The sequence below is a fragment of the Callithrix jacchus genome, chromosome 5 (genome assembly GCF_049354715.1).
Source record: "Callithrix jacchus isolate 240 chromosome 5, calJac240_pri, whole genome shotgun sequence".
NCBI lineage: Eukaryota > Metazoa > Chordata > Mammalia > Primates > Cebidae > Callithrix > Callithrix jacchus.
Genome location: NC_133506.1, coordinates 76242927 through 76385463, shown reverse-complemented (window position 1 = coordinate 76385463; position 142537 = coordinate 76242927). Strand labels below are relative to the sequence as shown.

The 142537-nt window shown below is 45.8% G+C and overlaps 5 protein-coding genes across 10 annotated transcripts in view; 4 read left to right on the top strand and 1 right to left on the bottom strand.

The window, feature by feature from the left end:
• GAS7 (growth arrest specific 7) overlaps window positions 1-15242 on the top strand; it is a 283345-nt gene extending 268103 nt beyond the window's left edge. For all 5 annotated transcript variants that reach the window (XM_002747912.6, XM_035300035.3, XM_008996523.5 and 2 more), the window contains 4 exons: window positions 871-994; window positions 6493-6572; window positions 8088-8186; window positions 8843-15242. In XM_002747912.6, coding sequence (XP_002747958.3) covers window positions 871-994; window positions 6493-6572; window positions 8088-8186; window positions 8843-8956 — 417 coding nt within the window. In that variant the 3' untranslated portion in view covers window positions 8957-15242. The remainder of the gene's footprint in view (window positions 1-870; window positions 995-6492; window positions 6573-8087; window positions 8187-8842) is intronic.
• A 5189-nt stretch (window positions 15243-20431) lies between these two features.
• On the top strand, window positions 20432-30533 carry RCVRN (recoverin). The gene is made up of 3 exons (XM_002747921.6): window positions 20432-20904; window positions 27097-27208; window positions 29906-30533. The coding sequence occupies exons 1-3, from the start codon at window positions 20524-20526 to the stop codon at window positions 30013-30015; spliced, it is 603 nt and encodes a 200-aa protein (XP_002747967.1). The 5' UTR covers window positions 20432-20523; the 3' UTR covers window positions 30016-30533.
• Window positions 30534-37287: 6754 nt separating this feature from the next.
• On the bottom strand, window positions 37288-93134 carry GLP2R (glucagon like peptide 2 receptor). Its single transcript, XM_054255847.2, has 13 exons — window positions 92809-93134; window positions 85372-85459; window positions 82874-82978; window positions 77525-77646; window positions 66269-66375; window positions 63684-63837; window positions 61526-61685; window positions 60405-60465; window positions 59530-59599; window positions 56511-56599; window positions 47147-47285; window positions 40565-40606; window positions 37288-39246 (listed from the first exon to the last, which is right to left on the bottom strand). The coding sequence occupies exons 1-13, from the start codon at window positions 93007-93009 to the stop codon at window positions 38911-38913; spliced, it is 1674 nt and encodes a 557-aa protein (XP_054111822.2). The 5' UTR covers window positions 93010-93134; the 3' UTR covers window positions 37288-38910.
• A 3586-nt stretch (window positions 93135-96720) lies between these two features.
• On the top strand, window positions 96721-113363 carry GSG1L2 (GSG1 like 2). The gene is made up of 5 exons (XM_002747914.6): window positions 96721-97038; window positions 104967-105014; window positions 106057-106209; window positions 107541-107652; window positions 111794-113363. Exons 1-5 carry the CDS (start codon window positions 96729-96731, stop codon window positions 112050-112052), a joined length of 882 nt encoding a protein of 293 aa, XP_002747960.5. The 5' UTR covers window positions 96721-96728; the 3' UTR covers window positions 112053-113363.
• Window positions 113364-120163: 6800 nt separating this feature from the next.
• Window positions 120164-141932, top strand: DHRS7C (dehydrogenase/reductase 7C). Of its 2 annotated transcripts, none has more exons than XM_017972285.4 (7): window positions 120164-120293; window positions 120466-120625; window positions 130777-130889; window positions 132977-133187; window positions 135996-136088; window positions 140080-140235; window positions 141673-141932. In XM_017972285.4, the coding sequence occupies exons 2-7, from the start codon at window positions 120472-120474 to the stop codon at window positions 141879-141881; spliced, it is 936 nt and encodes a 311-aa protein (XP_017827774.1). In that variant the 5' UTR covers window positions 120164-120293; window positions 120466-120471; the 3' UTR covers window positions 141882-141932. The 2 variants fall into 2 exon arrangements, with proteins under 2 accessions (XP_017827774.1, XP_008994773.1); XM_008996525.5 differs by having other exon boundaries at window positions 120167-120293; window positions 132974-133187.
• Window positions 141933-142537: the final 605 nt, after the last annotated feature.

Below are 142537 nucleotides of genomic sequence, written 5' to 3'. Positions count from 1 at the left end.
CACCCCCACCCATCCCAGGGCAGATAGGAGCTGCCTCCCTGTGCTGCTCAGATGACCACCCAGAGGGCCAGGGGTTCGACGAGAGGCAGCAGCCGCAGTGGGGGGTGAGTGGCTGTGGGTGACCAATTAAACCCCAAGCTTGGCGGTGCTGTGGCTGGTTCACAGGAGGCCCCATGTTTAAGCCTCACCTGGCAGAGTCCTCCTGACTCAGTCACCCCTTCCATGCTCTCCTTCCTGCTCAGGGATGAGGCAGAGTCCTGGGTGGTCTCACCTCAAGGAAGCTGCAGTTCAGCCCTCAAGGGAAGAGAGTGTTCCCCAGAGGCTGATTCCCAGCCTCCAGTGCCTTAGGGAGGAGAAGGGGGCTCATACTGTGGGACACCCTGGGCCCAGCCAGCTGCCTCCACCCAAGGGCTGCAGAGCTGCCAGTGGTAGCCCAGGGAGAAGCAGCAGAGTAATGGGAGGGAGAGGGTCGAGGAGTGTCCGGCTCTGGAATGGGAGGCCTGGTGCTACATCCTATTGAGTGCTGCAGGGAGTTGACGCACATGGCCTTTGAGGTCCCTTCCAAGCAGAGGGGATCTGATTTTAGGACTGCCTGGGTCCCCAGTCTGTATAGGCTCCATTGGGAAAAAGTCTGAGAGATTGATACAGGCTGAGTCTAGATGTCACTGGAAGAGGCAAGGATGAAAGCTGGGTTGTAGCCTCTAACTAGCTGGGTGATGCCACTCTGGCAGCTGGGCCCCTCTGAGCCACTGTGGCATCACCCATACAAACAGGGGCAAAAGGACTCCAGAGGGAAGCTGGGCTGCATGGCCCATGAGGCCCCCCCGCTCCAAGCTTTACCAGCAGCTTCTCCATGTCCTTGGACCCCAGGCCCGGAAAGCCCTCACAGAGCGGCAGAGAGATCTGGAGATGAAGACACAGCAGCTGGAGATCAAGCTGAGCAACAAGACAGAGGAGGATATCAAGAAGGCACGGAGGAAGTCCACACAGGCTGGTGAGTGCCGGCCACAGCTGGCCTGGTCACTGCGCACAGGAGATCACTGGGCTGGGAGATGGGTGACCGGGGAGCGGCCATCTCTCCCTTGCAAGACTGCAGGGGGGAAATTACTTCCCTTGTCTCCTAGGAGGTACCCCCTCTTCTCTTCTCTCTGACCCACACCCAGGGATCTCAAAGGAAGATACTCTGGGGGTTAGAGGAAGGAGACAGGCCAGGCTAGTGCCAGGCCATGGTAGAGGCTGGACTGCTTACTCTCTCCCTAGTGATGGACTTTTTTGCACAAGCCCCAGATCTCTGACCAGGAAGTACAGACTCCTTTATGTGCTGATTGCTCAGGGCATTGTCCCTGTTCAGAGCCCACAGGGGTGCACAGCACACGCAAGGGGCCCACCTCCTCAGGAAGCGATGCTCTGAAGGTTCACCTATGGCGATGGGCACCTGCCCTGGGAACAGAGGCTGACATTTTATTTAAAGAAATAACCAGATTTCAGTGTCTTAGAGTCTCCCAGTCAGTTGGTTTCTGCTTCCACCTAGTGGTAAAAGTTAGCTAATACACAAAAAAGGAAGAGAAGGCCTGGGAGAACCAGTGAAAACCTCCGTAACTAGATCTAAAGGTAGCCGAGTTGTACTATCCAACAGGACATGAGTGTTGACTCTGGAATGACCATGTGTGCTGTAGTATTAGAGTTTGGTCTGTAGGTCACTTTCACCTTAATTTCTGGTGAACCTGTTACAATTCATTTCATTATGGAAGAAAGCAACCACCTTACATTTGAAAATAAGGTAGGATAGAAATAAGTTAATAAAAAAACAATGTAATAGAAGGACAACATTTATTATACAGATCTATAATGCACAATCATAAGTTTCTGCATTCAGAAGTAGAAGCCGCGGTATATTTGTTGGTAGAGGGAAGGGGGACCCAGAAGGGGAAGAGATCTGTTTAACATTATTAAGTTATTTTTAAAAATAAATTATAGGCCAAGAGCAGTGGCTTACACCTGTAATCCCAGTGCTTTGAGAGGCTGAGGCAGGAGTATCAGTTGAACCCAGGAGTTCAAGACCAGCCTGGGAAGCATAGTGAGACTCTATCTCTACAAAAAAATTTGAAAAAATTAGCTAGGCATGGTGATACACACCTGTAGTCTCAGCTACTCAGGAGGCTACGGTGGAGGATGGCTTAAATCCGGGAGGCTGAGGCTGTAGTGAGCTATCATCACGCCACTGCACTCCAGCCTGGGTGACAGAGAAAGACTCTGCCTCAAAAAAAAATGTATTGCAAAAACAGTATGGATACATGGCAAAATATTTTAATCAGCACGCAAGAATAGAAAATGCTATTCACAAAAATAATCACCATCACTTCCTAGTGTTTTAATTTTTAAATATTTAAATTTATATAAATTGGATCATACGATTTATCTTCTGAACTTATTTAATCAATACGTACTGGAAATAGCTCTTTTTCATTCCTATAAATATTTTTACCCATCCATTCATGCATTCCAAACTTTTTAATGATTGGCCAGTGTCGAATTGTGTGATTGTACCCAAATTGATTTCATCATTCCCTTAATTGAGGTCTAGGAGTCACAGATTGTTTGAGTGCTTGCCAGCCAGTGGAGCTCTGTACCTGCATCATTGTGGGTGCCTAAGACCAGATCAGCATACAGAGAGAATATAGATGCTGAGTCAAAGGGCATTTATTATTCATCTTGATGCATACTTCCAAATTGCCTTCCAGAGAGAGCACCCGCCAACAGCATCTATTGGATAATGCCTGTTCTCTAAATGCTGGTCAACATTGTGTGTTTTCAAGATTTAAAATCATTAGTGTCTGGGGAAAAACAATATTTTGTTTTTAATTTGCTTTTCTCCATAAGCTGGGTTGAGCATGTAAAATATACATATAAATCATTTTGCACTTTGTGTGAACTGACTAACTCATATCCTTTCCCCATTGACCATGGATTCTTTATCTATCGGGGAGATGAACCATTTGTCATTTTAATTGCTTCCTAGATGGTCATTTGTCTTTTAGTTTTGTTCTTTGTAAATTTTTTTGCCTGTCGATTATTTTCTTGCTGCTTTTCTGTACAGCAGCATTTCCCATATGAAGTCTAGATTTTGGAGCTGACTTAGATTTTTTTTTTATTTTTTAATCACCTAGAGGTTTTTTTCTTACCTTTTTTGTTTGTTTGTTTCAGGTGTTTCTTTTTGTTTTTAAAACAGTAAAATCTTTAACCCAGCAGACATTTATTTTTCCTTACACTGCTGGTCTAACCATATTCCACAGGTTCTTATTTGTGCTGTTTTCATTTCTGCTATTTTTCAATATGTTTTGCTGTTTGGGTTTTCATTTAATCTTTAAGCCAAGGATTGGTTCAAAGAAAATCTTCACCTTTTTACAAACAAGGGTTTTGTTATTGTTGTTTTCTAATCTTGCTGTTTTTTTTTTTTACATAGTTTTACTGCATTGTCATCAGATAATACGGTCTCTCCTTCCTGTAGTTGGGAATTATTTCGTGATGAACGTGACAGTCCTTAGACCTAACTCTGTAAAACACCGCCTCTTGAGCATCACTGTGTGCCAGCCTCCATGCTTCACAGCATTGTCTCTTTTGATCAGTACAGTCCCCCTGCAGGGAGGTATTTTTATGCTCTTTACAAGTGAGAAGACTGATGGCAGAGAAAATCGGAAACTTCCATGAGGTCCACAGTGGTGCAGCGGCAAAGCCAGAATTCAGCCTCCTCTCATTCCAGAGACTCTGCTTGTCGTCGTTTTGCTGGATAGCCTGTTGCTCAGAAAATGCCACCTGTTCTTTCCTTTTGTTCCTTTCCTCCCTCTTCCTCATCTTTTCCAAGGCTGCTAGAAGGAAGGACATCAGATCCTCAGGGATCATCATCATCATCATCCTCACCACCATAGCCCATATTATTTGGCTCTCTATGCCCATCTCTACTCTAAGTGCTTTATATATATGGACTATTTATTCCTCATAACAACTTGGTGAAGGTACAATCATCATCCCCATTTGTACTTCATCCCCAGATGAAGAAACAGAGGCATGGGTAGATTAATTGACTTGTCTATGATTACACAGATAATAAGTAGTTGAGCTAGGGTGACAGCAAAGATATTCTCATCCACAGACCATGATCTTAGCTGATACTGTTCGGAAAGCTCCAATTTCTTTTTTGTTTGGGTTTTTCTTTTTTTTAGTTTTTTGAGAAGGAGTCTCGCTCTGTCACCAGGCTGAAGTGGAATGGCATAATCTCGGCTCACTACAACCTACACCTCCAGGGTTCAAGTGATTCTCTTCCTCAGCCTCCCGAGTAGCTGGAACTACAAGCGTGCACCACCACACCCAGCTAATTTTTGTACTTTTTTAGTGAAGAAGGCATTTCACCATGTTGGCCAGGATGGTCTCAATCTCTTGATCTCACGATCTGCCCGCCTCAGCCTCCCACAGTGCTGGGATTACAGGCATGCATCACCGTGTCTGGCCCAGAAACGTCCAATTTCAAGCTCTTGGGCTGCCCTAGAGAGAAGGCACAGCCTCCTTCACCTACTCTGTTTCCCAATGCTGTGGAAGTTACTGAAGCAGTTTCTCAAAATCAGGATTGGCACACAGGGCTCAGGGAGTTTCACAGTGTACATACATGGAGCAGCATGCCACTCTCCTCCTCGGCCAGCAGGAGCTCTTGGTGGAAATGCATCTGTAGACCAATATCCACTTTCTTCTCTCTGGTTCAGTGTCTCTTAGGACCAGGGTCCAGTTATTGGCCTTGAACCCAAAACAAAATGAATAAATTCCTTGGTATGGGCTCTGTTAGCCACGGCACAGTGCTTGCCTTTGGTGTGTGACGCAGCTTGTGGCTTGGTTTGCACCTAGGCCTTGGGTATGAAAGCATATCCTTCCTTGTTCTTTTTTTTTTTTTTTTTTCTTTTTGAGACAGAGTTTCGCTCTTGTTGCCCAGGATAGAGTGCAATGGCATGATCTCGGCTTATGGCAACCTCCACCTCCTGGATTCAAGCGATTATCCTGCCTCAGTCTCCCCAGTAGCTGGGATTACAGGCATGCACCACCATGCCTGGCTAATTTTTTGTATTTTTAGTAGAGACGGGGTTTACCATGTTGATTAGGCTGGTCTTGAACTCCTGACCTCGTGATCTGCCCACCTCAGCCTCCCAAAGTACTGGGATTACAGGTGTGAACCACCACGCCCAGCCCCTTCCCTGTTCTCTTTGACTTTCCTATCAGAATACCTATGAGCATCAGCGATGATGCTAGAGAAGTAACTTGGACTCTCCTCAAACTACGAAATTCCACTCTTATATTCTGCTTCTAGAATTACTAGAGAAAATCACTTTGGGATTCACTCATGAGCTTTTTCCATCATGAGCAAAGATCATGATGCCTTCCTCTTGCTGGAGCCCTGTGAAGATGAGGAAGCTACACTGAGACAGAGCTGTGCACAAGAGCTGTGCTTCTCTGCCTGCCATGTGCACATGCATCACCCAAGCTGCTCGTAAAAATGCAGTCTCTGATTCAGTAGGTCTCGGATCTACCCTGGGTTTCTGAATTTCTAGCCAACCCCAGGGGATACAGGTGCCCCTGGCCCGTAGACTGATTTGTGTAGCAAGGTTCCAAGGTGCTGGGACGCTTAGTCATGTTGGCAGTTATGTCGTGGTGCATTTTCTTTTGAATTACAAAATGCTCCAAACATGCATATGATAACAGAAAGTAATAGATTAGTCATAAAGATTTAATAGTTATGTTTGGCTCTTTCTGCTATGAAATAAAATGCAATAGAAGGAACCGATTCCTGCCCACTCACCCTTTCTCCGTTTCCCAAGGTGGCCACTTTCCCGAAGGTGGTGTGTGCAGCTCCAGTGTGTGTTATAGTCTGTGACTGCCCATGCATTCTTTTGTATTTCAGAAGGACATCTTGTGGTGTCTTCATGCACACACACACACAATCTGCAAACTTATCTTCTTCATACCAAATTGTGCGTGACATGTTTTAACCAATCTGGATTCCCCAGTGTAAAATAAAACTGTCATCTTTAGAAAAGGAAGCATTTCTTGGGCTCATGAAAGGATCGGGGGTCCTTGGAGTACCCTACACACACACACAGAACCACCATCCTGAATCCTTACAAAATGTTCGAAACATACATACGATAACAGAAAGTAATAGACTAGTCATAAAGATTTAATAGTTATGTTCACCTCAGATCTTTCTGTGATGAAATAAAATGTAATAGAAGGACACTGGGGTCAGGCTTCAGGTGGACACCTGAGCTGGTTTCCCGTGGGGCTGGGTTGCCTCTTCCTGCCCTGGCTCTGCTTTCTTCTTCCTACCGTCATCCCTTTTCCAACTTTCCAGTGGCCTCCATGACCCCAGGGGAAGGAGAAGTCTTGGCTGTGGGACACAGAGTAATGGCAAGGGTGGGATGGATCCTGATGGTGACTGTGGTCTTTTTCCAGGAGATGACCTCATGCGCTGTGTGGACCTCTACAACCAGGCCCAGTCCAAGTGGTTTGAAGAGATGGTGACCACCACACTGGTAAGTGGTCATGGATGCGTGGGCATGGCAGTGCAGGGGCTGATGCAGAGCAGCCCCTGGTGGTGGTTGGTGAGCACGGGGAGAAAGAGGTAGAGTGACCCTAGATATGGTTATCAAGTCTACTTCAGCATTGAGGTCGGAACCTCAGTCTGAGCCAGCTTACGTGGTTGCAGATCTCTGCTCCAGTGCTTCCTAGCTTTGTGGACGTGGGCACGGTTGGGTTGGGTATGGCTGCATCCTTCTCAGGCTGTCCCCTAAGAGGTCAGGGTCAACTGAGGACTCTTCCCCAACTAAGTAGATGATGGCCTCTTTAGGAAAAACAACCAAGCTATAGGAAGAGAGGATGCCCCCTCTGCCACACACATGCATCCATGCACACACAGGTCTTCAATAGGAGATCCTTGCAAGACGGCTGGATGGCTGAGATTGGAGCTACACAGGGGCATGGGGGAAGGCCTCTGACCGAGGGTAAACAACAGGTCGTAGGGCCGATGATGCTCTCCTGAGTATTTCTTGTAAAGGGGACAGCATCTCCTTATCGGTCAGCACCTGCCTGAGTGGACAGTGAAATGTGGCTGGTGCTTGGGCCAGATGGGCCAGGAGACATTATGCCCGGTGCTCATCGGATCAACCCACAGCCTAAAGCCACTGCCCATCCAGCACAGGACTAACCAGCTGCCTTCCCCAGGTGTCGGCCCACCAGAGCAGATTAGAGGCCTCCACCAGGGACAGTGACCTAGTTTTCCTCCTGGTTAATCTCCTAATTAAGCACCCTGCTTTACCCCCCTTTTCTGGTTAATCACCTGGGCAGTGACCTAGTTGTATACAGAATAACAGCCTGAGCCCCTAGATCCCAAAGACACAAAACCATCTAGAAACCAAAGGATAGGCCCCTTCCACTCTTCCCTTTGACAAAGGCTGCTCCTCATGGAGTCCTGTCTGCTTCCCTGGCCTGGCCTCTATTGTGGCCACAGCACTAGGCATGGGCAGAGGAAGGGAGACTGCTCCGCAGAGGCCCAGGGACAAGGTCCCCAGAATGTGTGGCATGGAGCTCCCACATGTGTCCCCTTGCTGCACCCCATCAGAGCACCAGGGCTAGGGCTGCCTGGGCACAGTGTCATGAGTAACAGCCCGGCGGACCCTGGTTTAAGTCCTGTCCCTCCCATAATTCTGTGCCACTTTGAGCGAGCTGTGGTGTTGTCTCTCTGGGTGTTAGCTCCCTTGCTTGGAGAATGGAGATAATGACAGAAATTCTCTCTTAAAACGGTAATGAGGACAATTAAGGAATACACATAAAGCCCTCAGCACTGTGCCTGGTGGAGCAGGCTTTTGGGACGTAAAACAGCAGCTGTGCTGTCATCATCTTCACCTTCACCCTGGACACGGGGCACGCTCTTCTTCAGACCCCAGAGACCCAGATGGGGCAGGATGTCCACAGCCAGTGTGGTCTTGGTGGGAAGACCCCAAAGTAGAGGGGACGTGCTCAGAGCTCTGTGGCCTTTGCTTTCTCGGCAGGAGCTAGAGCGGCTGGAGGTGGAGAGGGTGGAGATGATCCGGCAGCATCTGTGCCAGTACACACAGCTGCGGCACGAGACAGACATGTTCAACCAAAGCGTGAGTTTCCAGCCCTGCGGGGCTCCCAGCGGCATAGGGCCTGCAGAAAGCTGCCCGGCGCTAGGCTGTGGCAGGTGAAGTGGCCGCTGCAAGGAATCTGTCCTAAAGGTGGGCAGTGGGCAGGTGCTCTGGCCTAGGGGTGGCCTCTTGGGCTGGGCCTGTCCGGATTGTCCTGGACATCTGTGTGAATCTGCCCCTGGTATGTGAAGTGGATACATGTGAGCTGTTGACCTGAGAAGAAAGAAGCTCGTGATAATACCAGTAGCCGAAGACATTATTAAATTTCTTACAAAATAAAAACAACTTCCAGAAATCTTCAGAATACCTAAAGCCAGAGTTGTCTTTGCCCTGTTCTCTGGTGGTAAATGTGGGGTGAAATGGAGAAAGGGGTCGCAGACCTTGAGCCTTTAAGGCCCTTGTGGCCTCTCCTCCAGGCCTGGGGTCTGGCAGTGTGAGAAGCAGGGTCAGAATGTGTTCTGGGCTCCCCGTTCACAGCCTCTGCATGTTTGTCCCTCAGATGGGCTTCCCCTGGGACCCAGAGCCCTCTAGAGAGGCTGCTCTGAGAGACACAAAGGCGAGGACGGCATGTCTTCGAGGAGACCTCCCCAGCTTGGCCGCCATCTCTCACAATGTCACGTCTTCTCTGTCTCTTGCAGACAGTCGAGCCCGTGGATCAGCTGCTTCGAAAAGTGGACCCGGCCAAAGACAGGGAGCTCTGGGTCAGAGAGCACAAGACGGGCAACATCCGCCCTGTGGACATGGAGATCTAGACGGGCCTGTGCAGCTTTTGGGGGGCCTGCTGGGGAGAGGGGCTGGGCTCCCACCATGGGGCCTGTGCTGAGTGGATACCCCCCTCCCTCTCTCCTGGGCCACTGAGGAGAGGGGGGAGAGCTGGTGATTACAGATGGGTGACTCGGATGGCCCAGCTGGGGGCTCTCCCATATTCCCAGGCCCAGAAGACAGACCCACAGCCCTGCCCTTGTCTCTGAGGCTGAAGGCCCCGACTCCTGTGCTGTGCTTGCCGCTCTGAAACAAACAGGCTGGAACTTTGTGGTCCCTGCTGAGCTTTGTAGGGGTCACCGCCAAATGCTTGTGCCCTGGAAGCCCCAAGGCTCTTCCTTCAGCTGGCGCCCTTGTCTCCACGGTTTTGGAGAATCAGGGGAGGGACGTCTCTGTCTCTAAGCCAGGTGTCAGGATCAGAATCGTGGATAGCAGGTGCCATTCAGCTCCCAGCCGCACCCAGAATCCTTTGCAGCCCTCCTCCTTTATTTTTTTTTCCCATTGCATTCTGGGAGCCCACATCTGGCTTTCTCAGCCACCATTCATCATCAGGGGCTTTAGGAGGAAGGCTCGGCTCCTGTCTTCCCAGACCCACCCTGCCTGGAGAGGTCAGGATGGAACTACCTCATTCGGCAAATTAGCCCCAAATCGAGCGCTGAATCATGTCTCCTATGAGATCAGGCGCCATCTGTAAAGTCTTCTCTGGAAATGCCAGTCCACCCTTCCCTCAGCTGCTTCCTTGGGGAAGCCCCTGCTCCCACCCTGTCACCCCTTCCCAGTCTCATTAGAGGAAGTTTTCCAAAGTTCTCAGTTATTAAGACCTCATCCAGCTCGTCCAAAGGCTTCAGGGATAGACATGAACCAGCTCGTCTCAGAGGCCAGCAGGCTGGGACCTGTCCACCATGGTGCCCTCTGCACCTTTGGGCTGCCGTGGCCCCCACCCTCCCAGGCTGCCCACCACAGGCTTGTAATGGGGCTGGGTCAGTCCTACATGGGAGATGGGTCAGGCACGTCTCTGCCATCCCCCAGATGGCTGTGTCTTCTTGTGCGTGGCAGGGCTGAGACTGCTGTCCCTTGTATGGTTTTCTCTCACTGGTGGGCACTGGAAAGGCATCGCAGATGCTCCTATGGCCACACAAGGTTGCCACCTTCCAGGCAGTGTCCTGCCTCCTTGGCTTCTAGCTCCTTCTGCACATTCCAGAGCCCTGCACCAAACCCTCCTTTCCCTCTCTCCATCTTCCATTACCTGGAAGAGTCTGGTCCAAGTGTGACTTAGGAAGCTTTCAGTGCTGCCGTTGGGCCCAGCTCATTATATGTCTCCCATTCTCTGCCACAGCAAACACATTCTCTACCACATCAGTCTAGAGAGTCAGCCCGAGAGGCCGGGAGAAGCGCGAGTGAGGGCTGGATTCTAGTCGGAAACCCACTCCCTGGAAATCCATCTTTTTTCATCTTTCCCATTGACCACTTTGGGTTTGACCTGCACATCTGCAATGAGGGCAGAATTCAACAAGCACAATACTGGTCTTTCAGACTCACGTGCTGGAAACTGATGACTTATTAATCTCGAATCTTTTGGACCCTCTATCATCGAATGAGAATTGCTTTCTTGTAGTTCACATTAGAAAAATGCCCAATATACTAAAGTAAACCAAACGTTGTCATTTTTCTCTTGTTCTTGAAATGCTGCAACCAAAAAGTCCAACTCAAAGGCCTTCACCAACATGAAGACCGCTTGGTAGGACCTGACCATGGCATGGGGAACCACTCTGTCCAGATCTGGGGTTGGGTCATGACACCAGGTACCAATTTTAGAATATTATTTCTTGGTTTCTTTATGAAAAATGGGTGCTAGTGGTAATTGCTTTGTGGCTTAGTAAACTACTTTGTGGATGATTTCCAACATTCAAAACCAATAGCCTTGCTATTAACACAGATATTTTGAGTACGATATGGCTCATTGACTTTTCCATTTCCATCTGAGGATTCCAGAGTCCTCGGTTCCTCCCTGGGGTGGAGTGAGCTCTCTCGTGTCTTCCAGGGTAGCTCAAGTTGGCCCAGTTTGGGCCAGTCCATTTTTGGAGGTCACTCTTTCCCCGTCATCCCCTCATCTTCTCTTTAACCCCTTTGCGTACTTCCTTCCTTCCTTCCCTCTGTTGTTCATTCATCAAGCAAGTTAAAGCCATTGTGCTAAGTTCTAATCTGAGGACACCATATGGCCCTGTCATCAGGGAAGCCCATGATCTCTCGTTTTCAGGGTCCTTACAGGTCAGCAGCCTTGGCATTCACATACAGGTACTCTGCAGAATTTAGGTTTTCAGAGGTAAGTCTGTTGTGCTGATTAATATCCATTCATTTATTCAGCGAATGCTCAAGACAAGCCAGGCATGCTGAGAAGTGATGCTGTAGTTGCATGAAGAGGGGCGCTTTTCCCCTCTCCTCTGTTCTCCATGTGACGTAATAAGAACACTGTACCCTCCCCACACTTAACCCTCTGGGATTCTTTATTATGATATAAACTACGGCTGTGAGACAGTTACCTGTTGGATGAAAGGTAGACAGAAACAAGATCTTAATCACCTGGTCCCCAGACCCTCACAGCTCATATCCAGCTTGAATTTCAGAAATGTCTTTGTTTGCTGTGAATAACTCTTTACAAATGGGCAAGGGAAGCCCAGGGATAGCCAGTGAGGCTGTGAAATGGCCAGTGAATTGAGAGCAGGGCTGGAGTCGACAGTCCAGGCCCCCTACCCCTATGAACAGGGGCCCCTTACTGGTTGGAGTCAAGAGAAGGATGCAACTGAGAAGATAAAGAGACTGCACGTTGGAGGGGCAGGCACGCTGTCTGGGTAGTAGTGGTGGTTTTGTTTATGTCTTGGTGCTTAGGTGAGGACTTAGCGGGGTTTATTCAAAGTAGGCAGGTCTGGGCTGTTCTTAAGAACATCCATATTTCATTTCTGAGAACAAGTCACCCCCTCTACCTGCCTCCACCCAGGAGACTGGTGCACAAGATGTGTTTGTGAAAGCCTGATTTAAAATGAAGAGGAAGAAAAAATCCTGATGCCAATTGTATTCAAAGTGAGTTGGTTGCCATGACAATCTCCAGGAAGGGCCACTTGTTACCCTCTCTTCTTTCTAGTGCTTTCCATCAGTAGCAATGCATAGGCCACTTGAGCGACGGGGATGGCGGCCCTGAGGTTCTGTAACTGGGACCACCCTGGGCCTCCTATCTACCTCCACTCAGCACCCTGTTGGCCAAGGAGAATTTCTGCAGTGGGACAGTTGGTCAGGGTTGGTAATCAGCCAGGCACACCGAAAGTGTACCGACGAATTCACCCACCAGAAGTTTGTTTCTCTACCCTTTGTGAAAACCCAGCAATTACTAGATTAGTGGATGGATGCATAAAAATCTGGGCTGAGCCAAAGTCCCTTTTGGAAATACAAGCCGTAAAATTAAAAGGACATCAGAGCCCTTGGCTTGTTTAGGTGATTTTTACTTCCAGCTCCAGGCAGTCTTGGCAAGGAGCATTTAAACAGACAGCTACAGACACGCTCATTGTGTGGGGTGCAGATCAGCTGCCCGCCCGCATCGCCCGGACATCATCTCATCCCCATAATCCTTCCCACCTCTATGAGGCCCATCGCCATCATCTTTTCCCAGGTTTATTGAGGTATGATTGACATCCAGTACGATCCACCCTTTGGAAATAGACAGTTCTGTGAATTTTGACAAATTTCGTGTCTTGTGACCACCAACAGCAACCTGTTTTTATCACTCCAAAAAATTCCCTCTTCCTACCCACTTTCCCTGGCAACCCTGTTGGGTGATCTGATCCTATAATTTTGCCTCTTCTAGAATGTCATATAGGTGGAGTCACACCGATGTAGCCTTTTGAGTCCACCATCTTTCCCTCAGCTTCGCTTTTGAGTCTCTCATGCTGTGTGTGTGCAGTTTGTTCCTTCTCGTTGCCGGGAAGTGTTTCATTGCATGAGTGCACTACTCTGCTGCTTTAGCTTTACACTGAGCCGTTTGCCCTGGAAGTTCCTGGCCCAGGGTCTTCAACTTGTTTGCACGACCACTTCCAGCTCGCTGCTTCCTTCGGCTCCCCCAGGCTCCTCCTCTGCATGCCAGCTGTGCCCACAAACTGTTCTTAGGGCTCACGCTGCCTTTTTGGCTCATGGTGGGTTTTTGATAGAGCAGAAAGCAGCCAGGGATGGGAGGGGAAGGGATGGATGGGCCCTCAGTTGCTGCTCACGTCTGCTACAACCTGGAGTTAGCATCTCGGCCAGTAGATCCACTCCCTTCTGGGACCCACGCTTCAGTGTCACATGGTCCTTGGCATGTATTGAGCGTTGTAGGCTTTGAAAGATGAACAGAAGCAGCATGGACGAGAAGGCTGGGGCTGGCCCTAGGGCTCATCACGACGCTTTCCTAGAGCTGTTGCTTCCTCTGCAAGCTGAGGGTGTGTGTTCTAGATGAGTGTCTCAGGCGACTGCATGCACCTCCTCCCCTTTTCATTTCCAATGATGTGCCCTGTGCCTGTATGTGTTCATGCTGTGTCTAGCTCTCATCTGCACAGTCATGCATAGAATTGCCTCAAGTCCTGGTGAGAGAGCGAGAGATGTCTTGGCACTTTTCCATTTAGACTCAAATGGAGCTAAAATTAAGAGTTTTATGAGCTGTTAAGAATGAGGTAGTTTCTCCTAGGACCCCCAAAGAAAGTACAAGTAATGACCGTTTGGGTCTCATTCACCGGTCTTGGATGGTACATTCTGAAGTCTGCTCCCCAGAAGGCAGGACAGGCATGAAGATAGAGTCCTTGTCGCAGCTGGAGCATTTCTCAGCTGGTGGTCACACAGCCTGGCCTGTGCCTGCACTCCACTGGGTGGTGGTTCATGGTGACAGGGACAGGACCACACCCAGCTAAGGCCAGGCCAGGCTGAATGGGGCCCCCGAGGTAAACACTCCTCTAAGCTGTCTCTTGTTCATGCCCCCTGCTCAGTGAAAGGTGTGCCCCAAGGCCAGCTGGGTACCTCTCTATGCAAACCAGAGACATTTCTGGATCCAGGCCAGGTGAAGATTGGGGCTGAGAAGCCTAAGCTACCAGGGCCTCAAGGAAGGGAGCCAAGGATGCTGCTGGGACTCTGCTGGGTTGAATTTTGCCAGGGAGGATTCTTGTCTACCCCTCAGGAGTATTTCTGTTGAGGCTTTCCTGGAGGTGAAGAACCAATTCCTATAAAAAGTTTTCAGGAAGTTAAATCCCATCTCTCTTATTTTTTATTGTTTCAGCAGGTTAGAGTGAGAATCAGACAGAAAGCAAAAATCAATCTGCTTCTCCCAACTTTCTAAATGCTGGGGTATGGCTGTCAGGAGGCTCTGTTGGGAGGTGTCTGGGGGTGGGCTGGGGTTAGGGCGATGCCCTTTGGAGATTGCGTGTGGTGTTCAGGACTGTTTCTTGGGGTTTGAGGGAAACCTCTGGTGGGATTGCAGTGGAATGTAAAGAGGTCAGGGCACGTGGGTGCTCTCTTAGGGTGGGGTGACTCAGAGACCTACAGGGAAAGCCTGCTGTGCAGGGGAAGAGCAAGGACCCTGCTCTGCTGCCTCCTTTGTCTCATAACCTGAAGTTAAATCACATCCCCTGTTGGGACCTCTGTGCACTCATCTGTCAAGTGGGGACACTACCCTTCCAGCATCACCTGCAGCAGATGGGCTCTCGGGAGTCGTGGATTCCAGGCAGCCGTATGGACCTAGGGACAGACATTCAAAGGGATGTCAGCCATCCTTGGTGACAGGGGTCCCAACTTAGCATCCCTTCCCTTCCCTTAGGAAGGAGATGACTGGAGGCATCCCCTTCACAGACACAAGCACATTGGCAAACCCTATGAGAGTGGAATTTTCTAACAAAATAAACTTGCTTGTTTGATCTGTTTTCTGTAACTTTTGCTAAATACTTTATACATTTTTCATGTTAAAGAGCCGCGTCTCCCGCCAGCACACCTCACCCTGGTATGAATGTCTTCCCTCCACATTGTATATCCTACCACCCTCTGGCTGCCTAGATCAGTAAATAAAATTGATGTAATATAATTTATAAGTAACACTGTTGAAACCCTGATCCCCATGGAGGCTGTAGCCTACCCTCCCCTGCCCCGCCCCATTATCGCATTTGTGTGTATTAATGCTGAAGAATTAAATGTTTAAAGAGTTTAAATTTCGAAGGCGTTTGCTATATATAATTGTCCTGCATTATTATAAAGAGTTTTCAGGAAGTTAAATCCCATGTCATTTTTTTCTTCGGCTCTGTGTGTATACTTGAGATGCTTAGATTCATCCCATATAAAATAAACTGTCCAGAGGCACTGGGTTCCCCCGGGTGACCCTCCTTCCTCGAGGGTTGCCACATTCTCCATGTGACCTGTCTCAGCACTCCTCCCAGGCTCTCGAGATTGGTGGTGATTTCACCTCTGATGACTTAGTGAGAGACAAAGGGCACCTGGACACTGGCACCCAGATGGATGCTCTGCTCCTGGCCTCAGTCCCCTCCCCCTGGGGACTTCCTGTCTCTCTGGGTTCCAGCCCTCTGCCTCCCTCCCGTCTCTGGGGCTACTGGTTGTTTCTTTTCTCATCCCCGCCATCCGTTCATTTAGATAGATAGATAGATAGATAGATAGATAGATAGATAGATAGATAGATAGATTTTTTTTTTTTTGAGACAGAGTCTCTGTCGCTCAGGCTGGAGTGCAGTGGCACCATCTCGTCTCACTGCAACCTCTGCCTCCTGAGTTCAAGCGATTCTTTTGCCTCAGCCTCCTGAGTAGCTGAGATTACAGGCATGCACCACATTGCCCAGCTAATTTGTATATTTTTAGTAAAGACAGGATTTCACCATGTTGGCCAGGCTGGTCTCGAACTCCTGACCTCAGGTGATCCATCCTCCTCTGCCTGCCAAAGTGTTGGGATTACAGGTGTGAGCCACGGCATCCGGCCCCATCTGTTCATTTATTCGTTCAATAATTACTGAACATCCAGTGTATGCCGGACACTGCTTTAGGTCCTAGGAACACATCAGTGGGAGAAACAGAGTCCTGCTCTCAGGGAGCTTACATTCTAGCAGACAAAAACAGTAGACTCAGGAACTACGTTCTGTGGTATGGGTGTGGACGGTGTTAAGTGTCGTGGAAAAGAAAACCTGCAGAGTGAGGGTGAGTACATTGAGATATTCAATAGGGTCATTGGAGTGGCATCATTGAGACGGTGGCATTTGATCAAGGACAAGGAGACCCGGGAGGGAACCTGGAAGGTTACTGAAAACAAATGTTCCAAGCAGAGGAGATACCCTTGAGAAGGTGGCATTTGATCAGAGACAAAAAGACCTGGGAGGGACCCTGGAAAGTCACAAGAGAAATATCCCAAGCAGAGGGGAGATGCCTACATGTCTGTGGCCTGCCCAGCCTGGCTGGAGTGGAGAGAATGAGGAGGGTACAGCAGATGAGGACACTGGGCAACCCTCTTTCCTGGAGGGCTGCCACCTTCTTCATACAACCCGTCTCAGCATTCCTCCCAGGCTCTCAGGATTGGTGGTGATTTTACCTCTGATGACTTAGCAGAGAGACAAAGAGCACCTGCCCCGTTTCATCCCTCCTTGGCACCTGTGAGAAACGGTGGGATGAGGGCCAGTGCTGCCTGTTGCAGGCTTTTGACTTTGACTGGGGGAAGTGGGCAGCCATCTTGCGTGACCTGATTTCATGGCTATGGGGCTCATTGCGGGGCTGTGAGAGGACAAGAACAGAAGCAGGAGGAACTGTTAGGAGGCAGAGGAGGCCGGTGCAAGGGAGGCGGGAAGAACAGTCCGGTTCTGGATGCACCTTGAAGGTAGAGTCAAGATGATTTCTTGAGAGACTGGAGTGGGTTGTGACCAAAAGAGGAACACTATGGATGACACCAAGGGCCTCCATCCAAGTCATCAAGAAGACGGATTATCGTTTTCTGCAATGGGGACAGCTGAGGGAGGAGGGTCTTTCCCCATTCTCTTTCTCCCCTACCACCTTTTCCATACCCCCTTTTCCCTCTCAATGCAGACTTCCCTGTAGGTGCTGGCACCAGGCCAGAGGGCAGGAGGGTCGCCTTGGCCCTCAGCTCATACCCGGCAAGGTTGAGCAATGGGGAAGGGGTGGTGGCTGGGTCCCAGCTAATGGCCAAGATGAAGCTCCTGCTTGAGGGGACAGGGCCAGCTTCTGGGAAGCATCTTTCAGTCTAGGCAAAGTGAGGACGTGAACTGGAATCATCTGCCTGGAGAGGAAGCCTTCTCAAGAGCAGTCTTTGGGATTTGGGAGAGTTTATGGCCTCAGCTCAGACTTAACAAATCCACTCACAATACATCATCTCCAACAACTTGTTTGGCTAAGGAGCATAAGCTTTCCCTCTGATAGAAGATGTTTATGCAGGTTTTCAAACAAACCTCTAGGTCATGACCCCTCACTCTCAGCATCAACACAGCTGCCTGCGGTCTCCTGGGGCCCCTTCTGGGCACAGCAACCTGGGGAATGTGGACTGTACCAGGCTGCTGCCAACCTGGGTCCAGCTCCTTCCTCCTGTGCCCGGCTGGCCGGAGAGAACAGCAAAGACGCAGCCCCTGGCTGCCTTCTGCCTCACCCGGGACCTCTTTCATTGCCGTGGCAACCCCAGCTCCTCACCTCCTTGTCCTCCAGGCTCAGGCCTCCTGTGGTGTAGACAAAGGAAGCCTCAATAGTGTTGGACAGTGCAGGCCTAGACTCCTGCAGTCTTTATCACGCAATGTGAAAATGAAGAGTCAGGGAACGTCTGGGACCCATCCACTCCCCTACTCATTCATGTGCCTACAGCTTCTGATGTAAAGTCAAACAAGAAATGGCCAGTGTCACCAGGAAGCGTGCAGTTTCACGCCTTACCCTAAAAGGTGAGCTGGCAACCTAAAAGGAACTGGGATCTGTCAGTTTGTTCCGGGTCTCAAACTGAGGGCCGCAGGCTGTGTGTGCCATTTGATTTTGCCTGTCCTGTTTCTCAGACAACAATCTAGCCAGACAGTTGTCAGGCCTGGGCTTTCCTTCCTCCTGGCATCCCCATTTAGCAACATGTGACTCCGGACTGGCGACATGCCTTTAGGAGCATCCACGTCTCACCCATCACACTGGCCTGGCCATCTGCAGGCTTGATGCCGACAGGAGTGTGATCCAGGAAGCGCTTCCCTTGGCCTCCCACTTGCAGCTCAGAGCAAAGGGCCGAGGCCTCTGGCCTCACACTCCCTACATCCCCAGAGCTGCCTCAGGGCGGCAAGGAAGCTCTGGAAGTGAATGCGATTCCAAAGTGTGGCTTGGGCTCGCTTGGTTCATTTGTTTTTGAGATTGGTGACCGTCCTATTTCTAACTGCTCTTGAGAATAAATGCACACTGCAGGATGGTGAAAGCCTAGGAGAGAAAGGAGTCCTGTTAAGAAATTATATTTTCTCACAAAGTGATGGGAAACATTAGAAAGTACACACACACACACACACACACACACACCAACATTCAGGTTTCTTGAGAAACTTCTGAAATTGCAGTGAGCAGGGTGGCTGGGAGGGATGAGTCAGTCCCTCAGTGCCTGAATCTCTCATTCCTTCCTGAGCGACATCAGGTGGGCCTGGCAGGTGGCCTTCTCCCAGCAGCAAGGACCTACCTTCTGCTGCCACTAGCCTGTTAGGAAGTAGGCTAAAACCCACACATTACACCTTGAGATTCGAGGCAGGTGGATCATCTGATGTCAGGAGTTCGAGACCAGCCTGACCAATATGGTGAAACCCCGACTCTACTAAAAGAAAAAAAGAAAGAAAAAGAAAAAACTCAGCTGAGCATGGTGGCAGACATCTGTAGTCCCAGCTTCTCTGGGGGCTGATACAGGAGAATTGTTTGAATCCAGGAGGCAGAGGTTGCAGTGAACCAAGATTGTACCACTGCACTCCAGCCTAAACAATGGAGGTAGACTCGATCTAAAAAAAATACACTTTACCTGCCTGAAGACTGAAGGGTTTATTCTTCATGATTCTCACCCCAGGGCAAAAAGTGACAACTCTCCATCCACAGTGGCAAGGCTGGGGTTCTGAGTGTGTCCTGACCGCCCCCATTCCCTCACCCCCTGTGAAGCATTGCTCTCTGCTAAGCAAAGTGCACGCCCACACTCCCTTCCCTCTGGGTGATAAGAATCCAGGTGTGCAGCATCCTCACTGCTCAGTCGGTACTCCCCTGGGATGCGAAGCCTGCCCTCACACACCTCCCTCTCTTGGCCACTCAGGGATTTACCCATTCACTCAGCAAACACATTTTCCTGCCTGCTCACTCCCAGCGCTGTGCTCCGCTGCAGACGGGCATGGAGCCACAGATAGATTGTGTTTAGCCCACACCGTGTTTTTGAAAATTTCCAATCAATTGCCAAAGCTGAAAAGTGTGCAAACTGCATCTAAAACTCTGATTTTTTTATTTCTCTTAAATCATTTAAAAAAAAAAAAATCACGATCCCATGGGACCACATTTGCTGGCAGCCCCTTCTCAAGGCGACACAGGCCTGGCTGCTCCCTGCTGTCCCTCCCACCTGCTGGCCACCCGCCGACAGGGAGTTTACCTTCACTCTCTGTGACCGATGAACAGCAAGAAAACGAGTAAGTGTTTAGCATTAGCTGTGTGCCAGGTTCTATTCTAAGCGTGTCGCACGTATTGACTCACTTCAGCCCCACCATGATGGTGAGGTAGACGCTATGATGCCCATTTATTCAAGAAAGACTTACTGGGGGCCCAAGCTTGTCAGGCACTGTTCTGGCCATGGAAATGCATCTGGGAACAACACAGACAAAATCCCGTCTTTCAGGAGCTTTCATTCTGGTGAGGGGACATGGGGCATGCCAATGATGGTGTGCTGTTATAGATAGAGGGTCAGTATACATAGGCCTAGCCAGGAAGGTGACATTTAAGCAGAAACGTGACTGCAGTGAAGGATTAGAAGATTGTCCCAGGTGGAAAGAGGTTAAGAAACATGCCTGAGGTCACATAGCTAGTTAAGTAGCCAAGCTGGGATTTGAACCAATGTTGGCTCCAGAGCCTGTGCTCCTAACAACTGAATTCTAGGGCTCAGTGGGAGATGCCAGCCCTCCCTGAGACACTCAGAGTTAGTAAGGAAGAGAAACAGGGAACATGGTTGCCTTAGAGCTCTAGTGGTACAAGAGCTCTGAAGGTTCCAACCTCCTGTTTTGTTCTGGTATCCTTCCAGGAGGCCAAGATGAATTGCCTGCCTGCCCTGGGCTCTTTGCTTTAATCTCAATAGCGTTCTGGGAGCATCCCCCCACCGCCCTCCCCACCACCACCACCTCCACAAAGCTCCTGGGCCCCTCCTCCCTTCAAGGATTGGGAAGAACTGGTCTCAAATCCTCCTAAGCCACCAGCATCTCCGTCTTCAGCTCACAGCAGCCCTGAGCCCCAGCCTGCAGCCAGGGCACCACACACGTCCCACCCACCCAGCGACTCCCCAGCTGCTGCCCACTCTTCCTTACCCATGGGGAACAGCAAAAGTGGGGCCCTGTCCAAGGAGATCCTGGAGGAGCTGCAGCTGAACACCAAGTTCTCAGAGGAGGAGCTGTCCACCTGGTACCAGTCCTTCCTGAGAGACTGCCCCAGCGGCCGCATCACCCAGCAGCAGTTCCAGAACATCTACTCCAAGTTCTTCCCCGATGCTGACCCCAAGGCCTACGCCCAGCATGTGTTCCGCAGCTTCGATTCCAACCTCGACGGCACCCTGGACTTCAAGGAGTACATCATCGCCCTGCATATGACCACCGCGGGCAAGACCAACCAGAAGCTGGAGTGGGCCTTCTCCCTCTATGACGTGGATGGCAATGGGACCATCAGCAAGAATGAAGTGCTGGAGATCGTCCTAGTCAGTGTCCCTCTCCCCTTCTGGCTGGGTGGTGCTGGGGTCACTCAGGGCTGGGGAGTCCCCTGCTGCGGCTGCTGCAGTGGGAGTAGAGCTGTGGGTGGAGGGGGGATTCAGGCCACACTGGCTCTGAGAGAGTGGTGCTCCAAGATGCTGATATTGGTAAGAGGGGTGGGCACTTGCCCACAGCTTCATTTTCTTCCTGAAGAAGAATCTGAGTGTTTTCTAATACAGTCCTGTGACGCGTGGCTTAGCCATGTTCAGGTCAACAATAGACCATATATATCATTGTGGTCCCATGAAATCGTAATGGAGCTGAAAAATTCCTATTGTCTAGTGATGTCATAGCAAAGTTACTTGATTTTTCAAATGCATTTAGTGTAGCCTAAGTGTAGAGCATCTAGAAAGTCTGCAGTAGAGTACAGTAATGTCCTGGGTGTTCACATGCACTCCCCACTCACTCACTGACTCACCCAGAGCGACTCCCAATCCTGCAAGCTCCCCTCAAGGTAAGTGCCCTAGACAGGTCTTTATACTGTATTTTTACTGTATGATTTCTATATTTAAATACATTTAGATCCACAAATACTAACCATCATGTGATAACTGCCTGCAGCATTCAGGACAGCCACATGCTGCATGGGTTTGTAGCCTAGGAGCAAAAGGCTGGACCACCGAGTCAGGGGGTGTTGTAGGCTCCACTCTCTGGGTTTGTGTGAGGACGCTGTATGATGTCCCCACCTGGAAACTGCCTAATGATGTGTTTCTCAGAATGTATTCCTGTCTTTGAGTGACACGTGACTATATTTACATTTTTTTTCTCTCTCTCCATCCTTCGTTTCGTCCTTCCTTTATTAAAATGTCCTTTAGGCCAGGCAAGGTGGCTCACGCCTGTAATCCCAGCACTTTGGGAGGCCAAGGTGGGCAGATCACCTAAGGTCAGGAGTTTGAGACCAGCCTGACCAACATGGAAAGACCCCATCTCTACTAAAAATACAAGATTAGCCGTATGTGGTGGTGCATGCCTGTAATCTCAGCTACTCGGGAGGCTGAGGCAGGAGAATCGCTTGAACCCAAGAGGTGGAGGTTGTGGTGAGCTGAGATTGCGCCATTGCACTCCAGCCTGGGCAACAAGAACAAAACTCCATCTCAAACAAAGAAACAAACAAAAAAGTCCTTTAAAATTTTCAGCAGTACACATTCAAGTTGAATCAATGATTAATTCTAAACACACAATATGCTTCAAATATAAAGTCGAAAAAGGTCAAAGTTGAGTAAACTCTGAGTTCTAGTCTTAAGGTTCTCCCCAGCGCCAGGTGGGTCACCGCACCACCCGCACCACCCGCACCACGCATGAGCCCCCGCTTCCCACATGCGGCGGCTCCTTGGCAGGTTCCTTGGCTCCTGGCAGGTTCCCTGTGAGGCACACATGCTTCCACATGGTTCCCAGCACACCTTCTCCATCCATAGTGTCCTCATGTGAGATCCTTTGTTGTGAAAGCAATGGCAAAAACCACAATTACTTTGCACCAACCTAATAGGTGTCTTGAAAATGGTTTATCTGTTAGAAGTAACTGATGAAATTTAAAAGCATAGGCAAAAGAGACTAAAAACTGCCTCTAATTCCAACATCCAGGGAAAACTTTTCTTGCTGTATCAATAGGAACCTTTTCAGTCTTTTATCTATATAATTTTAAACAATGTTAAAGCTATGACATATTCACATATGATTTTTATCATACATTTTCTTTTATCATGAGTGCTTTCCATATCATTACATATTCTTCCAAAACACTTCTTTTTTCTTCAGACAGAGTTTTGCTCTTGTCGCCCAGGCTGGAGTGCAGTGGCATGATCTCAGCTCACTGCAGCCTCTGCCTCACAGGTTCAAGCAATTCTCCTGTCCTGCCTCAGCCTCCCAAGCAGCTGCGATTACTGGCACCTGGCACTACACCCAGCTAATTTCTGTATTTTCAGTAGAGATGGGTTTTTGCCATGTTGGCCAGGCTGGTGTTGAATGCCTGACCTCATATAATACACCCACCTCGGTCTCCCAAAGTGCTGTGATTATAGGCATAAGCCTCCGCACCCAACCTCTTCCAAAACACTTTTAATAGCTGTTTGGAGTTCTAGCTTACGGAAATGTGGAAATTATTTAACATTCCTATGTTTTTGGACATTAGGGTGTTTCCATTTCTTTCCTATTTTACCAGTTCTCATTTCCTTCATTTGATATTTTTTACTTGTTCTTTTTCAGTCCTGCTGCCCCTGCCATTGGTTTATTGTTCTAATTCCATTTCTGTTAGTAGACAGACTGTTTTGTGCATTTTTAATCATGCTTTCATTTGCATGACTGCAAATGCACGAAAATCTTCCACTTTTATTAGGAGAAACCATAAATAAAACAGCAAAGCATACGGCTTGTGGTCCATGGGTTTATGCTCAGTGCTCGGCTCGGGTCTCCTGTTCCGGCAGGTATGTGTCACCCTCATTGCTATCTCAGCACAGCCTGCAGAGGAGCTCCCCAGGATTGGTTGTGGGGTCTCTGGGTGGCCTGGGACAGGGACTAAGTCTTCAGAGATGCATAAAAAATGCGGGGCCTAGCAGAAGCCTACAAATGGATACTCCTTGAAGAAAAGGCGGATGGAGGGAAAGAGGCGGGATAGGAGTCAGGAAGGAAAGAGAGGGAAGCAAGGGGGAGGAAAGAAGGGAGGGAGGAGAAGGAAAGGAGGAGAGAAAAGAAGAAAGAAGAAAGGGAGGGAGGGAGAAGCCATCAGTGGCTGAGGCTGTGCAAGGTGACAGAAGGCTCTGCTATTCACCAGATTACAAGTTCATGGGCAGAGCACTCCGTGGGGGAGTCACAAGTGAAGGATTCTAGCCCCTGCTCTGATTCCAACTAGCTGTGTTGCTGTGGGAAAACCATATAACCTTCCTGGACCCAGGGTGAGGATTTGATTATTTTTGAAGCCTTTTCTAAGACCCTGAAGGTCTGTCCCTCCATGTTGGAAGTGGGGTGGGCAGGCAGTCACTCCCAGCTTCAGCTGGCACACCTGCACATGGTACCCCAGGCCCTGCACAGACCAAGATGAGTGTGGGAGGCACCTACTTGTGTCCACCTCAGGGCTCTGGGTGCTGCCAGCAAGGCTGCTGCCTTGGGCTGCTGCCTTTGGTCTCCCTGCTCCTTTTTCCAGCACCAGGGGGCTGAAGGAGAACTTCTCAAAGCCTTCCCTCAAGAATAATTTCATAGCCATTATTGCCCCTGCCTGACCTGCTCACAGGTGTCTCCAGGGAGACAAAAGGCTCTGGCCAGAGCCAGTAACCTCCCAACTCCCACCCAACATACCTGCCTGTCCTCAGCATCCAAGGACCTACTGCCTTGGGTGTCCCTTCTGGACCTGGCTGGCACTGGTGTTCCTGGGCCAGTGGAATCCTAGAAACTTGGAGCTGGAAGGGTGCTCCTTTGTCCCTGCATCTCACAGGTCTGGGGCACTTCATGCTTCCCCTATACTGCATACCCAGCTGCTTTATTAGGGGGGAGGGAGGTGAGAAGGATGGGATCCTTGATCCCAAAGCTAAGCCTTTCTCTGAATCCCTCCTTGAGCAGAAGGTTAAATGAGGGGCTTCCCGTGCCATAGGAAGACCTTTGAAACGTTCTTGTTGATGCCTTCCTCTCCCTCCCCCAGGCTTGCCCAATGCCCTCCAGGCCCTTCCAGTAATAAGGAGGTGAGTGGGCTATGGCATAACCCAGGGTGTACCAGTTCTAGAACTAAAATGCCTGGGTTCAAATCTCTGCCCTTCTACTTCTAGCTGGGTGACTTCCAGCAAGTTAGTTGTCTCAATTTCTTCTTCCATAAAATGGGACCGATAAAGCCTTCTTCATAAGGTTATTGTGAAGATGAGGTGTAAAAATCTTTAGAAAAGTGATAACTAGGCCAGGCATAGTGGCCCATGCCTATAATCCAAGCACTTTGGGAGGCCAAGGTGAAAGGATCTCTTGTGCTCAGGAGTTTGAGACCAGCCTGGGCAACACAGTGAGACCCCATCTCTACAAAAAAATTCAAAAAATTTGCTGAGCATGGTGGTGTGCACCCGTAGTCCCAGATACTCAGAACACTGAGGTGGGAGGATTGCTTGAGCCCAGCACATCAAGGCTGCAGTGAGCCATGATTGCACCACTGCACTCCAGCCTAGGCAACAAAAAAAACCCTCCCTGTCTCAAAAAAAAAAAAAAAAAAACCAACAAACAAAACAAAACAAAAAAGAAAGAAAAAAGAAAATGAAGAAGAAAAGAAACAAGAAAATAAAAGAGAGTAACACCTATTAAGCACTCAACAAATGTTAGCCGTTATTGCCATAAGCCAGTCCTACTGACTTATGAACCCAGAAGAAGAGGTTTACTATTCTAAAACCTCTGGGTAGTAGGGTCTGAGGTAGTGATTCCCAAACTCCAACCTCTAAAACATCAGTAATGTTTTTAGATACCTGCTGACCACTTGCACGTCTTCTTAAGAGGCTGCTATAACATTTTCATCGGGAAGCTTTTTCTTTCTTATTTTCATTTTTAAAAACAAGTGAAATTAATATGTCTACATGGCCAGAAAATCAAACAATACAGAAAGGTACAAAATAAGAAGTGAACGGCTTCTTTTCCTTTTCCCCAAATTCCCTGCCCCTTATGAGAACCTCAAAAATACAGATGCCCAGGTCCCGCCCCCAGGAATTTTGATTTAGTAAATCATGTGGGGGCCTGGATTATAACTGTATTATATCTGTATTATAACTGCTGTCTGCTCCTGCAGGCTGGCTGGTGGGGCACTGAGAGAGGGACAGCGTGATGGAGGTGACCCACAGTCCCTGATGTGTCTTTCATAATGGTTGTACTATTTTACATTCCCAGCAACAGTGGACCAGGGTTCCCTTGTCACCACATTCTTGCCAACACCTGTAATTTCTTGCCTTTTTTTTTATCACAGCCGTTCTAACAGGTGTGAGGTGATATCTCATTGTAGTATGGATTTATATTTCCCTGTTGATCAGTGATGTTTTTAGATACCTGCTGGCCACTTGCACATCTTCTTAAGAGAAATGTCTATTTGGGTCCTTTGCCCATTTTCTTTTTTTTTTTTTTCCAGACAGAGTTTTACTCTTGTCACCCAGGCTGGTGCAATGGTGTGATCTTGGCTCATTGCAACCTTCGCCTCCCGGGTTCAAGTGATTCTCCTGCCTCAGCCTCCTGAGTAGCTGGGACTACAGGCACACACCATCATACCTGGATAAATTTGTATCTTTAGTGGAGATGGGGTTTCACCATGTTGGCCAGGCTGGTCTTGAACTCCTGACCTCAGGTGATCCACCGTCTTGGCCTTCCAAAGTGCTGGGATACGGATGTGAGCCACCACACCTGGCATCCTTTGCCCATTTTTCAATTATGTTATTGGTTCTTTTGCTATTGAGTTGTAGGAGTTCCGTGTGTGTGTGTGTGTGTGTGTGTGTGTGTGTGTGTGTGTGTATATCTATATATATATAGATATATAGATAGAGAGAGATGGGGTCTTGCTCTGTCACCTAGGCTGAAGTGCAGAGGTGCAAAAATGGATCACTGCAGCCTAGACCTCCTGGGCTCAAGCGATCCTCAACTTCCCTTGTAGCTGGGACTGCAGACAGGTCCCACCGCCTCTGCCAATTAATTTTCTTTTGTAAAGTTGGAATCTCACTTTGTTGCCTAGACTGGTCTCAAATTTCTGGCCTCACGTGATCGACCTGCCTCGTCCTTCCAAAGTGCTGGGATTACAGGCATCAGCCACGCCACCTGGCCCCTTACATATTTTTTATATTAACCCAATATAAGATACATGGTTTGCAAATGTTTTCTCCCATTCCATAAGTTGCCTTTTGATTTTATTCATTGTTTCCTGTCACGTGGAGAAGCTCTTTAGTCTGATGTCATCTCGTTTGTTCCTTTTAGTTTATGTTATCTGCACTTTTGGTGTCATATCCAAAAATCACCATCAAGACTGGTGTCAAGAAGCTTTTCTCCTGTGTTTTCCTCTAGCAGTTTGACGGTCTGAGGTCTTATGTTTAAGTCCTTTATCCATTTTGAGTAGATTTTTGTGTATGGTGTAAGATGTGGATTTTCCAGGGTTGCCAGCCCCTTGGAGTCCTGCCTAACAAGTTCTTTATTTCGGTTTGGTACAGGCTATTTTCAAAATGATCTCTCCTGAGGATGTGAAGCTCCTTCCAGATGATGAAAACACACCAGAAAAACGAGCTGAGAAGATCTGGAAGTACTTCGGAAAGAATGATGATGGTGAGTTCCTTTTCCTTCATTGCCTTTGATTTTTCAACCATGGGCTGTTTCCTGGAAACCCCACAAGCTTTATTCTTCTGAGTCACAGTGCCCAGACAGGACGGGGGACACTCATTCAATTGTACATTTTCAGAACTGTCTGAAGGGTTAAATGGGGGAATGGCCTTAAGGGTGAGCAGGAGCCAAAAATGTTTTCTGTACCATTGGAACAAGAGCAAACTTCAACTCACCCTAGCTTTGAATTAATGTCAAGTTTCAAGTGAGTGGGACCTAAATCTATGTGGTTTTACTTTGGAAAGTTAGTTTGGGTCCTGTGAGAAACACCACCAAGACAGGATTAGATTTAAATGAGATTGCAAGAGATTTACGTGGGGAAGGCTGATGAAGGAAAACAGGGAGGGATCTAGAGGAGGCTGGGAAAACCATCCAAGGGCCATGCAGATCTGATTCCCGGCAGGGAGAGAGGGAAAGAAAGGTTAGGTAAGAAGTGCCTGAGACCTCGGTGCATTCTGGGAAAGTGTTGACAGAGTCGATGGGGTGTCCTCATTGCCCCTGTCAGTCTTGGTGCCCCTGCCCTGTCAGTCAGTGACTGGAAGCAGCCCTCAGGAAGCAGGGTCCTACATTGAGGGCAGTGATGGGTTCCAACCCTCAGCTGCTGAGGCTGGGCATCTATGATGCTCACAGCCAGCACAGGAAGGATGTGGTGGAGGAACTGGTGTTAGGCTGGAGTTGCAAATGCATATGGCTGGAGGGGTGGGAATGATGGAAATGAGTGATGTGGATAGTAACCTACAAGCAGTGGCAATTGGCAAACAGCAGAGGGTCCACCTCTGGTCTGATGGCTTTCACCATATTCCGCCTAAGAATATGGAACCTATCATGGTTGAGACATCATCTGATTTTTTGTTTTTTAAGAGAAGCCAGCCATGGAGATTTTTTAAATCCAGTGTGTCTCAATTGATAAAACACAGCATGGCCCAAACACATCCAAGGATCCTGTATTAACCCCTTTGGTGAACTCTAGAGTCAGTCAGGTTCAAGAAAAAAAAATCTGAGCAGGATGCTACATAAGAGCAGAGAGAAATGACCTTGCTCCTCCTAATCTGCCCACAAATGATGGAATCAGAGAAGCATGAAGGTCATTGAGGTAGGAGGGACATAAGACACAGAATTTAAGAAGGTGCTTATTCTCAGGGGTCAACAGTGCACTCACAGGACCTGAAAGTGAGTGCCTCCTTAAATTCCCACCTTGGTACTTTACCCACCTTTAGCTCATTGGCCCTGATTGGCACCTCTCCTTTGAGCACTTCCTCCTCCTTGCACAGACCCTGGCTGCCAAGATGCCTTCTTTTGGCACTTCACCCCACTGGCTCCTTAACTGCCTTCGTGACCTTCCCTCCCTGTGTTCTGCTATTTGCTCATCTGAAAGTTGCCCCCGCGGATGTCCCAGGAGGGAATGATGTCAGAGGGCCGACGGATCGCTCCTGTGGGTGATGTGTTATATGTGTTTCCACGTGGCCCGTCTGGAGACAATGCCTCACGGCAGATTCAGGCTTTGACGGTGGGAGTTTCAAGCTCTCTGTGAGTTCTCCATGGGGTGGCTCATTTGGGGATGTTAAAACCCAAAATTTACCACCCAGATTTATGCAGAGATCCTAACCCAGAAGGGATTAAGGGCATCCAAAAGGCCCAGAGGATAAGTCAAAAATCACATTCAGTTCATCAAAGCTCGTTGACACCAACTCTGTGCTAGGCTTTGTCAGCGTGCAACAGAAAGGAGCATCTGTTTCATGCTAGAGGTATTTCTGTGTGTGACTGCCTTCCCTGCCATATCAAGAGTTTCCCAGGGAGAGACTTCTCATTCTCTTCTATTGTACACCCACCTCTGCTCCCTGTGGTGGCCTTGGCTCCAAGCACTGTGGCATCTGGGCTCAGGACCATGCATTGCACTGGACTAATCTGAATACAGTAAGCCACCTGGAAAAACACCAGGAAACAGGCTGTGGCTGGAACAAGGCTGTCTCTCAGTCCTGATACCAAATAAGGAGTCAGATGAGATTGAGGGACACGGGGATGGATGCATAGGAAGGGATCTTGGTGGAACTGGCAGCCAGGAATCATGGGGTGCCTGTGTGCTGCAGGTGCCAAAGAGACCTCTCTGCAAGCCATGCTCCCCCTCGCATGATTTCATTGGACCCCTCACTTCTCACTCGTATTCTGGGGGGACATTGTTCCCTGCTTCTCAGCTGAGATTCTGGGTCTGACATCCAGATTGTTTTGCTTTGCTCCAACCCCCAGAAGCTCCCCCCGAACTTGATCCTTGAAACTTGAGCTAATATTGAAAATAGAATAACAATTGATAGTTATGACTAATTATTGAAGTACTTAATAACCAGTAAGGCAGGGGCACTGGCCAGTTGGCAGAGGCATATAGCACAAGATGGGCATCCCGGGGGCCCCTCCAGTGCCAGTCATTCACCTCTCTTTGCTGGTTCCCAGGGAGCTCCAAGGGTCTTGGGAAAGGAGGTGAGTATCCAAACTGGGGTGGGGGAATATGGAATACACAGGGCCACTGAGTATTTTCATAATAGATACATGCACACTGGGCATACTGGCTGGATGTCAGCCTCATCACAGCTTGCTTGGCTATCAGTCCTGACTGTTTTATATATGCATTTATTTTTCCCCAATGCACAGATAAACTTACAGAGAAAGAATTCATTGACGGAACCCTGGCCAATAATGAAATTCTGCGACTGATCCAGTTTGAGCCTCAAAAAGTGAAGGAAAAGAAAAAGAACCCCTGATGCCAACTGTTCAGCTATCCTCCCTCCACTCACCACTCACATGACACCCATAAGCACGTGCATGCACACATGCACACACGCACACACGCAAGCACACACACACGCAAGGACACACATGCACACACGCACATGCACGCAAGGACACACACATGCACACACGCACGTGCACGCATGCACACATACATGCACACACGCACACACACATGCACATGCATGCGCACATACCCACACATGCACACATCCACCCCAGGGCCAAGAGGGAGGCCTGCACACAAGCCCACAGCACAGCTCCCTGCCAAAATGAAGCATCTGTAGTGGCCCACTGGTTCCTTCTTCCTGGGTCTTCAGCATCCCTCCTATCATCCCCCACCCCACCCCTCCCTCTGCCCACCAGGCCATGGCCCTGTGCTAATCCCAGGATTAGGCCATAGGAGTCCTAAGTGTCACCCTGCTCTAAGCTCCTTTGTGGAGTGCTGGGTAAGCAGTTTCCAATAAACACAAGTGGAGCTGGGCACGCAGCTGCTGGTCATCCTTCAACTGGAAAAGGAAGTGATTTCTGTCAGCCACACCCCAAAGACAAGGCTGAGTGGCAGTGGCAGCTAGGCTGGGCTGCTCTGGTGCCGAATGAACCTGACTCGGTCCTGCTGTCATTGAACTCATGGTCCAGAGGGCACAGACAATGGACTTGGAAGGAGCCATGACCAATGGCCCAGGTTACCAAGGAGATGTGTAGAGCACCAGGGGAGGACACAGTGGAAGGGGCTGACTTGTCAGTGGGGGCCAGGGACCACATCCCTGATGAAGGGACATTTTGATTCAGATCCACTGCCCATGAGGTAGGGGACAGGGTTGGGATGGGGAAGTTTCAAACAGAAGGCGGCCAACACAGAGCCGATGAGGCACAAACAACTATCTCAAGTTCCAGGAGAAGGTCATGGTGTCTGGAGGGTAGAAAGAGGAGAGAGAGCAAAGTGTGAGCTGAACCTAAAAGGTGGGTGGGAACTGGACCGCCCAAGGCCTTCCCTGCAGCCCATGGTAAGCACTTGGAGTTTCACCATGGGTGTAGTGGTGCCACCGTGTAGTTGGAAGTAGGAGGGATTTATGTCTGTAAGAGAAGCCCCCAGCAGGCTAAAATAAATAGTGACTGGGGGCTTATTCAAGCCTGATGAATAAGCCTTTGCAGCCACCCAGGTGGTCTGGACCAGGGGAGAGGCAGAGGGATGGAGAGGACCAGACCCAGTGAGGACACATTCAGGAGGCACAGTCTACCTGGCTGGCTGAGGGGGCAGGAGGAGGAAGGGCAGGAGTGGCATCCAGGTCTGTATCTTGGGCAGTGGTTGAATAACAATGTCAACTATGGAGATGAGAAATACAGGGAGCATTTGGGGTTTCAGGGGACAATGATGAGTTCAGCTTCAATACAGTAAGTGGTGAAGGCAAAGCCATAGATGTCCCTAAAGCCCCTTGTTTTAGAGACAAGGAAAAGGAGGCCCAATGACAGGAAGCAGTCTTGCCCAGCGGTGGCCAGCTGATGAGAAGAGGTCAGGCCAGGGCTACCCACCGGCCCCCCTACTGCCTCCTTCAAGCTCCAGGGCCTGGGATACCCAGGAACTCCATCAGTGTGTTCTTCAAGATCCCTGGATTTGTTGCTTTGGAGGCCCATTTATTCTCCAGCCTCAAGTTCCAAGATAAGGTCAGAAAAATGCATGGATTCTTGACTGACCTGTATACCACCTCTTGAGGCTGGGGAGTCTCCAGTGGCTGGTGTTGTGATGATGCCTCCAGACCCCACTTTAGCCACAGAGATGACACAGTCACCACTGGCAGAGAGCACTCCTCTGTGTGGAGAGCAAACATGAGAATAAACACTTATGAGCCATGCATCATGCTAGACTCTCTGCCAGCGTTATTTCATTGATGGAGATGTTGTTATCTCCATAGCACAGACGAGGGTACTGAGACCAGGAAGTATGAGTAGAATTTGGTACTTAAACTGGAGTTCCTTTGATTACACTGGCTTCTCCAATAGTTTTGACCTGGGCACAGCAGGATAGAGAACTCTAGGATTGCACACCATCAGAGCTGGAAAGGGGAGGGAGGCAATAAGGCATGAGTCCAGAGGTTCTGGGAGGAGAATTATTAATAGAATCATCTGCTCAAGACACTTCTCCCATATAGACATAGTGGGCTACGCAGGAGCCAGTTCAGTGGGAGATAAAGGACCCTGAGGGTCTAGTCCAGAGTGTTCTAAGAATGTAACCAAAGGGCTCAAGGCCTTACTCCAGTGCTCTTTCCACCACACTCCATGAATGAATCTGGTTGCTTGGAGAATGAGGCTGAGGGCTTTTCACTTCTCTTTGAGGTCTGGTTATCATTGTCACTTAAGTCTAAAAAGACAGACACTGCATAATCAGGTACCTTGCTGGTTTGTGGTTCAATGAGAAACATAAAGTGGCCACTGGAGCTCTCAGTGACCAGTGGAGAACCAACGAGTGATAACCTAATTAGCACCTCTTTTTTCAGCTTAGCGTAGAAGCACCACTTTGGCTGGTATTCTGTACAGCTCTATGACACTCTGTGGGAAATAAAGCATGAGGTTCAACTTGGCCAAAGGGACGAGGAGGTAGAGCTAGTGATGAGATAAGTCATCAAGACTCTTCCAGATGCAAAAGGTAGATGACCTGGCACAAATTGTTGTGGCACAGATAGAAATTGATTGACTCTTAGAGCTAAAATTCCAGGAGTAGGGCTAATTTCAAGTATGGCTTAATCCAGGCACTTGAACAATGTCTCAGGGTTCACTTCTCCCTCTCCTGGTTCTGCTTTCTGCTGTCACCACCATTCTCAGACAGGTTCTTCCCATGCTGGCAAGATGGTCACCAGCAAATCCAGGCTGCTTTCTTTGTGGTTCCAATTTCAGCAGAAAAAAAAAATTAAAAATGCTTTCTATCAAGAGTCCCAGCCAAAGAGTCAGGATTGCTCCTCACTGCCTCTGGTTAGTTATATGCCCATGCCTGGCTCACTGCTGCCAGGAGGATATATAGCTCTGCTTGGCCAGCAGATTTTTATGCTCATCCTTGAACTGAGGATAGAGTCAGGACCACTCAAGTTCCATGGACTGAGAGTAGGAGGTGGGAGGTTTTTCCAAGAGGAAAATTGGGGTACTGTAAGAAGGGTGGATTCTAAAAATAGATGTCTACTATAGAGACCTTGGGGAAGTCATTTCACATCTCTGAATCCCTGACTCCTCAAGTACATGTAGATACAAGGGCAGAAATGGGTCTCATTAAGAACAATAATCCAAACTGCCCCAGCTTCCATTGTCACCTGCCCACATAAGATCCCAGTCCCTTGTGCAGTACCTCTTGGACATTTTTAGCATCTCCTGGGAGGGACACAGATTCACCAATAGGTCCCTTAGTGCCAGGTGCCACTGCTGCCGCCAAATTCCACATTCCTAACCACAGGCAAGGCCACAGTGCTCCTAATGTGCCCAAGCTGTGTGCTGATCTGCTGGGGGGTCTTCTAGGTTATGGTTCGTCAGAACAGCTCCATGGGAAGTAGCATGTGTCATGGAAACAGCTTTTGTCATTGCCTCCTGGAAACAGCTCTTCTAGCTTTTGTCTAGAACTTCTCTTCACTCATCAGATTCAGATTCTGACCATGGAGCCAGGTGGGGTCAGCCACCATACTGCTGTCCACCCACCCCCATTTCTGTCCTTTAATGGTTATATAAACTCATCAGACAAGCCCAGATATGTCTGTGTCTCAGGCTTTTAGGCTCCAGCTGGGATGACCACCCCTTATAAAACCATAAAACTGAGCCAACCATACCTACATTGTCTCTCACTTAAGAGTGTGAGAATCAGTTGAGTCTGCACTTGTGGAAGAATTTCTGAGCTCTAAATGCTACATGGGAGGAAGGCTCAGTTTATTTGGACTTCAGCAAGGTATTGTCAGTTTCCAGACAAGGGTTCACCTCCTTCCCCTCTGCCTCAGCCAATGTTGTCAACTTCGGTCCCATATTAAAGTCACGCAGGTGGTGTTGACACCAAAGCATGGGCAGAGAAAAAAAAAAATAGATACTTCATCAAAGTATTTAAAAAAAGAAAAAAATTAAACTTCATCAAAATTTAAAACTTTTGTACATAAAAGGGATCTATCAAGAGAGTGAAAGACAATCTACAGAACGAGAGAAAATATTTGCAAATAATATATCTGATAAGCTATCAATATCCAGAATGCAAAAAGAATTCCTACAACTGGGTCAGGTGTGGTGGCTCATGCCTGTGATCCCAGCACTTTGGGAGGCTGAGGTGGGCAGATCGCCTGAGGTCGCAAGTTCAAGACCAGCCTGACCAACATGGAGAAACCCCATCTCTACTAAAAATACAAAATAAGCTGGGCTTGGTGGCACATGACTGTAATCCCAGCTACTTGGGAGGCTGAGACAGGAGAATCACTTGAACCCAGGAGGCAGAGATTGTGGTGAGCCAAGATCGTGACACCACACTCCAGCCTGAGGAAAAGAGTGAAACTCCATCTCAAAAAAAAAAAAAAAAGGAATTCCTACAACTCAACAACAAAAACTAAACAATCCAATTGAAAACTGGGCTGAGAATTGAATAGATCTTTCTGTAAAGAAGACTTGCAAGAGACCAATCAGCAAGCACATAAAAAGATGCTTAACATCATTAGTCATTAAGGAAATGCAAATCAAAACCACAATGAGATACCATTTTACAGCCATTAGGAATGGTTATCATTAAAAAAATGGAAAATGAATGTTGGCAAGGCCAGGAAGAATTTGGAACCCTCATGCATTGCTGGTGGGAATAGAAAATGGCTGTTGGGAAAAATATAGAATCACCATATGATTCAGTAGTTCCACTTGTAGGTATACTCAGAAATTTAAAAGCAGAAACTAGATGTTTATACACTCCTACCAATAGCATTAGTCACAAGGCCAAAACATGGAAACAACCCAAGTGTCCCTCAATGGATGAACAGATAAACAAAATGTGGTATGCATGGAATATTATTCAGCATTTAAAAAAAGGAAATTCTGACACACACTACAAGGTGGATGATCCCTGAGGGCATTCTGGTGAGTGAAATAAGCCCGTCACAAAAGGATAAATACTATAAAATTCCACTTATAGCTGATACCTCTAGAATAGGCAAAATCACAGAGACAGAAAGAAGTTACCGGGAGCTCAAGGAGAGAAGAATGGGAGGTCATTGTCTAATGGATATAGAGTTTCAGTTCTGGAAGATGAAAAGAGTCCTGGAGATGAATGGTGGTGATGCCTGCACGACAGAAAGAATGTACTTAATGCCACTGAACTGTATATTTAAAATGGCTACAGTGGTTAATTTTATGTTACAGGCATTTTGCCACAATTTTAAAAAGATCACTCAGGAACTTATAAAAATACCATTGCACAATGGTCTCAATAGACCATTGGTCTTAATAGATAAAGCAATGGTCTATTGAGACCATTTTCAATCAGAATCTCTGGGGTCGGACCCTATCATCGGCCTTTTTAAAAAGCTCCCCAGGGGCCAGGTGAGGTGGTTCATGCTTGTAATCCCAGCACTTTGGAAGGCCAAGGCAGGCGGATCACCTGAGATCAGGAGTTCAAGACCAGCCTGGCCAACATGTTGAAACCTCATCTCTACCAAAAATACAAAAAAAATTAGCTGGGTATGGTGGCTCAGCTACTCGGGAGGCTGAGGCCTGAGACTTGTAGTCTCAGGTACTTGGGAGGCTGAGGCATGAGAATAGCTTTGACCAGGGAGGTAGAGGTTGCAGTGAGCTGAGATCATGCCACTGCACTCCAGCCTGGGCAACAGAGAGAGACTCAGTCTGAAAAAAACCAAATACATAAAAATAAATAAAAATCAAAAGCTTCCCAGGGGATTGTAATACCAGGATTGAGAACCACTAGGCTAGATCTTCAAAACAGCAGGCATGCTGAGTGACCCAGGGGTTGTCTATAAAAGGGGAGACAATCTCCTTCCATTCTTTTGACTTCTGACCTCTGCTTCTGGCCCCTACCCCTCTGTCCACTCCTCTGGTCCCTAAGGCCAAATTTAAGATATTGAAACACCCAGATCTCCGGCTAAACACCACAGCCATTTTCCTCACTTCTGGCCAGGAATCACATTCTTTGTGGGTGGGAGAGACCCTGAGCTCCAGGGAAAAACAAATGTTAAAAAAAACAACAAAATAAAAATCAAATTAAATAAACTTGTTTTAATCATGAGCAGAACAAGAGCAAGCAGTACATGTTAACCACCCCATTTGTGGAGTGAGGGGTGGAGGGAATATTTATAAATGCTTTGAAAAAAATTTCTCCTCTTAGTGGTGAGGTCCTGGAGCACTTACTCCTGGCAGCATCCGAGGCTCCCAAGAGCCACTGTGCCTTCTATTCGAGGAATGTGTGGGGAGCGCCTGCTCTGAGCCGGCTCTGTGCTGGGTACTTGCTGGGAATATGAGATGACCCCAGCTTTCTAGGAGCTGGTTCGCTGATGAGCCGAGGCAGGGACATTTGCAGAAAGGAGAAAAATAGACATATATTTTAGTGATTGAGCTATGGCTAATCTAAACACCAGAAAATAAATCTTTGCTTCATCGGGCACTTCCCTGATGCCTTTGCCTCCACCTCCATCCTGAAAACCAGGGCTGGACTACTGGTTACACACCTGAGGTTTCCACTTCAAGCACAAAATTTAAGGGGACCTCAAAATTCCCCATAGTCAATATAAATAATATTTTGATGCAATTGTTTAGAAATAAAAATTCACATTAAAAGTCCCTGATAAACAACTGTTTTGTTTTGTTTTGTTTTTTGAGATGGAGTCTTGCTCTGTCTCCCAGGCTGGATTGCAGTTGTGCGATCTCAGCTCACTGCAACCTCCGCCTCCTGGTTTCAAGTAATTATCCTGCCTCAGCCTTCCAAGTAGCTGGGACTACATGTGCCCACGACCACGACCAGCTAATTTTTGTATTTTTTTTTTTTTTTTAGTAGAGATGGGGTTTCACCATGTTGGCCAGGCTGGTCTCGAACTCCTGACCTCAGGTGATCTGTCCGCCTCGGTCTTCCGAAGTGCTGGGATTACAGGCGTGAGCCAACGCTCCCAGCTGATCAACAACATTTTATAGTCAGAACCAGAGCCTGCACTTCCTCTCTGGCCTCACCCTTATGCTGCCCCTGGTTCCAATTAAATTTCATTTCTATAGATGGCTCGTGGGCTGTAGTTTGTTAATTTGTTTTTTTTTTTTTTAGAATATTGCATTAAAATATGATTTATTTTGAGTTTTTTAGAGATGAATGCCTTGATTATATCGCCCTAGTCTCAGCCCTGCTACAGAGTATCCTTGAAAACAGAGTTGCCAGTAAAAGACAAGATGCATAATTAAATTCCAATCTCAGAGAAAATATGCCCCATGGGATATACTTATACAAGAAGATGATTTGTTTATCTGAAATTCAAATGTAATTGAGTATCATGTTTTTGTTTGCTAAATACGGCAGCCCTACTTGAGAAGCATCATATCAACTTCCCCAAAGATCAGGTGCTATTTAGTCCTACAGCAACATACCCCACCCACGTACACATGCCTTTTACATGCCATGAAACTGACAGTCCTGTGCGTTAACACACTGTTTCCAACAGATGTCCCTCTGTTGATCTTCTTACAGTCTCTTGCCTTATACTTTCAGTCATTGAGCCTGACCCCAATTGACTGAGCCCTTCTCAGCCTCCATGGGTCACAGTAGGCAGGAAAGGTCCCATGGCTGGTTGATGTGAAGTCCTGGGTCTCTCAGTGCCACCCTGGGCACGTCCAGATCCAGCCAGAGTCTTATTGCTTTACCTGGCCCTCCTGCTTTCAGTATTTATTCCCACTAGACAATAGAATTCTGATCAGCAGAGACTCTGACCATGGAGAGTCATAGGTCAACCTTCTGGGATAAAAGTTGTGATCATCAATGCCATCAATAGCAAACCAAAAATGGTGGGGGGCATTTGTTGGCCCAAGAGAAGAGTAGCATAAATCAGGCTGGTAGAAGCCAACCTCAGAAAGGGTCCCCAGGAGCTGGGGCCAATCCTCACAGGGAGGATCATGCAGACCCCTGCTGCCCAGGGACAGAGAATTGAGGCGAAGAGAGAGAGAGGCAAGACTCGGTAAGAGAGGAAGAGCAGAGAAGCAGGAGAGGAGCGGCACTCTGGTGGGTGACATGGGGTTACACGCTGGCCAAGGAAGGGCAGGCACACTCCAGCTGAGCTGGGAGAGCAGAACGTCTCCAGCTGCATCCTGCCATGGCCACATCAAGGGGGCTTCTAGCTCCCTCCCACCTTGCCCAAGGGTGGGCTTGCAGCTGAATTACCTGAGATGCTTAAACAGTTCCCTTTGCTGGCCATGGTCTCAGACTCACTGTCGGAATCTTAGCCACACGTCTAGGAGTCTGCATTTTAAAAGCTTCCTAGGAGGTTCTCATGCACCCTAAACCTAACCTCAGATGGAAACCATGCACCATGAGGGATAAAGGAAGAGATGCTGGCTGGCTTCTATGTCACAGGAGGCCTCTCTTCACAATGGGGCTTTGTTTGCTTGAATTTAGATTCAAGTGCTAGGGTCTGATGGACATTCTGGAAAGCACACTGGTGGGGGCTATTAAGATGAGAAGAGCAGGCAGAAGCTGTGAGCAGGACACTGCCTCTTTCAAACAGAGCTTGAAGAACCTTGTGATAGCCTTCATATCAAAGTGGCATGGTGAATGGAACAAGAATAATTCCGTGCCCAGAAACATGTGTCCTACTTTGCTTCCTCTTCCTGGCCCCCCTCAAGAGTCTCTGGAAGCAGAGCCAGGGTGGTGGTACTCCACTCTAGATCTCACTCTCTTCCAGAATCTCCTCCATGGTGTTGGCCAGGGTGACATCCCCCTCGCTGTACTCGGAGAGGCTGCTGCCCTGGCGCCAGCGTGCATGGTCCTGTTGGGGCCGGGTGCCCAGCTCCCCCAGACCTCGCATGGCTAGGTGTATGAGCCGCCCCCTGTTAAGTGAGGGCTGCAGCTGCCGAAGTTTCTCAGTGCCATCTCCCTCCGAGAGCTTCTTGGGACATTTTCCCAGGAGCCGGAAGTTCTTGCCCAGGACACAGGCTCTGCAGCCTGAGTGGCGGGCCAGCAAAAAGCGGATCCAGTATTTCCGCAGCTCAGCCTTCACCTGCCGGGTGAAGACAAGGGAGAGGTTACTGTCTTGGAGTCATTTAGCCATGTATCCATTTAGCAAATATTAATTGGGTAGCTATTCTGTGCTACCCTTGGAAAATTTACCTTTTACCTAGGGGAGACAAGGAGAAACAAAGATACATAAACATATCAGGTGGTAATCATACTATTAGAGCATTAAGCAGGACAATGTGGTAAAGACACAAAAACATAAGATACGGTGTTCAGGAAAGGACTCTGCCAGGGTGGCATGTGAGCTGATACCTGGTTGATGGGTAAGGAGCCCCCTGCGTGAAGATACAGAAGCAGCAGTGAGCAAAACAGAAGATGGTTTTGCTGTCAAGAAGCTTACATTCTAGTAGGAGAGGAGACAGAAATAAATATTTACACTTGTAGTAGTTGGAGAGGAAGTTGAAAGGGGGCTGGAAACTCTACCAACTCCTCAAGACAGGAGAAGACACCTGTTCTGGCCTCTGCCCTTCCCACTTTCAAACCTTTTCCCAGAGAAGCAGAGAGCTGGTTGGGCTATGAAATAATATGAATAGCTGAAAGTAATAATAGGCTGGGCTCCATGGCTCATGCCTATAATTCCAGTACTTTGGAAGGCTGAATAGGGTGGATCACTTGAGGTCAGGAGTTTGAGATCAGACTGGCTAACATGGCGAAACCCCATCTCCACTAAAAATATAAAAATTAGCTGAGTGTGGTATTGGGCATCTGTAATCCCAGCTACTCGGGAGGCTGAGGCATGAGAATCGCTTGAACCTGGCAGGTGGAGGTTGCAGTGAGCTGGTATCATGCCACTGCATTCCAGCCTGGGCAACAGAGCAAGACTCTGTCTCAAAAAAATAATAATAATTTTTTAAAAAGGTAATCATAGCTCCCAGCTCAGCGTGTGGGAGGATGATTGCTGCTCCCACATTACTGACGAGGAAAGTGAGTGAGGCTGAACCAAGTGCAGCGACCCAGCTAACTCACGGAGCTCTTAAGTGGGGAGCCAAGGCATGAATCCAGATTTTTGGACTCCGAGGTTCAAGCTTGTTTCCTCTGTCACACTTGAATACTGCTTGCATCTCCAGCAGGGCCAGTGCTGGGTTCTGAACTCTTTCATACCCACCCCAACACCTCTTTTCCATTTGTCTAAACTACCTCCTGCTGTCTGTACTGGAAGCTCACAAGACAAATTTGTCCCCACACGTGCTGGTCACTGCACATTCCCCCATAGCACCATCACATCCACAGAAACCTCCAGAGGTGGTAGGTCTCCAGCCTCAGCCTCATGTGAAGCTAGAATTGCAACGTGAAAATCATACCTCTCCATTGGCAAAACCATATTGCAAGGCCACCAGGAATCCCTGAAACAAAAGGAGGACATGGAATAAAATCTGACTCTGGAGAAGATATGTCTGAGAGTTACTGGCAACATCCAAAGGCCTATACAGGTCCTAGGCATCCCTAGGAAAGGCGTGAAACTGCATTGCTTACACTAACTCGAATTAGTCATACTGGTGACGTTAACGTGGATTTCCATGGCATCTGTTTTTACTTTGACATCCAGCCCCCCATATCAGCCTAGGTGTTTGCTTAGTGTTCACAGGTGCACATGGGTCAATGATGATTAAATTTCCAAGACCCTGTATCATTCATTCAATTATACAAATATTGGGCAAGGCCACTCTTGCATCTCTATTTGCTCATAGTGGGCACTGGCTAATTTTTTTTTTTTTTTGCCTGACTTGCATTTTTTCCTTTTGGCACCTGACCCTCCCTACTCCCTGAGCTTCTGGCAGGGCTATCAGTTATGTGGTTCCCATGTTCCAGGATGACCATCGCCACGATACTCAGCCCAAATGGGCTGGAATCAAAGATGCTCCAGTTAACGTTTGTTTCCATTGTTTTTCTCAGACTCCTACATACCCTGATTTGTCAGACAGTCACTGTGATCACCTACATGTCCTGGCTTTCCCTAATTGATGTGAGGGTCTGTGGAATTTGGGCAGTGCATGTGATATACTAGAGCTGGATATGTGCACAGGGCCCAAGAACTTGCATGTTTATAGAAAGACTCTTATAAAATGCCAGAACTCATTTCCAACTAAAGGCTGAAGGTCCCAATGGTAGGCTGACTCCTATTATATCTCTTGATAATAATGAAATGTGGCCCTGGGAAGGGCTTTTCTGCTCTTCCTTATGTAAGCCTTGTTCAGCATGTCCCTTCTGGAGCCAGACCAGGATCTCCACACTGGCAATCACGACATCAACCAAATGCTTGGATTCTGCCCATGAATGTGGAATTTCCCTTCTTTTATGCACCTGGATATTCCATGGCTGTAACTTCCATCACAGGGGCATAGTGTTACCAGCTGATCATTTTCAGACCTGCAGTCTGACCAGAGGTTCACAGCTGCCCTATGTTGTTGGTGGGGCAGATAATATTTGCCTTGGGGCCCATGATATCGGAGGAGCTGGCTTTCAGTGTGCCAGAATTCTCACAAACAAGTTGGCAAAAATAGGATTCCACATGACAAATGTGTCTTTTCACTTCCTCGGGTTCTTGTTTCACAGTTTTAGGAACATCCTAGGGTCTGGTTCTCATTCTAGTTTAAGCAAGTGTGAAGGGAGTGGGTCCCACAGAACACATGGTTCGGAATTTATATGCCACCTCTGTTTGGCAGTCTCTCCAAAGCTCCACTGATAAACGGAGGCTGGGGGAGCTCTCTAAGCAGCAAGCCTTTGGAAGAGTAAAGGACCCTCCAAAGCAGCAAGGAAAGGAAACCCTTAGGGCTGATGCCTATTCTTGCCAATTCCCATGGTGGAGTCTCTAAAATGATACACCAAATGTCGTTCCTCCAACATCTGCCCACCCATGCTCTTCCCTCTGCCTGGTAGGATGCAGGGAAACAAAGCAGAAGTATTCAGAAGGTGGGAGGCCTCTGCCCACACACAAGCCCTCTAAGTGTGCTTTCTGGCTCAGTCCTGGTGCAAAACATCCTGCAGTCACTTCGATTCCTCATGTTCCTCAGCAGTGCAGGGTGATGAGCAGAGCTCTAGCTGGCTTCAGGAATGAATATTCCATGCTGGTAGCTGGTCTCCAGAGATGGCCCCAATGTTTCCGCTTCTTTCTGTAGGCCCAGGCTGCTCTTCACATCAAATGGTGGACCTAGTTTTCTCTCCCCCTGATTCTAGGATGACCTTGTGACTCCTTTTACCGATACAATGTCATAAAAGTGACATTTTGGGACTTCTATGCCTATGTCTTAAGAGAGGGGTAGGTTTCTGCTTCCTGCCTCTTAGAACATTTGCTCTTGGGACGCTCTGAGAGTCCAGCCACCATGCTGTGAGATATCCAAGATACATGGAGAGGCCACATGGAGAACTGAGGCCTCCTAAGCTACGTAGTCTTAGCTGAGGTCCTGTCTAACAGCATCAATGTCTAGTTATGTGAATGAACCATCTTGGATGTGCCAGCCTAATTGGGCCTTCAGATGTTTGCAGCCCCAGCCAAAAATTACACGTATCAAAAGAACTATCCATGCTGAGCCCTAGTCTACTGAATCATTAAAAATAAGAAAATGGTTACTGCTTTAAACCAAGAAGTTTTGGTGTGGTTTATTACACAGAATTAGATGACCACAACACTCTCCCATGGCAGAAAGTCTGATAGGCTAGGATTCTTCCTCAGAAATGTGCCTCACATAGCTCCACATGAATGTCTCGTCTTTACCTGGCCTTGGGTGAGTGAGATCAGGTGATCAAGGGCTCACATTGTCCGACCATGCCCTCAGGAGAAAAAAAGGCCACCAAATATTACTACGTAACAGCTGCAGGGTTTTTTCCTTTAATTTAGGATTACTTTTAAAGAAGATTAAGGCCAAGGACCACAAAAACCTCAAATTACTAAACCTCATCTTTTGAAATTCCCTAAAAGATTGAAATAAATTAAACATGTTTTCATAATGAAAAAAAATTGCTTATGGAACCTCTGTCTTAGTTCAAAGCCACGAAGAATTCAACTCCAACAGGAGGGAAACAAAGTATTGTCCAACTGCTCATACCACACTGCAGGCTCTCTGGCTCCTTGGCCTCTGGGGAGCATGCACTTGGTGCGCACGTTTTCTTTGCTCTGTGTTCAAAATCTCAGCACTTGATCCTGTATGGTGGCAGTGGCTTTAAGATCAGTATAGGGAACTTGGTATCTCCTGGTTCTAATCCTCACAAGGAACCTGAGAGGCACTATGGCATAGTGACTACAGGCAGGGGCTTAACCTCTGAATGAAAACCTCATCTCTGATATGTGTTAGCATATGCAAGTCCTCTGAGCCTCAGTTCTTTCACCTTTAAAATACGTATAATAATTTCTCCTTCATAGGGATACTATGCGACTCCTATGAGGCTGAAAGTGTTTCTTGTTAAACAGATATTTTCCAGTGTACCATTTTAATTCCTTTGCTAGCATTTTTAACTACATTTTTAAAGTTATTTTCTTAGTGTTTATTCCAGGGATTACAACATGCATCTTAACACCATCTATTTCATATTAATACTAAGTTAATTCTGGTAAAATATAGAAATGTTCTCCTGCATACCTCTATTTACTCTGTCTTCTATTGTGATATTCTTGTCATAGATCTTTATATGTTATAAAGCCAATAATACAACTTATAGTTATTATTTTATATAATCTTGTATTTTTTAAAATCAGTTAAGGGAAAAAAATCTATATATAGCCTTTCAGATTTACCTATGCATCTGCCTTTTCCACTGTTTTTTATTTCTTCGTGTGGATTTGAGTTGCTGTCTGTTGTCATTTTCTTCCAGCCCAAAGGACTTCTTTTGATACTTCTTGAAAGGAGTGTTTACCAGTAATGAATTCTCTTAGTCTTTGTTTATATGAAAATGTCTTTATTTCACCTTTATCTTGAAACATACTTTTGCAGGATTTAGAATTCTTGATTGACAATTTTTTTTCTTTCAGCATTCTGAATATTTTATATTACTGCCTCCTGGCCTCCATTGTTCTCATGAGTAGTCAGCTGTTAATTGTATCATTGGTCCCTATAGGTAATGAATCATTTTTCTCCTGTTGCTTTAATGTTTTCTCTTTATTTCTGGCTTTCAACAGTTTGACTGTAATGTTTCTAGGCATGAATCTCTTTGTTTTATGTTTTTTGGAGTTCATTGAGCTTCCTGGATGTGTAGATTAACATTTTTTTTCAAATTTAGGAAGTTTTCAACCATTATTTATCCAAAAATGTATTCTACCGTTTCTATCTTAGCTTTCCTTCCTCACTGATAGAGCAGAAATATAGGAGTCTCGTATATGCACATTGATATGCTTGATGGCATTCCATAGATCTCTGAGGCTCTATTATTTTTCTTCATTCTATTTTCTTTCTGTTTCTCAGACTGGATAATCTCTTTGACCTATCTTCAAGTTCATGGATTATTTCTTCTCCCATCTTAAATCTAAGCCTTCCTAGTAAAGTTTTCATTTCAGTTATTGTACTTTTCAACTCCAGAATTTCCATTTGGTTCTTATTTTATAATTGTTCTCTAATGAATTGAGATAATTGAATTTCTTTAATTATTTCAACATCTTTTTCTTTAATTCTTTGAACATGTTTATAATAGCTTTTTGAAGTTTTTGTCTGATAAGTCCAACATCTGGACATCCCCTGCTCCACCCAGAGAGTTTCTAACAACTGCTTTTTTTTTTTTTTTTGTCTTGAGTATGGGTCATACTTTTCTGTTTCTTTGCAGATCTCATATTTTCTGTACAAAACTGGAAGTTTTAGATAATATATTATAAGAACTCAGAATTCTGATTCCCCAGTCCCCATCCCTGGAGTGGTGATAGTTGTTTGCTTAGAAAATCGTCTGGATGATTAGTTCTGTGGAATCTGTCTCTGCTGTGGTTATATAGCCAGTGATGTCTATGGTCATTTAAAAAATTGTGTCTTTTATTTTTAAGTCTGGTCTTCTGCTGCTGTTTACCATAGCTTAATAATCAACCAGTGATTGTTCAGAAGTTGTTAACAAACACTTCAAGCCCATAAGGCTTCCATGCCCTTTGCCAATGGATCCGTGTGTTACTTGGGGACACATTCAAAGTTCAGTTTAAAGCCTCCCTAGCTTTTACTTTCCACCAGACCCCCTCATGTTTCCTCTATATGTGTGCAGAAACTCATGCTTAGCCAGAAATGTGTGAATGTCATTTCTGGTCATTCTTGAGTGTGTATGCAAACTTATGCATGCACACAACTTTCCGGTCAACCTGAGAAATACGTGGGGGCTTGTCAAAGCCCACTGTGGTTGTCTCATTCCTCTCATTCTTGTTAGATTTCTGGCTAGCCCATCAGTATGTTTTTCCACCCAGATAGAATGATAACTTCAGGCTGTAACACTGTCCTTCCCAGTTCCTTTGTCACCAAGACTGCTACTGTTTCCAGCAATGCCCAAGGATGAGAGCTTCGTCTGCTCTTTGATCCAAGTCAACTCAGTCTCCCTCCTTAGCGAAGCTGCTAGTTTTCACTAGAACTTCCTCACTGATAGAGCAGGAATTAGAGAAGAAAAGCGGTCCCAGACAAAAGTAGCATAGACTCCCACTGCCATTACTGAGTTGCAGTAATTTGTCTTGAATGAATCCTTCTCATTTTTTTCTTTTTTTTTTAAGTTAACTTCTAGAGTCCCAAAATGGTTGTTATTGATAATTGTCCAATTTTATCATTGCTTTTTGGGGAGAAGATTTGCCAGATCCTCTCTTCTTCATCCCAGAAGTCCTGCCCCCACATCAACATTGAAAAATCATTCATTTTAAGATAACTACTCAATGAAGATCTTAGCTGTGTCTGTGGTGTTACTGGTCATCTGTTGCATTAGTGGCCTTCACTAATGAGCCACACCTCCCAGCATTCACGCCTTTGTGCAGCACTCCCACCCCCCTTCAATCTAGGCTGGGTCTGTGACTTGCTTTAAACAACAGAATGCAGCAGAAACATCGCTGTACCAGTCCCAGGCATAGGCATTTAAAAGGCCTGGCAGCTCCTGCTTTTATACTCTTGGGAGCCCTGAACTGCCCTACCCTAGGGAGAGACCACAAGGAGAAAACACATGGAACGCTTAAGGAATGTCATGGACACTAAGAAATGAGGCCTCGGAAATTTGACCCAAATAAAACTAGCCCCACTATTGGAGCTATCCAACTTAGGCACCAGTTATGTGAGTGAAGAAGACATCTTGGAAGTTCCAGCCCCAGCAGGTGTGACAGAAGTGGAGGGTAGCCATCCCTATTAGGTCCTACCTAGATTCCTAACTCCTGGAGTCATGAAAAATAATTTAAAATATGACTGCCATCTTAAGACACTAAGAAATAGATAATAATTTAAGCAATAGATGACCAGAATATTTCCAGGTCACAACCACAGCTGGCCTCTTGTTCCTAGTTTCAGCTCCCATATATCTGTCAAGGGTCAGTAGCCTCCTGGTCTGAACTTATTAGTCCCTACCCAATTTGTGTTGCATTCTGTGTACATGTTACCTGAAGCACAGACAATGTTCACTTTGCACAATGCTCTGCAGAGAACCCAGCAAAAATAGGCACTTAATAAAAGGCTTCACACTGACACTCATAGTTAATATGATCATGAGTCACACTAACTATTACCACCCAGGAAAGAAACCATTTTCCCCTTCTTAGTCCCTGAGTCACGCTGGCAGGATCAACGCAATACTTCCCCATCTGCCTGCCCTTCTAATGCCAAGAGCCCTCACTGATAAAGGCTGCTGATGCTAGGATTCTATTTTCATCCACAGCCTCCTCAATTCTGAGCCTGTTTGGGCCACATGCATTTTGCTTTCTCCAAAGTCAAGGCATCATAGTTCAGATTCCTACTTACATGAAAGGAGCTCAGTGTCAACTGAATGAAAAGTCGCACAAGTTTCGCAAATCCTTCAACTTGATCATCAGTGATGAAAGAGAAGAGGATCTCATGAACACCCAATAAAGGAATGAGGACCAGTGTTGATTTCGCTAATCTGTAAATGACAACCAAATAACAGTCATGAGGGCCGCATGGGGAACAAACAGGCAACATTTCCTGCTCTCCCATGGTGCCTTTGTTGTAGCTCTTAGTGTATTGATAGTTTTTTCCCGGTTGGTCTCCTTCACTACAACATATAATGCTTCAGGGCCATTGTGATCTTGTTTACTGTTGGGTTCCTACATTTGATGCATAGGGGATGCTCAGAAAACATGAACTGAATGAATGAGTTCATGAATTTCCCCATATAGATTATCACGTCTGTCTGATGGATAGATTTCCATGCAAGTGACTGCCACCTGGGATACTCCACCCCCACCAGGTTTGTTAAGTTTCCTATCGCCTGGCTAGCAGTTTCCTCTATCCCTTTCTCTACTCAGGACTTTCAACGTTAGTATTTCCAGTGTTACCATGAGAAGGAAGGGAAAATGAGTTGCCCAGGATACTAAGACAGGCACTAAGTAGCAAGTCCCAGGCTGGAAGTGGGGTATCTGACCTGCAGTTCTGACCTTCAGACTCCTTTCTGGACTGTGCCATCAGCCCTCATGTTGCCCCTTAACCCTGGTGATAGTGACGGCTGCAGGAAATGAAAAACTGATTCTCATAAAAAGCGCTGCGTGGAGGTTCTCTGTTGTATATAGTCTACATGAAAAAGACAAACATTCTTTGTGCCACCCACGTGTAAAGTGCATAGGTGGGGCCCAAATGCTCCATACTGGTGGTTCCCAAACATGACTGACTATTAAAATTCCTTACAGAGCTCTTCAAATACATGCATACAGTTTTGTGGGCCCCAGTGTCAACTCCCTGAATCCATACCTCTGGAGATTGGGTCCTAGGAAGTCAACTTTTTTTTAAGAGACAGAATCTCCCTCTGTCGCCCATGCTGGTGTACAGTGGCACGATTCTAGCTCACTGCAGCCTTGAACTCCTAGGCTCAAGTAATCCTCCTGCTTCAGACTCCAGAGTAGCTAGGACTAGAGGTGTGCACCATTGTGCCTGGTTAATTATTTTATTTTATCCCTTTTGTAGAGATGGGGTCTTATGTTGTTGCCCAGGCTGGTCTCAAACTCCTACCCTCAAGTGATACTCCTGCCTCAGTCTCCCAAAGTGTTGGGATTACAGGTGCAAGCCACTGCACCTGGCTGGATGTGGACTTTTAAAGGAACTCCCCATGGATCCTGAAAAATAGACAGGTTTGGAAATAACTACTCTTTACTGTTGAGCTACTTCTTGATTTAAAACTAACTATATTAGCAGAGATGACTCATATTCAGGGTACAAACAAAGCTACTGTCTTATCCACATTGGGAAAGTGGAGCATAATTGTAATGATTTTTCTTAGCTCAGGTCACTTCTTGTAAAGGGGCCAGACTAGGAGGAACTTCCCTTCAAATCCCATGGAATTAAAGGTGTAGAAAAACAGGGTGGCGTTAGCAGTTCATGGGGGAGTTTCTTAAAGAAGGTTTAACTCTGTCCAAGAGCAAGAGCTTATTGTGAGTCCTGTGTCTGCAAGGGCCATTCGAATGCAATGTTATCAATGAAACAAACAACCTCACCTTTGGGCCCCCACAGGATCTAAAGCCAGGAAGAGGGATGCAGGAGCCACCAGGACGGAGGGACTCCACCTAGCCATGTGGGTGGGTGTGTGGACCACAGCCTTGGCTGTCAGGAGAGGCTGATGAGCAGAGAGATGGAATCATGGGCCTTCGCTATGTGGTTCTCTTAAGCTGAGCTCAGATCAACTCCCACCTCAACACCTACCCCTATGGAAGTCACTTCACTAGGCAACATTAATATGCTCCCCACGAGAGAACATTTCCAAGGTTTTGTATTTCCAGGAGTTTTTAAAGCCCTCTGGCCCAGAGGTTACAAAGTGGTGAGAATGGATGGTAACTGACCTGCAGGCAGCTTTTGCTTAGGCCTGTTTCAGGGGAGAAGGCGGGAGCCCCAACCCTGCTTGTACTACTGAATTTGTAACATTTTTAGTTTTTGGTTGCTGATGGGGTTCAGAATATACTCCAAAATATGGCACCTTGATATACCAAGTATTTTAAGCTGAAGGAATTTTAGGAAACCACAGAAGCAGGAAGATCTCTCTGACTTGCTGCCCTTCTCCCCTGAAACAGGTCATAAGCAAATGGAGCAATTTTTGTTATTGGAGTCATCTTTAAAAAATAGCATTTCCAGTCAAAGTGTTCAGGTTTCTGGCTTCTTTTGATGAAGTAATCGGGCAACACTGGGCTCAAATTCTTGTTTGGCAATCGTTAGCTACAGCCGGGCAAGGGCTGTCCCTTTAGAGGAAACCTGTGACCTCCAGCCCCCTCCCGGCTTGTACTACTCAACTGTGTTACTTGCTTGCCCCTTGCAAGAGTCTGAATTGGTGACCCTTACTCCGGGTGGTCTGAGTTTTCATGACACAGACTTCTATGCCTACAAGCAGACCTTGCCATCAGCTTATTCTGATGCCATGTTATGGTGTTATGGTTTTTTAAAATAAACTTTTAATTTTGGAATAACTTTAGATTTACACAAAAGTAGCAAAGGTAGTACAGAGAGTTCCCATGTATCTTCACTCAGTTTCCCCTAACGTTAACATATTACATAACCACGCACATTTGTCAAAACTAAGAAGCCAACGCAGTATATTACCAGTAACTAAAGTTTAGAACTTATGTGGATTTCCCCCTAATGTCCTTTTCCTGTTCCCCCATCCCACATTTTACTTAGTATGGAATGATCTGTAAAGAATAACCATTTTTAATAGTTTTGGGCCACTTACCCTTCTGGATGGACACATGAAGGGATTCTCTACCCTTCACCTTATTCTAACTTCTCCTTAGACAAAGTATTATTTGTGTTCCTATTCAGATGAAAATCCATAAATAGCAATAGCAGTTTACTCTTACAGACTGTGTTTATGCTCATTTTCATCCATAACCATTTGTTTATTTAAATGGTTCCATTTATTGCAATCATTTAACTATCCAACAAATATTTATTGAGCATCTGCTTATGGCACATGAGTGAATATAGTGGGAAAGAAGGAGTTGTAGTCAAAGGCAGCAGGGCACAGGAAGTGTATCTGGCTGGGCCTGGGTTCAGATCCTGATGTTGCCAATTACTAGCACTATGACTGTGGGCAAATTATTTAACCTCTTGTCTGTCAGTTTCCTCATCTGGAAAAAGAGGATTATAAGAGTAACAGCATCTACCTGACAGGGCTGTCATAAGGATTAGAGAAATAATATGGGGTAAATCCTCGGAATAAATGGTATCTGACATATGGTAAATGGTCAATACATGTTATTACTATTTTTAAAGAAGCTATCCCTGTCCTTCAGTGGCTTATAACTTCACTTTTTAAAAATCAATTTTACTTGAATTTGGAACATTTTTAGTTTTTGGTTGCTGATGGGGTTCAGAACATAATCCAAAATATGGCACCTTGATATATTAAGTCTTTTAAGATGAAGGAATTTGAGGAAACCACAGAAGCAGGAAGATCTCTCTGACTTCCTGCCCTTCTCCCCTGAAACAGGTCATAAAACCCAGGAAGGATTTTCTGACCTTCTCCTGAAGTGGATCACAAGACCCTCATACAAGAGGTGGAGGAAAGAAATGTCCTTATTTCTGAAGACACAGTGACACAAGAATCTATACAAACAGGCCTTGCTAACTTTCCCCCAGTTTAATACCATTAGACCCCCTTCGTTCAATCCTACTTCCCCCATGCCTGTCCACTTTGCATCAAACATAGCATAAAAATACACAAGTTTGACTATTTCTTTGGGTCTTCCTTTCTTAATGAATTCTCCTGCGTCACATAAAACGTATGAAATAAACTTGCATGCTTTTTCTCCTGTTAATCTGCCTTTGTCTAACTTTCAGACCCAGGCAGGGACCCCAAGAGGGTTGAGGAAAAGCTTTTGTTTCCTACATTGCCTATCGGAAGGTCCTTTCAGAAAGAACTGGGGTTTAGCATGTTAAGAAATGCTTCTCCTTTATAAATGAATCAAGAGCTCTGCCCAGGTGCATCCCCTGGAGAGTTAAGGCCAGTTATCCCTAGGGGAAGAGAGCTGCCTCTGAACTGGGAACCGAAAAGAATAGAGAACTCCAGCTGAGCCGAGGGTCTCCTGAACTCTGTCCTTATTCCTAAAGCATTGCTTACCCAGTTTATAGCCCCAAAGTTCCTCCTTCACATTTGGCTCAGTTCTCTCTCTCCAAGGCAGACAGATGGACCATTTTTTACTTCGTTTGCTTGATGGTGGAAGCCCAGGGACAAGGGCTAAGACTACAGAAGGTTCTCCGGCTCCTAGCAACTTGCCTCTTTGGGAGGGCCTAAATGTGTTTAATTTAAACTTTCCTAAAATATAATCCTGGAGGGAGGCCAGATCAGGGTTACATTCTAAAAGTTCTCAAAATCTTCAAGAGTTGAAGGCAGCCTGTACCTGTAAGAGTTTGGATAAAATGTGCTGGGCCCCCTCCTACTTATCCCATCAGAGATCTTTAAGGGAAAACAAACATGGAAGGGAAAGAAGAAGAAGAACAGCTTTCCAACATGGAAGAGGGTGGTGTGAGCTCAAGAGCTAAGGGGTGCCAGTGCCCCACTGGGCTTATAGTAAAGAGCCCTCTCCCAGAATTTGGAAATGAGAGAATTAGCACTTCTTTCTGAGAGCACAATGGGCAAATGAGTTCATAGATGCTTCAGCATTTGCCAGCCCAGGGAGCAAAATAAGGTGGCTTAGGTGTGTCCTGAAAAATAGGTCCTTGTCTTTTGTGAATGAATATTAGCTAATCAACTGTATTGCACTCTACACAACGAACAAGTAAGTAACAGAAAGGCGGCCAGTCAAAATGGCGGGGAAAGCACAGAGGGATGACGTTTGCAATAACTATCCCACCCTAGTCTGAGAAGGGCACATCGGATCCGGGGAACGAGCCTCCTTCCCAACAGGTAGGTGGTGCTGTGGGCAGGTGGTGATTTTCCAGGCCACCCTCAGCATCCTTCAACAACAAGACTCTGCCTTGATGACGCGAACACCAGCAACATTCTGGTGACTCTGGATTCCTGGATCTTCTGGTGTTGCAATTAGGAAATTTAGGGAGGTACGTGGGCACTAGAAAGGAATGCTCTACCCCCACCCCCACCTTCCACAGACATTAAAAATGAACAAGGTTCTAGTTTATATACATTGTGAACTCAGCTGGGGTCAGCCTTCCAAAGTCTCAGCCACTTAGGAGTATAGACAGATTCCCTGTACCACACCAGGTGGTGGCAAGGCATTTTACCCTGGGAGGCCTTTGGGTAGACATACACCCAGGTACCTCTTTTATTTATTTATTTATGGAGACGGAGTTTCACTCTGTCACCCAGGCTGAAGAGCAATGGCCCGATCTTGGCTCACTGCACTCTTGGCCTCCCAGTTTCAAGCAATTCTCCTACTTCAGCCTCCAGAGTAGCTGGGATTACAGTCATGCACCACCACGCCCAGTTAATTTTGTATTTTTTCTTTTTTTTTTTTTCTAGTGGAGACAGGGTTTCACCACGTTGGCCAGGCTGGTCTCGAACTGCTGACCTCAGGCTATTCGCCCACCTTGGCCTCCCAAAGTGCTGGGATTACAGGCGTGAGACACCATGCCTGGCCTATTATTACTATTATAAAGGAAAAGGGTCTCACTCTGTGGCTCGAGCTGGTTTAGAACTCCTGGCTTCACGTGATCCCTTCCCCTTAGACTCCCAAAGTGCTGGGATTATAGGCATGAGCCACTGCACCCAGTCCCAGGTTCTTCTTTAGCTTTTCCTTTGAACAGCAGGGGAGAGAAAAAAAGAAATTTCCAGACAGACTGCATATGTCAGGCAGGGTTACTCTTTCTAGCCACAAAGCAGTCACCCTGGACCATCGCTCAGCCATGAGGTTCTCCCCAGTATCTTGATTTACCCTCTCCCAAACCAATGACTCTCAGTGGGTGTGCACACTGCAGGGCAATGCTAGGCAATCTATTTGATATTGGAAGAAAATACTATAATAGAGGATAATAAGAGTTGTATATGTATTAATTTTTTTCTATCTTCTTAAATTTTCTATTTGTTGGTGCATCTTATAATATACATATTAACTCATGAGACCATGCATACACATGGGGAGGGACATGATCAGAATTTCTTTACTGACAGAGATGCATGATCAAAAAAGTCTGGAAACCACTACCTTGGGTAACCCTAGAGGGGACTCTGGAAAAGAGAATATTGAGGCTGCATGACATTTTGTCATGGTCCTACCAGAATATTCCAAGTGTTCTTTCACTAGAACATCTGACCCAGTGGTCCTCCACGTGGCTGTGTATCAGAATCTCCTGGGAGACTCTGTAGCAGGGGTGTCCAACCTTTTGGCCTCCCTGGGCCACATTGGAAGAAGAAGAGTTGTCCTGGGTCCCCACATAAAATAAACTAACACTAACAATAGCTGATGAGCTAAAAAGGTCCATGCCTAACTTTTGTGATATCCACCACCACAGATAAGCAAAAAGTCCCTGCATTCAAATGGGTGGGCATTGCTGCTCTGTGGGGTTCTATTTGATATTTACTGAGCCAGAATACCCCGTGGTGGGGCTTGCAAGGCTGCACTTTTGACCAGCTCTCAGAGCATGCCGATGAGCAGCTACGATGGAAAGCTATTTAGGGGTTGCTATGGGTCTGGGGCACTGGGAAGGTGCCAGTGGCCCAGGGTAGGCTTTAGGGGCACAAAGCAGCCAGGGTGTCAGCTCTGAGTCCCTTGGGAGTCAACTCACCATTTCTGTCTCCTGGAAACACTAGCCTCTGGCCAGTTTCTGGGGCACCCTGGTTTTCCTGGCACCTGTTTATGGAGAGGACTCTCTCCTCCCTGAGTGCACCCAGCACGGTGGACTAGAGCAGGCCTTGAAGCTCCACCCTCAAAGAGTGGCGAGAGAGGCCAGGCCTTGGGAAGAAGGCCAAAGAGACGGCTCGGCCACTTGGAGCCTCGACTGGAGGCGCCAAGTGAGACAGCGTGGCTCCCTGGGGTCCAGGCCAGGCCAGCTCCCCAGGGGTATGGGTTTCTTGCAACATGTTTGGACCAACGCTTCAACTAGCAACTATCGTATATGTCTGCCCATTATTGAACCAGATATGTTTACCCTTCTAGACCTCCTGGAAGGAGGGTAGAGCGGGCCACCCATATTCATAAGCACATCTCAGCCTCCTTGAATCCTAATCACAAGCAGGAGATGAGTCTGCCATGACACTCCCATTTTACACGCCAGAAAGCAGGCCAAAGGGGCCAAGGCACGTGCCTGAGTCCAGTAGGCAAGTCTAGGGTCGTGGCCAGCTCCTTCCCTTCCACCTCCTGTTCCATGCCAGCATCCCAGTCCTTAGTGGAGTAGAATGCATGCTCCTGGAACGCAGGGTCCACATCATGTCCACAGTGTTTGTTTGTTTTAAGACAGAGTTTTGCTCTTGTTGTTCAGGCTACAGTGCAACAGCGCAATCTCAGCTCACTGCAATCTGTTTCCCAGATTCAAGCAATTCTCCTGCCTCAGCCTCCCAAGAAGCTGGGATTACAGGTGCACGCCATCACACTCGGCTAATTTTTGTATTGTTAGTAGAAACAGGGTTTCACCATGTTGGCCAGGATGGTCTTGAACTCCTGACCTTGGGTGATCCGCTCACCTCGGCCTCCCAAAGTGCTGGGATTACAGGCGTGACCCACTGAACCTGGCCCCATGTCCACCTTTTATTCCAAGCACAGTACCAGACAAATTGTAGGCATCTATTAAATATTTGTCAGATAAAAGGAAAAACTCCCTTCCCAGCACTTGGGTCAGGCCTTATAAAGGGGTGAGAAACAGGGCTAGGGCCATCTTCACTCATGCTCACCTTCTCTGGCCTCTTGTGCAGACTAGAATTTCCACTCTTAGAGCTACTTTGTGGGTTAAAACACGCCCATCCCAGAGCTCTGCTGAATGCACATGCCACATAGAAAGTAAAGAATAGGCTGGATGTAGTGGCTCAAGCCTGTAATCCCAGCACTTTGGGAGGCTGAGGCAGGCAGATCATGAGGTCAGAAGTTCGAGATCAGCCTGGCCAACATAGTGAAACTCCACTTCTACTAAAAATACAAAAATTAGCCGGGCATGGTGGCAGGCACCTGTAATGCCAGCTACTCAGGAGGCCGAGGCAGGAGAATCAAGTGAACTCAGGAGGAGGAGGTTGCAGCAAGCCGAGATTGTGCCATTGCACTCCAGCCTGGGCAACAAGTGCAGATCCCATCTCAAAAAAAAAAAAAAAAAAAGAAAAGAAAAGAAAAAGAAAGAAAGAAAGAATAATTAGGAAAAGAGGGAGGAAACCCTTTATCTCTCATCCATTCATTCATTTGTTCTTACAGCAATACCGATCTAATAAATACCTATGATCTGACTTACTATGAATGAGGACCGCTGTCATCACAGAAAGAGGAAGGTGAGATGCAGCAATGACAAGTCACAAATAAAGGATGCCTGTGGAAGGATGTCTTTCCTTAGACCCTAAAAGTCTGTCGTCTCATTTCTCAAGGTCTCCAAAACACTCAAATAATCTCTTCTCTTTAAATCCTTTCCCAAGGAAGGCAATTGCCAAACTTCTCTTCATAAAGACTGTCCTTTTCCCACAACCACCCATTCTTGGGATTTTTTTTTTTTTTTTTTGAGAGAGGGTCTCACTCTGTCACTGAGGCTGGAGTTCAGTGGCATGATCATGGCTAACTACAGCCTCGACCTCCTGGGCTCAAGCAATCCTCTTATTTTGGCCTGGGACTACGGGCATGAAGCACGCCCAGCTAATTTTTGAACTTTTGGTAGAGACGGGGTTTCACCATGTTGACCGGCCTGTTCTTGAACTTGTGGCCTCAAGTGATCCTCCTGCCCGAGCCTCCCAAAGTCCTGGGATTACTGGTCTAAGATATCGCTCCTGGCCTCTTAGGGACATTTTAACGGTTTTCTGCTGGGGAATGTGCCATGAACCACTCACCATTTACTTTATTGTCACAGAGTTAGAAGGTCCTCTTCATTGACAGAAGCCTCATGTGATCCCATAACACCTTTCCAGAAGTGCTCTTTCTGATACTCCGGCCTTAGGAGATAAATGTCCTTCCCAAGGCATTATGCAGAACAGCCAGAGGACTTACAATAACCTTGGACCACTGGGGGCCAACCTCAAGCCACTCACCTGTATTTATAATCTCTGAAGCACATTTGATGAGCTTTGAGCTTAGAAATGAGAAGCTTGAGAATTTTCAGGAAGATGAAGAAATTGACCTTGAAAAAGAAGCAGAGTTGGGTAAGTGATGAACTTCACACAGCTGTCAATTTCAAGGTCAGGCTGGGCTCAGCCATCAGTTCCATGTAAACCAGGGGCAATTTAGCAGTTAGCTGGTCAGGTACTAAATGCTTAGCTGTGACCTCCACTGTCCCAAAGGCCATCGGAATCTCCAAAGTCCCAAAGGTCAGCTGAACTGAAAGTTTGGAAGGAGTTTTGGAAAGTGAATTAATTATTCTGCCTTAGGGAGCCCCATCATTAAATCCATCTGAGAAAGGCAGGTGGGCATTCACTTTATTATTATTACTATTACTGTTACTATTATTAACTAGCATTTATTGAATACCTGGCATGCCAGGCTTTGGGCTAAGAACAGTCCAGGCATTATTTTATCTAATTTTTACAACACCCCACTGAGGTAGCCACAGTATTTTTATCCTCATAATACAATGAGAAAACAGGCACAGAAAAGTAAGTGTAATTCCCAGGTTGCACGGCTAGTCAGTGATTGAGCCTGTAATTAAGCCCAGATTTATCAGATTATAACCCTCCCTTCACTTAAACAGAATGCTACTCTACCTCTCTTCTGTAAAGAACTCCATCTCTATTGGTGTCTAACTTGAGATCCTACTGCTGCTGTGAAATTCGTGGACAGCATATGTTCCCTACTCCCTAGAACACATTCCATGACTGTCATGAACTGGGAAAATCCAGCCCTTCATTGTTAGCCTTTAACGAAATTTTAAAATATGCCCGCAAATTCCTTGGCACTTCTCCCTTCGAAAGGCAGAGGCTAATCCCCCTTATTCCCCTCTTGAGGTGAGCTAGATTTAGTCACTTGCACTTCATGAAACGAATATGGTGTAATAGAAGAGGTGCTATGTGACTTCTGAGCTAGGTCCTCAAAAGGATGGCTGGCGGCGTCCACCCAGTGCACTCTCTCTCTCTTGGGTTTCTCACTCCAGAGGAGGCCAGCCAGCATTTTGTGAGGATACTCAAGCAGCATATGGGGAGATGCACACAGGGTAACTGAGTTCTCAGGCCAAATACCAGCACCACCCACCAGCTACCTGTGTGCTCCACCTTGGGAGCTGATCCTCCAGCCCCAGCCAAGCCTTCAGATGGCTACAGTCCTGGCTGACGTCTTGGCTGCAACCTCAGGAGAGATCACGAGCCCCCTGGAAGTGGTGAAAAGCAAGTGGTTGGGTGTGGGTCGAGCTTGGAGAATGAGAACAGGGTTTGTGAGAAGTGAGACTGGAAAGGGAGGGAGAGTCGGTTTCTGCAGAGACTTTTACAGCTGTGCTAAGCAAGGAGTTTGGGTTTTCTTCTGAAAGCAGTGAAGAGCTGGTTATAGATTTTAAGCAGGCAAGTGACCTGATCAGATTTGTACTTCTGCATTTCAGGAAGATAATTTCAGTGGCACTGTGGAGAATGGATTGGATGAGAGTAAAGCTGGAGGAGGAGAGACCAGTTGGGAAGTAGTTTCAGAGTTTCTGGGGGAGAGGCAAAAAAAAAAAAAAAGTCCTGAAATGATGGCTGGTTTTCATCCAGCTCTCTCTCTCTCTCTCTCTCTCTCTCTCTCTCTCTCTCTCTGGCTCTCGCTCTTGCTCTCCCTCTCTCTTTTATTGGATGGAAAGGCAAACTCAGCAGCAGCCCTGGTACTTCAGTGATGGAGAAGGGACCAATTTGAAATGATTAAGAAATATGAGTGAAATGATCTCTCTTATTGATTGGATGTGAAGGCATGACTGACATTTTGTGGTAGATCGCAAATGTGTGGTACTGCCATTCGTCAATAAAGGGATCGTGTGGGGAAGGAAGAACACTGGGTGGGAGGTAGAGGGCGGATGAGGACTCCGGTAGTTCTGAACACAAAAGATGTTCCAAGGCAGTTAGATATTTATGTCTGAACCTCAGCAGAGAGGTCCCAGCCAGAGCATGAAGACACTGGAGTAAGCCAGATTGTCCAGGGAGACTGCGTAGCTGGGAGAGAAAGAGGGTTAAGAGAATCATCTTGTAGTGAAGGGAAGGACGGAGAAAGTGGAGACAGCAAAGGTGATGAAGAAAGAGTAGCTAGGGAGGTGAGAACAAACCACACAGAAGGGGCATCACAGAAGCCCCCGAAAGGATGAATTTTAAGAACTTAAGCAAAATAAGACTGCATTTTGCAGCAAGGAGCTCACTAAGAGAAGCTGATCAGGGTGGGCAGAGAACAACACACAGTGTTTGGCACCTGGTGGACATGCAGAGATGATGGTGCTGTGGCTAGGCAGGAAGACTTCTGCCTCCCTCTGGGATCTTGCTAACCCAGTGTTTGCTAATTTTCTGCCCTTTCCTTCTAGCTTCTTTGCAGATCCCATTCTCATACTCTATTATCTAAAGGAATTTTTGACTCTGGGTTGGCCATCCCTTTCCATACCCAATATTCTGGGCCACAATGATTAAAGGCCCTTCCTCCCTAAGGTCTCAGAGTGGCATCTGTGTCTTGATCCTAACCTGCATCACAACTTGGGGGTAATATTGATTGTGTGTTTTCCTCCTCTAAAAGAGGTTGCCTGGGTCTCTTCCTCCCTCCTGCAGATGGCGTTAGAATATAAGCCAATCACCTGCTATCCTGAGGTCCTCCATGCCTAAAGGCATAGGTATCCTCAGGGCCTGGCACACATCTCAGCCCTTCAACACAGGACCACAGAGCTGACTGCAGGTCTCTTTACATAGAACCAGATTGAAGGAGGCTTACAACGTAACTCCAAATTGAGGTCCTGAACCAGAACAAGAAACGTCTAACTTCTTATTGAGCAGAAAATGCTCACAGTTCATTTTCTCTCTCTCAAGGCATCAAGGAATCTGGAGGAGAGGAGTGGGGTGGGGGGTGTTCCTTACTGCTTCTGGACTCAGAGACAAAAAGGGTAAGTGGGATGGTCCTTACTGTTACACAGAGTAAAATGGGTCCTCGGATGATCCACCAGATTTTCTTATTCCCATTTGTTGTCCAGCACCTAAGGTCAGAGAAGACAGTAGAAGACTTAAAAACAAGAGGAGGTTGAAAGTCAAAGTCTCATGCCCTCTGGAAGAAGGACGCTTGCACTCAAGCCTTAATTTCCACCAATCATTCCTCTGAAGGGAGGGAGAGGCAGAGGAGAGAACAAAAATCCCTTCCTGTTAGTACTGGTACTGTTTACTTTCCTTACCATTAAATTGCTCCTCAGTGTTAGGAATCTAGTGTGTATATCTTTCCAAAATTTTCCTCCATGTTCATACAAGTACAAATTCCTAATTACATAGTTTTTTGTGCTATTTGGAGAAAAACGGGATCACACGATATACATTTTGGCTTAGGCTTAAAATATGCCTTGGAGAATCGATGCCTAAAAGCTCCCATAATAACTAACTTGTTTTTCTTAAAGTAGTCTCATAATATTCTGCAATATAGGTATGTCATAATTTTTTTAATGATTCCCATATTGATGAGCATTCAGGGTTTTTTTGTTTGTTTGGTTTTGTTAATTTTTTTCTCACTATGAACAATGCTGCAATATCCATTCCTGTATTTTTGTCCTTACATACCCAGGGCTGCAGTTAACTATATAGCATCTTTGAGCTAATTTGCATGTGTAACTAAATTAATAAACTAATTGCTATGAGATCTTTGATTATTTTATCTCCTATTCCTAAGTATATTCTAGATGGCCAAAATGAGAAGGGATGGATATTTTTTGTTGGTAAAATGATGTGATTATTTATATTTAGGCGTGTCTGGGAATTACTGGCTCATGAAAGAGTAAAACCTGGTGAATTACCTACCCTGTGTTCTCCAGGTGTGCACGGGCGAAACCCCAGGGTACAACGAACAGCACAGGGAAGGCTAGGGAGAAAACACAGGGAAATGTAGTTAGGAGTTGGTTGGCCAAACTGGCTTGTCTCCCACCACAGCTGATGGGACTAACCACAGGTGGTTAAAACATAAAAACCTAAACATCATGGAGTTGTAGACTGTGAGAGCTGGAGAGACCCAGGATGCACAGGGCCCAACCATTGTTTTACCGTCCAGGAAACCAGGACCCAGAGAGGGAAAGCAACTCGATACTTGTCACGAAGCAGCTGAGAATAAATCCAAGGATATTAACCCAAATCTCCTGAATTACTGGCCCCAGGTTATTTCCTCTGAATCCTGCGGCACCAAATTCTTGAAAGGATTTGTGGAGGTATCAGGTCCAAATCTAGATACTCTTGGTCATATTTTTTTAATCAGAAAACCTCTTCTTGAAGACCTGATATTATGGACAAAATATAGGTATCCTCCTAAAAGTTATATGTTGAAGCCCTACCCCTAATGTGATGGCATTTGGAGACAGGGTATTTGGTGGTAATTACTGGTAATTACTTAGGTTTAGCTGAGGTCACGAGGGTGGGGTCCTCATGACAGTGTTAGTGCCCTTATAAAAACAGACCAGAGAGCTTGCTTTCTCTCTCTCCTCACCATGTGAGAATACAGGAAGAAGGCAGCTGGCTATAAACCAGGAAGAGAGCCCTCACCAGAACCCAACCATGCTGAACTTCCCAGCCTCCAGAACCATAAGAAATCAATGTCTGTTGTTTAAACCACATGAGTATTTTGTTTTGACATTCCAAGCAGATTAATACAGTTGGAGACAGGGTAGGAGGAATAGCATCAGATTCCACCAAATTTCTCAGTTTTCAAATGTGTCCATTGGGCCTATAGCACCTGTGAATATACGCATATTTGTGCACGTGTGCACATACACACACATACACACACCCCTCTTCAAAACTTCCTGTCCTTGAGGACTGATATGTCCCAGAAGCAACCTCCAGCTAGCTTTCTAAGTCCAACTAAAGTCTCTATCAGGCTCCCATATTTTGATGGATCCCCAGAAGAGGAGACCAGAGGTCAGGTCACTCACCCCAACCCAACAGCAGGTATCTGGGCCACAGCCGTCTTTCGGGAAGCACTGTGGGCTCCAGCAACGTGTGGAGGTAGAGGCCTTCGACCAGCAACCATAAGTAATTGGCACCCACAAAGTAGTGCAAGAGAACCTGGACTGAGCGGCAGGAGGTGGACATCTGCAGAGGACAAAACGCCTGAAGGTGAGTCCAGGCTCCCCTGCATCTGACACTGAGTCTGGGGTAGAAGGCCTTCCAGGGACAACCCCTCCCTCCTTACTCTCGTCTCTCCCAGACCCTTGCTGACCGTCTCAGGGAGGTTGGCAATAATACCAGAATGTGAAAGAAGGAGGGCTTCATGTATGTTTTCAAAGCCAGCTTCTTCCTTACATTATAGATATTTTTAGATAAACAAAAATGTAGAAAATTCACCATCAGTAACTACCCTAACGGAAACACTGAAGAGTATATTCTCTAACCTCGGTTCCATTAAGCTAAAATCAATAATTTTAAAATGTTCATATAATTGGAAATTTAAAAATAGACTTCTAAGCAATCCATTGAACAAAGAAAAAAAATAAAACAGAAATTAGAAAGTATTTCTTAACTGAATGTAAGGAAAATACTGCATGAACTTACAGTATATGGCTAATACCAAACCTAGAATAAAACTTATAGCCTTAAGTGCATTTTTTAAAGAGATAAAGGCTGAGTATCAAGTATTTTAAAGATCATGTAAAAAAAAGTTAGAAAAAGAATAGCTAACTAAGCCCAAAGAAAGTACATGGGAGGAAATAATAAAAGCAGAAGTTAATGAAATAGAGAACATGCAATAAAGAGAACTCAACAATGCCAAAAGTTTATTCTTTGAAAAGTCGAATATAGTTGAGAAAGTTTTTGCCAAGATGATCAAAGGGTTGAAAAACAGAGCAAAGATACAAATAATCAATATCAGGAATGAAAATGAGAACACTCTTACAGATCCAATGGACTTGAAAAAGATCTGAAGAGAATATCACAAACAACATTAGCCAATAAATTTGAAGAGTTCAATGAAATAGACAAATTCCTGGAAAAACCCATTTACTTCAGCTGACAGAAGAAATAGAATCTGGATATAAGCTTCATAACTAATCCATAGTTTAAAACTTTCCAATAAAGTAACTCTGGGACCAAAATGCTTCATTAGCACAATCTATCAAATATTTAAGGAAGAAATAATAGTCATCTTTAATAAATTCTTCCAGAGAATAGTGAAAGAGGAAACAAGTTCTAACTTGTTTTAAGAGGTTAGCACCAACTTGATCCCCAAACTGACAAAGGCATTACAGGTTCCTCATGAATCTCAACAAGAAAACACTAAACAAAACACAGTACTAGCCACCCAAGGACAGCAACTTAGGAGAAAGAAAATAATATATCAAAACCTAGTTGGATTTATTCCAGGAACGCAAGGTTAGTTTAATAGGTTACTGCATCATTTAGCAGGGTAAAAGAAAAATCATCTCAATAGATGTAGATTTCAATGTGGAAAAACTTTGCTGCTTTAAGGAAATAGTACAACTGTCCCTCAGTATCCTCGGGAGATTGTTTCTGGGACCCGCTGTGGATACCAAAATCCTTATATAAAATGGCATAGTATTTGCCTGTAACCTACGCATATCCTCTCACATACTTTAAAGCATCACTAGGTTGCTCATAATACTTAAAACTGTATAAATGCTGTGAGAACAGCTGTTATACTGTATTGTTTAGAGAAGAATGACAAGGAAAGAGTCTGTGTATGTTCAGTTCAGACACAATCATCCTTTTTGTTCTCAAATATCTTCTATCCCAGTTGGTTAAATTCATGAATGCAGAATTCATGGATACAGAGGGCCAGCTATAATTGTAAAAAAAAAAAAAAATGTTGATCTGGTCCAATTCTTTTGGTTGTACATGAAGAAATTTTCGCCCAAGGACATACAGCAGCCACGGTGAACCCTTCTGCTTTTGGTCTCCTTCACCTGGCCTGCTCTTGGCAGCCGGTGGTTTTGTTACATCATGTACTAGCCAGAAAGTCTTGGAAACCCTTTTATCTCCTCCTCCCCCTCCCCAGTCCCACCTGCCTGCCTTCTGATTCCCAGTACTGACCCATCAGGTGGAGAGTTCAATTTAAACAGTGGGGAAGGGGGTTACCTCTGATAGGTAGGACATCCACCCATTCTCATTGTCAGGCCTCTTGGAGTAAGAGTTGTAGAAGACGACGTCCTTCACCAGTACAGCCAGGGTTCTCAGGATGAAAGAAGCAAACAAGTTCATGTGGATGTAGTTGCGTGTGCAGTGGAGTTTTCTGTGCGGGGAGAAAATCGAATGCCTTCCCTCAGAAGAGAACAGCTCTGACCAGCAAGCCTATGCCTTTTATGCCTGTGTATCTATCACTAAAGACAGAGGGTCATGGTATAGGCTGTAGAACAGGACTGCTGGATTATGTGACCTGATTTCTCTGTGCCTCATTTTCCTCATTTGTAAAATGGGAATAATAATAGTTATCACCTACAAAACACCTTCAACATGCCAGCCATGTTCCAAATCATTTACATACACTGCTATTTTGGGTATTCTTACTCCTTACCACCACTGGTGGACTATGCATCATTATTACCCTGATTTTATAAATGAAATAATTAAAGCAGAATGATTAAGTCATCTTTCCAAAGTCCCAGAGCAGTAAGGCGTAGAGCTGAGATTCAGACACAGAAATTCTCAGGACAAAGTATAGGTTTCTCAGGCTCTTCTGCCTCTGAGAACAAGAGCACTTACCTCCAGGGGTTGTGAGATGATTAAATCAGTTAATCTGTGCACAGAAATAAGTGTCCAGAAAAATGCCAGCTCTCATCACCTCTTCCTTATGCACCTGGAGTCTCCTGCAGGCTCTTTGTGTGTGATGTGACATTGTGCATCCTCGATGTCTCCAGCAAAAAGACCTCTTTCCACCACTGTGCTCTCTGGGCAGCATGTATCCTGTTCCATTTTGCTTTAGAGCTATTATTACATTTTCAAGTTCCAAAAAGGACTTGAGGCAGGTTCCTGTGTCTTGTGATTTACACATTCGTCTCTCTAACTAGATTGGGGGCTATTTGAGGGCAGCAACTGGGCCTCACTTTTCCCCAAGCCTTAGGCAAAACTGACACTTGATTGTCCCAGGCTTAGCTGAAGTGACTTCCTACAGGACTGGGCAGTTATTTTCTTCTGTCTTGGTCCTGGGACTTTGGAACAGGGCATGGAGGAAGGAGGTCACAGAAAATCAGTGGATGCAAGTTGTAGAGGTCTCCTGTAACTCAAGCATTGTTCTTCCGATATTGGGTAGATGGTCATGACTCCTCTACCCTAGAATCTTCAGAACATCTCAGGATTGAGGAATCACATGAGGCCCAACCCAGGGCTAGCAGAGCCCAGGTGGGCAGGAGCTCTGGAGCTGACACTCAGGTCTCCTACACCTATGTCAGATGCTCATTCTGCCATGTGATATCCACTTGTGCTCCTGAGACAGCTTTGGAGAGCTTTCTAGTGGGTCCATAAATGTTTCACTTGGGTAATTTCTACAAACATGATTAGTAAAAGGCACTCAGGCTTTGGAATGCTGAAAAACAGTTTAGGGAGTGAAAGTGCTCAGATCCTGGACTGCCTGGTTGTGATCCTGGCTGCATCACCCACCAGCTGGTGATCTTGGGCAAGTTACTTCCCCTCTCCATATTTCAACTAACTCACTTATCAAGTGGGGGTAATAATAATGCTAACCTCCTAGGACTAGAATTAATCCTAATTTGAATTAGGATAACATTTAAAAGGCTTAATGCATGCAACACTCTTAGGAGTAAGCACTTAAATTTGATAGCTAATTGGAGTCTGAGGACCCTTGATTAAAATCCCAGCTCTTCCACCAACTTGTTTACCTTGGGGAAGATTCTTAATCTCTGTAAAAAGAATGCCTCTGATTGAGGTGTGGTGGGAATGGGCTGTGGCGGCAATGGGTGTGATCAGGGATTTACACCGAGGCCAGACCGACAACAGGTGTCTAATCCAAAGGAGGTAGTGCTGTCAGGAGTCTTGGGCTCAAGTTCCAGCTGTGCAGCCAACTGGCTTTATGATCAGAGGCGACTCAATGCCTCTGACTGGGTCATTGCCATCCCTTCCTTCCCCTTCATCTGCAAAATGGGATGGATGGACCTCAGCCTCTCTCAGGTCATTTCCAGCTTTGATGATTCAGGACACATCCAGGCCAGTCTTCCACTGCCTTCCAGAGGTAGCCAATGAGCAAATTACACAATACCATAGTCCCCCATTATCCACAATCTTGCTTTCCACGGTTTAGTTACCTGTGGTCGATCATGGTCAGCTGCAGCTCAAAAATATTAAATGAAAAACTTCCAGAAATAAATAATTAAATAAATAGTTTGTGAATTTTAAATGATGTGCTATTCTGAGTAGCAATGAAATCTAACACTGACCAGCTCCATCCATTGACCATCACGAAAAGAATGCTGAACATAGTATGATAAAGTATTTTGAGAGGAAGAGAGGCCACATTCACATAACTCTTATTGTAGTACAGTGTTATAACTGTTCTATTTTATTATTGGTTGTTGTTGTGAATCTCTCACTGTGCCTAATTTATTAAACTTTTTCATAGGTATGCATGTCTAGGAAAAATCAAGGGGATAGAACGAAACATAGGGTTGGTTCAATCTTCCTGAACATATGTCTGCAGAAGTTCTACTCACCGAAGAAACAAGAGGAGGGTGAGAGCCAGGAAGAGGGAGATGAGAGAGAAGGAGTATCCCACGGTGTACATCAGCTGCAAGGTTGACAGCAAGGCATAATGATCCACCTGAACACAGAGGAAGAGCAGATATGACCACCAAGCCATGGAGCTATGGCTACAACCCCCAGCTCCATGCCCAGGGCCACCAAGGGTCTAGGCATGGACTCCCAACATGTTTTTAAACTTTTCCTTCATGATCCTTGTTGACACCCTAATAGGGCAGTTTAGACTGCTGTCTGGTACATCTCAGAGGCCAAGGGAACTTAACAAGTGAAGAACCCACAGTGGGTCTCACCCCTTTACTGGGCCCATAGCCCAGCACTGATACACCAAGAACCACAACAGCATAAAGGAATTGTGTTGAGAATGAGACCTTGGGAATGAGGACAGGCTCTTTGCCCTTGGGAGCACTGTCCCTAGAGTCTATGGATCTTTCCTCCTGGAGGACAGGACCAGATTTCTGCCTGAATGTTTCCTTTCCAAAGTAAGTCTTCATAGATGACCTCTTGGAATAAGACTCAATGAAACATCGCAATATTTTCTCTGAGTCCCAGGTAGCCTGATTGTGAACTGAGAACAATTTACTGGAAATTCTGTGTAATTAAATGTGCTTTTTGTTCTTTGTTCATGAGAGATTTTGGTCTGTAGGTTTATTTTCTTGGAATGTGTTTGCCTGGTCTTGGCATCTGTTTAACAATGGCCACATAGCTGAGTTGGGAAGTATTTCCTGCTTTTCAATTTTCTAGAGTTTGTGCAGAATTTGTGTTATTTTATCTTTATGTATTTGGTAGAATTCATCATTGGAGTTAAATAGGTCCAAAGTTTTCTCTGTAAGAAGGCTTTAACTACAAGGCAATTTTAATAATAGATATAGGGCTATTCTGGTTATCTATTCCTTCTTTAGTGAGCTTTCTGTAGTTTTTTTTTTGTTTGTTTAAAAAAATTTTCCATTGGCTCCAACATGTAGAAATTATTGGCAGAAAGGCATTCATAAAAATCTCTTATTATTCTTTTAATGTCTATAAAGTATCACTAGTGAGTCCCATCTCAATTCATGACCTCTCTCTCACTTTCTCTCATCTTTAATTCTTTCCCTTTTTAAAGTTCATCTTTCTAGAGGTTTACCAAATTTATTGATCTTCTTAAATAACCAAGTTTGGCTGATGTGATGCCATCCTGCACAGCTGTTCCCTGGAGCAGGGGTTATTTATCTCTGTCCACCTTCTTTCCCACCTAAGTACGTGCCACCACCCCCTGGAGGACTCAGTGGACATGGACACGAGCCCCCTGAGGCCCCACAACTATCTCCTCAGTTGTGAATTAAAGGCTGACAAAGATGATCCTTTTAAAGTGGATAATGATGAAAAGGAACATGACTTGTGTTTAAGAATGGTCAGATTAGGGGCTAATGCAAAAGATGACTGCACATTGTTGAAGTGGAGACAATGAATTACAAAGGCAGTTCAATTAAAGTAACACTGCCAACTTTGAAAATGCCTGTACAGCCAGTGGTTTCCCTTGGGGTCTTTGAAATAACACCATCCATGGTCTTACAGTTGAAGTGTGGTTCAGGGCCAATGCATATTAGTGGGCAGCACTTAGTAGCTGTGGAGGAAGATGCAGAGTCAGAAGATGAAAAGGAGGAGAATGTGAAACTCTTAACTATGTCTGGAAAGCAATCAGCACCTAGGGGTGGTAGCAAGGTTCCACAGAAAAAAATTAAAACTTGCTGCTGATGAAGATGAAGATGATGATGTTGAAGAAGACGATGATGATTTTGATGATGAGAAAACTGAAGAAAAAGTACCAGTGAAGAAATCTATGAGACACTCCAGCCAACAATGCACAAAAATCAAACCAGAATGGAAAAGACTCAAAACCAGCAACACCTAGATGAAATAACCAAATTTGGGTTTCATTTATTTTCCTATTATCTTTGTTTTCCATTTAATTAAATTATATTCTTACCTTTCTAATTATTTTCTTGTTACTTTGAGTTTAATTTGCTGGGGTTTTTCTCCTAGTTTCTTAAGGTGGAAGTTAGGCCACTGACTTGATATTTTTCCAATTTTCTAATATAAGAATGCTATAGACTGGATAAAGAAAATGTGGCACATATACACCAAGGAATACTATGCAGCCATAAAAAGGAACGAGTTCATGTCCTTTTCAGGGACATAGATGAAGCTGGAAGCCATCATTCTCAGCAAACTAACAGGAACAGAAAACCAAACACCACACGTTCTCACTCATTAGTGGGAGTTGAACACATGGACACAGGAAGGGGAACATCACAGACCAGGGTCTCTTGGAGGGTGGGAGGCAAGGAGAGGGAGAGTATTAGGACAAATACCTAATGCATGTGGGGCTTAAAACCTAGGTGACAGGTTGATAGGTACAGCAGACCACCACGACACATTATACCTATGTAACAAACCCGCACATTCAGCACATGTATCCCAGAACTTAAAGTTAAAAAAAAAAAAAGAATGCTATACATTTCTTTCCACGACTGCCTTGGTTGCATCAGAAAATTATTGATATATTGTTGCTTCATTTTTATTTAGTAAAATCTCTTTGCCAATTTCTCTTATACTTTGTTACTTGACTTATAGGTCATTTAGAAGCATGCTGTTATGTTTTAAACATTCGGGGATTTTTCTGTGCATCTTACTGTTATTGATTTCTAAAAATATTTACCTTCATATTTACTATTTCTAGTGTTCTTCATTCCTTTATGTAGATTACAATGTCCATGTGGTATGTTTTTTTCTTTTTCTGTTAACATCTTTTTGCTATGGTGGTCTGGAGGCAGAACTCTCAGTGTAGCTTTTGAGTTCTCCAGATCAATCCCAACCACATTTCTCAGTAGAATTATTCTCTATGGACCTCATCAAGATCACTATAATCTTGTCTGTCTCCAACTGCACTTGTTTGCCTCTCCTTGAAACTAAATATTTCCTTCTGAGACCAGCATAAAGCTATCCCTTGTAAGAAATCCTCCTCAGATGCCTCTCTGCTTATTGTCAACTCTTACTGTCAAAGTGCTTGTGGTCTGTTTCACAAATAGGGGCATCAATTGTGTGATTCATTAATGCTTTGCTTACATTCATCTTGTCTTTCCAGATAGACTATGAAACACCTTGAAAGTAGAGAAGTGTTTTTTGCTTCTGCATACAGAGTGGTGTAGTTTCTTTCAGTTGATTATTTCTGTGGCATATCAAGACATTACTGGGTCATTTAGCATGATTTATTTTATTGGAGATACAAGGCTAACACATTTAATTAAATAATTATTTGTTTCTAAATTATGATTTTTAAAATATATGTGTATGCTTTATGCTTTCTAGAAACAAATTAGGGGAAATGCTTGGATTTTTTTTTTTTTTTTGTCTGTGTCTTATTTTGGGTTTCCAAGAAGCAGATCCTGAGACAAAAATTGAAATGCAGGCAGGTTGCATAGAAAGTGAAAAAAATCAGCCTGATGCGGTGGCTCATGCTTGTAATCCCAGCACTTTGGGAGGCCGAGATGGACGGATCACCTGAGGTCAGGAATTCGAGACCAGCCTGGCCAACATGGCAAACTCCATCTCTACTAAAAATAGAAAAATTAGCTGGGCATGGTGGTGGGCACCTGTAGTCCCAGCTACTCTGGAGGTTGCGGCAGGAGAGGCAGAGGTTGCAGTGAGCCAAGATTGCACCATTGTACTCCAGCCTGGGTGACAGAGTGAGACTCCATCTCAAAAACAAAAACAAAACAAAACAAAAAAAGTGAAAAAATAATCAGTAGGGGAAGGGAGAAGGTAGAGCAAATAAAGGGTGCATTATCAAGGCAGCTACCATGGTAGAAATTTGGAGCTTTATCCCTCGGGGGAAACTCTGGAAGCCTTAGTGTCAATTACCCCCAAGACCGAGGGAGTTGGTATAGAAATATACCAAATCTTGCCAGTCATCGACTGAAAGTTACTTCCAAGGCACATTAATTCTGTGGCGCTTATGGCCTGCATATCAACAAAGTGCGTTTCAGGAACCAGAGAACCAGCAGAGAAATGCATGAACTTGTGGTAAGAAGTTAAGCAGCTCTGTACTGAATTGATCAGGGCAGGGGAATATGGGCAGGGCACCCAGAACCCCTGCTACAGTTGGTTTAATTGTGCTTCTTTAGAGGATTTTCTTCAACCGTCCTCTACATTAAGGTTTCTAACAAAACCTGGCTATTTTCCTAGAGGTTCCAAAATATCCGGTCTCCAGCTCACTCTTAGTACCAGCAGGTGACTCTTAAGTCACTTAAATACCTTTATGAAAAGCTTCCTAACCCATATGTGATACCCACCCAATGAGGAAACAGGTACTCTCATACAGAGCTGAAGGGAGGACAAATGCGTAACCCCTATGGCAATAGCTAACAAAATTATATATGCATCTGCCTTTAATCCAGTGATCCCATTTCTAGGAATCTTCCGAAAGATATACTGCCACAAATATGAGCCAACATAGAAACATAGACATATGAAGTGATTCACCGCGGTATTGCTAGGAATAAATGATTGGAAATAATCCGGATGGCCATAGGACAGTGGCTGAACAAACTATTGTGGACATACTAAGTGAAATACTATGCAACTGCAAAAGAGAAAGAAAAATATTTCTAGGGCAGAAAGGCTATAAAAATTTGGGAAAACAATTGGAAAAAATTTTTTAATTTAAAAAAATTTTAATATGGATGAAACAGATGATGTGATAAAAATCACTGTTAATTTTACTTGGTTGAAATAATGGTAATGTAATTGGGTAGAAGAAAGTCCTTAATCTTAGGAGGTATCTGATGAATTTAGGCATGAAATCTCATGACGTCTGCAAATTAGTTTTAAATATTTCAGAAGGAGAGAAACAGACAGAAAGTAAATGTGGCAAAATGTTGTTACATTTTGAATCTAAATAGTGGGTATATGAGTATCTGCTATAGCATTCTTTTAATTTTTTTATATGTTTGAATATTTCAAAATAAAGTGTTGGAGAAATTATATATAATCAATGGATATATTACAAATTATATTGAAAAATAAAATGTATTATTAAAATTATACACCATATATTAAAATTACATAAAGATATATCAATTGTTATGTATATATTAATTAAATTATATATTTAAGGATAGAAAGCACTTTTTAAAGGACAAAGTAAGTGAAAATAACAATTTTCATTCCATGAAACACAATTCCATACTAAGTCATCTAAACACACCTGTTAATGCTTATGCGTACACACACACACACAAACACACACACATACAGTCTCCTTTAAAAGTGCCACTGAACTTGCATAAGGACCCCCAGCATCTCATCAGTTGGAAGAACATAACATGTTTTGTTTGCCAAAACTCCGAAGGGCAAAGATTTACTAACATTGGCCTTTTTTGGGCAAAATTTCAACCCTCTATTAGAAACACAGGTAAACATGGCCAGAAGTTGTTTTTTTGCTAAGTATTTGAATTCTTGGAAATACGGCCATTTGCAGAGGGAGGCGGCAATGCCCTTGTCCTCACTTTCCCAAAGAGAGAAGGCTTTACTTCCTGTCTTGGAAAGTGCAGTTTTCAAATCTTGTTTAGTGCTCCCCATTGGCCGACTTGGGGATGGTGCCACTGTGTCTGCGCGCTCGTGGTTCTCAACCTTGACTGCATATTAGAATCATCTGGGGAACCTTAGAACTAGTATTGATGGCTAGGCCCCACCGCACACCAATGGACTCAGAATGTGTGAAGCCATTTGTGTAGTATTTATTAAGTGCCTACTGTATGCAAAGGCCACTGTGCACCCAGTCCTAGGTCAGAGGTTTGGGGGTGATATTCAAATATGACTGACGTTGTCATTGTTCTTAAACAGTTTACAGCTCAGGAGAAAAAAATAAATACACAATTTGCCTAATTCCAGGCATGCAATTAGCATGACCTTGGTGTGAAAAAAGTCAGACAAACTCTTGAGATAAACTGGATCTAATCCCACTACAGGTGTCCTTCCAATCCCTTTAAGAAGTATGACATCTCACACAGTAAAACTGGATCAGGACCACAGAATTCTGTTAACTCGACTAGGAAAGTTTAAAAGAGGCTAAAAATAATTCCCTGAGGATGTGGAGGATCCAGGTGAAGGTTGTTCATGCCAGATGAAAGATTAGACATGGGATCTTGCTGTGTTGCCCAGGCTGGTCTCAAACTCCTGGCCTCAAGCAGCCCTCCTGCCTTGGCCTCCCAAAGCCCTGGGATTAAAGTTATGAGCCACTGCACCTTGATGGAAGATTAGGATAGACTTAAGGGAGCAAAAAACATGCCAATGCCAACACCCACGAGGCGCTGAAGGAACAGGGCCCCAGCCAGGTGGCTCCCATTAGACCAAATAGCCAGATTATGAAATGTGTTGAACCTGAATGTGATCAGCCTCCTCTAATGAACATGAACTTGGGGCTCAACTTCTTGGCAAAAGTGAAAAAACACAATCACCCTGGTAGACCCATTGGTGTGGTCATCCTGGCTTATGAGAACCGGTGCGCAAATTTTCAGGGAACCAGTTGTAAAACACTTTTAACATTCTTAAAAATTAAACGATTTAAATTTACAGTGAATAAATTATATTCAGAATAAAAGTAATAAATGCTCAGAATTCATCTCTTCCCAATTATGTTTCTACATGTCTGTGTTCAGAGGTACTAGGGTTATTTTGGCTGTTAAAGCTGCGTAAGGGGAAACATTTCTAATGCTGTGCTACTGTGCGTACTCTGCAGTCACACCAGTAGCTTGAAATTGGCCATGGCGGGGAATTGATGCCACAGAAATTGGCAAATGTTAACAAATCACAGCCTTTCTTTCCTCAGGAGGGGAAGCAGGGAGCCTGTTGTTCACATTCACCAACACACCTACACCACTGGTATTAAAAATCTGAAAAACAAATCCTGGTCTATAGGCAACCAGGTCTCCTGAGATGGAAACTTCTACTTTCTTGGGCCAGTTTATCTCCTTAGTGTGAGAGTTTTTGTTTTGTGTCTTAATCTTGGCGAGGTTTGATCACACCATGACATTTATTGATGTTTTGTTTTAAATTCAGTTATAGAATTTTTTTCTTATTTTTCCTCAATATTTATTATGAAAAGTTTCAAACATACAGCAAAGTTAAATAAACTTCATAGAAAACATCTGTATATTCACCACCTAGATTCTAATATTAAACTATTCTTTCTTTCTTTCTTTCTTTTTTTTGAGACAGCATCTTGCTCTGTCACCCACACTGGAGTGTAGTGGCACAATCACAGCTCACCTCAGTCTCGACTTCCTGGGGCTTAAGCGATCCTCCCACCTCGGCCTCCCAAGTAGCTGAGACTACAGGTGCACGCCACTATACCCAGTGAATTTTTATATTTTATTTTAAAGATGAATTTTTGCCATGTTTCCCGGGCTGGTTGGTCTCAAAATCCTGGGCTCCAGCAATCCTCCCACTTCGGCTTCCCAAAGTGCTGGGATTACAGGTGTGAGCCACTGTGCACAGCCTCTAACTAATTAAACTGTACATTGTATTATCACATATCTACCCTTCTGTCTATCCCTCATGTAGAGGTTTTTTAAATTACTTGCACAATCTGCATGTAATTGATATTATTTAGAGAATATGACATATTAGAAGATCTAAGAGGTTAGTATTAAGATTCCAATATGAACTACATCAAAGAGTATTTGATTTTCAACTTTGACACCTTGATGAAAACAATATGACATATTTAGGGAAATTTAAGACTCACCATATAATCTTGATGTATTCAACGAACTAGAATTATTTAAAAATAAGAAAGATTTTCTTGTTATAACAATTACTTAAGATAGTTTACATTTCTAAAGTATATCAAATGTAATAATGCAGCTTAAAATGTAAAATAATATTTAAATAGTTTGTGTCAACAAAAATTAATCAGACATCTATGAAAGTAGATTAACTTACTAGATGTATAAATAGAATAATAAACTATAGAAAATAGAGTTGACCTTAATAACTTAACAAAAAGCTAGATTTTTTACTTTTGAAAGTCAAATGAAATATTACACACACACACACACACACACAAACTCAACCAAGTAGCCAGTGCAGAAAAGCTACCATCACAGACACCAAAAATCTCACAATGACATGTAAACTATGATTACATCCCTAGGACTGGACCGGAAAGGCCCAGGGAGGGAGAGAAGTTTCTGTAGGGTCCAGGGAAGCTATTCGGAAAAGAAAAGAAATGCAATAATCATAGCTATCAAACACCAACTGTGTGCCAGGAGACTGGTGAGTCACTCCACGTTCATTACCCTCTGAAGCCTCACAAGTAGGCCTGCAAAGCTGGTATTTTCCACCCCATCTGACAGATGCCCGTAGAGAGACTAGGTGACTCAAGTGACACGTAGTGTTTCTAAAACTGACTCCTTGCCTTCCCTGTCCCTAAACTTTAAACTATTGTATTAAAATATCTGTAATGATCAATGGGAGAATATTTAAATGACTTCAGAAAGCTAAAGAATTCCAACTAAATCATGAAATAAAGCCACAATTCAGCCTGGGCAACATGATGAAATTCACAATTTCATCTGCCTCTACAAAAAAAAGTGCCAGACGTGATGGCGTGCACCTATAGTCCCAGCTACTCAGGAGGCTGAGGTGGGAGGATCAGTTGACCCCAGAAGTTGGAGGCTGCAGTGAGCCATGATCGTGTCACTGCACTCCACCCTGGGGAACAGAGACAGACTCTATCTAAAAAAAAAAAGCCACAACTAGGGGTTGTGGGGGTGGCGGAGAGTGGGGGTGTTTTGCAGGTTCAAATTAGGGCACAGAATTAGGTAGCAAAATATTGAGAACCTAAAGAACAAGGACTCTCCCTGTATCCTTCTCAGGGAAGGGCATTTTCAAGACTCAAGGGTCCAAACCAGAAGGCTTTGGGCTCGTTATCCTTGACTCCACCCTCTCACAGCCTCCAGCACCAGGTCCTACTACCATTCTGCTCCTTGGTAAACCTGGGAGTCCACCCTCTGTCTTCTTCCACCCCCTTGGTGTTCCCTTCCTATCTGGGATGAGTTGCTCCCATGGCTCCTGGCTGTTCTCCCTGCCTTTGCCTCCAGCATGGCTCCAGTCTCCAATCTCCATAACAAGCTCATGTGTTGACAGGTTCACCCCTCTCCAATCTGCCAGGGTAAATCTGTCAACACAGGAGTTAGTTATGTCCCTCCCCTACTTCAACATGCTAAGTCCTAAGCCCTTCACCAGGCACAGGAGGCCTTAATCACCTACCTCTCCTGAGGCCTCCACCTCGACCTGTGTCCTTCTCAGGTCCTACCTCACCTTCCCAGCAGCACTTGAAGCGGCCCCCAAAGCCCCATGTCCTCTTTGGTGACCCTAGGTGTGTGTCTCCTTCTTGCTCTCTCTCCTCCTATGATCATCTCCTTCCCACCCTGCAGAGCTAGGCTTGAGCAGCCTTCCCCGCCCATTATCTGCATCAGTTTCCCACTCCTCTGTGACCATGGGCATCTGACACCTCCCTCCCAGCAGAGACCACACTGTCCATGAGCCTCATGAGGCTCTGAGCTCCCTGGGTGCAGTATCCGTGTGCTACCCTGTTTATTCCCAGCACCTGGTGCAAAAACCTAACCTATCGTAGATGGATCTTGACTGTCTGTGACCTGACCGTCTGAATGAAGGAAACCAAGGGGTGGTCCTAGATATCTGTCTGATTCCCAAATACCCGTTCCTCCGCTTTGTGCAGCCTCTTGCCCTTGAAGGAAAGTTAGCAGATTTTGGACAACCAGGAGGTCCTCAGGGAGAAAAGCAAGAGCCCAACAAAAAAGTACGGTGCAGAAGGATCCCAGAAAGAACACATGTGGAGAGAAGTCTGAAGCATGGATATGTTTGTTCATCCAAAGAACCTTTCCTGGGAAGCCATGGGGACTTGGAGAGCAGTTACTGTGATAGACCCTGGGGGTAGGCCAGGAAGGCCTACATTACACCATGCTGACTCGGTATCAGGTTTTCTCCTAAGAAACTGATGTCTGATGACCAAATCCTCACAATGTCACATGGAGCAACTATGATCCCTGTGGCATGAATGAGGAAGCAGAGGCCCAGGGAGATGAGGTGACTTGCACCAGGTTCACAGCCGGAAGTGCAGAGTCTGGATGCGCATACACAGACTGTTCCCCCGGGCATGCCACAGAGCTGTGGAAAATCCCAGGGATAAGGGATGCTTCATTTCCCCTTTTGAGGGCTCATTAACATTCTTACTGCTTATTTGGGATGGAAGTAGAGCCGTCTGACCCTTGACCCTGTGCTATGCCGCCCCCTCAAGGCACACAAGTCCCCCTGTCACCACCAGATCTACCTTCTGGCAAGACGGCTAGACAACAAATAAGCAATGTGTAAGAGTTGGGGGGTGGGGGCGGGCGGGGAGGGACAGGTGCCATAAAGGGATTAAAGTGGTGGTTGGGTGGGGATGTGGTAGGAAAGTGACCATGAAGGGCAGTCTCTGGATTAGGTGAGCCTGGAAGATCTCTCTTTTTTTTTTTCTGAGACGGAGTCTCGCTCTGTCACCAGGCTAGAGCACAGTGGTGCGATCTCGGCTCACTGCAATCTCCACCTCCTGTGTTCAAATGATTCTCCTACTTCAGCCTCCCCAGTAGCTGGGACCACAAGCTCGCATCACCATGCCCAGCTAATTTTTCTATTTTTAGTAGAGATGGGGTTCACCATGTTGGCCAGGATGGTCTCAATCTCCTGACCTCGTGATTCACCCGCCTCGTCCTCCCAAAGCGCTAGGATTACAGGCCTGTGCCACTGCTCCTGGCCAGAAGATCTCTCTTTGAAGGAGACATTTGGGCTGAAATCTGGAGGTTGAGAAGGAGCTGGTCACAGGGGAGCTGGGACAAATGCTCCAGACATGGGGAAGAGCAAGCGCAAATGCCAGGATCCACCCTGGAAGACTGATTTCTCTTAGGATTTTGCATATCAGCCTAGCAGTGGAAGAAATTCCACAGCCAACGTGAGAGTTGCTGCTTTACAGGACCTTGCATAGCTTCCCCGGGGAGACACGCTGGGAGAAAGCTCTTTGTGTGGCCCCTCAAGCCAGCCGACCACTGGGGTGTCTCGGATGAGGGTGGTTTGGACCCTGGATGCCTCCTCACTGAGCTGAGCAAACTCACGTTTTGCTTGAAGCTGTGGTTCTCGGAGCATTCGGAGTCATCCTGCCAAATATCCGTGGCGTTCTCTATCGTCTGCCAAGTCCCCTGAGCCAAGCAGTGTCTGTAGGCCCTTCCTGAGCTCTCTGAAAGTAAACAAAGCTCTGGAGGAAAGGTCAGAACACACAGCCCATTCCCCTGAGCATGCCACAGAGCTGTGGAAAGTCCCAGGGAAAAGGGATTTTCATTTCCCCTTTTGGGGGCTCATTAACATCCTCACTGTTTATTTGGGATGAAAAGAAAAACATGGAAGCCTCTCAGTTTTGTAACACACCATGGTCTGCTAATGTCTGCTGTGTTTACCCAAAGTCTCTGGAGTTAGAACAGCCCCTGGTGACTCAGAGATGTTATAAGCCCTCCAAGGTTCAGCCCAGCTGGGAGACGCCAATCTGGGCTCCTGAAGCTTGCTAGGTGGGCATCTCTTCTTGATGTCCATGCCATGAAGAAGAGAAAGACTGGGGCTGAAGCTGTATGTGCCATATGTGCATGAGTGTGTCCTGGGCCCGGCTCTCCTAACCTCTAAGCCTCCCTGTTTTTTCATCAGGAACTGGGAACAGTAATTGGCACCAACCCTCCATGATTTGGGAAAGAATTAAATGAAAGAGTGTGTGCAAATGATGAGAAAATCCCTCTGCTCATACAGACTGCCATTGCCACTGAGCCACATCTATCCCAGGAGACTCTCCCAGAGGTTCTTCCTACCTGGAGGATTAGGGGCTGGGCTTGCAAATGAGAAGTCAAAATTTGTTGGTCCTTCCTGGTCCTGGCCCTGCACGCCATGGGCCAATAGTAACTCTCTGCTGAATGTAATTAATGGACAGCCAAATAGTACTGTCCCCTGATCCCCTGACAGCTTTTCTAGGTAAGGTGTCTAATTGACATCAGACAACACACCCCAAACCAAACTCTTTTTATTCTTTTCAGAATCTGCTCCACCCATATATTTTACCACATCCGTGGATGGCAAACCCATCCTTCTAGTTCCCCAGCCCTAAACCTCAGAGTCACCCTTCCCTTCTCTGTCTCTCATAGCCCTCCTCTGGTCCTCTAGCTAATCTGTCATCCCTGCCTTCATCTATACCCAGAATCTGACTGCCAACTTCACCTGCTGCTTCTAGACAGTGGAGCCATCATCTCCCACCTGGATTATTGCAGACTCCTCTGACAGTCCTGCCCCTCACATCCATGGGTAACCCAGCAGTCAGAGCGAGCTGAATAAAATGTCAGACACATCACATCACGCTTCTCTCCAAATCTTCCAAGGGCTTTCTGAGAAAATGTCTTATGGCCTTTCATGAAGCCGCATTAAGACCCGGCCCATAACTCTCTGCCATTGCTTCTCTCCTCTCTTCACCATAGCCATGCCTGCCTCATTCTCTTCATGGAGCAGGCCAGGCATGGTCCCTGAGTAGAGCCATTGACCTGTTGTCTCCTTCCCTCCCCAACATCCTTCCTCTAAAACCTTTACCTTCTTTACATCTTCACCAAAATGTCACCTTGCCATTGAAGACTTCCTTGACTACCCAGTTTACAGCTGCAACTCATCACCCCACTCCAACACTCCCATCCCTTCCCTTCCCCATCTTTTCAAACATAGAGCACATTCAAACATAGTCTGAACTTATTTATGATGCTTATTGATAATTGTCTCCCTCTCCTGTGAGAATGTGAGCCCCACAGGAGAGAGATCTCACTCAGTTTTTGTCACTAATATATCCCAAGCATTCAAGAATAATGTGACCGGGTGCAATGGCTCACGCCGGTAATCCCGGCACTTTGGGAGGCTGAGGTTGGTGTGTCATGAGGTCAGGAGTTCAAGACCAGCCTGGCCAACATGGTGAAACCCTGTCTCTACTAAAAATACAAAAATTAGCCAGGTGTGCTAGTCAGCACCTGTAATCCCAGTTACTAGGAGGCTGAGGCAGGAGAACCGCTTGAACCTGGGAGGGAGGGGTTGCAGTGAGCAGAGATCGCACCACTGCACTCCAGCTTGGGTGGCAGAATGAGACTCTGCCTTAAAAAAAAAAAAAAAAGAATAAAATAGAGCATACAACAGGTGCTTAACAAATACTGGTTGAATGAGTGAATGGCAAGAATCTCACTCGGCACTTGAGTTGTCTGTGTTAGCCATAATGCTTTGTGCTAGGAATGCAGAGATGAATAGGGCTCACCTCTGCTTGGGGGAGTGCAAAGAAAAATTGTCATAAACGATTATAAATGCTAAGATTACAAATAATTATAAATGTCAAAAACGATTATAAAACGATTAAGATTATAAATGCACAGGTATAGAAGAGGCCTCAGAAAGGTAGAGGGCCTTTGTGCTTGAGGGGAGAGGTCCGAGAAATCTTCTAGAGGGAGGAAAGGATTGAGCTGAGAATTGCAGGGGCTTTAGAGGCTGAGAAATGTGGCCAGAGCCTGTGAGGAGGCCTCCTGGGCAGATGTGTGAGCCAAGGCACCAAGTGGCAACAGCTGGACTGGTGCAGAGCCCCGGAACTGATCATCAGGCTGGAGTGCAGGGAACCCGGGATGTCGGGGAGAGTGCTAACGAGGTCGTCGGCCGGGCCAGGCGACAGGGGTCTCGCATGCCATCTGTAGGGGTCATGATGGGGGCAGACAGAATATGACTGATATTTTAGAAAGCTTTTCCGAAGGTGCCTGGAGGGGGCCAGATCTGAGGCAGGGACTGGTGGGGAAATGGAGAAGCAACAGAGGGTGCTGGTGAGTCCACAGCGGTGAGGGACGGAGGGGAGGAAGAGCCAGAGGGCCTGGCTACCAGCTTGTTGAGACGTGGGCTTGGGTGGAGCCGGGTGGACCCTGAGACTATTCCTCAGATGGAAAAGAGAGCAGAAGAAGGAGGAAGAGGAGAAGGAGGAGGAGTTTGTTTTCCTCTCCTCCATTTTCTACTCCTCTCTGTCTCTATTTCAACTACAACTGATGACAAACCTTGACTATTCCACTTGCAACACTTTTCTTTAGTCTTTCTCCTTCTCTCCGCCCTCTCGCTCCTGCCCCAGACCCTGAATCCAGACTCAGAAAATGCTATTTTCTGGGACACTGTCCTGGGCCCGACAGCTACAGGCTATTAACATCATTCTCTCAAACTATAATGTGTGCTCCTTTTTTATGCCTTAACACCCTGTGGGGCTCCACATCGTCTTCCTCCACAGAAGAGATTGAAACCCTTAGTGACTAACACCCAGTTTCCTTCATCCTCAGCCCCCAGCTTCAGTTGTCAATCATGGCTTCTGTTTGCCTTCAAGCACTCCCTCTTCTCATATGACCATGCTCATTCCTCACGCTCATCTCACAGGGACTCTCCTCCACTCTGTGCATTTGCACATGTTCCTCTCTGTGCCCTTCCGTGTGGTCTCCACATTTTCCTTTCACGGCAGGGATCCATTTGGATTCTAAAAATTTAATGCACAGAATGGCAGGTGGAAGAGTGACTTCCCACTCCCTTCACATTCCAGAAGCCCAAAACCTATTTCCCTTTTTTCTCTTTCCTTCTTTCCTTTCTTTCTTTCTTCTTTCTTTTCTTAAAGAGCCTTTAACTCAACTTCTTTGTAAATGGGCCTTTTTGAACACTTTATTTTCTCTTCAAGTGGAATGGATCTGTATTTTTAGCTCTTGGAAAGGGGCAGGTAGACCAAGCAGAGAGGTAGATCAGCTCCACGTGCCACTGAGGAGTCCGGGTGTTTAAGTTCTTCAAAGCCTAAAGGAATCCAGGGGCTCCTCCCTGGATTCAGTTTCAGCTCCCACCACGCTGGCTCTGTGACACACCCTGTGAGTGCCTTCTCATTCACTCCTCAAAATGACCTTCAGAATTAGCGACTCTCCCTCCCTTCATAGATGAGGATGCGGCAGCTCAGAGGGCTGTGGGAATTTGCCCAAAGTCTCCAAGTGTAAAATGGAGGAACCGGATCTGACCTGGGGGCTCCTGACTCCACACCCAGTGCTTTTTCCCCTCCCTGAGCTGCTCCCAGGGGGACAGTGCCTGAATCATTCAGAGCCCTTGGTCCAGCGAGTTCTCTCTTCCACCCTCCCTAAAATCTCACATTCTCATGCTTGGGCTTATTCCAACTGGATTTCATCAGAGAACACTTCCATAAAATAGGTCACTAACTCTCCCACCCAGAAATATATCTTCCTTCTAAACACTCTCTCTCTCTCTTCTCTGGAGGGCTGAAAATATTTGAAACCAAGATTGCACAATGGAATGATTTATTGGGCTGAAATTAAATACAAAAGGCTATCATCTTACCCTCTCAGAAGCTGGTTCTCACCTTGTTTTGCCTGGAGCTTTGTAACCACTTCCTGAGAATAGTTTTAATTGTCCTTACATTTGCCAGGGGTCTGTGATCAAAGGCAACAGGAATCTAACCGGTAATCGCCTCTCTCCTTTTCCAGAATAAAATAACCAAGATGTCGAGTTCCTGGGGTCAGTAGGGGTGGAATATTATCCTGGGCATCTAAATAATGTTTATTTCCTTTAAACAGGATCAGGGCAAACTAAGTGGTTAAATTCTCCATCCAAGACCCATGGGAGTTAAAAGTACCAATTCACTGGCACCTCCCTTCGATGCTTATGCAAGGGTAGTTTTAAAATCCTTCCTCTCCATCTAACAAGCCAAAAATTGTGTAGAGGTTAGCATCCCAATCTTCCTCCCCCACCTCTTTCTCCTCTCCATGACAGTGGCCACTCTTACCCCCACTGCAGCCAAATTTAGCGGCTGTGGATCTGTACTCCAGAATCTTCAAAGTAAGAGAGATAATTCATAAGATCTAAAAATTGAAACAATTGAACTCATGGACATAGATCATAGAAGTGTGGTTGCCAGAGGCTGGGAAGGGTAGTAGGGGGCTGGGACAGTGGAGGTGTGGAGGGATAATAGGTACAAAAAATAGAAAGAATGACTAAGGCTACTATTTGGTATCACAACAGGTAACGCGATAGTCAATAATAAGTTAACCATACATTTTGAAATAAGGAGTATAATTGGATTGTTTGTGATTGAAAATACAAGTGCTTGAGGGGATGGATACCCCATTCTCCATGCCTATTCACATTGCATGCCTGTATCAAAACATCTCATGTACCCCATAAATATATACACCTACTACGTAACCACGAAAACAAATAAAAATATATATATATATACATAAAAATAAATGGAACATCCAAAAATAGAAGAATTACAGAAGACAAGAGGAGAAGGAAGATGTATGACTCAGAGCTTAGAAGGGGACTGGGGAAGCGAACTTGAGAAAAACGCTTGGTTGGGGAAAACTGATAAAAATAAGACTTATTACCTTCACTCCACCAAGGTAAGTATGAAGGGCAGGACACAGAGACATTTCCAGGAGGAGAATGAGGCCAACACACGAACTGATCAAACGTCCCATTACAAAATATGCCTACAGGGAGAAGAAGAGTCTGATGAACATCAGTGTTGCAGCACAGGGATGCCAGTGATGGAGGCAGAGGCACCACCAAAGCTCAAAGCCCACCTTCCGGGCACTGGAAGCAGGTGTAACCTGTGCAGAAACCAGCATGGGTGTCCCACTCTCTAGATGAGTCAAAGATAGGGAATGATTTGGGGAGTGCAGGAATGCTTACCACTGTCCCAAACAATGTGCATTTGTCTGCCCAACTTGACCTCCAGTCAATTGCGTCAATGTACACATCGTGCCAATTTGCTTTGTTTGACATGAACTAAACTTTCACGGAAATTTGGGGACAAGAGGAAACTCAGTGGCTCAGTCAGTGCCTTATGTCCCGCCATCAGCTAAATAATCATCAAACCTTCACCAGTTAGATCCCAGGACACCCTTACTTTGTGAATGTGCAAAATGACCAGTGGAATAAGGGGATCTACAAACTCATGGTCCTTGGTCACACATATCCAACACAAGTACGATACAGTCATCTCTCTCCATTCGCCTATCTCTCCATTTGAGCACTACTCATTCAATGATCATTATTATATTTGGACCATCTCTGGGGATTACCCTGGTGTTTGGCAATCGGAAGCAACAAGCTTAAAACTCCACCTTATGGGCCTCCCGGAATCAAATGGAAGTATCTCAGACTAGGTCCCAAACTTCTTTTTATTTTATTTTTTGATATAGTGTAGTAGAGTTTACTGGCGGATCTCAGCTCACTGCAGCTTCCACCTCCCAGGTTCCAGCAATTCTCCTGCCTCAGCCTCCCGATCAGCTGGGATTACAGGCACATGCCACCACGCCTGGCTAATTTTTGTATTTTCAGTAGAGACGGGGTTTCATCAAGTTGGCCAGGCTGGTCTCGAACTCTTGACCTCAGGTGATCCACCCACCTTGGCCTCCCAAATGCCTAAGTCACTGCACCCGGCTAGGTCCCAAACTTCCAACATTGCAAGCTCCTGACTCCTGGAAGTCGAGCATCATTCCCCACCCTCTGCTCCCTACTAGGCTAAAATGGCCACGTGCCTGGCATGGAAGCCATAGAAACACCATGGTGCTAGGTTATGATCTGGCTTAGGACGCTGTGTTGACCTGGCTGCCAGGTATCGGCACCTGGTCTGGGTAAGGCAGTGCTCACCTGAGCTGTACATGGCATGGCTCCGGATGAAGACCTGCCTTACCTGGACCTCAGAAAGCAGTGTTCTCCAAAGAGAAAGGTGATTCCTCTAGCTGATTGACTCAAGGCTTGACTACCACCTGCCTGGACCAATGAAGTCTTCAGAGGGAGCTGGGAAGGGCTTGAAGCCTGGGGCTGCCTTTGGGTCAAGAGAGAAAGGGAGAGTTCACAGTGTTCTGCCAATCTCAAGGCCTCTGAATAAAATGATCTGAAAGAAGCCAGAGACAGGGATTGTCCTCAGTGCTCAGAGGCAATGGGCCAACCTACTTTTCTTCTTTATTTCTTTCGGAGGTGGGCGGGGTACTTGTGGCTGCACCCAGAGTCAGCCTGCAGACAACTATTACATATTTGCTAGAATGTTCTGACCTTAAGGTAGGCTTGGATAAGAGAAATGTTACTATTCAGATTCAGTTAATGCCCTGGGAGATGGGGGACACCCCCACCATTCCTTTAACAGATTCCCAGGCTAATCTACAGCAGATAATCATGTCATGTGATCAGGTGATAAGTGTGCCATGGATGGCTTTTATCAAAGATGGCCACATTTACATACACCCTGTTTCATGCGTTCCATTACAATGGGGCATGGGGTCCATGTTTCTGCACCTTTAGCCTGGGTAGAGCTTTGTAGCTGTCTGACCAGTTGAACAGGGCAGAAGCGATGTTGTGTGACTTCCAAGGCCAAGTCATAAAAGGCAATCTGGCCTTTGGTCAGGCAGGCCCTAGGGATGCTACCATCATGCTGTATGGAAGCCATGGTCAAGTGGAGGAGCCATGGGAGTCTTCCAGCTAAACTCCAGATATTACAGAGCAGAAACAAGCCATCCCCAATGTGTCCTGTCTGAATTCCTCACCGAGAGAAACTGTGAGAGATCATAAATGACTGTTACTGTTTTGAGCTACTAAGCATTGGAACCCACCTCCCAGGTTCAAGCAATCCTCCCACCTCCACATCCCAAGTAGCTGGGATACAGGCACACTCCACTTTGCTCAGCTAATTTTTTTTTTTTGGTAGAGACAGGATTTCACCCTGTTCCCAAGGCTGGTCTCAAATTCCTGGGCTCAAACAATCCTCCTGCCTTGGCCTCTCAAAGTGCTCGGATTACAGGCATGAACCACCATTCCTGGTCTTCTTTTGATTTTGAGGCAATTTGTTACACAGCCACGGATAACTAATACACATGCTTACCAGGAGGTTCCTTGAGTAAGTCTCTCAGACACGCCTGTTTATACTGAGCCCACTTCCGAGTCGTTTCCTCAAGGAGAGATCCTGTAACCTGAGCAAAATAAAACATGATCGCCCCCAGTTAGCTGCAAACACAGATGCGACCTTGTCATTTCACATCATGATTCTCCAAACTAAAGTGCCCACAATGGCCCACAGCAAAGAAACAGCATTTCTTTGGCATCTTACCTTCTATCTTAAAAGAAAATGCAAATTTTACATTCACTCCATAATCTAATCATATTGGCTTTAATGTAAATATAAAAAATGTTAAAAAACTTTTGAGTGAAGTTGACATTTCAAGGGTATACAATATACTTATCCTAAACTTTTGCATCCTCCCACATGAATAGTTGCACACTCCTAAGACTATGTAGATCACAAAGAGAGAAGCATCACACTAAGACGCAACCATGTGACATATAAGGTCCAGAGCATTGCGGGAGCCTGCATCACCCAGGTATCTGCAGGTCCCAAGTCAGAAGCTCTGAGTAGACAGATGCTCTGCTCTGGAGGTGACCATGATTTTTTTCTGCTCAGGTTATAGGATCTATTCCTGAGAAGTCACCTCAGAAGTGGGTTTCAGTACAACGAGGAGTGCCTGAGAGACTTATACAAGCTACTGAGGACTTGGGATTTTTTTCTTTCTAATGTTCACTATTTCATGCCATTGAACCTTAGAAATACAGTATGCATTGGGCTTTCCAGATAACTGGGCTGTGTAACAGCTTCTAGTTGTATACTTGTACTATTTCTTTTGATTTTATTTATTTACTTTTTTGAGACAGGGTCTCCTCAGTCTATTGACCAGGCTGGAGTGTAGTGGCACAATCTCAGCTCACTGCAACCCCCGTCTCCCAGGTTCAAGTGATCCTCCTAACTCAGCATCTGGAGTAGCTGGGACTACAGGCGCACAACACTTTGCTCAGCTAATTTTTGTATTTTTTTTGTAGAGACAGGATTTTGCCATGTTCCCCCGGCTGGTCTCAAATTCCTGGGCTCAAATGATCCTCCTGCCATGGCCTCTCAAAGTGCTGGGATTACAGGCATGAGCCAGCAAGCTTGGCCTTCTTTTGATTTTAAAAGGGGCTTTCTCTTCTAGTTTTCATCAGGCACCTATTGTGGGCCAGTCTTTGTGTTAAGAAGGAATTAAAGAGGATATAAAGATGAGTGACATCAGGCGCAGTGGCTCACGCCTGCAATCCCAGCACTATGGGAGGCTAAGGCGGGTGAATCACGAGGTCAGGAGATCGAGACCATCCTGGCTAACACAGTGAAACCCCGTCTCTAGTAAAAATACAAAAAAATTAGCCAGGTTTGGTGGTACACACCTGTAATCCCAGCTACTCAGGAGGCAGAGGCAGGAGAATCACCTGAAGCTGGGAGGTGGAGGTTGCAGTGAGCCGAGATTTCACCACTGTACTCCTGCCTGGACAAGAGTGAGGCTCCATCTTGAAAGAAAAAAAGAAAGAAGGAAAGAAAGAAAAGAAAGAAAGAAGGAAAGAAAGAAAGAGAGAGGAAGGAAGGAGGGAGGGAGGGAGGGAGGGAGGGAAAAAAGAAGGAAGGAAGGAAGGAAGGAAGGAAGGAAGGAAGGAAGGAAGGAAGGAAGGAAGGAAGGAAGGAAGGAAGGAAGGGAGAAAGGAAGATGAGTGAGACACAGCCCCTTCACTAAAAAGGACTTAGGGTCTGCTACAGAGACGGCAGCTATGTAACCAGGTGGCATGCAAGGCCAAGGGCATTCTGGTCTGTGGTCCTTGGCTTCCCCACGGCTTCTGCCCTGTGTGGCTCAGTTCTCTCCGTCACACTCCCCAAACCAGGAGATGTCCGTGGCAACTACCTCCCCCTTGTCCAGATTCCATCCACCGTCCACACTGTGAAGGGAGAACAGAACAGAGCTGAGCACAGGGCTCTCCTGCCTAGTCCTCCACTTAAGGCCTGTTGCCTCAGGATTTAGCATCTCAGCCATCCTTGTCTCAAGTCATGCTCCTTCATGACTTCTCTTCCTTGCACTTCCCGCTGGCAATTGCTTCTGCCTTCATTTTCACCTGGTGAACTCCTATTTAACCTTCAAGGCCCAACTCAAGCCTAGTGAGCCTGGGCCATACTTAACCATCTGTCTCTGTGAGTCTTAAGCTTGTCACCCTTCCCCTGCACAACTGATCCCTATGGCCTATCACACTGCACTGTCATTGGACCACTTAACCATCTTCCTCCCTACCCCATAAGCTCCTTGAGGGCTATGATGTGTCTTTCCTGTCTGAATACAAGCTCCCAGCACAGGGCAGGAGTTACTGCTCTTGCTGTCCTTCATTTGCAGAGGCTCAGTTGTGGGATGGACGATGAGTAAATGAACACAGGATGGGTTCAATAAATTGTCTGGCCTAAGATCACCCAGTTAGTCAATTGGCTTTTCTCTCTTCTCACAAGGGGGAACAAGCTCAAATGCTTTCTAGAGCCAGGTAGATTTAGGGTTATCCCCCAGAAATGAGGTAGGACCTGGTACACCAGTAGGGAGTGCAGCAGCAATCACACAGCCAGTTTTTTGAAGATGAGTTAGTGTGGTCATGATTAGACCAGAAGTTCCCAAACTTACTGACTCAGTAATTTTTCCACAGCACTTCTAGGCCAAAAGATCTATCTAAAGCCCCATTTACTAAGTAGGTAAGTCCAAACAACTTAATAAATATTTATACCTTAACAACTTAGTGCCTGCTGTGCATTGCACAACTTCTCAAGATTTAGGATCAGATTGGATGCTACCACCTTTATTTCCGGTTCCACACTGATTTTTGTGCTATACTTGCTTTTTAATCACAGGACCTTTGGAAAACCCAGCTTTGCAAAGATACCACACCGTCAAAAGGGAGAAAGTGAGAGCTAATGTAAAAACCATGAATACTTTGAGCTAGTAGTTTGCAGTGTCTGGAAAATGCTACATATCACTGTACTTCCCTTGAAAAATTGAAATAACCTCACAGCACCCCTGTGAGTTCGCAGTGGTGCCCTGGGGTATACCAGCACATGGATTGAGAACCATGCAATTATCCAATAAGTAATAATAATGATACAATAATTTGCATTTATCCCTTAGTTTCAGTTTCCAATGGGTTTGGAATCTCTGTTGATATCGCTTTCTGAGTTATGAACCAAGAGGAAGCATGTAAGTTATTCACATATTGTTTAAAGAAGTAAACCTCTTTAATGGCACTATAACTGACTCTAGATCACTTTTGTAAATTCAGAAGATGAGTTGCTAACCAAAGAATAGGCTTCTAGAATCCTACAAGTCATCATGTAAGGCCCAGTGGTGGACAAAGTACTATTTATGGCCCCAGTAACCTCCCCAGGATGTGATTACTGAAGAGACAATAAAATCAGTGTCTGGACTCATGTCTCCCTGTCCTCCATTCTTTGCCATGGCTAACGACCATAGTCAAAAGCAGAAAAACGAACTAGAACTAAAAAGTTCTGAATTTTGTCAGTCGAGGGGAGCTGAACAAACTCAGACTATCTTCCCAGTCCTTGCCCTAAAGACACCAAAAACACAGGAAGCATCTCCAAGTTCAATCACAGCCAGATTCCCAAAGTCATGAGGAAGGAAGATATATGGGTGAATTTTTTTCCAACTGGAAAAGTCCTGCTTGACCTTCATTCCTCTTCCCTTGCATAGGCAACCAGCATCAGCAATGAACTTGGCCAAGAAAGGATTAAGAAAAAGAAAAGAAAAACCCTTGTATTTACTCTCTTTAAATCAATCCATTTTTCTTTGTTCGAGGAGGAATACACTTCACTGTAGATGAATCGAAATCACAGATATGCAAAAAGGGAAGAAGGTGGAATTATCATCTAATTACTCAGAAATTACTGTCCAACTCCAGATTCTTCTCTTTATACACATTCATTGTCTTTCTTTTCTTTTTATTGTAATTGCAAAGAAAATAATAGTTTCAAAGCCTTTTATGTTTCACTAGAAGACATATTGTGAATATATTTCCATGTCAAGAAATAAACAATAAATGAAGAATTCCTTTGACAGCTACATAGTATTCTATGAAAAAATGTGATATAATTTACTTTATAAATCCTTCAGCATTGAATGTCTATGTTGTTTTAAAATGTTTGCTGATATAAATGATGCTGTGATTAAAATCCTCCTAGTTGAACATTTGAGAGCACATCTTTCTTTTCTTTTTTCTTTTTTTGTTTTGAGAAGGAATCTTGCTCTGTCTCCTAGGATGAAGTGCAGTGGTTCATTCACAACTCACTGCAACCTCTGCCTCCGGGTTCAAGCGATTCTCCTGCCTCAGCCTCCTGAGTAGCTAGGACTATAGGTGCCCGCCACCACACCTGGCTAATTTTGTATTTTTGGTAGAGACGGGCTTTCACCATTTTGGCCAGGATGATCTCCATCTCTTGACCTCGTGATCCACCCACCTCATCCTCCCAAAGTGCTGGGATTACAGGCATGAGCCACCGCACCCAGCTGAGAGCACATCTTTATTTTCTTAGAAATTCTTTGAATTGGAATTTCTGGGTCACAGACTACACATAGTTTTAAAGGGTTTCGATTGCCAAACTGTCTACCCTGACAAAAAAAAGTTTAAAAATTTAAATATGCATCATTTTACCTTTCTGCCATCCATGTATAAAAGGGCCACAAATGTACTTCTCAAAAATTCTTTATGTTAGTTTATGTTTTGGATGCCAAAGCAACTGCTAAATAACTTAAATGAGTGTGGGAGAGGGTGGTCTGGGGATAATATTTCTTCCCTGCTTAAATTTAGAAACTAAACTATCCCTGAGAATTTCTCATTAAGTGGATTTTATGAAGACTTCCTGCCAGAAAACACACCACAGTCATTTATATTCCATGCAGGGAAAGAAGCTATGAGCAGAATTCATCATGAAAGTCTTCACAAAACCTTGTAATATAAACATCTAGAGAAGGAATATGTATGGGGTTAAGATGGAGAACCAAGAGTAAGGCCATCCGAATTACAGACATGCCCAGAGGACAGCCAGCCAGAAGGGCTCTAAAAATGCATACTGGGTGGCAGAGGGTGGAAGCAGACGCTGCCAGCGGGCACGTTATTGATTATGAAAATGCCAGAGTGAAAGAGCCAAGGTATGGCTTTCTCAGCCTGGTAAGCTGGCCTGAGGCTCTGTAGATTCTGCTGTTGTAACATACAAACATTCATATGTCAACAACTCCCAAGAGCACTACAGAAGAAAGAAAACAGGCTTTAAACACCCCGGGTAGGCACAACGGCTCCAGTGCTCAGGAGCTACAGCATTGAAGGCAAACTTTTAACTCCTCTGAAGCTTAATTTGCCTATCTGTAAAATGGGTTCAGTAACAACCCATTCTCAGAGGCTTGTGGTGAGGATTGAGATGATGTGTGAGGAAGTATTCTATGATAATATCCCAAATGCCATCTCAGGGGTTGGCATGTGGTCGGCAATCCACATTTGTGAACAAAACTATACGATAAGCTGGATACACTCACTCAGCGTTAAGGTGAGATATCCAGAGAGTGGAAGGAAGGATGAGTGCTCTGAGTCAACTCTCCCACCAATGGCCCTACCCCTAACAGACTGAAGGCCTCGGACCAGAAGCAGGCCAGCGCCGCCTGCCTTAAGGATGTTCTGGTCACTTGGGGAAAGGCTGCCGTGATGGCAAGGATTCCATGAAACCATTGATTGGGCTCACATTTACAATCCATGAAAGCCTGAAGGCAGCCTCTAGGGGAATCTGGATGTAGGAAATCTGGTAGGTTTTGTCTGCCTCTCTAGCTCCAGGCTTGCAGCAAAGAAAGCCTGAGCAGGTGAAACCCTCATAAGATCTGGTACCACAGCCTGCCCTACATGGGGGCTGAAGGGGCTTAGAATTCCAAGACCATGAACAGGGACTAACCCTGCCCATGGAACAAAGGAGGAAGAGAGCTGTTCCTTAAGCTACTTTCTTTACTCAGAAGAGTAGAACTGGGGTTCCTTCCCATCATCCTTTTACACTGCCCATAACCCAGTATCAAAATGGGAACTTGGAAAGAGGATGAAGGTCTAATCTTCTTGAATAGAATAAAGCAAGCTACCAGCATGTCCACCTATAGAGGATAGTTAAATACATTACAATAAATCCTTAAAGCCCTTAAATGTCATACCATGGAGCTACATTTACTGATATGGACAAATGTTGCTCAACTTATCTGAGACTCAGTTTACTCATCTGTAAAAGGGGATTAACAAGAGAACCTCCCTCTGCAGGGTTCTGATATAATATAAAAAACAGGGGTCACCTGGCACTCAATCCAGTGCATTGCAAGTGTTCCATAAAAATGTCAGCTGTTATTAGTGTATTTTGTTAAGAAGAAAGCAGACTAAAAATTATATTTATAATATGTGCCTGTGTTTGTTAAAAAAAAAAACTTTATATAGGCCTGACACAGTGGCTTATGTCTGTAATCGCAGCACTTTGGGAAGCTGAGGCAGGTGGATCACTTGTGGACAGGAGTTCGAGATCAGCCTGGTCAACATGGCAAAAAACCCCATTTCTACTAAAATACAAAAATTAGCCGGGTGTGGTGGCGCTCGCCTGTAATCCCAGTTACTCGGGAGGCTGAAGCAGGAGAATCACTTAAACCCAGGAGGCACAGGTTGCAGTGAGCCGAGATCGCACCACTGCACTCCAGCCTGGGCAACAGAGCGAAGCTCCATCTCAAAAATCAACCAACCAACCAAAAAACTGTGTGTAAATGGTAGAAAAATATCTGGAAGTGTAAGCCCCCAAATGTGAATGACGGTGATCTCTACCTGGTGGAAGTAGAGTGATTTGTAGTTTGCACTTCACTTCTTTGAGTTGTATAGGCCTTTGAAAAAAAACAATTAGCATTCTCTATTTTTGTAATGGAAAGGAAAAAGGAAAATGAACAGAAAGGAATGGTCCAGAAAAGAATGGAACGGAAAGGGAGGGAAGGGAAGGGAAAGAAGGAAAAGGAAAAGAAGGGAAAATGGATTTGCTTAACCTAAATACTCAAGCCTGGGAGAACACTGAAGACAAAACAGACGGGTATATACAGCAATTGTAAGTGCTATTTGCAGAATTCACGCTAATGCGGGGAAATGCTTATAATATGATGCCGGAGTGGGGGAAGCCAGGATACAACATGTTTTATGCTTCCTAATGTCAGTTGTTGTTAAAAAATGCCTAGAGAAAAGATTTGAGGACAATATGCCAAAATACGAACAGTGATTACCTTTGAATGCTAGGATTATGGTTGTTCATTATTTCCTTAATACTGTTTTCTCTTTTCTAAATTGCTTACATGAGGCCTCAATTGCTTCTTTTAAAACAATCAGAAAATATGAACAACTGATAATAAAAATAATAATGAACTGCTCTTACTTGCTTGATGGAAACCAGCAGGACCAGGGCAACGATGGGCCTCCCAGAGGCCCAGATACACTTTGTGTAGAGGGGGAAAGGGCTGGTCCCCCAGGGGGCACGGATGCCCATGGGCAGCTCGGGGATGCCAGGCAGGAGTCCCATGCTTCCTCTCCCAGGCCCTGCCCTGCTCGATCCCAGCTTCATCTTCCTCATGAACATTCACAAGTGGGGGCACATCTCCGTAGCCGTCCAAGATGCACCGCAGGCTGTCTCCTCTCGCATTCCTCTTGGTCCAGAGAGGAAATGTTTGCACAAATCCTCTCCACGCCGCCCAGAGAGAGTCTGAGGCAGTCCACAGCGATCTACAGAGTCTTCAGAGTTCCTCCTCAGCCCTGGCTTATCCCCCGCCCCTGCCCCCCTAAAAGCAGAGAGATTTTTCCCAGACCTTCCCTAAGTCAGCTGTGCTTTCTGGGACTTCTCAACAGGCCGAGGAGAAAGAACAAGGCAGTCAGCGGGCTCCTCCCTGAAGGTTCTGCTCAATGAACAAGGCTGGGCTGAGACAGGTTTGGGTTCGAGCTGCAGAAGAATAGCTGGCAGAAGGCTATGGGCCTCAAGCCAGTTTAGAGGCAGGTGTCTTTTTGAGGTGGGGTATTTCTTTCTAAGGCGTTAAGCTTGTCCAAGCTGCGCTGAGACTAACCACGAAGGCAGAATCTCCTCTGGGTCTTGTTTATGCAGAGATTACAGGAGAGACAGTTGCTCAGCTTAGGAGAGAACAGATCCCAACCCAGGCTGTGAAGCAAAAACCCAATCAGCGGCTTAGATTATGCCTACACAATAGCAAAACAATGTGTTGAAAAGTTCAGCATTCAGGTGTCTTGAATACCCACTTGTTCTGAGCACATGTGGCTCTGTCCACCTACAGACCCTTTCATAGAATTCATGATAGGTCACTTACTAACCGGTGCTGGAGTACTCTCTCCCCACAATGCGCCTTGACAAAATCTTTCAATCCACCATCTTATGTCACTCATCCTGACAATAACCCCATGGGGATACAATGAATTCTTCATCTGACAGCTGAGAAACATCGAAGCTCAGAGAGGTTGGCTGGCTTGCCCAAGGCCACACAGCAAGTAAACAGCAAAGCCAGGATAGGCAGATCTTCTGACCAGAAGTGGCTGAGCACAGCTACTGGGGAAGGTGCCCTGCCCCTGCCCTCTCCAGGTGAGTTTCTCCAAAAGGCTCTGCTTGGAACTTCTCAATCCACCTCTCTCAGGCCAGCTCCCAGTGTCCCCTGCAATGTCTCCCAACCTCGCAAACTGGAGGCCCAGGTGGAAGATGCCTTGATTGAATGGACAACAGGTCAGCAAGAGGCTAGAAGAACATGTTTTCACTTCGTTTTTGATTTGCTTTTTTTTTTTTGGTTCTGTTTCATTTTTTCCCCCTTCAAGTCAAAGCATAGGAACTCATCCTGGGTAACTTTTGAACTGAGTGAATTCTGAACAGTTGGGGAAAGCAGCTGTGCTTTTATAAATGGAAATCTTAAAAACTCATGGCCAGGCACAGGGCTCACGCTTATAATCCCAGCACTTTGGGAGCCCGAGGTGGGTGGATCGTGAGGCCAGGAGATTGAGACCATCCTTGCCTCCATGTAGCAAGATTTTAGACCTTAACCATGAAATGCTCAACTAGAACAAAGACCCTAGAAATGGACTCAGAGTGGTGTCACCTCTGGAATCGATGTGGTTGTCTCTTTGGGATGGCAGAGAGCAGGATGGAGTGACCCAGAGGGAGAGAGTGCCCGAGGGATGGGCTTTGGCCCTTTAATGTGGCTGCAACTCTGTTCTGTGACTTCATTAAAGATCATCTTCCAAGTTGTATGCTGGAAGATGATATGTCTTTAAAGAAAACACCTGCTTTGCAAGAATAGTCTGTCTCATCTCTTCCAACTTTTTCTGAAAAACCTTTATTTCTGAAGGGATGAAGATTAGGGCCACACACTTTTTCCCCACCCATTGGGCGGGTGCCCTCTAGCGATGAAACGTGGTAAAGCCTCTTCCCTCGAGACTGGGCAGCCACCAGGCCAGTGAGAGCACAGGACACGGTTGCTCAGACTTGGCCAGTGGCAAAGTACAGATGGAATGATATTAACCGACTATCACTGTCTAGCCCAGGCACATAGATTCGATTCTGTCTGGGGTATTCAGGAGGTGTCTAATATGTCATCAGGAGCCTGTAGGATGCTCTGTGGAAATTTCTCCTGCCCTCACTCCTTTACCAGTGTCCTCTGCCTGAGGAGCTCCTTTAAAATCTTCAGCATCAACTGGGCACAGTGGCTCACGTCTGTAATCCCAGCACTTTGGAAGGCTGAGGCAGGCAGATCACAAGGACAGGAGTTCGAGACCAGTCTGGCCAACATGGTGAAACCCCGTCTCTACTAAAAATACAAAAAAATTAGCCGGTGTGGTGGTGTGCTCCTCTAATGCCAGCTACTCAGGAGACTGAGGCAGCAGAATTACTTCAACCCAGGAGCAGAGGTTGCAGTGAGCTGAGATTGTGCCATTGCACTCCAGCCTGGGCAACAGAAAGAGACTCGATCTCAAAAAACAAAATAAAACAAAACAAAACTCGACCGCGTCACTGCCTCTGCCAGTGCTCCCTTCAGTGAGGACATGAGCGATGGTGCCCAGGCTTCTGTATTCCAGCATCTGAGGCCCCTGGCACCCAAATGGGATGCATGCCACCCTTCCCATTCTGGACAGCACCCTTGCCCTGAGGCAGCTTGCCTGTACCTCGCATCCCCCAGGGTCCCTGGAACAAGCATCTGTTTTCCGTAGTCCTTCTCTACATAGGGCTGGACAAGAATCAGGCCTATGAAGTCCTTGTGAGTCCCTGATTCCAGAATCTAGCACTGAGGACCCTGCCCCATGCAAAAGGCAAGGGTGAGGCTGTCTCACCAAGACTGTCCCCCAGACAGCCCCTGGTGTTCCATCAAAACCAGCGCCCTCCACAACAGTCAAAAAGTGGAAGAAACCCAGGTGTCTGAATAGATAAACAAAATGTGATCCAATAAAGACAGAAAATTTCTGCCTTGAAAAAGGAAGGACATTCTGGCACGACATGCGTGAAGCTTGAAGACATTATGCTAAATGAAGTAAGCCAGTCACAAAGGGACAAACGCTGTGAGTCCACTAACGGGAGGCACCTAGAGTAGGCAAATTCATAGAGACAGAGAGAAGAAGGTGGGCTGCCAGGACTGGGAGGAAAGGCATGGGGAATTGTGTGGCAGGTGTGGATAATGCAAGATGAAGAGCTCTGCAGGTGGATGGTGGTGATGGTCGCACAGCACTGTAAGCATAGTTATGCCACTGAACTGTGCACTTAAAAGTGGTTGAGATGGCTAGGCATGATGGCTCACGCCTATACTCCCAGCACTCTGAGAGGTCAAGGCGGGTGGATCACCTGAGGTCAGGCTTTTGAGACTAACCCAGTCAACATGATGAAACTCTGTCCCTACTAAAAATACAAAAATTAGCCTGGCATAGTGGCAGGTGCCTATCATCCCAGCTACTTGGAAGGCTGAGGCAGGAGAATTGCTTGAACCCAGGAGGTGGAGGTTGCAGTGAGTCAAGACCGTGCTGCTGCAACCCAGCCCGTCGACAGAGTGAAACTCTGTCTCAAAAAAAAAAGGGGGTTGAGATGGTTCATTTCACGTTATGTGTGTTTTACCACAATTAAAAAGCAATGCCCTCCTGCACACCTACCTCCTGGGGAGAATGGCAGGGCCAGCACCCTTGCTGGATGTGGTAGGGCAGTACATGCAGCTCCCCAGGGGGACATGAGAGGAGGCTGTGTGAGGATGCCAGATGGCAGGGACCATGACGAGGCAGGAGGAGGGGACCCCACAGCTCATCCTGCCCCACGCAGCTCACTCAGCCATGGACAGGGCCAGGCAGCAGCAGTTGCTGCTCCTCCTCCCCATCTGCCTCGCCCTCGCCTTCTCCCTCACCGCCGTGGTCAGCAGCCACTGGTGTGAGGGGATCCGGCGGGTGGTGAAGCCGCTGTGCAGGGACCAGCCTGGAGGACAGCACTGCATTCACTTCAAACAGGACAACAGCAGTGATGGCAGGATGGGCAACGACAGCCAGGCTGTCCTGTACATTTGGGAGCTGGGGGACGACAAGTTCATTCAGCGTGGGTTCCATGTGGGGCTCTGGCAGTCCTGCGAGGAGAGCCTCAGCGGTGAAGGTGAGCACAGCCTGTAGATTCTGGGGTTGATGAGTGCGGGATGGGGCAGGGGCTCTTGAGCCAGGCTGTCTGGGTTTGAATCCTGCATCTCCACTGACTGTCCAGGTATCCTTGAGCGAGTCCCTTCACCTCTCTGAGCCTGTCTTCTCATCTGTAAAATGGGAATGATAGCAGTACTTACCTCCTAGAGTGATCGTAAAGATGAAATGACCAGACTCACATAAAGTGCTTGCCGCAGGGCCTGACACATTGCAAGTGTTTACTAAAATTAGCTTTTCTCATTTGCTCTGGTCACCTGATCCCTGATAGTCAAAATCCTTTGGGAGTCAAAGGTGGCCCTAACCCAGCTCTAACGTGCAGCCCTGTTATTTCTCTAGTCGGAATGATCTTGGAGGGAATCTTTTAAAAAAAAGTGTTTTTAACCCCTCAAAGAATTGAGTGGGGAGGAATTTGACCCTTTCAAATTAGTCCATCTGGCTCCAAGCCCATGCTCAGGGACAGAGTACTTTCCCCTTTCTGCTTGGGAAGCAAAACCTCCAGGGTGGAAAAAGGAGGAGTCCTCCTCCCATTCCCATTTCTCTCCTGACCTCAGCTCATTTCAGCAAATTTCTTGTACAGCTTTTTACTTTTCCTGGAGTTTCGAATTGCCTTTTCTTTGTCCATTCTCATAGCATTTGTATTTTTTATTCCTGAGTCCTAAGTAAAAGGCAACAAGAATGAACCCCACTGAGGCCCAGCATGGTGGCTCATTCCTGTAATCCTAGCACTTTGGGAAGCTGAGACCGCTGAATTGCTTGAGACCAGGAGTTAGAGACCAGCCTGGGAAACACAGTGAGACCTCTCTTTACAAAAACTTGTTTTAAAAATTAGCTAGGCATGGTGGTGTGCCTGTGGTCCCAGCTACTCTAGGAGGATCACTTCAGGCTGGGAGGTTGAGGTTGCAGAGAGTCACGATTATGTGACTGCACTCCAGCCTGAGACCCTGTCTCAAATTTTAAAAAAAGAAAAAGAAAAAGAATGAACACTCTGAGATGCTGTATGTTCCTCCCCACTACCCTCCCTCCCAGTGGTGGCCACTGTGGGGCAGTGCCTAGCCTGACTGACCCTTGCATGTATCCCGACCAGTGCCTGTGTCTTGTGCTTTAAGTGTGGTGCAGACACTGCAATAGTGCCTGGAGCTAAGGCTACTTAGGGACCTCCCAGTTCCTCTCTTCTCAGGGAGCGCTTTCTTCCTGCAAATCTCTTCTCTACCTTCATGGACAGATGCAAAATTCTTAGGACCCTGCATCCTGGAGGGTTTCCAAGATAGTTCCAGAATTTGGGCTTGGAAACTGTATTCACGATACTTATAGGCATTGCTTGGGAAATTCCACTTCCTTTCCAAGTCTCATATGAGGACAGCCTATAGTACTTCTATTTCCACAGCTCTATATAGGTGTCACACCAGTTTTCAAATGTGTTGCCCAACGAGCTTGTAAAAAAAACAATCCAGGTGCCCAGTCCTGGAGGTTCTAATTTAAGAGGTCCAGGGTGGAGTCTGGACATCTGTATTCTTTATTTATTTTATTTATTTTGAGACAGAGTTTTGCTTTTGTTGCCCAGGCTGGATTGCAATGCACAATCTCAGCTCATGGCAAACTTCATCTCCAGGGTTCAAGCAATTCTCCTGCCTCAGCCTGCTGAGTAGCTGGGATTACAGGCGCCCACCACCATGCCCAACTAATTTTTCTGTTTTTAGTGGAGACAGAATTTCACCATGTTGGCCAGGCTGGTCTCGAACTTCTGACCTCAGGTGATCTGCCCACCTCAGCCTCCCAAAGTGTTGGGATTATAGATGTGAGCCACCACACCTGGCCAAAACTTTTTTTAAAAAAAAAGAATACAGACCAGGCGCCAGATTGCATCCCTGCGCTCCAGCCTGGGCAACAAGAGCAAAACTCCATCTCCAAAAAAAAAAAAAAAAAGAGTTTTAACCAAGGTGATATTTACTCATAGATAAGTAAGATGAACTCATTTTGAAATGCCTCTAAGAAAAATCAACAGTCTCTTGCCCCTTACTTTACTTAGTCCTACCCTTCAGAGGAAACCACATTTAACTTAATTGTCTCTTCTGGTATTTGCTTCCATGTGAGTGAGCCCCAGTGCTGAGGGAAAGGATCCAGTGGGAGAGACAGACCTAAGGTACAAACCAACAGGGAAAAACATGATAATGGTTATAACAAGGAAGCAACTATGATATGGAAATGGAAAGGGGGGTGATAGAGTTTGGAGAAAATGTAATCCCTGGCAGGGCGCGGTGGCTCACGCCTGCAATCCCAACACTTTAGGAGGCCGAGGTAGGCGGATCACAATGTCAAGAGATTGAGACCAGCCTGGCCAACATGGTGAAACCCCATCTTTACTAAAAGTACAAAAATTAGCTGGGCATGGTGGTGTGCACCTGTAGTCCCAGCTATCTGGGAGGCTGAGGCAGGAGAATCACTTGAACCCAGGAGGTGGAGGTTGCAGTGAGCTGAGTTAGCACCAATGCGCTCCATTCTGGGTGACAGAGTGAGACTCCGTCTCAAAAAACAAAAAAATGTAATCCTCGATGTTAGAGGTGTAGCCCGGTGGGAGGTGATTTGATCATGGAGGTGGATTTGCCATGAATAGTTTAGCCCTGTCCTTTCAGTGCTGTTCTCGAAATAGGGAATCATTTCTCATGGGATCTTGTTGTATGGAAAGTGTGTGCCACCTTCCCCTTCTCTCTCTTGCTCCCACTCTCACCGTGTGATTGGCTGACTCCCCCTTTGCCTTCTGCCATGACTGGAAGCTTCCCCAGGCCTCACCAGAAGCTGAGCAGATGCCGGCGCTATGCTTCCTGAACAGCCTGCAGAACTGTGAGCCAGTTAAAAGTCTTTTCTTTATAAGCTACCCAGCCTCAGGTATTCATTTATAGCAATGCAAACTGAGTAACACACAAGGAGAGGTTATTTATAGCTCTGGGCACAGGGAAGACCTCATAAAGGAGGTAGCCACTGTGCCAGGCCCATAAGGCTATGACTTTTTTTTTTTATACTTTGGGCTCTGGGGTACATGTGCACATCCTGCATCCTACAGGATTGTTGCATAGGTACATACATGCCATGATGGTTTGCTGTCTCTATCCCCGACGTCCCCCGCCCATTGCCTACATCAGGCATTTCTCCCCGTGTTATCCCTCCCCATCCTCCCCAACCCCTGCTGTCCTTCTCCTCCTTTCCCCTCCACCCCCACCCCCACCCCCCACCTACCAGTGAGTGTTGTTCCCTTCCCTGTGCCCAAGGCTATGATTTTAACAGACAGACATTGGGGATGAGAATGTTCCAGGCAGGCAGAACTGAGTCAGCCAAATGTCTGAGGCAGCATAACCCAGGTATTTGCAACAGAATACAAGGCAGAGAAGAGGGGGAATCCTTACATTCTTACAGAAGAACTTAGCTCACATGGCTCTTCCATGTCACCTGAGGCAGCTTCTCCTTCCCTGCAACATAAGGTCTCAGTCACCTGAACAGGAGGAACTGAGCAGGGCATTTCCTAAGTAGAAAAGACCTCACTGGGCCGGCCACGGTGGCTCACACCTGTAATCTCAGCACTTTGGGAGGCCAAGGCAGGCAGATTACTTGAGGTCAGGAATTTGAGAACAGCCTGGCTAACATAGTGAAACCCCATTTCTACTAAAAATACAAAACTTAGTCAGATGTGGTGGCAGGTGCCTGTAATCTCAGCTACTCAAGAGGCTGGGGCAGGAGAATCCCTTGAACCCAGGAGGTGGTGGTTGCAGTGAGCCGAGATCATGCCCCTGCAATCCAGCCTGGGCAACAGAGCAAGACTCTGTCTCAAAAAAAAAAAAAAAAAAAAAATGAATGAAAGAAAGAAAGAAAGAAAGAAAGAAAAGAAAAGGCCTCATTGGAGAGAATTGGAAGCTTGCTGGTCATAATGCCAGGAGGAGGTAGGGCCAGAGTAGAATCTAAACTTGAAGACGAGAGTTAGAAAATTAGACCTATGGGAGGGAGCTACGTTGTCAGTAGCCAGTCTTCATATTCTATAAGACTGGTTATTCAGTGGAACACGCTTTGGGAAAGGCTGGCCTAGAACAATAGAGCCATTTGACAGATGAGAAGACTGAATTCTAGAGATGTAAGTGATCTGTGGAAGAGTGCACGGGTAGGAACTAATGGAGCTGGGCATGGAACTCAAACTGCTTAACGCTGAGCCCTGACTTTGCCTCTTACCCCACAATGCACACACCTTAACTGAAAGGCAACAACTGCTATAATTATCCATGAATAATTTTGTGCCCATCAATTTAAAAAACAAAAAACAAAAAAACAAGCCAGGCGCAGTGGCTCATACCTGTAATCCCAGCACTTTGGGAGGCCAAGGTGGGTGGGTCACAAGGTCAAGAGATTGAGATCATCCTGGCCAACATGGTGAAACCCCGTCTCTACTAAAAATACAAAAATTAGCTGGGCGTGGTGGCAGGTGCCTGTAGTCCCAGCTAGTGGGGAGGCTGAGGCAGGAGAATCACTTGAACCCAGGCGGCGGAGGTTGCATTGAGCAGAGATTGCACCACTGCACTCCAGCCTGGCGAAAGAGCGAGACTCCATCTCAAAAAGGAAAAAAAAAACCTCTGCTCAATCACCAAGGCACACGTTTACCTGTGTAACAAACCTGCACATCCTGCATATGTATCCCGGAATTTAAAAGCTGAAGGAAAACAAACGAATAAACAAAACACCTCAGTTCACATTTTACATGTTTCTTAATATAATAAGGTCATTCAGGTCCACCTCGGTGTCTAAATGTTGTCATCACTTTATTAAGAAGGAAGAAAGGACATCTTCCCCCAATCACCTCCCCCCACCCCGCTGTGTTGCAGGATACCCCTAAAGCAAAATAGTTTAGAATTAACTAATAATTAATTATTTTTATTCAATAATAAATTGATTAATACAAAACATGCTAGAGGACAAAATGAAAGCTATACATCAAGGAGTCACACACTCAAATGCTTATAGAGGTCGTAACAAAAGTGGGTGGAGCTGGGCTAGCTGGGAATGCCGGTGACCTGGAACCACCATACCTCAGCTAAAGGAGCAGCCTCTTGCTCATCAGCTTCATGGCTGTGTGTACCTGTAAGCCCAGTATTTATTAGATGCTCTGATTCTTCAGGGGAGGTAAGATGTTTGGATTTCTTTGTCAAATTTCTCAGTGTTAAAATATCTTTAAAACATGGCATGAGCCAAAAAGATTATGTCTGCTGCAGAGGGTAGCTGGGGCTCCCCGTTGGAAATTGCACCACACAAGGCATCTGCCATTTAGTCTAATTTGTCGCAAGTACTTAGGAGATTTGGGGCATAAGAAGGAAAATGTTCAGATTGGAGAGAAACGGGATGGAGCCCAAACAGTCCTTTGGAGAGAGGGGGAGGAGGGGTGAGGAGAGGGAAGTAGAGCTGGCAGTGAGAGCTCCAGTCTTGGGAGGACGTGCCCAGGCCCTAAACAAGTCCAGAAAAGGAGCTTCTGGGCATCCGACTGCCCCAGCTCTGCTGCCCCATGGGGCCTCCATGCTTGTTTTCCTTCTGAAAGGGCTCCATGTCCCTAAAAGTTGACCTTCCCGGGAAACCCTTACCTGGAGGGCTATTTTAAGACATCCTTAGCCCAAGCCACCTTCAAGAACTCTATCCTTTCTCCCCAGTGCCTAGAATGTCTTTAAAGGGAATCCACACCTTTGATCCCACACTCTGAAATGAAAATTTGCACTGAACATTCCTGGTCAAGGCAGCACTTACATGAAATGTTCTTTTCCTTAGCTGAGTCTGTGAATCAACACAATGTGCTCAGTCTAGAATCTATGCTGCTCTGCTAAACTCAAAAAGTTCAGGGCAGAGGGACCCAGGCACCCCATAAAGGATGGGGATGGAGTGGGGGTTGGTGGACAGCAAACTGACAGGGGGTACCAGAGTCAGGAGGGATTGGATGCCACTTCCAGGGCTGGCTTGCTGTCCCGCTTGGCTGCTGAAACACTCAAGCTATGTAACACCCGCCTCCCTGGCTTCATGGGATTTATAAAGATTTTTTTTTTAATCCTGCTGGCTTTATTCAAAAGGAACACCACTTCTGAGAATTTGTATTTATCAAAAGGGTCACCAGCGTCTGACTCTGGGCCCAAGCTAAACTCAGCTGTCTAAGCTACTCTGAATTCCCTTAATCTCCTTGGCTGGCCCTGGCTCTGTGCTGGCCTCATCTCTATTCCTGGTGGGAAAGGCATTTCTTTTCAGAAGACAAGTTAGACCTTCACTCCTTGGTGCATTAGGTAGAGACCAAGAAGCAATGCAGAAAAGGCCTCTGAGTCTCAGGTGAGAAACCCAGGTTTTTCATTCTTGACACCACCAACTCGTGTGAGCGTGGTCTCCTCGAAATCCATAAAATCACAATCGTTGTACTTGCCTTTATTAATAATTCAACACTTGAACACACTCTTCTAAACTGTGTAGGGATGAACCAGAGGATTTCCCAGGCTGCTCCCACTCAACAGTCCCTAATTCTATTTTGGGCGACGTGTTAGTAGAGAGAGCGTGGGACACTCAGCTGGGACAGGACCTCAGAGGGTGACTTGCCATGGTCTCTATCCTCCATCAGTCACCCCCAAACCAGAATTTGGTTACATGTTCACATCAAGTGGGTATCCATGGGCTTAGCATTTTATTTTTATTTATTTATTTATTTATTTATTTATTTATTTATTTATTTATTTTTGAGATGGAGTTTCGCTCTCGTTACCCAGGCTGGAGTGCAATGGCGTGATCTCGGCTCACCGCAACCTCCGCCTCCTGGGTTCAGGCAATTCTCCTGCCTCAGCCTCCTGAGTAGCTGGGATTACAGGCATGTGCCACCATGCCCAACAAATTTTTTGTATTTTTAGTAGAGATGGGGTTTCACCATATTGACCAGGATGGTCTCGATCTCTTGACCTCGTGATCCACTCGCCTCGGCCTCCCAAAGTGCTGGGATTACAGGCGTGAGCCACTGTGCCCGGCCTAGCATTTTAAAGGGAACTGTGTATCTAAGGCTGTAGCTCAAGACATTTCACTTGATGTGTGCAACACGACAGATGACACTCATATACACAGCAGATCTGTGCCCCTGGAGCACATAAGTGAGTCTGGTGGTGGGTTCTTCCCGATACCTAGTATACACACAATGATTCCTCCCTTTCTTTCATAGTCAAGAAAGCACGATGGAATGCAAGCAACTGTGTGACTTGCATGCTAAGAATCTTACTAACAGACATGGTTCTGAATCTGCTCTCATTCATTTGAAAATAAATTGCAAACTTTGATAGTTTCCCTTAAACAAGAAGCCAGTTATTTCAGATTCATATCATAATGAATACTGTTTCCAAAACTGAGAACCCCTGGCCTAAGACTTGCAGTATTAGTCCAGATGGGCTAGGTTAGGCTGCAGTAACAACCCCCCAAATCGGTGGTTGAAACGGACACATTTATTTTTAGCTCATTCTGTATAGACTTCTCAGGTTGGCAAGGGGTCTGTCCTCATTGTAGCTATTTGGGCACCCAGGCTGAATGGAAACTCCCTCTTGACATGGGCTTCTGGGATCACGACAAGGGAACAAGAACCAGGGGGAAAGGCATTGGCTCTTAAAGCTGCTCAGATCCATCTCATTTTTGCTGTCAGTTGATTGGTCAAAGAGAGTTACATGGCCAAGCCACAGTTCAATAGGGTGGACTCTATCATGCTCCCACACAGAGGGGCACCATATGTCCCTGAGCAGAAAGCAGTCTGCACAGTCCCCATTTCTCATTCAGTTAAGGGGCTGGAAATACACCATTTGCCCCCTGATTTTGAAGTGTAATCCTACTTCTGAATCCATTCTCTTTATCTTTCAGATGAAAAGTGTAGGAGTTTCCAGAGTGTGGTGCCTGCTGAAGAACAAGGTAAATACCTTACCCTCTGCCCACAAACATTCCTATAGCTTGGACGGTTTTAACTGTTTTATTAGGATTAGGGGAAATAATGAGGGAGTCATTGATGATTTTCCATGAAGTCAAGTCCAAAAGCTAGAACCAGAGGCTCCCTTCCTGTGCCTTGTAGCCAGCAGTGTTCTGGCGAATGTTTAACAGCCAACTTCATAGGGTGGGTGGGAAGCCCTGATGATTGGCAGCATTGGCCATGTTCCGTGGTGTAAATATTCCCAATAGAGCCAATTTCAGCTACAAGACGAACGCAGAGCTGTGAGACATGCACACCACTGCCTAGAGCAGTTTTTCTTCTTTCTAAAGCTCCCTAACACTTAGCATCTTTGTAATTCCTCTCTTAGTGTCTGTTCTCCCAGCTGGAGTAGAGGTCTTGTGAAGACCTGTATGGATCACATTTATTCATTGCTGTGTCTCCAGCACCTAACACCTTAGAGTAGTCCTTTCACGAAGATCAATTTCCCTTTCTGTCCTCTTTCTCCATTGCCTTCCACTGCCAACAGAGTTCCTTGATGCCACAGGTGGGATCCTCTCGAAAAGGTAAACAGGTGGCTCCCACAGAAACAAATGAGGTTTTGGTAACTGCAGACAGGGCTCTTCAACTTGCAGAGCCTCACCCCCATGTTTAAGTTTGTGTATCTTTTTCTTTCAAAAGGCAAAGATGATATCTTCTGGTAAAATTAAGACATCATCATAGTTTTTGAGCTGGGGCATGGAGACCCCCTGCTGTGAGCATCACTCTTGTCCTCACAGCGGGGGTTTGCTTAGTTCCCTCTCACACACACACACACTATGGGCAATCCTTAGAAACGTCTCTTTCAGCCCTGAGGAATACCTTTCCATTGCCAGCTTTCTAAGATTCAGCAGAGGCATCTGTGATTTTTACTCCAATGTGTCTGTTTTTCATGTGTTGTTTAGAAGTGAACTAAATCAAAGGACTGACCATTTTTAATGCTTCTGAGTTAGAAATGCTCAGCATTTCCAACATCCCTTTCTTCTCTAGGTGTTTTGTGGCTGTCCATCGGGGGCGAGGTCCTGGATATCGTTCTGATACTGGCAAGCGCCATCCTCCTGGGCTCCAGAGTGAGTTGTTGCAGCCTTGGATTCGACTGGCTCAGGGTGGATGCCTTGGTAGCCATCTTCATGGTGCTGGCAGGTACTTTCCAATGGCATCCTTGGAACAGGCTGCCCCAGAAGGAAAGCAGAGCTTCAGCCTGGACATGCTCATTGCCAAAAGAACAGGCTGGCTCTTCACCGTCAGTGGCCATTTGAGCAGGGCAGGTGGTCTACTGGATAAGGCACCAATTAATCCCATTGGATGGATACAGTATTCTTAAGGTGACAGATGAAAAGGGGCTAGGCACAGATGGAAAGTGAAATTTATCAGTGTGTCTTTATCACAGCCATGGAAGAGGGTGCCCTGGCTCTGGCAGCTGACATGGCTTCACTGAAAACAGTGCTTAGGCGTGAGTCTCTGGAGGGATCCCGCACAGGTGCAGATGTCTCCCTAATGGTTGTACGACCCCAGGCAAGTTACATAACTTCTCTGAGACAGAATACTCTAAAACATCTCAAAACACTTCAGCGATGACTAAGTAAGAGTACACCTAGTGTAGAAGAAGTACTCAATAAATGGTAGTTTTTGAAAAAGTATCCACATTTGGTATAAATGTTCCATAAAAATAAAGAACTCCTTTTTTTAGTTCTACTTCTATGTTCTCCAAGCAACTTTTAAAGCAACTTAATTGGGTCTCCTAAGTGGGCCTTTCTTGGGAGAAAGAACCCTGAACAAATGACTTCCTTTAGTTCTCAAACTGGATACAAAAAGTTAGTCATGTTGTTAGTCGTGTAACAGCCCAATTTGTAGATCTCTTTTGTGCTTGATACGTGCAATGCATCTTTCCTAAGTCCTTTTTTTTTTTAAAGATGGGGTTTCACCATGATGGCCAGGCTGGTCTTGAACTCCTGAGCTCAGGTGATCCACCCACCTCAGCCTCCTAAAGTGCTATAATTACAGGCATGAGCCACTGCGCCCGGCCCCTAAGTCGTTTTTTTTTTTTTATTGTCCCTTTTAATTATTTTATTTTACTCACTTATTTTGAGATGAGGTCCCCGGAATCCTCCCTCCACAGTTTTCTGAGTACCTGGGATTACAGGTGCATGCCACCATGCCTAGCTCCTTCAAGTCTTATCCTCAGTGAATGGGATGATAAAATCCAATTTCTGACCTTCTTAGGAAGGAACCACGTTATGGAGACTCCTGCCCAGGTTCTGACAGGTCCTCCCCAGTTGTGTCTTCCAGGATGTCTCTTCAATATCAATTGTGGGAATGAGACGTCCAATGGAATGTTTAAGGATGAATACATGCAGATACATCAAAAGGGCTTTATGAATGCTAGAGAGCTCCCTACACCAACTCATGCAACATACAGGAGTTCTTCCATCATGTGTCTTCTTAACTGTGGCTCACAGACCTTTCCTTTGCAGGGCTCCTAGGCATGGTAGCCCACATGATGTACACAACCATTTTTCAAATCACTGTGAACCTTGGACCAGAAGATTGGAAGCCTCAGACTTGGGACTATGGCTGGTCATATTGGTAAGTTGCTTGATCATGGCACTCAAGTCCTGGAGGACCAGGAGAGATGCATGTAAGTTTTGTAGAATGACCAACCTTGTTCACAGAGCTGGCACCTGCCAGGATTGTGACTTTGGGTTAATTCTATGACCCATCTGTAGCCCAACTTCCTTATCTATAAAGTGAGGCTGCCTGCCTCAAATGTTTGTATAAGGATTTAAATAGATTATGTTTATAAAACTCTTGGCACATGGTAAAGTCCCCGAGAAACTGAGACACGGTTGATGTTCAATTCTTAAACACAGTGTGGGAGGAAGTGTCTTGATCTATAACTCCTAATAAATACTTCAACAGGGGGAGACCCAGCCCCTGTTTCTAATGCAAAGACAAGGTCATGACATGGAAATCCTGTCTCTAACTGACTCGACCACATTATGCAAGACCACAGGGGTTCCCTTTGATGTGGACCTCTGAAGCATATCGTATCTTAAAAATAGATGTGCATATATACTTACATTTTCATCTTATATAACAACCTCTTATGTTACTTTCCTCCTGGTAAAACACATAACACTTTCAGGGCTCACTGCCTCATCCTACTATTCTAGGATTCAGTGAATGCGCGTGTGTTACTGTGAGCCATATGCTGCGTGAGTTGTTAAGAGTCTGAACTTTTCTTAGTCTTCGTCTTCCCAGTCTGAAGATGTTAATTTTTACCAATGTTTCTCTGGGCACCTGTCCCTCCACTTGCTCGACACTTAGCTGCCCCCTTCTGAATTAGTGCCTTTGGTTCTGAGGAGCTATCACTGACACCTTACACAGTTGCGAGTGTAGTTGCAGCAGAGCTCAGGTGAATTGTGAGTGGATTCTCAACTGTGGCCAGTTTATGCTGCACTCCTTTTTCTATGGAGAGAAGCAAATTCCAGAGACTAAAGGAGCCTGAAGAACGGTCTGCTTGTTTCCAATATCATTTTGTTTTGTTTTTGTTTTCTATTACTTTCAATTGCATAATTTTTAGCCAAAGACGTGTATGCAAATGGTTGTTAAAAATCAAATAGTACTAAGAGTAACTATCTGTCAATTCTTTCCTCTCCCTGTGCCACCCTTCTGATTGATACCCACCAAGGTCATTCTGTTTGTGCTTAGTAAACGGTTATTGTGATGATGGGTCTTACAAAGGATTTATTCACAGGGCAGTCAGATAAACAGCGGGGAGAACAGCTCTCAAATCTGCCTCCCTGAAGATAAGGCTTGGGGATATTTATGGAGTAGAGAAGCAGGGTGGTCTAAGGCAGGAGGAAAGGTGATTGGCAGTGGGGAAAATGAAGTAACTGGTGATCTAAATAAACATAGTCAGGGTTCTTGGCTCTTCACAGGTTGCATGTTCAGAAAATGATAGCATTAGCATGTTCTGAGGGTAGAGTTTTTGGCCTTCTGACATCAGAAAGCCACTTCTCAGGCACTTGCACAGGATCAGCTGAAGGATCAGTGGTCCCAACCAGTTTGAACTGGATAGGAGCTGCCCCCAAGTTCCTGAAGAATAACCTAAGCAACCATCACCATGGTGACATATACATCAGAAATGTTCTCTATAAGGAAGCTAGTGAAGGTTAAGTTACAGAGTTTAGTGGTGTGGCTTTTAGCTCTATTGGGAGGGAAAAAAGCAAGCGACCAAATGCAAGCAGGGCAGGTTAAGTTTGGTGGACCTCATCAGATTAGCTTCTCAGCTTCCTTCCAACCCCCCAAAGCCCTCAGTTTTCCTGCTTTATTCCAGGCTGGTTGCTGTCTGGAGCTGTCATCATCAGACTTCCCTGTGCTACTTATGTTGGAGTGCTGTGTCTTAGGTCCCATTGCGCTGTCTTATTTAGTTTACATCTATCTCTTCTGGGAGTACATCCTCCAGTAGCTTCCTAAGAAAGGATCCAATGAGAGATAAGTTATTCTACTCCTTGCATGTCTGGAAATGTATTTATTCACGATTCTATACTTGATTGATCATTTGGCAAAGTGCAGAATTCTCTGTTGAAAATCATCTTCCCACAGAATTTTGATGGCACTACTCCATTTTCTTCCAGCATTCCTAGTTTCTGTCAAGAGTCCAACACCGTTCTGAATCGTATGCCTTTGTAGGTGGCCTGTTGTTTTCTTCTCTTTATGACCAGTGTTCTGAAATGTCATGATGACATCCTTTGGCCAGGATCCTCTTTTCTCCACATTCCTCCTTGATTCATGTGCTTGGGGGGCCCTTTAATCTGCATATTTATGCTCTGGAATTACAGTAATTTTTGTATTATTTCTTTGATCATTTCCTTTCCTCAGTTTTTTCGTTCTCCTTTTAGAAAACCCTTGTTAGTCAGATATCAGGTCTCTTGGGTTTATTATCCAAGGATCTTATTACTTTCTTTATATTTTGTTTATCTTTTTGTTACATTTTCTGAAACATTTTTTCCACTTGTCTTCCGGCCATTTTACGGAATTCCTATTTGGGACCCGTTTTGGTCTTCCGAGCTCTTCCCTGCTCACGAGCTGTTCCTTCCTCATCATACCCTCATCTTGCTTTACTGAGCACAGCATCTTCTCTTCCCATATTCCTCCGAGGATGCTAATGAAACGGTTTGGTTTTTGTTGCTGTTTTCTTTTGTTTCTTGTGTTATCTCTTTCCTTTAGAATTCTTTCCCCGCCCCACTTTGTCATTGGACCCTTCCCCCAAATGTTGGCCTCCTTGATTGTCAAGGATAATTGGAAGCTCTGGAGCAGGGTCGGCGCTTACCTACCCGTAGGCTCTTTTGTTGCTGTTGTTGGGCATGTGATTGGGTACAGCACCATCTGTTTTATCTTGGAATCCCACTCCACAAAACACACACACACACATATCATGTTGTAGAGGTTCTTTCTGCAACCTGTCAGTGTCTTCAGAAGGAAAGCATCCAATATCTGCAGGAAGTGGGGTAAGCTTGTATGCATGGCTGATCATTTCTGAGGTTAGGCATAGGAAAGGACTGAACAGCTTCCCACTCCTGTGCAGATTTCTGTACAATCCCATTTTCAGACCAGTCCCCTTCCTGCCTTCCACTGGGCCTGCTGTCTCTGAATCCAGAGACTTTCCTCCTGTCCACCTACCCCAGAGAATAAAACCTTACTCTCCTGGGGGAAAGGGAGGTGGGGGAGAGTGTTTGCAGTAAGAAGGAGGCTGAGGAAAGGGACAACCATGTGTCCCAGGGAAACACCAACTTGCTTTTCTTCTCTAGGTTGTTCTTTGTCCACCACACAGCCCTTCTCTTTATCTTACAATAATGCAAACATTTGAACACCCTTTGGTATAAAAAGTAGATGCTAATTACCATGTTCCCAACACAGTGTCAGATTCTATGAAGCATGAAAGGTGTAGACCATCATCTCAGTATGCAACAGGCTTACAGTCTGGATAGGGATATAAGAATAATGATGCTGGCCTCACACCTGTGATCCCAGTGCTTTGGGAGGCTGAGGCAGGTGGATCGCTTGAGGTCGGGAGTTAAAGACCACTCTGGTCAACATGGGAAAACCCCATCTCTACTGAAAATACAAAAATTAGGCAGGCATGGTGGCTCGTGCCTGTAATCCCGCCTACTCAGGAGGCTGAGGCAGGAGAATCACTTGAATTGGGAAGCAGAGGTTGCAATGAGCCAAGATCACACCACTGCACTCCAGCCTGGGCAACAGAGGGAGATTCAAAAAATAATAGTAATAATGATACCAATGCCACTGCCCTGGGTTAGAGTCAACAACAGCAACAATCAGTACACTTAAATGCAGCAGATACTATTAATATTTCTTACACATTCTCTCATTGAATTCCTCACAGCCACTCTGTATGGCGGCATTGATATTATTCCAGTTTTGCAGATGAGGAAACTGATTCAAAGAGCTAAAGCAACCAGCTGAAGGTCACACAGTTAGTACGAGGTGGGGCCACAGTGCAAAGCCAGCACAATGACTCCAGAATCCATTCTCTTAAACCTTGGGCTAAACAATACGTTGACTAGACTCTGGGATTAGTGATCCAAAATGCAGGTCCAAATTGGGTAGAACCAGGAGCTGTTTTTTCGCCAGATTGACCCCCAGCAGGAAGTCCCGGAATCACAGCCCTCAGCCCTCTCCTAACGGTGCCTTCTGTTGACAGCCTTGCCTGGGGTTCTTTCGCCCTCTGCCTGGCTGTGTCGGTTGCGGCCATGAGCAGATTCACTGCAGCTCGTCTGGAATTCACCGAGCAGCAGTGGGCACAGAACGGCAGTCAGCCCTCTCAACACAGCCTCCCGGAACCCGAGGCTTCAGAGAGCATTTGGAAAACAGGGGCTGCTCCTCGCCTTGCTGGCCATGCCTTCAGGAATGTTTCTGGGCACCTGCCACCAGGTGCCACAGGCAAGGTGTCCATATGCTAGCCAGTATCCATGGCTGCCACATCTGCACAGGCAAACAAGCCAGGCACGAGTGCTCACAATGTACACCCTGCCTCTGATTGGACTTCAGAAGACTGTCGTCCAGGAAAAGCTTCCATGCCCACCCCTCCACCTCTCACCTTTTACTAAACTCCTTTGGCTTCAGCCTTTGATTCCTGTTAAAATGCCAGTACCTTGAAGTGAGATAACGCTTACTGAAGATATCAACCACTGACACTCTAGCATAAAAGAGAGATTCTTAAGCTTTCCTGACAGTGAATTTGATAAGGATTCCTAAGAAAGAGGGAGCAAAACCAGTAGTAAGGGGAAGAGAAGTTGAAGAAAGGGGAAAGCAAGTCTTTTTAACTACAAGGGATGCAAAATGTGTTGTCCACATGGGTTTGTTGATGGAAAACTCCAGAAAATGTTTTCTCCTAATTGACACACACAGTAAAGTGTGTGTGGCTATCCCATACTTTCTTTTTCATTTGAATCAAGAAGACAGAAATTTCAAAATGTTTCCTGTTCTTTTTAAAATGTTTTTTCTTGGACATTTTGTGTTTCTACTTATAGTAAAATCCATTTGGAAGGACAGCCAAATGATAGAAGTGAAAACACAGTCAAATGGAATGACATCTTATCTTGGCTAAGTGGAACAAATGTTTGAATTGCCCTGCTTAAATTAAATCGCCAGCCACTTTGGCTTCTAAAAATAATCATTACCAAACATGCAGGTGTTGTTGGAGGTGGTGGTGGGCTGCAGATGTGGTCAGCTGCATTACTGTATCAATTCATACCATGTCTAGCTACCATGCTATTCAGGCCACAGGTTGTACAACACATAATTATTTTTTTCAACAAAAGAAAGGGGGCTGGGTGTGGTGGCTCATGCTTGTAATCCCAGCACTTTGTGGGGCCGAAGTGGGTAGATCACTTGAGGTCAGGAGTTCTAGACCAACCTAGCCAACATAGAAACACCCTGTCTCTACTTGAAAATACCAAATATAACTGGGCATGGTGGTGCATGTCTGCAATCCCAGCTACTTGGAAGACTGAGGCAAAAGAATCTCTTGAACCTGGGAGGCAGAGGTTGCAATGAGCTGAGATCACGCCACTGCACTCCAGCCTGGGCAACAGAGCGAGACTCCGTATGAAAAAAAGGAGAAGAAGAAAAGAAAAGAAAGAAAGGGACTGCAAACTCTAACAACCTTCAGTATGTCCTTGCTCAGATCCATTTTAAAAATTATATTCATGTGTTTTGTAAACATACCATTTCTGGAAAAAATCCAATAAAAACAATCTGTTTGTGCTGAACTGTAACACTTACACTCTCATAGAACAAACGTGAAAAATCCAGCTAACTTCATGTTTGGGGCTCAAGGTGGGCACCTCCTGACAAACGTTTGTTCTGTGGAATTTTGTGTTTCATTGCACCAAGCATATATGAAGAAATACACAATGGATTCTTGCTGGATAAGCCCAAACCAGAGAATGTATGCTGGGTTCCCTGGGCCATTTGCTCACCTAGAGGAGAGTTTGTACCCATAAGCCTCTGACCTTTGCAGTGTGCAGATTCTTTTATATGGTTTCTCATCCCTATGTATTCATGTAGGTAGGTCCTGTGTGACTGTCACGATATCAAGTCAAAGTTTCATCCTACGGGGAAGAAAATACACTGGAGAGAGGCTTCACTGAATTCTCTCTTGTGAAAAACACTTATGTGTGAACACTATGGCTGAGGATGCTAAGGAAGACAATTTTTAAAACTATCTGGATAAGTTTTTACTTTTATTTCTTTATTTTCTTTATCGACTTTTATTTTAGGTTCAGCGGGGGTGACATGTGCAGGTTTGTTACATGGGTAAAGAAAAAAATGTTTGGCCAGTGCAGTGACTCACACCTGTAATCCCAGAACTTTGGGAGGCCCAGGCAGGTAGATTTCCTGAGGTCAGGTGTTCAAGACGAGCCTGACCAACATGGTGAAACTCCATCTCTACTGAAAATACAAAAAATTAGCCAGGCATGGTGGAGAACGCCTGTAATTCCAGCTGCTCGGGAGGCTGAGGCAAGAGAATCACTCGAACCCGGGAGGTGGAGGTTGCAGTGAGCCAAGATCACACCACTGCACCCCAACCTGGGCAACAAAAGCAAAACTCTGTCTCCAAAAAAAAAAAAAAAAAAAAAGAATTTTGGAGCCACTTGGCCACTTGAGGGCAGTCAACATCATCAGATGATACACTTGGCCCCTGGAGAACAGAGCCAGTGGTCAGTCAGACACAGGGCAGGAGAGAAGGTAACTGGTCACTGAGGCAAGTCAAAAGCAATTCTGTGCTACATCTTCTGAGTTCACAAGGCACTTTGCTTCCTTGTAAATGTTTTAAATGTCAATTGTATCGAAGTATAAAACATGGAGAGGAAAGTATACAAATCACAAGTGTACAGCTTCATAAATGTTTAGAAAGTGAACACGCCCAGGTATCTATGTTCCATCTCAAGAAACAGAACCAAGGAGCCTCATTTCATCTATCTTTGCCGCAATACACACCCAGTTGGATTTTCATTTGGTGTAATGAAATAGTCTATTTTCATATCTCATCCTCATCATACATTCTACATGTTTCAATGCAAAAACTGTTCTCTGTACCCCCAGCATCTAGAACCATGGATGACAAATGGAAAATGTTATATTTGTATATACTCATATGTATATGTAAGCATATGAATATGCATGTGTATATACACACACACCCACTCACATAGACAATGTCAAATAGACTCCTTTTTAGCTTTTTATGGGAAGTAATACAGCTCATGATCGAGAGCATGGACTCTCGAGTCAGATACTCTGTATATACATCCTGGTTTCTCACTTTGACCTGGAGCAAGCCCCTTAATCTCTCTACACCTCAGTTTTGTTACTTGTAAAAACAATCCTCCATTTATTTATTTATTTAGAGGTGGAGTCTCGCTCTGTCACCCAGGCTGGAGTGCAGTAGATGATCTGAGCTCACCTCAACCTCCACCTACTGGGTTCAAGTGGTTGGTTCAAAGGAAGATGGCAGCTGACTCAAGGTAGTTGGACAGGAATGAACAAGGTCTTCGCAGATGAAGAACTGAGAATGCGGTAATCTGACCCCAGAAAGCCAACTATTTTCCCAGACTTTGTGAATTCAGCCCTAAACTTATTAGACTGGCTCAGAGTCTGTATGACATTGACAACTTAACTGCCTTTCTGGGAACCCCCCTGGAACCATCACCCACTTCTCTGGGCTGAGGGACTCCTCTAAAGACCAGGAATAGATCAGTAGGCCTACTTAATGAGATGGGAATTAAGTTTGCTCACCTAAATATTTTTGATTCATTCAACACCTCTGAAGAATATGTATGTATAAAGCATGGTGAAGGAGGCATGGGAGATACAGGCTCTGCCCTGCCCTCAAGGAGCCACTTATAGAAACAAGTTAGTGTTGTGTGGCAGGTGGGGTGAGGTGGGGGGTTGTGAGAAGATCGGAAAATTGTCAAATTATCTGAAGGTTGAAGAACACTTCAGTCATTTAGATGTTGACCAACATTGCCAGTCACTCGTGTTAAGTCTGCATTGCATCTGAAAGACAGAATTTAAAGCTAGGGCATGAGGAATTCAGATTTTTTTTCCAGTTGCCACATGAAGCAGGAGCGAAACATCATCTCACAATGAAAATTTGGGAGAAAAGAAAAAGAGCAATTTGGCCAACATGGTGAAATCCCATCTCGACTAAAAATACAAAAATTAGCTGGGCATGATGGCTAGCACTTTGGGAGGCTGAGGTGGATAGTCAGGAGCTCGAGACCAGCCTGGCCAACATGGTGAAATCCCGTGTCTGCAGAAAAAAAAAAAAAATGCCAGGCGCGGTGGTTTATGCCTGTAATCCCAGAACTTCGGGAAGCCAAAGTGGGCGGATTATGAGGTCAGAAGTTTGAGACCATCCTGGCCAGTATGGTGAAGCCCCATCTCTACTAAAAATACAAAAATTAGCCAGGCATGGTGGCTCATGGCTGTAGTCCCAGGTTTTTAGGAGGCTGAGGCAGGAGAATAGCTTGAACCCAGGAGGTGGAGGTCACAGTGAGCCCAGATCGCACCACTGCACTCCAGCATGGCAGCAGAACTCTCAAAAACAAAAACAAAAACAAAGGTTAACTGATCATGGTGGTGCATGCCTGTAATCCCAGCTACTCAGCAGGCCGAAGCACTTGAACCTGGGAGGCAGAAGTTGCAGTGAATCAAGATTACACCATTGTACTCCAGTCTGGGCCACAGAGTGAAACTCCATCTCAATAAAATAAAATAAATCATCAGCCAGGTTTGGTAGCATCCCTGTAGTCCTAGCTACTCTGGAGGCTGAGATGGGAGGATCACTTAAGCCCAGGAGGTTGAGGCTGCAGTGAACTATGATGGCACCACTGCACTCTAGCCTAGACACAGAGTGAGACCCTGTCTCTACAAGAAAAAAAAAGTATGTGCACATATTACCTTATTTCACTCTCACATCCTTTACTTACGAATTCCAGGAACATCACCACACCTTGAAGACCAGCAGGGGATGTCTTTTTCATGTTCCATAAGAGTAGCCTCCAAAACTGTTGACCAATCCTTACACCAAACTTGACCAGTGTCCTCAGGAGTGGAGCTTGACTTGCAACAAGGAAAGGCAATGAGGAGAACCAACACAGACTGGAAATAAAAGGGCCAGGAAGAAAGGAGAAACAGAAGCTATCAGTCCCAGCAACAAGCCAGGTCTATTCAAGGTGCTATATGCATCACGTGATACATTCTAATTCTATACAATGGTGCGAAGAGGTAATCATATGAGTATTCCCACTTCCATTCAATGGCCATCAGATTCAGAAGGTTTAAGTGCATGCCTGAGGCCACACACAAGTCAGAGCAGCACTGAGATTCAGACTCAGGACTGTCCAACTCCAGACTTTCAAAGCATAAAGTCTAGGGAGTTTGGGGGGGCGGGGGCGGGAGCCACTTTGAAGGGTTGGCTATGACAGAGCCACATTTGTCAGAGTGGGAGACAAATCCTTGCCTCCTCCCCTCCCTAGGTGAGGCTGTCACAGGGCAGGGGCCTGGAGCATTTTAGGGGGAGAAGAAAAGCTGGAAGGAACCCACGAAGGGAGCCCTTTTCTCTGATTCAGAGATGAGCAGGTGCTGAGGCTTCAAGAGCTGCAATTTGAAGCCAGGTGTGCTTCTGCTTGAGGCCAAGGAGATTAAAGATGCCTTAGAGGAGGTGGGCGGGGCTAACTCTGATCTAGAGTTTAGCTTTCATATCCCAGGGTTTCCAGAATGACCTCCAACTCCAAATATACATTCATCCTGGTCAGTCTTAGTTCTCAATTCTTGAATTAGAAAATATCATAATTTGGCTGGCTGCAGTGGCTCACCTGTAATCCCAGCATTTTGGGAGGCCAAGGCAGGTAGATCATGCGGTCAGGAGATCGAGACCATCCTCGCCAAGATTGTGAAACCCCATCTCTACTAAAAATGCAAAAATTAGCCAGGTACGGAGGCAGGCACCTGTAATCCCAGCTCTCAGGAGGCTGAGGCAGGAGAATCATTTGAACTCGGGAGGCAGAGGTTGCAGTGAGCAGAGATCACGCCATTGCACTCTAGCCTGGACAACAGAGCAAGACTCTATCTCAAAAAAGAAAAGAAAATACCATAATTTCAGAGTTAGGCAAAACTTCAGGATTCTTTCCTACACAGACTAATAAAGCAGACAGGTATTTGGAGAAAAAATCTCTTTGTGGACGGCCAAGTATGATTTTGGTTGGAATATTCCGTATCTGCCCTGTGGCAATTAAATTGGAAAAAAAAAAAAACTAAACTAAACTAAATCCCCATGCCCCCTAGTGGATCTGAGTTTTCATTAGGTCAACTAAAGCTCCCTGGGAACTTTGCCCAAATTGAAATAAAATTTCATGACAAAGAACCCTCTGTCCTGTCCTGCCTCTTCTCCATCATCAGGGACATGAGGCAAAATTGAAGGTGTTCAGTGTTATTCAACCAAGCTCTGAGGATCTATAGGCCAGTGGCTCAAAGAATCTTTTAGGCTTGTTGAGACCATCATCCAAATATCCAGGTAGGCAGAAAACTGCTTTCAAAGCATCAAGTCTAGGGAGTTTGAGTGAGTCAGGAACCATCTTGCAGAGCTGGCTCATGGCAGAGCCACTGACAGTAAGTCTGAAAGACAGCAGAAACTCCACCATAGCCTTCACACAGAGGCTCCCGTCAATGTCACCAATGACTCCACATCACTAAAGCTGACAGGCACTTCTCAGACCCTGTCTCACCTGACCAATCAGCAGCACTGAACTCAGATAATAATTTATTAAAAGAGAAACTCGACCAGGTGCATTGGCTTACACCTGTAATCCTAACACTTCGGGAGGCTGAGGCAGGCAGATCATGCGGTCAGGAGATCGAGACCATCCTGGCCAATATGGTGAAAGCCTGTCTACTAAAATACAAAAACTTGACTGGGCGTGGTTGCATACACCAATAGTCCCAGTTACTCAGGTGACAAAGGCAGGGAAATGGCTTGAACTAAGGAGGCAGGGGTTGCAGTGAGCCAAGATTGCGCCACTGCACTACAGCCTGGCAACAGAGCAAGACTATATCTCAAAAAAATAAATAAATAAAACTTTAGACAAGTTAAATTTAACAGACTTTGTTCGAGCAAAACAAAACAAAACAAAAACCACACATACAGGTAAAACTATATATGTGCTTTTAAAAGTGAGGAAATAGGCCGGGCGCTGTGGCTCACGCCTGTAATCCCAGCACTTTGGGAGGCTGAGGCAGGTGGATCACGAGGTCAAGAGATTGAGACCATCTTGGTCAACATGGTGAAACCCCGTCTCTACTAAAAATACAAAAAAATTAGCTGGGCACAATGGCGCGTGCCTGTAATCCCAGCTATTCAGGAGGCTGAGGCAGGAGAATTGCCTGAACCCAGGAGGCGGAGGTTGCGGTGAGCCGAGATTGCGCCATTGCACTCCAGCCTGGGTAACAAGAGCGAAACTCCGTCTCAAAAAAAAAAAAAAAAAAAATGAGGAAATAGCTACCCTTAGGGCTGGAAAGAGACATGATGGGGCGCGTCGGCAATGTTCTGTTTCTCAAGCTGCATGCTACTCACGTGGTATGTTCAGCCTATGAAGATTCGTTAAGTCATAAACTTAACGAATGCTTGTTTCTAATATGTATATTAAATGTCAATAAAATGCCGGGACTTTTACAATTTTCCTGGTTATTTCTAATTTCCAAGAAAGAAATACAGTTTCCTTATCCCCTGCAGACACACACACACACACACACACGCGCGCGCGCGCAAGCGCACAGCTCTTAGCCCCACTCCTGATTGGTCCAATGCTGTTTACACACAACTTAGGACCTGATTGTGATTGGCCTTTTTTTTTTTTTTTGGATGGCTCCAGCCCTTGAACTGAGTTTCTGTGTCTCCAGTTCTAATTCTACTGAGTTTCCTTATGTAATGAAAATATTTCACATTGGGGATAAATTCTCAGTATCCTTAATCACGAAAGATAACAACAGTTACCTTCGAATGGCCCAGGGTCTGTGCTAGGTTAACGCGATGCAGATCGTTTATCCTCTCAATGGTCCTGCCCATTTTATAGACAAGGAAGCTAAGGCTCAGAGGTGAGAAGCACTCCCCAAACTGTGCTCTTTCTGCTATTTCCTGTCACACCTCCAAGTGGTTCTTTCTGCAAAAGCCTTCATTCTGTAGAATAGTTTTGTATGCTTTGCATCTCGAACTAGAGAGCAAATGCCAGATGGCCCTTCTGCCACATCCATCCAAACCACCTGGAAGCTACCTGATTGCGAGGGTTACTGGAAGTGAAGGCAAGGATGTTTGTGCTGAACATCCCAGGGTCTGATCCCTCGTGCTCAGCCCCAAACCGCAGAGGAAACCTCTAATAGTCAGGCAAGCCAGGAGAGCTTTGGCAAGAGCCCTGAAATCAGACCCGGCCAGCATGTGTTCCTAAATATCAGAATAGACACTATATTTATTCTGAAAGCCTTTTAGTGCAACTGAAAGCTATAAATAACCATTAGGGCCCAAGCAAGTGGCCTTAACCCATGGATTTTCTTCCAAAAAATGCAGACAGATTTTAATTAAGTTTGCAATTAACCTTTGGGGAGGGCAGGTCCCCTGGATTCCATTTGCTTCTGGAGACACTGTGAGTAATTTCCTATTTGTTGAACATTTGGGGATTAGCATGCTTACCGGGTGTTCAGCTTGGAGGCTTGCACAGAGCCAAGCTCCTTGCAGCCTTGGCCTCCCCCAGCCCTGAGTGTCCCGATCAGTGTCTCTTTGCAAAGCCAATCCCCTTTTACTCCGTTGTCCCCCAGAACAAGATGGGAGTCATGGCTGTGCTGATGCTGCCCCTGCTGCTCCTGGGAATCAGCGGCCTCCTCTTCATTTATCAAGAGGTGTCCAGGCTGTGGTCAAAGTCAGCTGTGCCGAACAAAGTGGTGGTGATCACTGATGCCATCTCAGGACTGGGCAAGGGTAAGCTGGCTTTGCTCCCACCTATGCCCATTTCTGCCCCCAAGGACTGGCAGGGTGGCAGGATGGTGTGTGGGCAAACCTGCTAGGCAGGAGGGGATCAATCCTGTGCTTTCTCCCAGCTTCTATCATTAACCAGCAAGTTTCCTGTCTTTTGGAAGCTGCAGATTCCTGATAAATGAGGGGGGTGGAATATCTAGGGTTGCAAACTCACAGTCTAAGGGGTAAAATTGGTCTGCAGATGTGATTTGTATTGCCTTTGGGGAGTTTCCAGAAATTTTGAAAATGCAAAGCCTTTAGCTGGAGCAAGCAGTGTACTGGTTGTGAGCCCAGACTCAGGAGGAGATGGGTTCTGCTCCTGGCTCCAGCACTGACTAGCTGGCTACTTCACCTCTGTGCCCTAAACCTCCCATCTGTAAAGTGAGAATACCAGCAGTCTCTACCTCATGATGCCGTTGTGAGGAACGAATGAGTTCATAGATGGATAGCACTTAGAATAGCACCTGGAGCTCAGTGGGTATCACTCAAGGGTTAGTAATGATGATAATGAACACACGTAGGCAGAACGTGCACACTATAGTGGGCCACCTATCCCACCCATCCCTATTGCCTCACACTAGGCCTGATTCAATCATTGCACTCGCTGGCATGGAAGGCATTTGCATTTGCAGCCCCTGAATTATATAGTCTCAGAGGGGCCCTTCTGCTGGTGACATAGATGATATGAGGAGGTGTAATTGTCCTTAAGTTTGCAAGATTCTGACTCTATCTTTCCAGACACTTGTGGTACAACTTTATATGCTATATAATTACTGCAACCTTTGCTGTTGTTTTTATTTTTTAAGACAGAGTCTCACTCTGTCGCCCAGCCTGGAGTGCCATGGTGATCTTGGCTTACCACAACCTCCGCCTTCTGGGTTCAAGTGATTCTCCTGCCTCAGCCTCCTGAGTAGCTGGGACTGCAGGTGTGTGCTACCACGCCTGGCAATTTTTTTGTATTTTTAGTAGAGGCGGGGTTTCAACGTGTTGGCCAGGACGGTCTGGATGTCCTGACTTTGTGATCCGCCTGCCTTGGCCTCCCAAAGTGCTGGGGTTACAGGCATGAGCCACTGTGCCCTGTTGTTTTTAGTTTTTATTTTATCATTATTTTTTTTTTACAGGAAATTAAGGAACAGGTTGGACAATCTTAGAGATTGTTTAAATGGTTGTGACCAAAATGCTGACAAAAATATGGACATTGAAGGCCAGGCTTAGGAGGTCTCAGAGGAAAGGAGGAACTTTTTTTGGGGGGGGGAAGAGAAAAAGAAGGGGAAAAAAAGAAAAAGAGGGAAAAAGGAATATTACTTCATTCCTAAAATGGGTTTCAGTAATGGCCGATCAATATTTTGAGTGTTTAAAGTGGTTAATGCATATTTTATGTGTTTAAAATGGAGACCTCTATTGTGTTTATTTGTTCTGGCTCTGAGTTCAAGTCCTGGATATCATTATCAATTTTTTGTCTCGTTGAATCTAAATCTCATTATGTGTCTTATGTATCTGGGTGTTAAGATCTCTTATTGTTACATTAATCCTTTTACCCTTGCATCCTTGTAGCTTTGAGATCTATTTTATTAAGTGTGAGAATTGCAACTGCTGCTTTTTATTTATTTGTTTTTGCTCTCCATTTGGTTGGTGAGTTTTTTTCCATCCCCTTGTTTTGAGTCTTTGTATATCTTTAGATATATCGTTAGATTTTGTGGATAATGTGTATTTTGTGTGTTTAAAATGGAGAGCTCTATTGAGTTTATTTGTTCTGGATCTTAGTTCCAGTCCTGGATATCGTTATCAATTTTCTGTCTCTTTGAATCTAAATCTTATTATGGGTCTTATGTATCTGGGTGTTAAGATCTCTTATTATTACATTAATCCTTTTACCCTTGTATCCTTGTAGCTTTGAAATCTATTTTGTCAAATATGAAAATTGCAACTCCTGCTTTTTATTTATTTATTTTTGCTCTCCATTTGGTTGGTACGTTTTTTTTTTTTCCAACCCTTTATTTTGAGTCTATGTATATCTTTGGATATACGTTAGATTTTGTCTGTATCTTTTGATTGGGAGATTTGGTCGATTTAAATTTAGGGTTGCTGCCATTTGATATTAACTGGCTATTTTGTCCTTTCATTGATGAAAATTCTTCTTTATATTAATGCTCTTTACTTTTTGGTGTATTTTTAGAAAGGCTCATACTGGTTGTTCCTTTCTATGTATAATGCTTCTTTTAGAAGTTCTTGTAAAGCAGGCCCTGTGGTAATAAAATCTCTGCATACTTGCTTGTTCCTAAAAGATTTTATTTTTCCTTCAAATGTAAAGCTTAAATTGGCAGGATATGAAATTCTGGGCTGAAAGTTCTGTTGATTAAGTATATTGAATATTGGCCCCCACTCTCTTCTAGCTTGTAGGGTTTCCGTTGAGAGATCTGCTGTAAGCCTAATAGGCTTACCTTTATGGGTAACTTGATCTTTCCCTCTGGCTGCCCTTAATATTTTCTCCTTCGTTTCGATCTTGGTAAATCTAACGATTATGTGCCTTGGGGTTGGTCTTCTTGAGGAATATCTTTGTGGTGTTCTCTGTATTGCCTGGGGTTGAATAGTGTCCTGCTTTGCTAAATTAGGAAAATTTTACTGGATAATGTCCTGGAGAGTATTTTCCAGCTTGAATTCATTCTCTCCGTCACATTCAGGTACACCAATCAAGCGTATATTAGGTCTTTTCACATAGTCCCATATTGCTTGGAGACTTTGCTCATTCCTTTTTATCCTTTTTTCTCTATTCTTGTCTTGTCATTTTGTTTCATTAAGTTGGTCTTCGACCTCTGATACCCTTTCTTCTGCTTGATCCATTCAGCTGTTTAAGCTTGTACATATTTCACTAAGTTCTCGTGTTGTATTTTTCAACTCCATAAGTTCATTTGTATTCCTCTCTATATTGTCTATTCTTTTCAACATTTCATCGAACCTTTTTTCCAAGTTCTTAGTTTCTTTACATTGGGTTAGAACAAGTTCCTTTAACTCCCAGAAGTTTCTTATCATCCACCTTTTAAAGCCAACTTCAGATAATGGAACACAGTCCTTTTCCATCAGGGCTTGTTCCGTTGCTGATGCGTCCTTTTCCATCAGGGCTTGTTCCGTTGCTGATGGGTTCTGATTTTGAGTATACTCGGCCTTCTTAGGCTGTTTTTTTCCCTTCATTATAGATGAACCGCCTTTCTAATTAGGTTTCTGAGTCGACGTCAAACTTATTGATTCCCAGTGCTGGGATCCGAGCAACCCATTGTGGCAGCCTAAATAGCAGTGATAAGACTGATGGTGCTCTTCTGCCCGGGAATCTCTGGTCTGGCTTCCCTCTTGAGTCCACAACAAGCGGTTCTGATTTCCCAGAGCTCCAAACTCCGGTCAGTAGGGGAAGCAGTCCCATTGGCTCTGCATGAAGAGCTGCTGCCCCAAGACGCTGGCAAAACTGCTGCGGCGGCCTCAAGAGTTGCGCTGGCGACCCGTGGGGCTCCTCCACTGGGAATCGGCTGATCGGTGAAAATTTGTCTAAAGATGTGGCGTCGTCTCGTTCTCTGAGTTTTCACTGGGAGCTACAATCCCGAGCTGTTAGCAGTCGGCCATCTTGGATCGATCCGGAAACAGATTTATCGTTTTTATTATTTTTAATCAATTATAGAAGCCACACAGCCACACATTCATTAGTAACTCAACAAGTGTCCACTATGTCCTGAGCATTGCCCCTGAGCATCCCTCTCAGGGGCTGGCCACTTACTGCCATGGTGCTGCCATCGTGAAAATATTTGTAATGTTCCTGAGATTGCCTCAGAGCCTGCTGCTCATCCTCTTCGGCATCCCAATGGGAGCCAATCTGCACACTTTGAGGATGGCTTTGATTTCAGTGGGTGATCCACCTGGGTCCATCTTGTAAGATAAAAAACAAATAAAAAACAAAGCATAAGGCAGACAGACTAGGCTCTCTACGTGGCCCCAGATGAGTCCCACAAACAATTTCCAGAGAGGATATCCTGCATCAGAAGGGAGCGAGGTGTCTGGGCATGGTGGCTCACACCTGTAATCCCAGCACTTTGGGAGGCTGAGGCAGGAGAATTGCTTGAACCCGGGAGGCGGAGGTTTCAGTGAGCTGAGATCACGCCACCGCCCTTCAGCCTGGCACCTGGTGACGGAACAAGATTCTGTCTCAAAAAAAAAAAAAGGGGGGTGCGGGCAAGGTACACAAACTCAAACTCCTTCTTCTTCCAGGGCAAGCCAGAGCACACACATGCATCAATCAGACCAGACACTAGGCAACAGGGAGTGTGTTGCCCTGGAGAAGTGGAAAAGAGATACTCACCTAGAGCCTTTCAAAATGAAGGCTTTGGGGAAAGTTTGCTCTCCCAATGGTGCATCTTGTCTGGCATTGCACCAGGCTGCTCATATGCAACCCCTGACATGGCCTCTACCCTGGAGCCTTTCCTGACACCTTCATTGCTCCTTCCTGTTGAATGACCCTTGTGGGGTCAGCTTGTGACCTGGCCCCTCCTTTGGATAAGTGTGTTCTCGCACATGTGTTTGCTTTCCAGTTTGATTCCAACATGCTGGAGAATATACTCTGTATGATTTAAATTCTTTTGAATTTGTGGAGGTTTGTCTTAGGATCTATCTTGGTACGGGTTCTGCGAGTGCTGGAAAAAATGTGCATTCTGCCACTGCCCTACGAATGCGGATTCAATCCTGTTGGTTGGGGAGGTTGCTCAGTTCTTCTGCAGCCTTGCTAGTTTTGTGTCTTTTTAGTAGAAATACAGTTTCATTTATCGTTGAGAGACCTGTATTTGTTTTAATCATCTCATGCATTTTTAAAACATCTCATTCATTTGTAGTCACACATGACACCAATCAGGCACCCAGGAAATACATCTCATGAGGGAAACAGCCTTTACAGGAGGATCCCATGGCTGAGCTTGTCGTGTCTGCTGTCAGGGTTCTTTTTTTTACTCTCTCACATTGACCCACCCTGGAAAGAAATGCAAAGAAGAAGAAAATAAAGTCCCAGTACTTAGCAGTAACTTGAGATGCTGGGTGTGTGTGACTTTAAATAAATGCCTAGCTCCCCACACTGCTGACAACAGTGATTCCAGTTTCCAGCTGCTCCATGTCTTAAGTCCAGGGCACTGAGTGGACAACGCAGGCTGCACACAGTCACGGCACACCCTGATGCCACGGAACCTGCATGAACCCCGTGGGTGGTGCCGGGAGCAGCAGGGAGTGCCACGCCAAATTGTTAACTAGGGAAATCAAACAGACAAAGGTCAGACGTCTAGCCCTTGCTCCAACCCTCCAGAATTCAGCCAAGTCGGGGATCCTGTCACCTTGTACCCACCGTGTCTGCAGCAAGAGTGATGATCAAAATACCCAACCCCCACACTTGAGCTGCATCAGTGAGTACAATGGAGCATCAGCCCTGCCTGTGTGTTATCACCTCAAAGACGCAGCTTCTCTCCTTTAAACATTTCTGAAATCAGACTGATTGTCTTTCAATCAATAGCATCTTAATCCCCACAGGCCACCCTTTAAAAAGTCGCTGTGGGCCCCGCGCGGTGGCTCAAGCCTGTAATCCCAGCACTTTGGGAGGCCGAGGCGGGTGGATCACGAGGTCAACAGATCGAGACCATCCCGGTCAACATGGTGAAACCCCGTCTTTACTAAAAATACAAAAAAATTAGCTGGGCGTGGTGGCGCGTGCCTGTAATCCCAGCTACTCGGGAGGCTGAGGCAGAAGAATTGCCTGAACCCAGGAGGCGGAGGTTGCGGTGAGCCGAGATCGCGCCATTGCACTCCAGCCTGGGTAACAAGAGCGAAACTCTGTCTCAAAAAAAAAAAAAAAGTCGCTGTGGTTCACACTTGTAATCCCAGCACTTTGGGATCCTGAGGCACTTGAACTCAGGAGCTCGAGACCAGCCTGGGCAACATAGTGAGATCCCCATATCTGCAAAAAATGCAAAACTTAGTCAGGTATAGTGGCATGTGCCTGTATTCCCAGCTACTCAGGAGGCTGAGGTGGGAGGATTGCTTGAACCCCGGGGGCAGAGGTTGCAGCCAGCCGAAATTACACCACTGTACTCCAGTCTGGGCAACAGAGTGAGACCCTGTCTCAAAAAAAATTAAAAATAAAAGTCATTTATTATCTCTGAAATCAGGAGACAGCTCATCATCAATGGCATCTTAGATTGAAGAAATACTGAAAGAAGGGCTTGATTTATGTTTGTTGAATGAAAGAGAAAAAGCCTGGTACCAAAGTGCTTGAAAAGAGATACATGCTGAGCGGAGCTGATGAAAGAATAGAAATAAGGACACCTGGGTATACTGAAGGCTGGTTTCGGCAGAAATGACTGCTTTGGGAACAGGGCCTCTAGGCTTGGTTTCAGTAGCACTGAGGCACTGAGCATGCCACTGGGCTCCAGCCTCCTGGGCCCACCTGGGCAAGGCAAGGTGTTAGCAGAGAAGGAAAATGGCATGATGGGGAATAATGCTCCCAGCTGTTCTAAATAATGGCTAAGGCCAGAGGTTTGATCTGGCTCCTCTGGCCAGGTGCAGCGGCTCCCACCTGTAATCCCAGCACTTTCGGAGGTCGAGGCCGGTGGATGACCTGAGATCAAGAGTTTGAGACCATCCTGGCCAACATGGCGAAACCCGTCTCTACTTAAAATACAAAAAATTATCCGGGCATGGTGGCAGGTTCTTGTAATCCCAGATACTTCATTTCTATGAAGTGGGAGATGTGGGTTTTTTCTCCACTTGCTCAATCCCTCCTCATCTCCTGGTTCCCAGGAAGTCTACTCTCCACCAACCCTGTCCTTTGGAGTCCCACTGCCCCCCTGAGAGATCCTCTTGGGAAGAGTTGAGACGAGCTCTCAACCAACTCATGGCCTACTCTGCGATTGGTGGCTGTGACTGCCTTGGCTCTGCACCCTGATGGAGAGGTCCCAGCTTTCCTTTTCTCTGGCCTCAGGGCACTGTCTGGGTCTAGGATCTTGCCTATAAGATATCAGGCTGGGCTCCTGGCTGCAGGGAACCGTGCTGTTCAGTTTATTCTTCCTGTGCCCTTCTCTCTAGGATGGAGACAATGAAAATAGCCCCTACCTGAGCCCATGGGCAAAAACTCACCTAATGTTCTCCCCAGGAGAATCTTCCTTCAAAGTCCCCTCTATTCCTCCTCCTCTAATTCTTTTGTGTCCTCCTCCTCTAATTCTTTTGTGTCCTATTTGTGGGTAAAGGGAATTGAACTTCATAAACAGGTTTTTAAATTTTCCTTTTAAAATCAGAATCTTGAACTGGCATCTAACTTTGGAATTTTATATCTATTTGATCTCAGTGCCTCAGTTAAACTTCCAATTTAATCTGCTGTTACATATAGATATGTAGATTTACTATTCTGCTATATACATGAACACACACAGATACAACCCAGCCTTATGGCACTGTATTCAACACGCTGTTTTGAATATTTTTAAAAATTATTTTTAAACTTACTCTATTGTGAACTTCATTCCACGTCAATAGACCAGTTTCTGCAACCTCAATTGTAAGGGCTTCAAAACTGTCAGTGTAGATGTACTATAGTTTACTTAACCAATCCCTGTTACGTCGGACATTTACAATTATCTCCAACTCTTAAGTCTTATAACTGGTACTGAGATAAACAATATTATAACTATGTCTATACAGACATTCTTAATTATCTCCTTGGAATAAATGCCCATCCATGAAATCACTGAATCAAAGTCTTCGCTTATTTTAAGTATACTGTCAAGGTTTTCCTTCCAAAAGACTGCAGCAATTTATACTGCCACCAGCAGTGAGCGTGTGACCCTGACTATTTATTCATAGCAGCCAGTGTGGCCAAGACTATTTCCAATTTTTATTATTTTATTAAATAATATTTATTATTTTATTATCTGATAGATTAAAATCAATCCCATGTTTAAGTTTGTATTTCCTTATTACTGGTATTGACTCATCTTCTGTATCTTGATACTTTTTTTAATGAATTGCTTACTCATCTCCTTAACCAATTTCTTTATTAGCATATTTATCTTTTTTCTAATTGATTTCTAAGAGTTCTTCGTATATCAAATTAACTCTTTTCTGGCATATAGATTATAAACACTTTTTCTCTAAATTTGTGTTGTCCTTTATTTATGGGTGGATTTTTTCATTTTTTTATAAGAACTTTTTTTAAAAGGGTAAAATCTAGGCCGGGCATGGTGTCTCACACCTGTAATCCCAGCACTTTGGGAGGCTGAGGCGAGTGGATCACCTGAGGTCAGGAGTTCGAGATCAGCCTGACTAACATGGGGAAACCCCGTCCTACTAAAAAATACAAAAATTAGCTGGGTGTAGTGGCGGGTGCCTGTAATCCCAGCTATATGGGAGGCTAAGGCAGGAAAATTGCTTGAACATGGGAGGTGGGGGTTGCAGTGAGCTGAGATCACGCCATTGCACTCCAGCCTGAATGACAGACCGAGACTCCATCTCAAAAAAAAAAAAAAACGTAAAATCATTTCTGTTATAATTTTTTTCCTTCAATGGATGCTCAGGAGCCTCTCCCCAGTGTAAAGGTATATATTCTTCCCTACCTTCTCGTTCTGTTTTGGTTCTATTTTTATATTTTACTATTCAGTATATTGTGGTGTAATGCATCCAGCTTTTTTCTGTCCCAAATAGGTATTCAAATACCACTTTTTTTTTTAAGACAGTCTCACTCTTTTGCCCAGGCTGGAGTGCAGTGGCATGATCTCTGCTCACTGTAGCCTCCATCTCCTGGGTTCAAGCAATTAATCACACCCAAATAGCTGAGATAAAATTTTTCAATTTTTATCAGAGATGGTTTTTACCATGTTGGCCAGGCTAGTCTTGAACTCCTGACCTCAAGTGATCTGTTCACCTTGACCTCCCAAAGTGCTGAGATTACAGGCATGAGCCACTGCACTGAGCCCCCACTTTTTACATAATATATTCTCTTTCCATTGATTCAACATGCTAGCTTTATCATACAATAAATTCTCAATACATGGCTCTATTTATTATCAATATTTCTATCTAGACTCCAACTGCTCACTCTTTAATTTCTGTAGTTTTACAATATATTTTAACCACTGTTTTTCAAAATGTTCTTTGTTTTCCTTCATACTGAATATTCCAATTCAAATGTGCAAGATATGCCATATAAAGTGTAGAATCTGTCTGTCATTTCCCAAGACCCATTGAAATCCTGATTTACCCAATCAATTGAACTTGGAAACAAACTGGCATCCTTATTGAATTTTGTCATCCAGACTCATCATGGACAGCCTCTTTCTCAATAAAACACCTGAAATGAGAGGAATCTTCACTTCTCTGCAGCCTTAACAATTCAAGGTGACATTGTTAACCCAGCTACAATGTCTGGACTCAGGTTTCCCTCTGTCAGCAGACTGAGCCCTCCAGCGCCCTCCTCCCAGCTCTCTTGGGGATACCCAGTATACCTGTTTTCAGGCCTCATGGAGACCTCTCATCCCTACAACTCTCTGCTTGGCTCTTATCTCTACAAATCTATCTTGGCCTTTTCTGCCTTCAGTCCTGCTCCCACCTGATTTAGACTTCACAGTCCAGCACCTCAATTGCACCCTCTCTCCAATACCACAATCCCCCTGCCCTCCTGAGTAGCTGGGATTACAGGCATGGGCCACCATGCCCAGCTAATTTTGTATTTTTAGTAGAGACGAGGTTTCTCCATGCTGGTCAGGCTGGGCTTGAACTCCCAACCTCAGATGATCCTCCCACCTCGGCCTCCCAAAGTGCTGGGATTACAGATGTGAGCCACCGTGCCTGGCCAATAATAAGAACTTTCTAACAAAGGAAGAGTTGTCTCACTCCACCATGAGCTCCCTTTCATGAAGCAACTAAGTGGAGACTGGAAATGACAAAAATCCCAGCCCCAGGAGGGAGTCGAATGACATGACTCCTAAAGGACCTCATGGTGCTAAGACTTCTGAGGTTTTGAATTCATGAGTTCCCAAGAGAGGGGGTTCACTGTCCATGGCTCCATACACACAGTGTGCTCTGCCCTGTTTCCTTCGTCCCCACAGAGTGTGCTCGGGTGTTCCACACGGGTGGGGCAAGGCTGGTGCTATGTGGAAAGAACTGGGAGAGACTAGAGAACCTCTATGATGCCTTGATCAGCGTGGCTGACCCCAGCAAGGTAAGGTCTTCCAGCCATCGGCGTGGGTAACCCTGGGCACTCCCAGCCTCCATTGATCTTTCAGAACCAGCTTGTGGACCAAGTGGAGGAAACTTGGTGATTGCTTTGGGAAATGTGAGGCAATGAACCCAATGACCTTGACATAGGCAAGTTTACCATTCATAATGGGTTAACTTGTTTTGACCACCCACCATGACAAAATCGTGTTCTTTAGCCATGGCCCCTTGCCCTGACTCTATATAAGTCAAACTTAACAAGGATACAGAACACAGAGGATATTACAGGTACCAGCTGTGATTACAAACACAGCCATTTTTTTTTTAATACCTCAACTGGTATCTCCTTCAAAGAAACCAGATAAATGAGACCCCTTCCCAAGAAGTCTCCCAGGAAGTGAACACATTTCAATGAGGCTGCAGCTCCCTGGAGCACTGGTCAGGGAACTGTCTTTGGGGATCCCTTCAGGATATTTGTTTCTAATCTTTACCTTTGAGGTTGCATTTGGTGTTTAGAAACAGCTAAGTCAGGTGCAGTGGCTCATGCCTGTAATCCCAGCACTTTGGGAGGCTGAGGTGGGTGGATCACCTGAGGTCGGGAGTTTGAGACCAGTCGACCAACATGGAGAAGCACTGTCTCTAATAAAAATACAAAAATTAGCTGGGTGTGGTGGTGCATGCCTGTAATCCCAGCTACTCAGGAGGCTGAGGCAGGAGAATTGCTGGCACCCAGGAGGGGGAGGCTGCAGTGAGCTGAGATTGCACTATTGCACTCCAACCTGGGTAACAAGAGCAAAACTCTGACTCAAATTAAAAAAAAGAAAGAAAGAAACAGCTCAAAGTAATTCAGAGGTAAGTTTGGTATTTGAGGAGATGAATCAAACAGGGTAACACAGAATCTCCCAAAGTGTGTTTCTAGGGATGTGATTAGGCACTTGGTAAAAGGGTTTTCAGTCAGTTGAGTGAGAAACACTGAGTTCAGCTAAGCTTGTCCGGATTCTTCACTACGGAACTTTTCAGAGCCTTTGATATGCCGATGTTCACTGTGTATCTCCAAGAAGAACTTGGAGAACAGCCTGTGTTTCCCAGACAAATCTGACCACAGAACTCTCTCTTCAAGGGCATATCTAAGGAAATTGGGATTGCATTTCCCACTCGGTGTCATCAATTTTCCCATCTGTCCACCCTCCTACACATCCCTAGAGCAACACAGTCTTCATGCAGCAAGTGTCAGGCTGAACACAGTGCCTGGCACATAGATGCTCCAAAAATATTGTGTTGAGTGTATGATTTTAGGTTTTTTTTTTTTTTTTTTCTGAGATGAAGTCTCTCTCTGTTGTTCAGGCTGGAGTGGAATGGTGGGATCTCAACTCACTGCAACCTCCAACTCCCAAGTTCAAGTGATTCTCCTGCCTCAGCCTCCTGTGTAGCTGTGATTATAGTCACATGCCACCATGCCCAGATAATTTTTGTATTTTTAGTAAAGATGGGGTTTCACTATGTTGGTCAGGCTGGTCTCGAACTCCTGATCTCAGGTGACCCGCCAACCTCAGCCTTCCAAAGTGCTGAGATTACAGGCATAAACCACCTCACCTGGCCCAGCCCAATTTTAGTTTTTAAAAATGTGGCTATAAAGTATTGCGATGGCTTTCTTTTTTTTTTTTTTTTTTTTTTTTTTGCAACTTGCAAGCCAGGTTGAAAAGCGGTTTCTGCAAAGGAGCTCAGAAACGTTAAAAGTAATGATGTCACCACTGGAGTCAGTGCACAGCCCACAAAGGGGACCACTGTGAAGGGTGATATTCATTTATTGGTTCTGGAACCTTAGCCAAAAGCTTAGACTTATTGCTGCATATTCATATCTAGATTTGTTGTTGCTTTTGCCCTGGTCCCCAAGAATGACTTCTCTGGCAATATCCTTCATCCCAGAATGATTTCTGCTTCTTGTCTTTATTTTATTTATTTATTTATTGATTTGCAGCCATTTCATGATCTTTGAATTTCAAAATAGGTGGCTTTTAGATCGAGGGCTCCCAAGGTCTGCAAGAGGGAGGATATCTCACACATACCCTGACTCTCTCATTGGTTCAGCAGACGTTCACCCCAAAGCTGGTCCTGTTGGACCTCTCGGACATCAGCTGTGTCCCAGATGTGGCAAAAGAAGTCCTGGATTGCTATGGCTGTGTGGACATCCTTATCAACAATGCCAGTGTGAAGGTGAAGGGGCCTGCCCATAAGATTTCTCTGGAGCTAGACAAAAAGATCATGGATGCCAATTACTTTGGACCCATCACCTTGACAAAAGGTCTCGTGAGTTTGACTTTCCCGTGGGGATCTGGGCCGCCAGCTTCTACAGAGGGCTCTGTTAAATAGCCAGACAGTCATCCAATTCTGTATAGAATCCCCCAACTCCCTTGGAAAATTCCCTACCTATTGGGTGAAAGCTTTCAGCATTCCCATTGGAAATGTTTATGAAGGAAAAGGAACTCAGGAACCATGTGATTCGTATATTTCAACCACCCTCTCTGTGAATCCCTCTCCCCACCCAAGCCTGGTCTTTTTACTTCTCTTTCCTCATGTCCATGGTTTCCCTCCGATTCGACATCTCTGAACAATTGTCTCATCCTTGTGTACATTCTGCTGTATCAACCTTGCAGTTGATCTGCTCCTAACCATGACAGTTGATCAAAGGTAAAGATTCTGGCCGGGAGTGGTGGCTCATGCTTGTAATCCCAGCACTTTGGGAGGCTGAGCCAGGTGGATAACCTGAGGCCAGGAGTTTGAGACCAGTCTGGCCAACATGGTGAAACCCCATCTCTACTGTAAATACAAAATTAGCCGGGCGTGGTGATGGGTGCCTGTAACCCCAGCTATTCGGGAGGCTGAGGCAGGATAATTGCTTGAACCCAGAAGGCAGAGCTTGCAGTGAGCCAAGATTGTGCCATTGCACTACAGCCTGGGCAACAGAGCAAGACTGTTTGAAAAAAAAAAAAAAGATTCTGTCCTCAGAAATGAAGAAGAAGAAGGACTTATCACAAAACTACAAGAGACCCAGTATTTTGTCAACCCCTTCACAGAAACAGGGAAGGCAGGAGGATGTCTCCCTTTAATGAGTAAGATGGGTGATTCCTATGTGAACCTGTTAGATGGGCCGAGGAGACAGCCAGGTGCAGATTTCTCACCACTAGGTTCAAACATAGTTCTAAAGCCTGGAAAGTGGGGCTGGAAATGACCATAGGATGAAGAGTTGAAACCCCTGCCATCCAAAGAAATAAAAGTTTATCAAACAGAAGTTCAGGGGGAATGGAATGTGGAGAACACCTCCAATGAGGGAGTGGGGTGTCCTGGCAAAGGTTAAGATCTAGCATATCTTGGAACTACCTTCTCTACAACCAGCTCCCATGCTGGGTACCTCTAACGATAGGATTTCAAGTACTAAGACTAATGAAGAGAAAGAAACATTTGGGGCAGAAAGATGACTTCTCAGAGCTCCTAGAATAGTGTCCCATAGACAACAGTTTCCTCCATTCCAGTCCCTATGAACACACCAAACAGGCCAGCACAGGTGTGTCATCCATCAACCTTGAATAGAGACTGTTTGGTGGCATCCAAGCAAGGAATGAAGAAAGTGGAGTGGAGAAGGGCCAGAATGGGCTTCTCCTCCTGGTTAGTCCTTTAACTCACGAAGGACCCTGGGTCTACACCCTAGCTCTGGACCTCAATTTGTCTACCTTTAACATGAAGGGGCTGTTTCACAGATCATTCTGAAAGTTGACTCTGACCATAATCTTTTCATTTTTTGCCATATCCCCATTCCACCTGTACTATTATTAACTTAATACCTTTCTCTGAATTTTCTCCTTTTTAAATTGAATTCACTTTAGGAGGAAATCTTTATAAAACCAACATAGATTTAAAATCTCCTTCACTCTCAATAAACAAAGAGCAACCTGAAAATTAAACAAATTAGCTTCCTCCAAGATAGCCTGAGAACATCAGAATCTTCCCTCTCTTTGTTAAAAGATTAGCACATGACAGTCTGGCAATTCCTCAAGGATCTAGAACTGGAAATACCATTTGATGCAGCAATCCCATTACTGGGTATATACCCAAAGGAGTATAAATCATTCTAGTATAAAGACACATGCACACATGTTTACTGAGGCACTGTTCAGAATAGCAAAGACTTGGAACCAACCCAAATGTCCATCAATGATAGACTGGATAAAGACAATGTGGCACATGTACACCATGGAATACTATGCAGTCATAAAAATGGATGAGTTCATGTCCTTTGCAGGGACATGGATGAGGCTGGAAACCATCATTCTCAGCAAATTAACACAAGAACAGAAAACCAAACACCACATGTTCTCACTTATAAGTGGGAGTTGAACAATGAGAACACATGGACACAGGGAGGGGAACAACACACACTGGGGCCTGTCAGGAGGTGGGGGTCCAGGGGAGGGATAGCATTAGGAGAAATACGTAATGTAGATGACTGGATGATGGATGCAGCAAACCACCATAGCACGTGAATACCTTTGTAACAAACCTGCACATTCTGCACATGTACCCCAGCACTTAGAGTATAATAAATTTTTTTTTTAAAGATTAGCACATGGAAGAGAGGCGTCGAAGACATACTAGAGCCAATGTGAGACTTCCTTCTTCCTTCTTGAGGCCGCAGTAGGAGAACTGAAAAGGGAATGCCTTTCTTACTATTGAGATCAGTGTCTGTTCTATTGGGTACTGTACTCACTACCTGAGTGCAATATACCCATGTAACAAATCTGCACATGTTCCCCCCGCATCTAAAACAAAAGTTGAGAGGAAAATAAAATAAAATCGAAACAAATATGCATTTAAAAAATTAGTGTCACTGAATGCACATTGGTGGGAAAGTACCAATTTAAAATCACCCAGCAATTCACCAGCCCACGCTTTGGGAACACTGGATAAATGATGGCAGGGTCCATTCCATCCCTGCCGTGCTGCAATCTAATGACTGCGGAGGTAGCAGAGCCCTGTGATGAAGGGGGCCGGGGTGGGGGGTCTCCCTGCTGCTGCCTAAGGTGGTCTCTGAGTCGCATTGTCCTGTGTTTTCCAGCCCTGCTTCCCAACATGATCTCCCGGAGAACAGGCCAAATTGTGCTAGTGAATAACATCCAGGGGAAGTTTGGGATCCCATTCCGTACAGCATGTAAGTTGCTAAGATAAAAATATGCCATCTTCTCTTGTATGTCTTCTGGTATAAGGCAGGATCTGTTATGTCTACGACTAGGCAGATGGTCACAGGGGAAAGGGCCCAAGGATGACACCATCTGCTGGGTTTTCTTTCATCCCTATGGTTCCTATTTCTTGAGCGCCTACAGCCTACAAGTCGCTATGGGAGATGCTGAGACATTAAAGATAAGCTCCCTCTCTCCACAAAGCTCACCATCTCCCATATGGGTAGAACATGCACTAAGTGAACGTGACAAGGCCAGGTGAAGGTCATACTCCTGACAAAGATGCACAGTCACAGCTCCAATGCCCCTTCCTCCATAAAGATGCCCTTGAAGGAAAGATTTCCATTGGGAAAGAGAAGGATGGGTGCACATCACAAAATGGGATTGCACCTGTAATCCTAGGACTTTGGGAGGCCAAGGCAGGATGATCACTTGAGGTCAGGAGTTTGAGACCAGCCTGGCCAACATGATGACACCTGGTCTCTACTAAAAATATGAAAATTAGCTAGGCATGGTGGTGTGCACCTGTAATCCCAGTTACTCAGAAGGTTAAGGCAGGGGAATTGCTTGAGCCCAGGAGAAGGAGATTGCAGTGAGCTGAGATCTCGCCACTGTACGCCAGCCCGAATGACAGAGCAAGACTCTCTCAAAAATAAAAAACCACACCACATGGAAGTCACTTGCCCATGTGTCTACCTGACTGATGAACTGAAGATTCCATGAGGCCAGAGCCGCCTCTGTCCACCTCTGGGTCCCCAGCTCCTCACCTACTAGAGCAGGCGCTTCACTGCTGAATGGCTGAAGGAATCGAGGAGATGGTGGATGAATGAACAACAAGCTAATAGACCTTTTTTTTTTTTTTTTTGGTAACACTTGTATTGATGATGTAATTCACATGCCACACAATGCATCCACTTAAAGTGCCTAGTTCTGCCGGTGTGGTGGCTCACACCCGTAATCCCAGCACTTTGGGAAGCCGAGACAGGCAGATCACCTGAAGTCAGGAGTTCGAGACCCATGTGGCCAACATGGCAAAACCCCGTCTCTGCTAAAAATACAAAAATTAGCTGGGCGTGGTGGCTCATGCCTGTGATTCCAGCTACTCAGGAGGCTGAGGCAGGATAATCGCTTGAACCTGGGAGGGGGAGGTTACAGTGAGCCAAGATTGCGCCATTGCATTCAGCCTGAGAAACAGAGTGAGATTGTCTCAAAAAAAGAAAAAAAAATGTATGGTTCCACTATTTTTAGTATATTCATGGAGCTGTGTATTCATCACCATGATCAATTTTTGGACATTTTCACCAACCCAAAAAGTAAGTCCCCTGCCCTTAGCCATCACTCTCCAATCCCCCACCTCCCTGCACTATGCAACCCCTAATCTATTTTCTGTCTCTATACATTTGCCTATTCTGGACATTTCACATCAACAGAATCACATAATGTGCAGTCATTTTGTGCCTGATTTTCTTATTTAGCATAATATTTTCAAGGTTCAACTGTTTGTAACATGTATTAGTCGTGCTTTTTTTTTTTTTTTCTTTGAGACGGGGTCTCACTCTGTCACCCAGGTTGGAAGTAGTGCGATCTTGGCTCACTGTAACCTCCACCTCCAGAGTTCAGGTGATTCTCCTGCCTCAGCCTCCCGAGTAGCTGGGATTATAGGCGTGCACCATCATGCCTGGCTAATTTTTGTATTTTTAGTAGAGACAGGGTTTCGCCATGCTGGTCAGCTGGTCTCGATCTCCTGACCTCATGATCCACCCACCTCACCCTCCCAAAGTGCTGGGATTACAGGTTTGAGCCACTAATCCTGGCCTGCATTTCTTTTGTGGCCAAATAGTATTTCATTGTGTGCAGCTATTTTGTGTTTATCTATCAGTCAGTTGATGGGCATTTGTGTTGTTTCTGCTTTGGGCTGTTATGAATAACGCTGCCGTGAATGTTCATGTACAAGTTTCTTTGTGGACATGTGCTTTCATCTCTCTTGGGTATCTACCTAGGAGAGGAATTGCTGGGCCACGTGGTAACTCTATGTTTAACAGTTCAAGGAACAGCCAGGCTGTTTTCCAGCGCTTGCATCATTTTACATCCTCACCAGCAACGCACATAGATTCCATTTTCTCCACTCCTTGCCAATACCTTATCTCCATCTTCTTGATTCAAGCCATCTTAGTGTGTCATGTTGGCCAGGATGGTCTTGATCTCCTGATCTCATGATCCCTCTGCCTTGGTCTCCCAAAATGCTGGGATTACAGGCACAAGCCACCATGCCTGGCCCCAATCTCTCTTTTTAAAAAGAAAAGAGACCAGGTGCAGTGGCTTGCGCCTGTAATCCCAACACTTTGGGCAACAGAGCGAGACTCTGTCTCAATAAAAAAGAAACAACATTAAACCCCTACACAGTGCAGGGTTCAAATGTACGTGCCACTGTCTTGGGTTCCTTAGCCATGAATGAGGTGAGCCAAGCAAGAAGACCAGCCTGGCCAACATGGTGAAACCCTGTCTCTACTAAAAATACACAAATTCGCCAGGTGTGGTGGCACATGCCTGTAGTCCCAGCTACTTGGGAGGCTGAGGCAGGAGGATCGCTTGAAACCAGGAGGCAGAAGTTGCAGTGAGCAGGGATAGTGCTGCTGCACTCCAGCCTAGTGACAGAGCAAGACTCTGTCTCAAAAAAAGAGAGAGAGAGAGAGAGAAAGTTTTGTGGCAACTATGATAGAAGTAAATACCTCATATGACATAGTTTTCTATATGTTGAAATATTTCATAATTGAAAAGAGAAAATAAAATAGAGAAAGTTAGAAGCAGATGGATCCTAACATTCTTCTTAGTTACCATCCTCCCAAATTCTCTTATTTTCAATTGACTCTTTTTTTGGTGGGGGCAGGATGGAGTCTTGCTCTGGTCATCTAAGCTAGAGTGCAGTGGCTCAATCTTGGCCCACTGCAACCTCTACCTCCCAGGTTCATGAGATCCTTGTGCCTCAGCCTCCCAAGTAGCTGAGATTACAGATGTGCCCCACCACCCCCAGCTAATTTTTGTATTTTTACTAGAGATGGGTTTTCACCATGTTGGCCAGGCTGGTCTCGAACTCCCAGCCTGAGGGAATCTGCCTGCCTCAGCCTCCCAAAGTGCTGGGATTACAGGCATGAGCCACCGCACCCAGCCTGATTTGATGTTTTCTAAGGGCAGGAGGAAGCAGGCATGGAAGGAGAGGGACAGCCAGCTCCTCAGGCTCGGGGAACCAGGAGAGGGTTCTGGTTGAAGGCAGGAACCACAGCACATCCACCTTCTGCCTCTGACTGACACCCCTAAAATGTGAAGTTGGGGTGCATCACACCCCAAATGTGGTTCTAACTTCCCAAAGCTCTAAGCAATGTCCACTCCATCCTTTATGGAATTCCTGGAATGATCCTTTTTTGCCCAATCCATGGCATCTACTATTTGAACTGGATTTGGCAAGTGGATTACATAGACCGGCTCTCCAAGGAAAAGGGGAACGGGAAGGGAGAGGGGATATCTGTGCTTCAGGCTCATGCAGCCACCAACTGGCCCCGGACCTTGGACAAGTTTCTTAGGCATCGGCCTTCCCAGGAAGGAAGGGGAATTCATGCTGTGCCAGCATTCTATATTTTCTCATTTGATCATCACAGTAATTTGGCAAGGGAACTATGACCCCCGTTTTAAAGATAAGGAAACTGAGCCTCAGGGAGGCAAAGTGATTTGCCCAAGATCACGTCACACCGCCAGCAAGTGGCTAAGGTGGATTCAATTCCAGATCTTTTTCCACCACTCCTGAGGGCTCTCTGCCCTCATTCATAAAGCAAGGGGCAGATTCTTGAGGACCCACCCAGCTCTGCGCTTGTAGGAAGTGTGCCTGTCGGTCCTCCTGCCTCCAATGTACCCACCAGGAAGCAGGGCCGGGAGCATCCCAAGCCCACCTCTGGATGGTTTCTCCTGCAGATGCTGCCTCCAAGCACGCAGCCCTGGGCTTCTTTGACTGCCTCCGAGCGGAAGTGGAGGAATATGACGTCGTCATCAGCACCGTGAGCCCGACTTTCATCCGGTCATACCATGTTTATCCAGAGCAAGGAAACTGGGAAGCCTCCATTTGGAAATGTGAGACTTCAGAGGGAAGTTGGGGTTCCCTGGGTGGCCTCTGGAACTGTCCAGTGTCACTGGGGGTGGATGACCTTCAGATGGGTACTCCCGAAGCATGAGTCTGGGGGTCGGGGTGGAGGAGGCTCAGCAACCCCCCACAGCAGGGCAGGGGCCCCAAACCTTTAGGCCTGAGGCAGCTGGTAGACAGAATCCTAGTAGCCTACTGCCCCATGCATGCACTGAGCTCAGCCACTCAGCTTACTCTGCCACCTATGCAAGTGACTGCCTGTCTCTGGGCCTGTTTCCCAGATGTAATGGCCAGGATTTGGGCTGGAAGAAATTTCCTGCCCCCATCCCTTGCATAGAGTGAAGGCCGAGAGTCTAAAACCAGGCCACCCACACTGGAAGCCGGCCTCTGCCACACATTAGAGGGTTGGACATGAGCAAGTCCCTTCATCACTTCCTGCCTTCCTAAGAGGCAGGTATTGCTGTTACTGTTTTCAGTAACAGCAATACCTACCTCAAGAGAAATTTTAGAAAATGAGGGATAGGCCAGGCATGGTGGCTCATACCTGTAATCCCAGCACTTTGGGAGGCCAAGACAGGCGGATCACCTGAGGTTGGAAGTTCGAAATCAGCCTGACCAACATGGAGAAACCCCGTCTCTACTAAAAATGCAAAATTAACTGGGCATGGTGGTGGGTGCCTGTAATCCCAGTACTTGGGAGGACAAGGCAGGAGAATCACTTGAACCCAGGAGGTGGACGTTGCAGTGAGCCCAGATAGTGCCATTGCACTCCAGCCTGGGTGACAAGAGTGAGACTCTGTGAGAGAGAGACAGAGAGAAAGAGAAGAAAGAAAGAAAAGAAAGAAAGAAAGAAAGAGAGAGAAAGAAAGAAAGAATAGCAATACCTATCTCTCAGGGATCTCTAAAGGACTAGAGGTTCTGGAATAGCAACTAGCGGCTCTATCATTCAGTGCACCTTGTTAAGTTCACTATTCCGAGATACTCCAAGCACAGAGGTGCTACCTGCTACCCTTGCCCAAGGCTCTAGGTCCACCTTGAGGAACTAAGATGATCCAAGATCAGGGGTTACCGGGGGACAGAGCACGGGTTCCAGGACACTCCTGACAAGCACAGCTTCACAACAGTTACAGACAACAGCCCCTTAATCCACCTGGCACCTTCTCAGATCCTAACCTCTTTTGCATCCCTTTCCCCACACCTAACCGCCCTGCGAAATGACCAGAGTGGTTAACTAGGTCCACCTCACAGATGCAGAAGGAAACCCAGAGAGTAGAGCGTCTCCCGCTGGGCCCCGCGGCCCGTGGGTGGCGGAGGGGCCTGGAACCTGCAGGGTTCCACGCTTCCCAGGCCTTTGTGCACCTGCAGGGCTCTGACCAGCCGGCTCCCCACCGAGGCCGTCACCCTCGCCCCGCACTGGGGCCGTTCAGTCTTTTTCAGGAAGCTGACCTATGGCGTGCACCCCGTGGAGGTGGCGGAGGAGGTGATGCGCACCGTGCGGAGAAAGAAGCAGGAGGTGTTCATGGCCAACCCCATTCCCAAGGCCGCTGTGTACGTCCGCACCTTCTTCCCCGAGTTCTTTTTCGCCGTGGTGGCCTGTGGGGTGAAGGAGAAGCTCAATGTCCCGGAGGAGGGGTAACTGCAGGAGGCCAAATGGGTCACGCCTTGGAAATAAAGGTTTCTGGCAGGTGCTGGCCCTTCCATCCTGTGCTCGACACTGGGGTCCCACGCCCCCACACCCCTCCCCTGTCCGAGATCTCCCTGAGACAGTGATGACCGCCCGGAGTCAGTCCGGAAGCTTCAGGGCCTGGGGTTCTCCCACTCCACATTCCCAGGACACACTTCCAGAAGCTTCCCTGCTCTGTAGGGAAACAGGAGCTGCAATGGCTCCAACCCCACATCCCCACACCCACACTGTCCCTATGTGCTCAGGAGCTCACTCTGAAAACCGCCTCCACTGTATACAAGGGTGACCTGCTTGTCACCTCTACCCACCAGCGCAGGACTCGGCGACCGTTTAGGACAGTGCTGCAAGGATGGAAATATTCTATAATCTGCATTGTCCAACATGGCAGCACTGGCTGCATGTGGCTGCTGGGCATTTGAAAAGTGGCCCCGTGTGTCTGAGACACTAAATTTTTAATGCTATTTAATTATAATTAATTTAAAATTTAATAGCCATAGGTGGCTAACAGCTCCAGAGTTGGGGGTGTGTGAGAATCAGCCCCTCTTCCAGGCTGATTTCATTGGCCTCAGACCTCTCCCAACCCCACCCCAGCTCTCCCCTGCACCATC

What these genes read in the sequence shown, in the direction of transcription:
- RCVRN (XM_002747921.6), top strand. Translation starts at nt 20,524, where the DNA reads ATGGGGAACAGCAAAAGTGGGGCCCTGTCCAAGGAGATCCTGGAGGAG. An exon ending in AAGTGCTGGAGATCGTCCTA is followed by an intron (nt 20,905 to 27,096) that starts GTCAGTGTCCCT and finishes GGTTTGGTACAG; the next exon opens with GCTATTTTCAAAATGATCTC. An exon ending in CTTCGGAAAGAATGATGATG is followed by an intron (nt 27,209 to 29,905) that starts GTGAGTTCCTTT and finishes CCCAATGCACAG; the next exon opens with ATAAACTTACAGAGAAAGAA.
- GLP2R (XM_054255847.2), bottom strand. Translation starts at nt 93,009, where the DNA reads ATGTTCATGAGGAAGATGAAGCTGGGATCGAGCAGGGCAGGGCCTGGG. An exon ending in CTTACTCAAGGAACCTCCTG is followed by an intron (nt 82,979 to 85,371) that starts GTAAGCATGTGT and finishes TTCTCCCTGTAG; the next exon opens with GCATATTTTGTAATGGGACG. An exon ending in CTTACCTTGGTGGAGTGAAG is followed by an intron (nt 77,647 to 82,873) that starts GTAATAAGTCTT and finishes GTTTACTTTCAG; the next exon opens with AGAGCTCAGGAAGGGCCTAC.
- GSG1L2 (XM_002747914.6), top strand. Translation starts at nt 96,729, where the DNA reads ATGGACAGGGCCAGGCAGCAGCAGTTGCTGCTCCTCCTCCCCATCTGC. An exon ending in GGAGAGCCTCAGCGGTGAAG is followed by an intron (nt 97,039 to 104,966) that starts GTGAGCACAGCC and finishes TTTATCTTTCAG; the next exon opens with ATGAAAAGTGTAGGAGTTTC. An exon ending in CATCTTCATGGTGCTGGCAG is followed by an intron (nt 106,210 to 107,540) that starts GTACTTTCCAAT and finishes TTTCCTTTGCAG; the next exon opens with GGCTCCTAGGCATGGTAGCC.
- DHRS7C (XM_008996525.5), top strand. Translation starts at nt 120,472, where the DNA reads ATGGGAGTCATGGCTGTGCTGATGCTGCCCCTGCTGCTCCTGGGAATC. An exon ending in GATCCCATTCCGTACAGCAT is followed by an intron (nt 136,089 to 140,079) that starts GTAAGTTGCTAA and finishes TTTCTCCTGCAG; the next exon opens with ATGCTGCCTCCAAGCACGCA. An exon ending in GGAAGCCTCCATTTGGAAAT is followed by an intron (nt 140,236 to 141,672) that starts GTGAGACTTCAG and finishes GGGGCCGTTCAG; the next exon opens with TCTTTTTCAGGAAGCTGACC.